Source organism: Phycodurus eques, chromosome 1 (assembly GCF_024500275.1).
Source record: "Phycodurus eques isolate BA_2022a chromosome 1, UOR_Pequ_1.1, whole genome shotgun sequence".
Lineage (NCBI taxonomy): Eukaryota > Metazoa > Chordata > Actinopteri > Syngnathiformes > Syngnathidae > Phycodurus > Phycodurus eques.
Genome location: NC_084525.1, coordinates 27,908,987 through 28,053,165, shown reverse-complemented (window position 1 = coordinate 28,053,165; position 144,179 = coordinate 27,908,987). Strand labels below are relative to the sequence as shown.

Genomic DNA, 144,179 nt, shown 5'->3' with positions numbered 1-144,179 from the left:
GAGTCTGTTAAAATATCTCCACAGAGATGTGAAAGACTCATTGCCAGTTATAGAAAACGCTTGACTTCAGTTGTTGCTGCTGAGAATGGCCCAACCAGTTATTAGGTTTTGGAGGCCATTACTTTTTCCACACAGGGCCAGGTAACTTTGAAGTTAACATGGATATTTGACTTCTAAAGCCGTCAACAGCAGTGAATTTAATAAATGGAATAATTTAAAAACAGCATTTTTTCCACTTGGATTGCATTTGTCTATTTATATTTGTTTGATGATTTTAAACATTAAAATGGGGAAATTGTGCAAAAATATAAGAATTTGAGAAGGGGGGGGGGCAATACATTTTCACAGCACTAAGTTGCCAACCTTAGGACTTGTGGCAAAAATGCAGAGGCGAGGCTTGAGGGAAGATGCGTTTTTATCTGAATTTTGAATGGGACTTTTTTGGAGGGAGAGTGAGTCTTTTCATTTAACATTTTGAATGGGACTGTTGGTCTGCACTGTAAGTCTGACTTGAGTCAAGTCATGGGACTTGAGTCCCTAACTTCTCGTGTTCATATACTGTTTTTGTCTTTCTTTCTCCTTTTACATTCCCCTATCAAGCTCCTCCTCATCATCTTCCCCTGTTTGTTTTCTTGTGTCTCTATGTCTCCTTCAGGCACCAGCATAGAGGTGGTTTTAGAGAAAACCTTCCAGACGTGTGTTCTGAGAGGCGTTAAGAAGATCCTAACCAAACCGCAGAGGACCAAAAAGCTAAAGAGCGCACTGACATCCAAGAGGCACAGCTGTTGTTTCTCGGGTTGGTCATGTCTCATTTCAGGAGAACAAAACACAAATGTCACTAAAAATGGATTGCTACTTTCATAGATATGTGTGTGTGTATGTATGTATATACAGTGTTCCCTCGCCACCTCGCATTTCACGTTTTGCGGCTTCAGTGCTTTGGGGTTTTTTCCAAAATATACATTAAAAAATACAGCCATATCGGCAGCTATATCGCGGAAAGACACGTTATTTCATGCTGATGCGCGCGAGAGAAGGTTTCCCTACATGCCAAACAAAGAGATGAGTTGACTCAGAGGCTTTGTACATGCCTGTACTGCACGGGCACGCATACAAGGCGTGTGATTGGTTCCCGGTGTGACATCGACCAATGAGAGCATGAGTGGATTTATGCCGTAAGCTGATTGGCTGCCCATCATCGCAGCCGCAACCAGCAACTTCCCTTGTTGTGTCTCGCCAGTCTCGTCCACGCTGTTGTGTTCGCAAAAACCTTTTTTGTTTAAGCGATAATTTTTTTGCATAGTTAGGCAAGCCCTTACAATGCCGCCGAAGCGCTGTCCCCCTGCGAAAGGTTCCTCCAGGGCGCGCAAGAGGAAGAAGAAGATGATGACCATCAGTGAAAAAGTGAAACTTTTAGATTTGATCAAAGAGGGCAGAAGTTATGCATCTGTGGCACGCCATATGCAAATTAATTCACGCCAATTTATGGCGTGAATTAATCTACAGTGCGGTACATCAAGAAAGAGGAAGCAAACACCCGCAAAACTGCTTCAATAAGGAACAAAAACGTGTGCTAACTCCGCGTAATAAGAGACGGAGTTATGTTCTTGTACAGGGAAATTTTGAATCAAAAGAAAGCTACACCATCAGCGCCTCCAGCAGAAGAGTCTCAAAGTGAACCTAAAGCCTCTACGAGTCAAGTGAGAGCCTCTCCTCCGCCACCAACGCAAGCCTCTTCGGCTTTCTCAGAAAGCAATGTTGATTGAGAGTAAATACATGTACTGTTGTAATCTTTGTCTCAAATATGTGAAGTATAAATACTGTTTACATATTTTAAAGATTCTGGTACCCACATACACGAAAATTCCTAAGGGGTGGGTGGGCAAATCCTACTTGGCGAATTTCCACCTTTCGCGGGTGGTTCTGGTCCCCATTAACCGCGAAAAACGAGGGAACACTGTAGATGTGTATGTATGTTATAAAAAAAAAACTTCCCATAGCCCGTAAGAAAATAATTAAGAAGTTCCTTAAAAGTAAGCAATGCTCAAAGGATATAACTCTTAAATGTTTCAACGTAGATGATAATTTAATAATAATATGATCCGACTGGCCGGCACTGGTTATCACATCTGCCTCACAGTTCTGGGGACCAGGGTTAAAATCCCGACCCTGCCTGTGTGGAGTTTGCATGTTCTCCCCATTCCTGGGTTGGTTTTCTCCGGGCTCTCCGGTTTCCTCCCACATCCCAAAAACATGATTGATTGAAGACTCTAAATTGCCCGTAGGTGTGAATGTGAGTGCAAATGGTTGTTTGTTTCTATGTGTCTTGCGATTGGCTGGTTCAGTGTGTGCCCCGCCTTGCGCCGAAGATATCTGGGATAGGCTCCAGCAGCCCGTGACCCTGATGAGGATAAGCGGTAAAGAAAATGGATGGATAATCCGACTGCATGTGCAATTTTATTTGCAGTACTTCTAGTATACATATGTCTTAAGCGGGGTACATATACAGTTAAAACCAGATGTTTACATACACTATATCAAAAGTAGGCTTTAGACAATCAGGTTTTTTGGGGCCAATCACAAGCTGGAGCAATGTGGCCATTTACATGACTAGTTCATTTATTGTATATACTTGTGCACTGTATACTGAGAACTGTATCCATCCATCCATCCATCCATTTTCTGTACCGCTTCTCCTCACTAGGGGGGACTCGCGGGCGTGCTAAGCCCATCCCAGCTCAAATTCATTCTCTAGCATTTTAGACAAAAGTTAAAACATCAATGACCTCTAGGGGGCATTCAAGGATTGGCCACTGACATAAGTTTAGGTCAGATCAACATTACAACGTGACAGAAATAATGGGTGCTAACTTACTGTAATTAAATTATTGCAATTAAATTACTTTAATAAATACTGTTAATGACATGCTTACTCTAACTTTCTCACTGTCACTATAGAGACGGTTGTTGTCCAGAGTTTGCGTCCGTTTGGCTTTTCCTGTTTTTTTTAATTTATTTGTTTATTTTCGCGCTGCGTTGCTTGAACATGGCATGCTCCTCCTTGTGTACATTCTTCAGGTGCCCGATCAAATTTGTGTTGAAGCATTTACAACGCCAATTCCAATGAAGTTGGGACATTGTGTTAAACATAAAAACAGAATACAATGGTTTACAAATCATGTTCAGCCTATATTTAATTGAATACACTACAAAGACAAGATATTTAATGTTCAAACTGATAAATTTGATTGTTTTTAGCAAATAATCATTAACTTAGAATTTAATGGCTGCAACACGTTCCAAAAATGTTGGGACAGGTGGCAAAAAAAAACTGAGAAAGTTGAGGAATGCTCTTCAAACACCTGTTTGGAACATCCCACGGGTGAGCAGGCTAATTGGGAACAGGTGGGTACCATGATTGCATATAAAAGGAGCTTCCCTGAATTGCTTAGTCATTCACGAGCAAAGATGGAGCGAGGTTCACCTCTTTGTGAACAAGTGTGTGAGAAAATCATCCAACAGTTTAAGGACTGTTCCTCAAAGTACAATTGCAAGGAATTTAGGGATTTCATCATCTATGGTCGATAATATTATCAAAAGGTTCAGAGAATCTGGATAAATCACTGCATGTAACCGGCAAGGCCGAAAACCAATATTGAATGCCTGTGACCTTCGATCCCTCAGGCGGCACTGCATCAAAAACCGACATCAATGTGTAAAGGATACCACCACATGGGCTCAGGAACACTTCAGAAAATCAATGTCAGTAAATGCAGTTTGGTGCTACATCCGTAAGTGCAACTTGAAACTCTACTATGCAAAGCAAAAGGCATTTATCAACAACACCCAGAAACGTCGCCGGCTTCTCTGGGCCCGAGCTCATCTAAGATGGACTGAAAAGTCGAAAAGTGTTCTGTGGTCCGACGAGTCCACATTTCAAATTGTTTTTGGAAATTGTGGACGTCGTGTCCAGCGGGCCAAAGAGGAAAAGAACTATCCGGACTGTTATGGACACAAAGTTCAAAGCCATTATCTGTGTGTTAGTGCCAATGACATGGGTAACTTACACATCTGTGAAGGCTCCATTAATGCTGAAAGGTACCTACAGGTTTTAGAGAAAGATATGCTGCCATCCAAGCCACGTCTTTTTCATGGACACCCCTGCTTATTTCAGCAAGACAATGCCTAACCACATTCTGCACGTGTTACAACAGCGTGGCTTCGTAGTAAAAGAGTGCGGGTACTAGACTGGCTTGCCTGTAGTCCAGACCTGTCTCCCATTGAAAATGTGTGGCGCATTATGAAGCGTAAAATACAACAACGGAGACCCCGGACTGTTGAGCAGCTGAAGCTGTACATCAAGCAAGAATGTGAAAGAATTCCACCTACAAAGCTTCAACAATTAGTCTCCTCAGTTCCCAAATGTTTTAGGAATGTTAAAAGAAAAGGTGATGTCACACAGTGGTAAACATGACCCTGTCCCCGCTTTTTTGGAACGTGTTGCAGTCATAAAATTCTAAGTTAATGATTATTTGCTAAAAACAATAAAGTTTATCAGTTTGGACATTAAATATATTGTCTTTGTAGTGTATTAAATATGGGTTGAACATGATTTGCAAATCATTGTATTCTGTTTTTATTTATGTTTAACACAACGTCCCAACTTCATTAGAATTGGGGTTGTAGATGACGATCCCCACAAAGTACTTCAGTTGTGCACAGACTGCAAATAATTTACGTGTTGTTTGTCTGAGACACCGCAAAATAGTCCCACACCAATGATGTGTTTTTTAACCAACAAGATTGAAAAAAACATTATTGCCTGTCAGATAGTTGCAGTACTGCGCCACAAGACACGTGACAAGGATAAAAATAAACTAGCTTTTGGATTCATACGCAACAGCGACGCAGAGTTAAATGTCTTGTGCGGAGCCGTTCGATGTCGTCATTGATCGGATCGGCGAATTATGACATGAAAGCCGATCAGCTGATCAGTATAAAATGCTAATTATCGGCCGATACCGATCACACCGATCCGATTGGCGTAAAGTCTAATCAAAAGGCACATTCACTTTTTTTCCCTCACTGTCTGACATGTAAGGAAACTAAACCTTTCCTGTTTTAGGTCATCTAGGATTACCAAAATTATTTCTATTTGCTAAATGCCAGATTAACAAGAGAGGGGATTTTTTCAGACAATTTTTCATTCCTCTCTTCAAAGTCAGATGTTTACATGCAGTAAGATTACTATGCCTTTAAACAATTTCGGAAATCCCAGATAATGATTTCATATCTTTCAAAACTTCTGACAGGTTTACTGACAACATTTGAGTTAATTAGAGACTTAACCTGTGGATGTATTTGAAGGCACACCTGAAATACACTGCTTCTTTGTGTAACATAATGGTGAATTCAAAAGAAATTAACAAAGATATGAGGAAGAGAATTGTGGACTTGCACAAGTCTGTTTCATCCTACGGTGCGATTTCCAAATACCTGAATGTGCCACGTCAATCTGTTCAACAATTATACACAAATATAAACACCATGGGAATGTCTAGCTAGTCACTATACCGCAAAGGAAGGAAACTGGTTCTGTGTCTCAGAAATGAACATTCTTTGATTGGAAATGTGCATATCAAGCCAAGAACAAAAGAAAAAGGCCTTGTGAAGAAGCTGTTAAGAGTGTGTCATTATCCACCATGTAACGAATACTGTACCGACATGGACTGAAAGGTCACTCTGCCAGGAAGAAGCCATTATGCCAAAAGAAACGTACAGCGGCTGAAATAAGTATTTAACGTATCACCATTTTTCGCATTAAATATATTTCCCATGGTGCATACATACAAAAAAATTAGAACAAATAAGATCAGAAATTAAGTTGTGTGTATTCATGTGAAATGACACCGGGGGAAAGTATTGAACACGTCAACTGGTATTTATTTAATACTTTGGACAAAAGCCTTTGTTAGCAATGACAGGTTCAAGACTCCTCCTGTATAGTGTGATTTTCGCCCATTCCTCCACACAAGCAGTCTTCAAATCTTTGAAGGTTCCGTGGGCTTCTTTTATGGACCTTGAGTTTCAGTTCTTTCCATAGATGAGGTGATTGGCTTTATTTTTTTTCTTTGGAACCAATTGAGTTTCCTTGGCATTATGTTTTGCATTATTATCCTGGTGAAATGTCCATCCTCGTAGATGGCAGCAGATTTTTGTCAGTAATGTCTCTGTACATTTGCCCATTCATTCTTCCTTCAATAATATGAAGTTTACCATTACCATTTTCTGAAAAGCAGCCTCGCATCATTATGTTCCAAACCTCCGAACGTCACTGTTGGTATGATGTTTTTTCGGTGATGTGCAGTGCCATTTCTCCTCCAAACGTGGAGTGCATTGTGGCTAGGCTTGGGCGTTGAGAATCGAGAACCGATTGAAACCGGGACTAACGTTCCGGTTCTCCTGGAATCGTTAAAATTTAAAAATTTCCATTCCCAGTTTCGATGCCTAGTCCGCCGGCCCGAATAAGAAGTGGCAAAAACCAACAAAGAAGCAGCAAAAAGAAGAAGAACGCGCACGGAGACGTGCTTGTGCCCAACGGCGGCGAACAAAAATGTGTCTTTAATTTGTTAAAATTAATGACCAGTTGCCTCAGTGCAACACCTGGAATTAGATTATATTGTGCAAAGGAGGCTTTCACGATGTGTAGCGTCTGACGCGCTCTGAGCCTCAGCCTACACCGCCCGGAGCTTCAGTGAAGTCAATTCTCAGTCAACTGGGTGAGTGAAACAATAAAATATGTATATGAAAATACAGGAAGTCCTCGAGTTACGACCCACTCGACCTATGATGTTTCGACTTTACGCCGCCCGTGCCTCGTCCGCCATTTTGTCCCAGCACCATAGTGTTTCTGCTTAGCTAGTGCATAGTGCTTGTCTGTGTTTGTGCAGTGGGACTATCTTTGCCTTTTTCGCCCTCCTTTTTTCACACTCTCAGCAATAATGGTAAGTATAGCATCTTATTTTTTTATTTTAATGTATTTTAGTTTCTTTATACAAAGTGTTAACCTTTCCTGCTACGGTCAGATGACCGTGGTCGGGAGACGCAGGGGTTAACTCCCTTCTCTCATTGCACAGCTGAGCTGGGTGGCGGCAACAATAAAGGCGCAAAGCACCGATTTTCTGCTTTAATGGCTTTGTTAGCTCCTCTGCACTTTCAACGTCAACGGGTCCTCCGCTCTTCGCTACTCTTCCCCGATCACCGTCACTACACTTGCTACTGTACACACTCGCACCTGCGCGCACTCCTTCCTCCTCGGCAGTCCCGTCTCACTCACACATCGACGCACACGCCCACACACACTGAGCTGGCTGTCACAATCACGTGGGACAATACACATAACAGAAGTATTTTGCTGTAAATTTCGACTTTAATGGTGAAATCCGACTTAAGCGGAAATTTGTGTTACGTCGCCAGCGTAGGAACGGAACTCGTTCGTAAATCGAGGACTTCCTGTATTGAGGCAGCTAACAAGGTAAACGGTTGGTTGCACTTTTTGCACTGATGGCTTTTAGCGTTTATTTTGGTCGACGTAAGAGCCGAAGACAGGAAAAAAAAGCTTAACATTGAGCTAAAACTTAACTGTACCAACTTTACATCACAATAAATTGGGACAAAATTCACATAAACGGTGTCTCACAGTATCACAAACACTAACCTTGTGCCTCATCGGTGGGTTTATTGCATTTGGTTCCATACATTTAAAAAAACAAAAAAAACACTGGTGCCGTGTGAAGTTGCTTTTCATGCCAAAATGCTGAGTTCCGGTGTGTACCCTTCAAAATATTAAATCAATTGGGTTAAATCCACACACATTGCCTTATAGATCATAGGTTTGATAGTGATACTGGTTATAAAGAACCCAGAGTCAAATGTTCATTGTAGTCTATGCTGCGAGCTGCTGAGAAAATTGATATTCATAATTTGAAAACGAGACAAAAAAGACAAACGGCGAAAGTGTGGTAGGATCCTACTGGCCCCGCGACCGACCTCGGATAAGTGGAAGAAAATGGATGGGTGGATGGATGGATGGATGGATAATTTAGACACCCTTTATTTAAACCATGCAAACATTTTTTACCCAACCCCTAAAAGAATCTGAATCAAGAATCGTTTGGAACCGGAATCGAAATCTCCTGCGACCAGAATATATTCTCCCAATATTTAACTGGCTTGTCCAAATGTTATTCAGCAAACTTTAAACGAGCTTTGACATGCTTTTGTTTTTCAGCAATGGGGTCTTGCGTGGTGAGCGTACATACAAGGCCATGGCGACGCAGTACATTACTCACGGTTTGCCTTGTGACAACTGTACCTGCTAAATCCAGGTCTTTTTTAAGATCTCCACATGTGGTCCTTGGCTCCTGGACAACTCTTCTGATTATTCTTTGCCCTCCTTTGTCATAAATCTTGTGAGGAGCACCTGATCGAGGCAAATTTATGATGGTATGATTGGCTTTCCACTTAAGTATTATGGCCCCAACTGTGCTCACTGGAATGTTCAGAAGCTTAGATTTGCGCCTGTAACCAATGCCATTGTAATGTTTTGCAACAATTAATTTGCAATGGTCTTGACAGCTCTCTGCTCCTACCCATCATGAGATGTGTCTTGACTCAGTCCTTGGCAATGAGACCTTTTTGTAGGCCATCACTTAGGACTGAACCAGCTGATATTCATTTGTACTGACAAGGGGCTGGATTATTAATAGATTTTATGTGTTGTCTTGGCTTTCCATGCCGTTTTGCACCTCCCTTTCTTCAAGTGTTCAATACCTTTTCCCTGTCATTTCACATTTTCACACAATTAATTTCTGAGCTTATTTGTTCTACTTTCTTTGTCTGTATGGATTTCTTGGGTTGTTCCCAACATCTGGTAAAATTTTCAGGTCAATAGCCCCTTTGGAAGTATATAAAATGGTGACGTGTTAAATACTTATTTTAGCCACTGTAAAAGCCAGATTACAGTTTGTACATGCAAAAATTGACAAAGACCATAATTTTTGGAGCCGTGACCTGTGGTCTGACAAAACTAAAATGTAACTGTTTGGCCATAATGAGCCTTGTTACATTTGGAGGAAAAAACTGGCAAGCCTGAGAGCACCACCCCAAATAAGGAAGGGGTTGGCATTATCATGTTGTGGGCTTCTTTTTCCACAGGAGGGACTGGTGCGACTTCACAAAATAGATGGCATCATGAGAAAAGAACATGATGTGGAAATACTGAAGTAACATCTGAAGACATCAGCCAGGAAATTAAAGCTCGGGTGCAAATGGGTCTTCCAAATGTACAATGACCTGAAGCATACTGCAAAACTGGTTACAAAGTGGCTTAAGGATAACAAAGTCAATGTTTTGGAGCAGCCACCACAAAGCCCTGATCTTAGTCCTATTGAAAATGTATGGGGAGACCTGAAAAGGGATGTGCGAGCAAGGTGGCCTACAAATTTGGCTCAGTTACACCAGTTTTGTCAGGAACAATGGGACAAACTTGTGAGAAGCTAGTGGAAGGAGATCCAAAACGTTTGACCCAAGTCATGCAGTTTAAAGGCAATCGTAACAAATACTAATGAAAAATATGTAAACTTCTGACTTTGAAGAAAGTAATAAAAGATTGTCTACAAGCATTTGCATTTAGCAAATAATATTTTTTGTAATCCTAATTGACCTTAAACAGAAAAAGTTAAGCCTGACTTCATGTCAGACAGTGAGGAAAAAAAGTGTATTTTTATATACTGTATGTAAACATCTGGTTTCAACTGTGTACTGATAATTAGGCCATGTTTAAGAATTTCCCTCCTTTGTGATCAAAGTCAGCAAAGTCTTGATTCTCAAATGTGTCAAAAAGGTGGTCATGGGCTGTGTTAAGAGTGATTTTTCATCCCTGATCTGTTCTAAAATTGTTGGGGCTGTTATTTGTAAATATTAAACCTGTGTGGTATTGCCAATTGCAAATCATTGTGTGTGTGGTCAACTCAGAGTTCAGCCGAGCGACAGACTCTGTGATTGTGATGTGACACGTAACGATAGGCAATTAGAAAGTGACCTGAATATGGCGCTGTTGCAAGATGCAAATAGAGGAGCAACTGGTTGTGTTCCGTGTTTGAATAACGTCTCCCAAGTCATTCACCGTAATAAAAATGACAAAGAAGAGGTTACAATAGCAATGTAGTTACCAGTTGGTCGTCTTCTGTTACGACTACTTTTCCTTTGGATTTTACGCCCGTCTGGAGGCCCCACGGTAAATATTATGAAAACTAATGTGATGATGATAATTGAATGGTGATGCATTCAAGTTTTCCAATGAGCAACATCCCTTTTTAAAACTTATTTTTGCATTTACATTAAAAATTAGTTATGTTAAAAAAAAATTTACATATACAAATACAGTATCATAAACCATTGCAGGACTTGTAGGATACATTCACATATCATGTTTCCTTCAGGCTGCACCTTTAAGACACAGTATGGCCAAAAAGACATGGAGCGACATCTTAAAACCCACACTGGTATGTTCCTTCCTCACACTCAGACTCCATTTAAGTTGAAAAATGTTTTAGCGTACCTGTTTGTAGAGTCGTCCTTTCTCCATCTGCCCCTTCAGGCGAGAAGCCGTTCGAGTGCGAGCTCTGCCACAAGCGCTTCAGCCGACGGGACAAGCTCAACATGCATAGCCGCTCGCACACAGGCGAGAAGCCTCACAAGTGCAAACTGTGCCCGTATGCGGCGGCCGACAGCAGCAGCCTGAAGAAGCACCTGCGAGTCCACTACGACGAGCGGCCCTTCAAGTGCCAGATCTGTCCCTACGCCAGCCGTAACTCCAGCCAGCTCACCGTGCACCTCCGCTCACACACCGGTAGGTCGACGCATATCTCGGCCCTACTTGTTGGCCTAACGTTGTTGTGGAATTTGCACGTGTCCCCTGTGGAGAAGTTGATGAGGTGGTTGTGTGTGTGGGGGGGGGTAAATTTATGTTCAGTGAGGTCACCTTGTGTCATACACAGTGTGCAGGGCTGCATGATCTTTTGTTTGAGCATCGTCAGCGCGATGTGTGTAATAGTCACATCGCAGGGTCTACTGCAATGTTGGTATACTGTATTTATATACAGTGAATCAACTGTAATATTAAAAAGTGACCAGCAGAGGGACCTGTTGGGAGATGCAAATAAGATTAGCACCGATGTTACGGTAAATTATAACGCTTCAAACAACACACTGAGGAGCCCAGTGTGTTATATACTGATCTCCTTGTATGATAACTATGAATGAGGACACAGGAAAGAATGTACACCTGCTGGATTTCCTATTTCGCTCTTCAGAATGAAACTAGGCAGGCATGTGGCAGCTATGTGTTGTGCACGAGGTGTGTTCAGGGACACTACGTAGTGAATGTTATTTTCTAATAGAGTAGATAATTGTAAAAATGCATTACGAGGAAAATTATTATTTGGATCACAGTGCTTTATTTAAAACACTGTGATAATCTGGAATTTGTTTTGTATTATAAGAACAGGTATATTATTTTGTTAATATAGTCAGCCAGAGCTGCGAGGAATGCAAAGTTATCAATGTCCTTTCACCATCGTTCCTGTCATACTGTGTTGCGTGTTTTTGTTTGCACATTTAAGACAAAAGTCATGTGCCCCACCCCCCTCATTTAAAAAAAACACAATTCTAGCAACATGTTTTTGAGATTGTAAGGTGAAAGCTGCAGTTGGCTACTAGTGTGGACTGAATGGGTGCCAACAATGGGGAAATTATATGCCAGTATTTTTAGGGTAATAGCCCGTCAGCAACATATTGGGGGGAAAAAAACAAACAACTATGAACTAGTTTGTTTTTGGACCCGTGAACTTAGTTCAAAATTTTGAATTATGAACTATGAACTGAACTAGTTAATTTTTCGAATGATCGACTGAACTTTGAACTAGTTCGCATAAGAAAATGAACTTTCCAAACACTGATCCTGTATTATTTCACATCGCAACATATACAGTATCGCATATTTTAAAATAATAATAATAATAATCGCAATATCGTTTTTTTTCCCTATATCATGCAGCCCTAGTGTTCCGTATGAACTGCTGCTACCTAGTACTACTACTACTACCAGTCAAAATCATTTTATTGTCTTTTTGGGCGCTTGACTTTTTTTCCACACTCTGGTTCATGCTCCCACAAGTAGAAAGCGCCCTAGTTTTCATGCCAGTGCTCCATCCCCGGTCATTTTGGTAACTAAAGCTGGGCTCACTATTGGCCCAGTAATATACTGTACAGTTGATCATTTGCATGACAGAGGGCCACCCACTCAAAACTTATCAGTGAGAAATTAGGAAGTAGGCTGTGTACTTGTGTAATTCTTGATTTTTGGGAAATTTTCCTTCTTTAAGGTTTGATAAGCACTTAACTTCCAGTATGAGAAAAATAACTTATTGTAGTAAAGATCCACGTTTAAAAAAAAAATAAATAAATAAAAAAAATCTCTATTGCCTTCCTTTTCCTCGTTGAATGCACTCATGCCTTACAGGATTTCGCCCCGCAATTTACATATCTGACTTCGCTGTCACCATCCAGCCGCCACAAGATGCATTGGATTTAGCCTTCCAGACTGTATTGCAGTAAACTGCTTTATGGTGCGTTCACAACACCACACTTAGCACGCTTGAATCAAAGTCTAATTTGTTTTTCCTTCCACTTTGGTGTGGTGTGTTTGGTCAAGTGTAAACACAGTAATCAAATTCAGGTGCTTACTGCATGTACCAGTAGGAGAAGGGTTCCCAACAAAATATGGTGCAGTTCAGTTGTCATTATGGTGATGTACGTAACTACAGGTAGTAAACAGTTAAGACTGCAGACTTGGCGAGCGCGTCTTTGGTTTAGCATGTACAGTATGGTTACGTCTGATGTCACATCTTGTAAAGGAGGTTAATTTACTCAAGAGGTCTTCATAATGTGCATTCAACTATTTGCTGCTGTACTGTCTGTAACCATGTCATGTCATTATTAGTTATTAAGAAATAACATCTTTGCTCAATGTCACGTTCATTAGTGCTCTGTATCTCAGAAGTTCAGTGTTTCCCAACCTTTATTTATCTAAGGCACATATTTTACATTAAAAAAAAAATTGTCATGGCACTAAGCAAAAAGTCACAAAAAGCATGTATACTCAAATAATGACGACATCATCTCAATTTACGTACACATTTACTTAGTGTGAAATCTGGACCTGTTTTGCTGAACACATAGCTAGTCTGTTGAATGAATGGCAACAGTTAGCTACACAGGTTAATTGTACCTTCTGCCAACTAGTGGAAGAGCATTTAATTGATCTGCCAGTCACTATACGTCGCTGGCATAGATGAACAAGGATAAATTATTTGTACTAAATAAACAGTAATATTCGGAACAATTAAATCAAATGTTATCATTTTCAGCACACCTGATGTTCTGTCACCGGCGGCACAGTGGTTGAAATCACTTGCACCATGCCTTCTTCCTGTTAACATGCTTGTAACCAATGAGACGAGAGCGATTCGGACCTGAGAAAGACAACTGTAGTTGTGAGAGTGCCCTTTTGACATCGTGTTTTGTGTTCCCCAAGGAGATGCACCCTTCCAGTGTCAGCAGTGTGACGCAAAGTTCAAGATCAACTCCGACTTGAAGAGACACATTCGTGTCCACTCGGGGGAGAAGCCTTACAAGTGTGACCTGTGCGAGTACCGCTGCGCCATGAAAGGTAACCTCAAGTCTCACGTTCAGATCAAACACGGCACAGAGAACGCCTTCCACTGTGCCCATTGCGAGTTCACATGCGCCAACAAGATGGCGCTGCGGCAGCACTCGCGCCAGCACCGGCCTGTTCAGCCCATTCAGTGCCCAAAGTGCACATACTCCTGCGCCAGTCGCGGGGCACTCAAAGTCCACGAGAGGATCCACTCGGAGGAGCGTCCTTTTAAGTGTGACTCTTGCAGCTATGCCTCCAAGCAGCGCAGCAACCTGGTCATCCACAAGAAGAGGTTCCACTCAGACACGCCAGAGAAGAGCGGTGGGAAAAGGGCTGGCGTTGACTCCCCGAAATCTGACAGCTCTCGTTACCGGGCCAAGCTGGACGCCGCTCGAGCCTTCAGCTGCGGCTCGTGCGGCGCTTCGTTTGTGAGGGAAGACTCGCTGAGGAGTCACAAGAAGCAACACAGAGAGACCCAGAATCCACTGCAAGTCCAAGTGACCACCCCCCTTCCCCATGTAATGTCACCGCACGACAGCACCCAGTTGGAAGTCCCGGTCCAGGTTGACTCGTTGGCCCCTTACAATAGCACACAGCTCAAAATTATCGTATCTTCTGCAGAGAGCCCCAACAAAATGGTTCTGTTGAATCCCGAACACCAGGACATCATGGTGAACTCCATGATCCAGCAAGTCAATCTGCTGGCACCTGTGCAGCCACCCGGGTTGTCCCAAAGCACAGAGGCCACGTTTGTACCCCAGACGGTCCTCTTGACACCGCTCCACTCCGCTGACGACACCAACAGCCCTCTGCACCAGACGCTGGTCCACCCGGCAATGGCCGCTCAGGACTCTGGCGTCGTCCCTCAAACGTTTGTCACCACCTGCACCGAACTGGAGGACTTGAGCGCCTTGGTTCAAGAGGGCGGCGCAGAGGTGACAGTCGTGACGGAAGGGAATGCCGCCACAGTGACGTCGTTGAGTCCGACCGGACCGGCCCAGGCTGCGGGTGAGGGTGGAGGGCAGTGCCTGAGCATGTGAGCAGCGCTGACCCGACCCGAACTTTTTAAATGGATTTACTGCAACATAAGCTACTTGTTTCCAGGGAAGAACTTTTTATGTGTCTGGTGTTCACTTTACTCATTGACTTGCGACGACGCTAGATTTAAAATGATCCTTTTTCATTTTTAGATTTTAGAATACCTAATTGATGATATGGTGCTGTAAAAATAGAACATTCGGACTAATGTACAGTCATAAGCAGAGGTGGGGAACATGCGCCACATAAGGCATTTGAGTACGGAAAGCAGTTATTCATTATTCTTGATATCCATCTTAAGGTCCATGTACTAGCATGCGCTTTGTCCTCACTAAGACATTTGATATGTACAGTATTCTGTATGACATTACTTCACACTAGTAGGACAATTTTGGCCTACTACTAGTTAGTACGACTCCATGCTGCTAGTGAGGCAAAGCTAGTTGATATCTGCACAATATTAGTACAATGAGTGAAGTGCTAGATGTTAGCGAGTACAGTTTTGTCACTAGTATTACTAGTAGCGCACAGTTAACTAGTGCACTGTTTTGCCTTAATCGTAACATATAGTTGTCCTACTAGTAAGCCTGTTAAAGATAGATGATCGAGAAACAAACCTGTGTCCCCTATAAAAATGGTAGAACTGTGACAAGCCCTTCCAACACCCAGAGTTTGTCCCCAATCCAGATTGAGCCATGCAAGCTCACAGTGCTACCAAACTTAATGATGATTATTATTTTCATTTTTTTATGTTAATTGAAAACAAAACATAAGCCTGGATTGAAGATACATTTCTTCAGCAAGCCTTCTCCAACTGTGTGTCATGACTACTTTTTCCAGTGACATCATTTGACCAGAGTGAACAAAACTGTGGCTACCGCTAATGCTACGTCCGTCAACTCCATGAGGAGAATGGAGCAGAGGAGAGGAAGAAACACACGACTAATAACATAACTGAGATTGTGGACCTTCCAAGCTTATTGACGTCAGCAGTATGGAAGCGCTTCGGCTTCCCGTAGGCGACAATACCCAGACCGTTTGCCATAAGTGCTTCAAAAAATGTCCCCAAGTCATGGGCAACATGTCGAACATGTTAATGCAACTTAAAAGACACCATGCCGAAATAATTTAAGTATGTCAGAGAACAAAACATAGGCTCTACTCTTGACAAATTGATTAATTATATGCAGGTGCTGTATATACTATATTAATTCATTTACAATATCCATCCATCCATTTTCTGTACCGCTTTACCAAATAGCTTCAGGCGAGAGGCGGGGTACACCCTGAACTGGTCGCCACCCAATCGTCGGGCACATATAAACAAACAACTATTCGCGCACACATTCACACCTCAGGGCAATTTAGAGTTTCCAACCAATATATATATTAAAATTTAAAAAGTCTAATCGTGTATCAAACCATGGGATGGAAATCGAGATACAAATAGAATCTTAACTCTGGTTTATCGTAAGTCCTACCTACTAGTATACGAAAGTTGCCCTACGAGTGAGGACAAAGAACCTACTACAGTGGAGCAAAAAGCCGCTAAGTAGTTTGAGCGTTCCTTCAAAATCGTTGATACTCACCTGAAGTTGCATGTACTAGTGCGCTCTTTGTCCTCATTAGTAAGACTATTCAAAGCACTACTAGAACGACTAGTGTGTATTAGTAGAACAACTGTGTCTTAGTAGTAATACTTTCCCCCCGCATCCCTTTCCACAACTGTATGACATTTCTACTAGTAAGACACCGAAATGTTACTCATGAGACAAAACTACTAGTTGGCATTTTGGTAGTACTAGTCGGGTGCAGGTGATTAGTGTGTGACACATGCCTACGAGGTGGGCCTAGTAGTGTTACTAGTGTAGCACAGCAGTTTACTAATACGGTTTCATTGCGGACTAGCAACCCAAAAGTGGCACTGCAGTAGAAATGGGGGGGGGGGGGGGGGGGGGGGGGGAACATTACTGGTAAGACACTTTCATTCTACTAGTGCGCTGATTTGTCTTACTAGTAAGGACAAAGAGTGTAGTAATACATGAGCGTTAGGCTGGATATCTCAGATGTTGAAGAAATGCTCAAACGACTTTCCATATACAGTATTTGAGAGCATTTAATTTGGCTCACTGTGCAATTCGAGAAACAAGGAAAACATCAGAGGAGCTGCAAAAAAAGGAGCAAAAAAAACCAAGTAACCCCAAAATGCTCACGATGGCTTTATCTTAAACAACTACCCCACCTAAATTCAGTATGGCCTTCGGAGGTCCGTCTGCCCCTTGAGCTACTAAGGCAGTGATTTCCAACCTTTATGGAGCCATGGCACACATTTTACAATTGAAAAATCTCACGGCACACCAACAAACAGAAATGTCACAAAAAGTGGATACATGAATTACTGATACATGAATTCCTGCCATCTAATAGAAGAGCATTTATTTCTTCTGTCACTATGCCTCACAGGCATGAACACATGACGAAAGATACATTATTTCTTGGAAATAAATATTTTTTCGAGCAATTAAGTAAAATTTGATAATTTCCCACGGGCGGCACGGTGGACGACTGGTTAGACCGTCAGCCTCACAGTTCTGAGGACCCGGGTTCAATCCCCGGTCCCGCCTGTGTGGAGTTTGCATGTTCTCCCCGTGCCTGCGTGGGCTTTCTCCGGGCACTCCGGTTTCCTCCCACATCCCAAAAACATGCATTAATTGGAGCCTCTAAATTGCCCGTAGGTGTGAACGTGAGTGCGAATGGTTGTTTGTTTGTATGTACCCTGCGATTGGCTGGCAACCAGTTCAGGGTGTACCCCGCCTCCTGCCCGATGACAGCTGGGATAGGCTCCAGCACGCCCGCGACCCTGGTGAGGAGAAGCGGCTCAGAAAATGAATGAATTTCCCACGGCACACCTGAAGAGCGCTCACGGCACACTAATGTGCCCCGGGGGTACACTGGTTGGGAGTCACTTTACTAAGGTGACTGGACTACCGTTTCCCCCATAAATGTCCACAAGGAGGCAGCAGATAGGTTCGCGGATGAGTTTCCCATCAATGCATTGAATACAGGCTTTCGATATTGATTTTTTTTTTTTCTGTTTTTTAAATTTATTTTTATATTTTTTTGGCTTCAGATGAATGCGTTCAGGTCCTTTTCATCGTATATATTCCAAGCAGAAACCCTGATAAAAGCCAAGGTCTGACTTTCTTAAAAGCTGTGTTTCTCTCCACTGATTGATTTTTCAATAAAGTGCTGTCCTTCTTCAAGCCTTTATCATTTGGCCTCTTGTACCTCTCTTGAATTCAGCACTTAGTTGTGCATTTTTTATTTTATTATTATCATTATGAATGAAGTTTGTACTTGAACACTTGACCATTGATTGATTTATTTATTCATTGGATAGATCCAGTCTAAATCAACTAGTTCTGGTGGAAAATGCTATGTGGGCTTTGGGAATGTGACTACAAAAACAGGAATAGGAAGATCAACCTAACTACACTTGTATGATTGTTAGGGATGTAAAAATGATACATAAAACAGTACATGAACAGTTCATAAAAAGGTTTATGATGGCAACAGTTTTTTTTTTAATAATACCGAATTTAGCATGGTGCCACAGTGGTTAGCATGTCTGCTTCAGAGTTTTGATGTTTGGGTTTGAAAATCTGCTCTGGTCATCTTGTTTGGAGTTTGCATGTTCTACCCACGCTTGCCTGGGTTTTCTCCGGGTACTCCGGCTTCCTGCCACATCTCCTAAACATATTTGGTTCATTGAAGACGTGAAATCAGAGGTGGGGAAAAGTATGGCCCATTCTGTTCTTTAATCCGGCATTTACAGTATCAAGAGTCTTGTAATATTTATTGCATTTACTCATTTTTCTCACTATAATTGTTCCATTAAACTTGTTTTAATTCATTTGTTTAATCTCATTAGATAACTGGTTAGTTGATTTAGTAATTTAAATAAAGGTTTCCACAAACATGATGTATTTTCTTCATTCATTACACAATATGTCAATACTTTGTAATTAGATTAATTATAACTAATGAAATTTTAACATAATTTTATTAAAATTAAGTCCTCCACATACAGTATAAACTTGTACCTCATCTATAAAGGACGTCCCACCGGTTTTAAAAATAAAATGTGGCCTTTGAGCACAAAAGTAAACAAAGCAGAATAAAAGCAAATACAAGCACAGCAAACTATACAATGTTTTGTAGTTACACATTTTACATATTACATTAACATTGTGGGTAATGTGAGAAATCAACACGATCAGTGTCTTCACATAGATGAGTATCATTATTAATAACACATAAAGGGAATTTGAGCAATTTGTAGTTCTCGTTTGTGTATCAAACTGATTTAATACCCAAGAAGTTGCTCTCAGTTTCAAAAAGGTTAGTTGCTTTAGCATACAGTAGTTATTACTTTGTCCTTCGCTACTCCTGCCATCTTGTAATGGCTTGAAACCAGTAGGGTTCTTGTTATTACCTACAGACTATTTATTACACTGCAAGATGCTTTAAAAACTGGAGCACTAACAAGAAACGTTAATCCATTGATCTCGACTAAGTAATGTAATGAGTGTTTTTTAAAATGTGTTTTTGTATTTTGTCTCATTTGAGTGTATTCTGGATGAATGTTGGAAGTCTGGCTTTTTATGTGTACATGCGTGTGTGCGTGTGTATTCCTCTTGAAGGTTGTAGCAGTTTGATATTGTTTTGGCACGTCTTCCTTCCTTCCTGTGTTTGAGTGGGGTCATAAATGCCACCCCACTAGCAAAAAAAAAAAAAAAGCCATTTCCACTCACCAGCTGCTTAAAGAAATCGTAAGTTTTGCGAGATGCATTCCTCCTGGACGTAAAGAACAAGCACACAAAGAACAAAGTGTCAACATGTCTTCATACTGAATGAATGATTATGTGTGTTTGCATGCGTCTTTACCTCCACCATTATGACCTTTGCTTTGTATGCACACAATGCGCCATCCAGCCACTAAATTAATGAAATTAACTGATTGTTGACGTATTGATGACTGACTCTATATCAGGGGTGGGCAAGGTTCTTTAATCCGGCACCCTGAACATTTACATTATCAAGACTCCTGTAATATTTGTTGCATTCATTTTGATTTTTTCCCCCCCATAAAACTTTAATTCAAATGTATTTTTTGTTTATTTTCCATCTCATTAAATAATTGATTTAAAAAAAATATTCGTCAGATAAACAATGGTATGTAGCAACTATATTATATGAATATAACATTGTTTCATTAATTTCCCAGTAGTAATTAGTTTTAATTAAATTAATTATAAATTATATCATTATAAAATGAGGATACATTATTATAATTCTTTTTTAAATGTACATCATCTATGACTTGGGCCCTCTGTCTGATTTAAAAATCAAATGTTTCACTTGACTACCAAGGTTTGTTGACCCCTACTCTATAGTGACAGTCTGAGGGGAGTTTTTGGCAACACAGCCAAAGTTGTATCTGGTATTTTGTATCTTTATCTGCATGATTAAAATGTGAGAGAGTCACACACTGCTGGATTCACAGCACAATCATGTTGTCTGTTTGCAGCAAATACAGTGGAACCTCTAATGTTGAACACAATTCATTCTGAGACACCGGTCCACCTCCTCCATAGTGTTAAAGGGTTAAATTATCACCATCCTAAAATATTTTATCTGTTCTGGCAAAGTTTTTTTTTTTTAGTAACATTTTAACATTCATAACTGTTATACAAGTGTAAAACAAAGCGAACACCTGCTTGCCTCTCAAGCCCAGGGCCAAATGTACGTCCTTGTCCCGGCTTTCCACTGTATCTCGCTGGAAAATGTACTGGCCCCCGATTCGGTGTCAGTCCATTTCATGCATGCTTTGACTAGCAGCATGAAAGGGAAAGTTAATGTTAAAACCTAAAAAAAAATATAAACCGCTCAGTTTTAACTTCAATGACAAAGGTGTAAATGCAAAGGCGATTTGTATCAGTAAATCATCTCATTCATCACATTTTTTAAATTGTTTACATTTTTAGACAACTGTAAAAACAAGTAACCACTGTATGTTGTAAGTACAAAAATAATACAACCTACTCTTTGATGTATAAATTTGGGAGGGAGAATTTCTCAAGGCGAGTGAATGTCACGCATCGCCCTTTTAACATTCTTAACTAATACAAATACTGGTGTAAAAAGAAGTCAACCGCTGTGTAGTAAACATATCCATCCATTTCCTATAGCGCTTGTCCTAATTAGGGCGGTGGGGTGAGCTATCCTAGCTACCTTTCGGCGAGAGGCGGGGTATAATCTGGACCGGTTGCCAACCGATCGCAGAGCACGTTTTGACAGACGACCATTCACACTCACATTCACACCTATGGACAATTCAGTCTCCAATTAACCTCACAGGCATGTTTTTCAAATGTGGGAGGAAGCTGAGTGAGAAACCCCATACAAACACTGGGAGAACATGAAAACTCAGGACAAGCTCAGAAGGCCTCAGTCGAGATTCAAACCCTGAACCTGAAAACTGTGAGGCAGACATGCCAACCACTGTGTTGCCATAGTAAAACTTAAAACAAAAATCGATAAATTGTGTGCTCAAATTTACCATCATGGTCACACACACATATAGATTTTGTACCCGGGAGGAGAATCTTTTCACATTAAGACAAAACGGACATTCCGTTCTTCTCTACTGAGATCAGCTTATTGTCGCTGCAGCCTTATTGCACTGAGCAGCCAGACGCAGACACGTGTACCACTTTCCTACTATCACATTACGTTCTGTGTTGGTTGCCATCACATTTTCACTCTTTGCCATTATTTAGTGCTCCAGGTTGTAATGCAATGTTTACGATGTGCACTTCACAAATGTTCAGTACGCACACCGTGTGTCATGACGTGTTAAATTTTGCCTCTCTCTTTGAACAAATTCAATGTCAAAATCAGCTTTCCACTTAATTTCCCCGAAAATGGACAATGCACACTCGTTTGACTGTGTTCGAGCATATTCTAACGCACAAAATACCTTTTCAATGCTCGCGGATGTCATTTGACAGCCTGAAAATAAGAAAAAGTCAAACTACAGCTTAAGTTTAACATGTCATTAAAATTTTAGATCATTTGCGCGATAATCGACTAGTTTATTAGACTACAAAATGTTCTCAAATTTTTGTCTACACCCTACATATGCATATACAGTATGTCAAGACATGGTCACTCATGATGTACTTTAAACCAAAGAAGGAACCACTTTCCTAATTTGGGGTCTTGAGATAAAAAGGTTTTGTAAAGCCTGTTTAAAGGTGTTGTCTTTTGTTTTTCTTTTTTTTTTTAAATCTCACCTAGCTTGTCAGGAAGCATCATCCTGACACGCTGTTTTGTCATTGTTCCTGCTTTAAGACTAAAAACAGCAGTTGGCCAAGTTCTTGGGGGTGGGCAGTGTAATGTTGAGCCAATAGACAGTGCTGTGGTGAGAGCAGAAAAGCCCATAAAACTAACTAACTAACAAAGGAATGCTGTAGTATCTGGTTTGTGTGCAGCCTAGTGCGCGCCATAACGACACACCGTGGTTCCCATCATTTTGTAACAGCCATCCATCCTTCCATCCATTCGATACAAATATATCAGCTTTTGTGCTTCAATAACAAAGCCAGTGTGTTGTTAAGTTGGGAAAACAATCGTCTTTTATTTCATATTTTTCGAAGGGCACAAGTGAAGCGTTGCCGCATCAGGTGTTACCTAGTTGTCGTTGTCGGTTGTCAGCATGTTGCTTTGTGTTTCCTGTGCCCACATTTGCAGGACAATTGCTCCCCTCCTCCCTTCAAACCCCCACTCCCCAACCTTACCTCCCTTTTCTTTTGAATTGATCTTTCCTCTTTGAAAAAATCCTGTTCTCATTAACATGGATGAATGGATACAGTGCTGTGAAAAAGTATTGGCCCCCTTCTCCAATTCTTACATTTTTTGCATAGTTTCCCCACTTTGTTTAAGATCATCAAACAAATGTCAATAACAGACAAATAGAACCCAAGTGAACTTAGAATGCTGTTTTTAAACGGTGATTTCATTTCTTGAGGAAAAAAAAAGGAGTCAAAGTCAGCTGGCCATGTGTGGAAAAAGTAATCGCCCCCCCTAAAGTGAATAACCGGTTGCGCCATCCTCAGCAGCAACAACTGAAATCAAGCGTTTTCTATACCTGGCAATGATTCTTTCACATCTCTGTGGAGATATTTTGCTCCATTCTTCCTTGCAGAATTGTTTGAATTCAGCAAACATTATTTCAAGCATGAACGGTCATGTAACTGCATTTCAATCGGATTCAAGTCTGGACATTGACTCGGCCCCTCCAAAACTTTCTTTTTGTTTTTTTAAGCCATTCAGAGGTTGACTTGCTGATGTGTTTTGGATCGTTATCCTGCTGCAGAAGCCAAGTGTTAAATGTTTTCTTGATAACTATAGAACCCCTTTACAAACCACATCTGCCATTTCAAAGTTATTATATGGCCGATATACAGCACAGGGTTTGTTTACATTAGCATTAGTATCTACGAGCTAGCTCCGTTCCGTAAGCGATCGCCGATCACGAAAATAGTTTGACAGTGGGCTGGCCATCGCTGTCAGAGCTAACTGTTCCTGACAGTTGGGTTTACACTGTGTGGCATTCTCAAGAATCAGTCTTGTATTTTCTTGTTTAGTCGCTTTATTTACAGATCACCGCATTGTATTTGTTCCATATGGTTCATGGTTCTTCTTTGTGTCATCTTCTTCTTAATTTCTGGCAAACTGGGCAAGTTTAAGTGCATTGCTGCCACCTAAGGGTTAAGTGATGAATACCTACAACAGAGCCAAACCCTAAGAAATACAGTGGATACGCAAAGTATTCAGACCCTCTTAGATTTGTCACTCTTTGTTATATTGCAGCCATTTGCTAAAATCATTTAAATTCATTTTTTCCCTCATTAATGTACACACAGCACCCCATATTGACAGAAAGAAAAACTGAAAAATCACACAGCCATAAGTATTCAGACCCTTTGCTCAGTATTTAGTAGAAGCACCCTTTTGCGCTAATACAGCCATGAGTCCTTTTGGGAATGATGTTTTTCACACCTGGATTTGGGGATCCTCTGGCATTCCTCCTTGCAGATCCTCTCCAGTTCTGTCAGGTTGGATGGGGAACGTTGGTGGACAGCCATTTTCAGGTCTCGCCAGAGATTTAATTCAGGACTCTGACTTGGCTATTCAAGAACAGTCATGGAGTTGTTCTGAAGTCACTCCTTCGTTATTTTAGCTGTGTGCTTAGGGTCATTGTCTTGTTGGAAGGTGAACCTTCGGCCCAGTCTGAGGCCCGGAGCACTCTGGAGAAGGTTTTCGTCCAGGATATCCCTGTACTTGGCCGCATTCATCTTTCCTTCGATTGCAACCAGTCTCCCTGTCCCTGCATCTGAAAAACACCCCCATCGCATGATGCTGCCACCACTATGCTTCACTGTTGGGACTGTATTGGACAAGTGATGAGCAGTGCCTGGTTTTCTCCACACATGCCACTTAGAATTAAGGGCACCAATTTCCATCTTGTTCTCATCAGACCAGAGAATCTTATTTCTCACCATCGTGGAGTCTTTAGGGTATTTTTTTAGCAAACTCCATCCGGGCTTTCATGTGTCTTGCACTGAGGAGCGGCTTCCGTCGGGCCACTCTGCCATAAAGCCCCGACTGATGGAGGGCTGCAGTGATGGTTGACTTTCTAGAACTTTTTCCCATCTCCCGACTGCATCTCACCAAGGCTCTTGCTCAGTTTGGCCGGACGGCCAGCTCTAGGAAAGGTCCTGCCGGTCCCAAGCGTCTTCCATGTAAGGATGATGGAGGCCACTGTGCTCTTATGTGCAGCAGAAATATTTTTGTATCCATGGCCAGATCTGTGCCTTGCCACAATTCTGTCTCTGAGCTCTTCAGGCAGTCCCTTTGACCTCCTGATTCTCATTTGCTCTGACATGCACTGTGAGCTGTAAGGTCTTATATAGACAGGTGTGTGGCTTTCCTAATCAAGTCCAATAGTGTAATCAAACACAGCTGGACTCCAATGAAGGTGTAGAACCATCTGAAGGATGATCAGAAGAAATGGACAGCACCCGAGTGAGTGTCACAGCAAAGGGTCAGAATACTTATGGCTGTGTGATATTTCAGTTTTCCTTTAATAAATCATCAAAAATTTCAATAATTCCGTTTTTTTTTTTTTGTCAACATGGGGTGCTGCGTGTACATTAATGAGGAAAAAAATAACTTAAATGATTTTAGAAAATGGCTGCAATATAACAAAGAGAAACATTTAAGGGGGTCTGAATACTTTTTGTGCCAACTGTACATTTAAATAAATATTGAAGCCATAATACATAATATATAAAAATAATATAAACGATTACAACTGTAGAGTAAAGACTGTTGCGCAATTGAACAGCATGCAGAATTATTTTTGTCCTATTGCATAATATACCGCAATAACTGTCCCACGGTAATGTTCTTGACAGAATTTCAAAAATATGAAAATTCAGACAAATTGTTCTGGATGTGAATTTCAATAGGTTGGCAGCTCTGCAGTCATAGCCATAAATGCAATTTTACTAATAATTGGCATAATCATTTCAGTTTTCAGCCTTGGATCTCTCATTTTCTTTTTTCTTTTTTATTTTTTTTTTTTTGCTCAAGAATGTTCATTTTGGTACATTTTCTTTTTCTTTTGTTTTTGCTCAAGAATGTTCATTTTTGTACATTTCTAATTTTTAGATCATTATATTTTGAAATACCTGCAGGGAAAAGTCATTTATTTCTTTGTGATGTTTATAATTGTTAGATAAACCTTCTGCTTTATAATGTAGAGTAATCACTTTGTTCTGGTCCAGTTTTACACATTTATCAACTTTAATACAATAAATATCAAGTCATATCGAATATCAACAATAGGGGGAAAGAAATTGTGATATCAAATTTAGGCCACAGCACTAATAGATACATCTGTTTATCCACAATTGTCATACAAGTGTAAACATAAGTTAATCGCTGCTCAAATTTAAATGTAAACCTACCAACAGGAACACAGTGGAATTTGAATGCTTTGCATGTGAGTCCGCTTACTTCATGTAACTTCCTGTATGTACTGTATACTTCTTCCTTTCTCAATTTCTTCTGCTGCTCCCATATTGAAATAAGGGTCGCAAGAAGAAGAAGAAGAAGCTAAATGAGCTCAGATTGTCATTTGGCTCTCACTGAACTGAACATTGTATGGTACATGTGGCGTTTACTATTTCTTTAATAGTAGTTAGTATACTGTATGTCAAAAGCATGTTTTTTTTTTTGTTTTTTTTAAAACAATGTAAGGAATTCCTCTGGTTTCAACAGATGGCTATTAGCAAGCAAAATATTGTCTTTGTTCACACATGCCTTATCCTAAGAAAACAAACATGTTGGAAATGTGATCTTTACACATTTGAGCAATTGTGCGTGTGTGTGTGTGTGTGTGTGTGTGAGAGAGAGAGAGAGAGAGATGCATGCATGTGTATGCATTCTTGCTAGTATTTATTTCCCTTGCCTGCTTTCAAAGTGCTTGAATCACAGCAGCTGCTGTAGCCATTCTCTTGCTATTAACAAAGCTGCACTACATATGCAACAATTTGATCACACCAACTAGAAATGGCAGTTCTCACAGAAATTGAGTGTCAATGTTGAGAAATAATGGACACTAAAGAAAAAATGAGGGATTTCATATGAGAATGTTATTACATCAAGTCAACCATATAACAATCCGCAGGTACTATGCTAATTGTCCCTCTTGTGACTGCAGTATAGGGATGACATCAAAGCAGTGTGATTGGACACTATTTGGCCTGGGTTTCATTGGAACGAACAAAATCTCGCAAACATTTGAGAAAATGTGTTATGGACTGATGAAAGCAGGGTTGAACATTTTGGTGGTAATTCCAAAAAGTATGTCTGCCGCAAGCACAACACTGCAGTGGAGCACGGTGGTCGCAGGCATCATGCTTTGGGGCTGTGTTTCTTCAGCTGAAACTAGAGCTAAACAAGATGGAGGGAACTATGAACAGTTCCAAATAGCAGTCTGTTAGGGCAAAACCTTCAGGCTTCTGCTAGAAAGCAAAGCAATGTCAGGAAAAGCCTACTAGAACACCTGAACTTTATTTGGGGTTAATCAGAGGCACGTTAAATGGTGGCAGGTGTGTGGTGACTTCTATTTAACATGTTTGACTGTGATTCATTAATTCTGAAGACACTCACATCCCAAGTCATAAAATTGCGTGCAACCACATTATCTTAGTTGTTTATTTTTACTTTGGAAAGATTAAAAAAAAAAAATTCCAACTGAGTTGTATAGTTTGTCGGTCACTTATGTGGTGTCTTTTATATATATCACAAAAACCTGGCATTTCAATGGGGGTGTGTAGAATTGTTATGTCCACTGTATGTTTATGTTACTTTCGTGTTTATGCTAAAGTAAATTAAAGTAAAAGTAAAGTAAGATAACTTTGCAAAAGTTAATAATAGGCGAGAACATGACCCTTCCGGGATTAGAATTTCTTTTTATTTATTTATTTTTTATCAGATCAGGAACATCATCAAATAAGCTGCATCTTTGTCTAAGCCGCAGGTGTTTAAGTGTGTGTGTGTGTGTGTGTGTCAGAACTTTATAGTCATAGTTATACAGTTATAGTCAGAACTTTCTGTAACTTTTAATAACTTCTCAGGGTTTCAGCTTGTTGTCATGCTTGGTTATGAGTGAGCCCTCCGAGTCAGAAACAGGAAACGTCCTTGTTTTCATTGTGATAGGCTCGTTTTGAGGAAAGAAACAGCATTGGGTTGGTGGTAGGGGGAAGAGGTAGAGATAAGATTTTGGCCTATTCTTCCTACATTGGTCAGAAAGCTTAAGAAGTGACATCTCGTTATTTGTACTGCACACAGTTCTGAACAGTTACGCTAGCACAGATGCCAGCGCTAACGGAACTATATTAGCACTACTACAGTCACAATAAATATATTATTCCCCTTATGACTAGGCAACAAAACCTCAACATGATTTTGAGGCTACGCTAAAGCTACTACGTTTAGGTTAGTCAAAGTTGCTATCTCTAAGGGAGACACCCTGTGGAGAACACTCATTTCGGCCGCTTGTATCCGCAGTTTTGTTCTTTCGGTCACGACCCACAGCTCGCGACCATGAGGGTAGTAACATACATTTAGATCGACCAGTAAATCATCACCTTCTTCACCGCAACAGACTGATACAGAGTCCACATCACTGCAGACGCTGCGGCGATCGGCCTGTCGATCCCCCGCTCCATTCTTCCCTAAGATACTTGATGGGTGGGCAGCCAGTTCATAGACCCATCTATTTGTATTCAACCAATTCAAGGATTTTTTTCATAATTCGACACAGCCTATATGTGAACCAATGCGAACACCAACATAAGGGAGTTCCCACTAGTATTATGCGCAACAAAAGCCGCTATATGAATACTCTTCAGAATCAGAATCATCTTTACTTGCCAAGTATGTCCAAAAAACACACAAGGAATTTGTCTCCGGTAGTTGGAGGCGCTCTAGTACGACAACAGACAGTCAATTGACAGAGAACACTTTGGAGACATAAAGACATTGACAAAAAACAGTCACTGAGCAAAAAAGGGTTAATAGTTATCTGGTAATCTTCACTCTATTGCTGACCGGTGTGCATGATTTCGAGGCCAAGCTAAAGGTACAACATATAAATGTTGCTTGAAAGCCCCTGTGTGCTCCAAACTTTTATTTCACGTATGCCTGCAATCTGGCCTCGCATCCACCCAACCCCCTCCATTGAGCCAAGTCATATTTGCTGTTTGTTTGACCCCGGCAGGGCACAAACGCCGGCTGATCCTTCATCGGAGGACAAAGCTTATGTTTGCAGTGACATCATAAAATGCCTGGGCTTGGAAAACAATGGCTAATGAATTCCGTGAGACTTGAGCACAGTCAGTCGGTCAGACAGACAGACAGACAGCGACACCTGAAACTTCCAGTGTGGTGGAAAGTTTCCAATAAGGATCCACACCTTGTTCAAACACACACCCCAAAATGAGAGGAGCTTTCTGGTCAGATGGGATCCAATTACTGCTGTGCTTTTTAGATTTTAAATACTCGCTATTTGTCACAGTATTTTTTTCCAGGGATAACGACAGCATGATGATACAGCATTGTGAGCCCATCGAAAACCAACCTTTGATACGTTGTGAAGGTTTTACAATAGAACGTACATTTTAGAAAGCCGATAGATAAATAAACAAACAGTGGACCTTTTAATATTAGCCGCACCAGGAGCCATCAAGGATTGATCCATAAAATAAAAATGTTTGATATTGATATTATTTTATGGTACTGAATCAATCCCAAGTCCAACGAAATTTATTTTGAGCATCTGAATTTTTTTCTTTTTTAATTACATAGTGGAAGCAGGTATGTCATTCATAAGACTGTTTATTGTTCTGACTTTATTGTAAGCTGTTTTTTTTTTTTTTTTTTTTTTTTTTTTCTTCTTTCTTTTCAATGGCTTAAAGCTCCTGCTTTGTTGCAGATCAAATTGACCAATCATTAAATGGTTACATATTGTTGGGCACAGCAGCAACAAATGTAGGCCATTACAACCCTTCCCTCCTCCCCATGGTATATTAAGTATATTAGGTAATAAACTAAGTTTCGCTTGTATCTTTGGAAGACCTAAATGTTTTTAGGTCAATGTGATCTGCTACTACTACGAATGTTTACTCACAAAAAAGAATAACATATAATTTATATATAATTTCTATCCTTTTGTTATTTCATATGAGATTTTTTTTCTTGATTTTTAAACTTTAAATCTTGATTGATTTGACCCACAGCATAACAGGAGTATTAAAGTCCATATCGATGTATGATATGTAGCGAGGTATGGTAAACAAATGGAAGTTGCCTGATTGGACAGTGTGGTCGGATACAACCTTGCATTTGTAGTCCACTGAAAAATATGTAATTTTGAGGATTTTGCTACTGTAATACATTGCTCCACCCCTCTTACTTATGTGACGGTGCAGTCCGGACTGGAGCTTCTTTACCTAATGGGGGTGGGGTGGGGGTAAGGGGTGGTACTTGTTGTTTTTCAAGGCTGCCTGGAATGTTTCAGACATCTCTTTTATTAGCATTTGTGATTCTACCCCCAGCTATGAATCTGCTGGTGGCCTGATAATCGGCCTCAGATTGCATCAGTTTGCAAACTAGATGAATTGCTCCTAATCGTAGTTTCACACCGGCCAGTGAGTGCACGGTGGGGGTGGCAGGCGGGGTCTATAGTGTAGGTGCAGGAAGCAGTCTTTCTTAGGTGTGACATTTGTGAATGTTCTATTTGAGCAGTACGAATGTGAGAGGCCTTCATTACACATGCATCCCACCCATACACTCATACCGGCTGGTGGATTAGCATCGTCTTTGTTAGGCTAATTGCATCCTTGTGGGGGAGGTGAGCCTGTGTATGGCTGTACATTCATTTATGGGTGGGAGGCTTCAAATGGAAATGAGTGATTTATTTATTTATTTATTTTTTTTGGGGGGTAGGGGTTAAATGCGATTATTCGTGGGCAAAAAATAGATCATCTTACCTGCACTCTTTTGTCAGGATTTAACCCACAACGCACAGCCTGGGGCCACCTCCTGTGTCACAGCTCCACTCCATGTATTTAATTAGTTGATGTATGTGATACACTATTTCTCAAGTGACAATGACCAAATTGCAGACAGATTTCATCTCTTAATTGTGCCCCGAGTAACCCGACCCCTGTCAGGGAATGTTCTCAATCATGCCGATTGTTTCTGCTCACATACAGTTCCTCCCAGGAAGATAAGTGTGGTCTGGCCTCAGAGATAAGAGCACGACCCTAAGAGCCGGGATGAGACGTTCACTGTCGACGCGTGTGCTCGTGATAAATTCAAGTTGATTCGCAGCAGTCGACCATGGTCTGGTCGTGAGGTGGTGTGACTAAATGTGTGAGCATCTTGGAGGATGTTAGTCACCTCATTTCGTTGAGCTGCGCTCTGAAAGACAGGCAGTTGCTTTGAGGGTTATTTCCAGTAGATTTCCCACTATTAGGAAAAGGGATGGGTCTGTCTGGGTCATCAGTTCTCTTGTAGTAGAACACAGCACAAGGATTGGTTTTGTGCCAGAAATTCCATGCTACACTGATAATACATAGCAAACGCTAGAGACTACCAACAATTCACAATTCACAAAACCAGCAGACATTCCAACAGCTTCTTCCCTCTTACTACTAACGTCCTAAACAGTTGACTTGTAATTCCATAGTGACATTGCCAATTTTTGTCACCTTTGCATATTTCTGTTGTAACATTATTACAGCTCTCATTGTTGTAGCTTTGTCACTCTGCGTTATTTGCATGTTGTTGATCACTACTTGCCACCTACGTGCTTGAGGATTCTCGACACCATTTGCACAATTGTCATGATATCAGCATTTCCACATTACAGGGTAGCCTTCCATTGTTCAATGACTCTCTGTACTGTGTTTTTATGTCCTAAATGTATATTTTGTCTCCCACTCCCGGAAACAAATTCCTTGTCTGTTTTCTACATACTTGACCAATAAAGATGATTCTGATGCCCTTATGTCTCCTAGTGGCATCTCTTCCTCTTCACCCCTTGTTGGGGCTCCTGTGGAATTATTTTGCCGTGTCACAAGAAGCGAAACGTGCCGAAGGTTAATCAATTTATGTGCACTGAACAGAGCTTGGGAAGCACGTTGGACTAGAACATCTGCCTCACAGTTGAGAGGTGCTAGGTTCGAACATTGACTCAGGCCCACCTGCATGTTCGCCCTTGTGTTTTTGCGTGGGTATTTTCCGGGTACTCCGGCTTCCTCCTACATTCTAAAATCATGCATGTTAGGTTAATTGAAGAATTTAAATTGCCAATAGATGGATATGGTTCAAAATGTGCCCAACGATTGGCTGGCAACCAGTGCAGGGTGAACCTGGCCTCTCACCCCAAGTCACCTGGGATATGCTCCAGCTCACCCGTGACCCTAATGAGGACACGCTCTGTAGAAAACGGATGGATGAACTGAGCTCTCGGAGAATATCTGTTTTTAAGTTTTGTGCAACTTTGGAGGCAATTTGGTTTTGGACACTTTGGTTGGATTTTTAATTGTTCTTAGTCATCCATTCCAAAAATAAAAAGCTGTACTATTCGTCTTGAACAAGTTTTAATCTTCGAGCAAAATAATATATAACTACAAATTACCATTGGCTCACAAATTGTGTGAATGCTGAGAGACGCTTTTGACATGCCAAAGGAATGAATGATAAAGAAATGAATCGGGGACCATAAGGCTGATTAATGCACCACAAAATATCCTAGCAGTATTTCCCACTAAACCACGGTGCTAACAATTGTCCTCCAATCACTAGAAGGTGTAGTTCCCTCACAAATGCAAAAAAAAATAACTTGGTTCTAAACATTTTATTAACAATGGCAAATTTTTACAACAATGACCTTTTCCCTGTCACAATCTCACTAGTGTTTTATTTGTTAACGTTTGTCCTGCTCACAATAGCATGTGAGAGTGCTGACTCATCCTAGTGCGCCTCCTGATGGGGCGCTAATCCTCCACTAGTGTGCCGTTGTTGCAGCAGAGCTATTGGACTGCTGCTTGGTTTGGTATAATAACTAACCCCCCTCAGAACCTCCCCCTCCCACGGTCAACCCCCCCAACCACCACCACCTCCTCATCCTCCTTATCCTCCTCTGCTGTGCTTGAAATTGCTTAAATTACCCTGCTGGCGTGGGCGTGGCTACAAACATTCAAAAGAATTGATCATTATCACAACAGCATGATCATGAATCAATTTCCATTTTTTTTTCAAATCTAACTTGCTATTTGTCAGTCTATCTATGGTTTATTTTGTCTTTATTTATGTCAATAATTCATCAACATCAACTAAATACAAATTATTTTGTATTCAGTCTCATCACGTCTCTGGTGCTTATAATAGTGTCTCTTAAACTTGCGGTCCCCAACGTATTTGCGTTAGTCAGTACACAACACAAGACAGTCATTGAAAAAAGAATGAGTCAAAATCACGTAGAAATAGACATCATAGGACCAAAAAACTCAACATTCTGACTATTCCATCTTGTATCGAAGGTTCTAGTATGATTATGGTATTATCCATCCTTTGTCTACACCACTTATCCTCACGAGGGTCACGGTTATGCTGGAGCCTATCCCAGCTGACTGCGGGCGGGCGGCAGGGTACACTCTGAATTGGTCGCCGGCCAATTGCACATATAAACAAACAACCATGCACACTCACATTCATACCTACGGACAATTTAGAGTCTTCAATGAACCTACCATGCATGTTTTTGGGATGTGGGAGATAACTGGAGTACAGGTGAGGCCGGATTTGAACCCGGGTCCTCAGAACAGTGAGGCGGGCGTGCTAACCAGTCGTTCACCGTGCCGCTGATTTTGGTATTATATACCATATAAAATAACATTTTCCAATTTATGGGACTAAATTTCACCCCTTAAGGTAAATTGTATTCTCACTTTTTCATGTTATACATTTGATTTGGTTAGGTTTGTTAGTGTGGTTACTGGTGTTCTGTGTGGAAAGTGATCTCGTGGGAGTTTTTATTTATTTATTTATTTATTTTTCTAAATAGGTGAAATAATACATTTTATGACAAAGATAGGCACATGCAGTTTGACCTCTGTATGTAAATGCTTCCAGCAACTTCCAAATTCAGCCTTCCCAAGTCAAACAAGCCCCCATCCCCCAGTTCTCATGTTCTTTTGCCCCATGGGAGGAGGGGTGCTTGCACAGAGCAATCCCAAAGCATCTGAATCCCTTTTAACTAAGTGGCGGGAGAGGAGTGAGAGGCTAATTATTCCACTGTGATGCATTCCTTCTTGCGAAGAGGATAGCATCACTGTTCAGCTCAGCTCAACTCATCTTGTGGAATGCAAACATTGACTTTGTCATCACTTCCTGCCAGGCAGAGCAGGTGCTCGCCAAAGAAAAATCCACATAAATTATCCCCATTTCCAGGTAGAAATATCATGTTCATACTTGGCAGGAACCGAAAGGCTTTAGTGATGGTTGGGGTGAAGTTCCTGGCAGTACAAAGGCAGGCTTAACGACCAAAAGTACAGCTGCAGGACGTCTGAATAGAAGAGGCTGCAATTAGCTGAGATTAATAACAGTGTGCTAAAATGAACCCCCCCCCCCAGGCATAAATCTGTTTGTTTTCACCCATCATAGTCATGCTGATTATGCCATTAGAGAACTTGCATTCTTTTTGGCTTCCGAGTGACCAATCTTGAATCCATAGAAGGTGACGAGATATACTGTATTCTGTAAAGTAAAACATTGGCAAGTTTTGCACTTTTAATATCTGATTGTCCTTTTCATTGCCTGTATGTGCACATGATAAAGTGTACTTTTTTAAAATGCACTGTGTCGTTTCATACATTACAACGAACACCCTGGATGTTGGACAATATGGAAGTCGAAAACCACATGGTGTTCCAAAGAAATTGACATAATTTGGAATATGAATATCTGTGTCCTACACAACCAAAATTAAACAATTTCAAACGGATATAGATTTATAACCGATTTCACAAAGCTTCACAAATGTCCAAATGTGACGAACACATTGAGCACATTCTTCACCCTGAAAGAATAACCTATTATACATTTTACTAACGGCGGAACAGTGGACGACTGGCTAGCACAGCTGCCTCACAGTTCTGAGGACCGGGGTTCAAATCCCGGCCTCGCCTGTGTGGAGCTTGCATGTTCTCCCTGTGCTTGCGTGGGTTTTCTCCGGGTACTCTGGTTTCCTCCCACATCCCAAAAACATGTGCGGTCGGTTAATTGAAGACTCTAAATTGCCCGTAGGGGTGAATGTGAATGTGAATGAATATCCTTATTGCTCTCTCTCTCTCTCTCTCTCTCTCTCTCGATGACAAGATACTACAGGTAAGACTGCATTACAAAGGGGACTTGAATTATCATATGACTTTAGATAACGTCTAATGATAAAAATCTTCGGTTTTGACTACCCCCATGGATTCAATTTCATGTGTACATAAAGAGTATTACAAACAATCGGTGGAAGGCTGTTGGGATACACTGTGGTTGTCTTCAACCATCCATTTCTCATTAAACCTCTGTCCACGGTTCCCACCTGTGGCATGCGCACGATATCGATGGCCTATTGCTGGTTCGACCTCTTCAGCCATGCTTAATGGAGCTCATCGTCTCCCAACTATTGTCTCTAGGCTTCTCCTGAAACAGGACACTCGTGCCAGTGTATCATCCGGCAGATCCTTTTCTGAGAAGTGAGTGGAGCATGGAGTACGAGCGTTAATGTGTCTTCTTGAAAGTCACACAATAGCTGCAAGACGGATTTCCAGCCGTGCAGCTGTGTGGTTCCAAACACTCAGCTTTGCTGTCATATACACACACACAGTGCCGTTGAAATTGTTTTTCGAATGGAAGCATACTGGAACTGAAGGGACTCAGGATTGTTTAAAAGTCAAACTTTGATGGTGGAATCGTCCATTACGTTTATATGCACTGTTTAGTGCACTAAAACTTGACTTGGACAATTAATTTTACTGCTTGTTTGCGTGCAGGGCGGCACTTTGACCAACTGGTTAGCACACTTGCCTCACAGTTCTGAGGACCCAGGTTCAAATCTGGCGTCACCTTTGTGGAGTTTGCATGTTCTCCCCGTGCCTATGTGGGTTTTCTCCGGGTACTCTGATTTCCTCCCACATCCCCAAAACATGCACGGTAGGTTGATTGAAGACTCTAAATTGCCCGTAGGTGTGAATGTGAGTGTGAATGGTTGTTTGTTTCTATGTGCCCTGCGATTGGCTGGTGACCAGTTCAGGGTGTACCCAGCCTCTCGATAGCTGGGATAGGCTCCAGCACGCCCGCGACCCTAGTGAAGATAAGCGCTTCAGAAAATGGAAAATGGAAGATGGATGGATGTTTGCATGCCTCCACCACCGTAGGTATCACTATGCCTTCCACTAGCAGGGGTGTCAGACTTTTTTTTTTTTGTCATGGGCTGCATCTTAGGTATAGAGTCCCTCAGAGGGCCGTTATGAAGGTGAAACCATGTAAATTTGTAGTCCAGTGATGCACCGAAAGTTTCTCCACTGAAATGTTCTGGCTGAAAATGGCCCAAAAGAACATTTTCGGTTTCAGACCGATATACTTTTGTTACTGAAATAAAATGATTAAAACAGGATGTTGTTGTGACGCAAACAAAAACCGCGGCCAGCGCACAGTTGTGTACAGTACATTGGAAAAACAAACAAAAAAAAAACTATTCTGTGCGATCCACATTGAACAGTCATCCAACCGCTGCTTTCTGATGGTGAGGTACTACAGGGGAATGCCTGTTGCGTACTCGAACATCTGTCAAAATGTGAACTCTGAGGGAAGGAGCGAGGGAGACACACACGCACGCACCTATACTACATCCACAGAAAGGACATTTAAAAAAGCAAAAAGGTACGTAAGAAAAGGCCTGTGCTGAATTTGCACATTTGCTGGATTTAGCGGCAAAAAAATAAGTCATCCTCCATTATTTGGAGGTACAGTGTTCCCTCGTTTATCGCGGGAGTTACGTTCCACAAATAACCCGCGATAGGTAAAATCCACAAAGTTGTTGCCACTCTTTTTTTCTTCTGGGCGAGAAGATTCTTAGAAACAGACATGCCACCTTCAATAGTTAGCACCTTCCTTGGCCTTTTGGGTGCGAGCGCAGGTGCCCTTGTCGGTGCAGCACGTTTCGTCCACATTGTTGGTTATGTCGGAGAGAAAACTTGCAAACAGGAGGCACTTTAGAGTCACACTGCTAGCAATCGAACACTAATTTAAATTTAGCAAGCCGCACGCATTCTGTGCTGTACAGGAGCCATGGCACGGAGGAGATGGATTCAAATTGGTCTACAGTACCGTAGCCAATCAGTACGCAGAATACAATGCGGGTTCGTACGCCGTAAAAAACAGCATGCAAAATTGCACTGTAAAAAAAATCTGCAAAGTCGTGAATCCGCGATAGTCGAACCGCAAAGTAGCAAGTGTTCACTGTATTTTGGATTAAAAAAAGGGTGTGAAACAGAGCAATGTGTTGTGCTGAACAAATATTGCGATGAAGCTAATCAACTTTCCTTGCTCAGTAACATACAGTAAACATAAGAAAATACTAGTGCATGCAGGCCACCAGCTCTCCCTCAGAGAGAGTTTTACAACACATCCGGCAACATAGTAAGTTGCAAGATGTCCTGTCTGAAGCCAGACATGATTGACAAGCTCGTGTTCCTGGCAAAGAATCTATAGAAGTTGCACTGTAATGCTCATGCTTTGAGCGACACATGCACGCATGCACATTGATACAGGACAACAGACGCACAACTACCTCTGTTCTGTAAATAATACAATTCCTAAATGCACTTATGTTGTCTTTTGAAGACCGTAAGATATTTCACTGTTGTTTCACTTTGCACCAGTTGCGGCATAATATATATATATATATATATATATATATATATATATATTGTTAAAGCAGAGCTTATTTCTACCTTATTTATTGGTGACTTGATGTTAATGACAGACGGTGAGTTCTAATCATTAAAACTGCACTTGCCACATCCTTTTGTCTTTATGATTTTTTTATTTTTCTGAAAAATGCTTAGTTTTCAATCAACCCATAGTCATATAGTATCGTTATCGAGATATCTAGCATGAATAACGAAACAAGAAATTTTGTCCACACTTTACAGCCTCTTTGTACTCATATTTTGTTTCCTTTTTACAAGCAATATTGTGCACATATTTTATTCCACCACTAGGATGCACTTTATCTCTTTACACTTCCTGTATTACACTTTCATTTTTCTCCTCATCTCCTATGTCACTCTTAGCATCATTCTCAAAAACCCCATCTCGAGTGCCTCATTCTTCTTCTTTCGTCCTTATCAGAATTCGCTGACACTGGAACAATCTATTAACGCTGGACAAAAGCAGTCACTCTTTTCTGCATTAAATGAGTCCAGTTCACGGTAACGTCCATTGCACAGGCAACAGAAAAAGCAAAACACACATGCAGAGTTCATCCTTTGAATACAATCATTTTTGGTGGGAGCATCCACTATTCCAAATTTTTGCTACTCGCAGCAGGTCTTGGTCTCTAACCCCCACAAATACCAAGGGTTGACAGTATAGTTTTACCAAGGATGGTGGTCGATCTCAAAGTTTTAAGGTGCTTGAAAATTAACGTTCCACTGTTCTTTGCAGCTTTCGAGGCATATTTGTCTTTGGCCAAATTGGATAACTGTAACTCCTTTAACGCCATTTTGAAGCCTCTTTATCTCAATGGGAACGTCATACTGTCTGGCTTATGTAAGCATGTCGGTTTTGTGTGCGGACCAGCCTGCAGGCCCCTAAATGGGTCTATGTGATAAGTAGTGCAGTAGCCTTTCATCCTGTGGACGTTTGGCCCAAGACAAAGAAGGGTCAGGGTTAATGACAGGCTGTCATTGCACCTTTAATGTACTATGTGTTGACTAAAGGCTTTCTGCTCACCCACATATGGCCCATGCTTGTGTCTCAAGGAAAAATGAAGTAAAACGCTTTATTACAAGGAACTATATTTGGTAGTTCAAGGACCCTGAGCACTGAACTCAATATAAGGTAGTAGAAACACATGATTTCATGGCACGCAAAAATAAATAGCTCTTCTCCTTTATAGCCATTCGGGGGGGGAAAGGACATTTATTTATCTAAACCTGCAACCTGCAAATATTAACAAAATGGCTCAGTCTGAACATGTTTGACAATAATTGACAAATCCCACAACAATGAAGTTGTCTATAAACAAGTTTTTTTTTTTTTTTTTTTTTTTTCTCCCCTAAAATGCTATAAATCCAGAAATTCATTATGGATAGACTGGGCAGTAGGACAACAAAAACAGAGTGTGTTCTATTGAGTGTGCACTCTGGCAATTACTATGAACTCATAACTTGCTCATAATCAGTAAAAACATACACAAAATAGAAGTAAATGTAAAGGGAATATAGTGGGACTCCCTAGATGTCAAGGCAGTATTTGGACAAAATGACAGAACTGAAAGGACTCTCGCCTATATCATGACACATCTCACTGCTGGAATCCACCTGTCCCATGAAGGCAGAATTCTCATTTTGATGGTTCTCTTTATTCAACCTGCATTGAATTGGGTTAGGGTTGTCACCTGTAGACAATCCGCAAAGGTTCAAACAAGGCAACTGGGCTGTTGTTGTTTTGTTGAAGTTATTTCACCTTTATCCAAAAGGCTTCTTCAGTTCTAAATTTTAGGTGTGGAGTCCCTCTATTTATGCCTCACTGGGTGTGTTCCCTGGGGGTGGTCAATAATAGGGTGTTGTTACTTGGTGTGGTTAGTGAAATGACCGTTCTGCATACCAATAAGTTGTTCCTTCGTCTTGTGGCAAAATAGATATAAATATATAATCTGTGCTTCGAATTTCCCCTCTGAGGACCAAAAAAGGATTATATTACCTTAGAACTGTCCAAAATATCCATGATTGAAAAATGTTTGTGTGTTTGAGAAGGAAGGAGACGTGGCTCTGTGATTTAGGGTGCCTTGATGTTGGATCGTTTACAACCCTGCTTAAACGTTGATTGGTCGAACCTGACATGACATGTTCTGCCAAAAAAAAACAAAAAAAAAAAACAGGCATGAAACTTATAGCGATTTGAAATGGAACTGAAGTTTGCAGCACATTTCAAACAGAATATACTGTATTGCTGCTTGACACAAATCAATTATCATGCCAGATAGTACAAGTCCACACACTTGACATTTTATTTGGAAATAATCACAATTTGGAAAAGAGCTCTTCAAATGTTGATAATAAAAAGCTATCAAGTAATACAATTCATAGAGATTTTAATAGTTCAGTTTAACAGTTTCTTTTAATAACTTCACTGATGTGTGTTTTATTTGTTTATACTATGACTGAGTGCTTTCAAAGGCTCCTATAAAATCAGTGCTTAACAAATTTAGACCACCACCTTCTGTAAAGATTTGGGCAACAGCTGCCATACATTTATAAGACTGGTAATGACGAAAACATTTCTTTTTTTTTTTATGTTTCTGTAGTTGTGAATAAAACAGCATGAAAGTGATTTTTCTAATGCAAAATTATAATTATGACTGTTATCCATTTTTTTTTTCAATTTCACATTTACAAAAAGTAAAGCACACTATTTTTTTTGAAGATTTGATGACATAATTTATCGGGGAAAAAATGGTTCAAAGTCATGCTTGATAAATTCCTGACTTCTCAGAGAAGCCCTGTGAGTCGACTCCAATTTGGGTGTAAAAAGGTGAACCCACTTTGAAATTCCGTGTTCCTGTTCAAAGTGCTAAGAAATTGAGAGCTTACTTCAATTGAAAGAATCTGCATTTGAGCACCTAATGATTCTGAATGGTCTCTTTATGACAGGCAGTCTAAGGAATTTGCATAGTAGCATATACAGTATATTATTAAGAATGGTTAAAAGTCACTGTAGATGCAAAACTAGATGGTTTATGAGATATAATTTACACATGGTCTTTTCTGCCTTCTTCGTGATGCAATGTCCTCACTGTAAGGATATTCTTTGGTAAAAGACAAGAATGCGCTTTAATTTGTCAAAAAGGATCTGAGCTGAGAACTTTAGTGAAGTCCACTAGAACAACCTTCCAGGGCCCCTGACCTAGGGAGGGAGTGACCCCTGACCTAATTTCAGGCTCTTTTATGAGGACCTTTTTGCAGTAGGGCCAGATGGCTAAACTATCAAAGGTTTTTTTTTTGTTGGATTTTTTTTTTTTTTTTTTTTTTTGGGGAGAAAGAGTGAGTAGTATATTTATCTCAGTATGTGTGTGTGGGGGGGGGGGGGGGGGGGGTGTTATGTCTGATTGTTTTAGTTTGCATTGACCGATAGCCCCTACCTGAGGGAAGGAGGTGGAAGAGGTGGTGACCAGGATGGGGAGGTTTAAGAGGATTTTGTATGCTTTTTGTCTTAGTTCTGTCAGCGTGGAAGTCCTCAAGGGTGGGTAGGGGGGTACCAACGATTTTTCCGGCAGTTCTGATTGTCCATTGCAGTCGAAGTTTGTCCTTTTTTGTGGCAGCACCAAAGTAGACCATAATGGATGAACACAGGGCTGATTTGATGACTGCTGTGTAGAGCTGCCTCAACAGCTCCTGTGGCAGGCCGTGCTTCCTCAGAAGCCACAGGAAGTTCATCCTCTGCTGAGCCTTTTTGAGGATGGAGTTGATGTTGATCGCCCACTTCAGGTCCTGAGAGACTGTAATTCCCAGGAACTTGATGGTCTCGACGGTTGACACAGGGCAGTTGGACAGCGTGAGGAGCAGCTGTGGCGAAGGATGTTTGACACAGGGCAGTTACATTCTTGAGCGTGTTCAGCTCCAAAGCGGCCCGCCGCTCCACTTCCTGTCGATATGCAGACTCGTCGCCGTCTTTGATGAGTCCGGTGACTGTGGTATCGTCTATAAACTTCAGGAGTTTGACCAAGTGTCCAGAGAAAGTTACCCCAACCGAAAAATGGCCCTGATCTAGAGCTATAAAACAATAATCCTTACTAAAATATAAGTTTCAACAACAGTATTATATATTTCTAGGGGAACTAAACACTGAAGTGTACTGCTCGCAAACATTTTCAACCCCCTTCACTTCTGCTAACCTCAATTCAATTAGGTACACATTATAAGGTTACTTTAAAAATCAACCTGATTTGTCAGGTGGTCCATTGTACTTTCAAGGAATACTATAGTCATAATACACTGGCTTTAGACAGGACCCTTTTAGCTATTCGGTGAAACCAAGTGCCAAAATTCTCAAATATGACAGTACAGTATATTTTAATTATTTGTCATGTTCTGACAATAAGTTCCTCAATTACGAATCTATAGCGCTTGTACTTTGGATGGGCTGCGTGTGATCCGGAGCCTATCCCTGCCAACTATGGGCTAGAGGAGGGTTACACCCTGGATGGACTGGTTGCCAGCACATCGCAGGGCACACATATAGTCAAAGATGCATTCACACTCACATTTATACCTATAGACAATTTAGTCTTCAGTGAACTTTCGGGGTTCGAATTTCTGCTCCTGTGTGGCGTTTGCATGTTCTCCTCGTGCTTGGTACCACATTTCAAAAACATGCATGTAGATTCACTCAAGAGTCTAAATTGTCCATTAGTATGATTGTGAGTGTAAATGCTTGTTCATCTACATCAGAATCAGAATCATCTTTATTTGCCAAGTATGTCCAAAACACACAAGGAATTTGTCTCCGGTAGTTGGAGCCGCTCTAGTACAACAGACAGTCAATTTACAGAACACTAAAGACATTGACAAAAAACAATTGTGCAAAAAGATGCAGATATACCTTGCGATACGCTGACCAGTCCAGGATGTATTCCACCTTTTGGCCAAAGTCAGCTGGGATTAACTATGACCCTAATGAATGTAAGTGCTACAGAAAAAACAAAGAAGCTAAAAAGAAAAAAATTGAGATGTTTGATGGTTTTTGCCACCCCCCCCCGTTTTTTTAAAATCCGAAAATACAAGGAAAACAATTTCTGGGGGCCAGGAGAGTTTGGAAATAACTTACTTTTCATTGGACAGCGACGGTGTAGAAAATCAACTCCAACACATGACAACCTTTCATCAACACCAGTGTTAGGCAATATCAGAGTGCAGCCCAAAACAAGCAATTGGATAATAAACTACAGGACAGTGGTACCTTGATTGCTCGTTCCAGCTCCCAAGGAAATGTATTTTATTTATTTATTTTTTTGTTTATTTTTTTTATATAACCCTAAAAGGCTGGCAGACCTCACTGATGAGTGCAAGTGGTGTTTTTGAGCGTTTGAGAAAGACGGGGCAAGAGTTGCGTGTCGCGGGGTCGCCATAACTCGCTGGTGTGGCGTCTTTATGAGCAATGGCCTGCGCGCTTGGATTGAGTTTCTGGTGAAGCTTTCAGGGTCCCAGTTCGAGGATTGGATCAATTGGTCAACTCACGGAGGGTGGTAAACTTCATTCTTTCCTATCCTCTATGGTTCCAAAAGCGACCTTACACACACACACACACATACACAAATACAGCAACACGATTAGTGCGGCCCGGTAACAAATGCCCCACGGCCCGGTACCGATCCGCGGATTGGTGGTTGGGGACGACCGCTCTAAATGATTATGAATGAATGCGACTATTATTTCAGACACAGAGAGAGGTCCATATCACATATGATACATACAGACAGCGCTCTCTCTCTCTCTCTCTCTCTCTCTCTCTCTATCTATCTATATCTATATATATATTGATGAGAGACTGGTTAGCACATCTGCCTCACAGATTAAAATCCGGCCTCGCCTGTGTGGAGTTTGCATGTTCTCCCGTGCCTGTTTTCTCCGGGTACTCCGCTTTCCTCCCACATTCCAAAAACATGCATGTTAGGTTAATTGAAGACTCTAAATTGCCTTTAGGTGGGAATGTAAGTGAATGTTTTTTTCTTTTGTTGTTTTGTTGTTGTTTGTTTTGGGTTTACCCCGCCTCTGCCCGAAGATAGCTGGGATAGGCTCCAGCACACCTGCTACCCGAGTGAGGATGAGCGGTACCGAAAATGGATGGATGGATCTTCTTCTTCTTTTCCTTTCGGTTTGTCCCTTTAGGGGTCGCCACAGCTGTGTCATCCTTTTCCATGTAAGCCTATCTCCTGCATCCTCCTCTCTAACACCAACTGCCCTCATGTCTTCCCTCACGACGTCCATCAACCTTCTCTTTGGTCTTCCTCTTGCTCTTTTGCCTGGCAGCTCCATCCTCATCATCCTTCTTCCAATATAGTCACTATCTCTCCTCTGGACGTGTCCAAACCCTCGAAAGTCTGCTCTCTCTAACTTTGTCTCCAAAACATCGAACCTCTGTTGTCCCTCTGATGAGCTCATTTCTAATTTTATCCAACCTGGTCACTCCTAGAGAGAACCTCGACATGTTCATTTCCTCCAGCTCTGCTTCTTGTTGTCACTTCAGTGCCACTGTCTCTAATCCGTACACCACTGCCTTATAAACTTTGCCCTACATCCTAGCAGACACTGTTCTGTCACATGACACACTTAACGCCTGTCTCCATCTGTTCCAACCTGCTTGGACCCGTTTCTTCACTTCCTTACCACACTCACTATTGCTCTGGACTGTTGACCCCAAGTATTTAATGTCCTCCATCCTCGCTATCTCTTCTCCCTGTAGCCTCACTCTTCCCCCTCCACCCCTCTCATTTATGCACATATATTCTGATTTACTTCAGCTAATCTTCATTTCTCTCCTTTCCAGTGCATGCCTCCATCTTTCTCACTGTTCCTCCACCTGCTCCCTGCTTTCACTGCAGATCACAATGTCATCTGCAAACATCATGGTCCACGGGGATTCCAGTCTAACCTCAACTGTCAGCCTATCCATCACCACTGCAAACAGGAAGGGGCTCAGGGCTGATCCCTGATGCAGTCCCACCTCCACCTTAAACTCCACTGCCACACATACAGCACACCTCACCACTGTTCTGCTGCCCTCATACATGTCCTGTATTATTCTAACATACTTCTCGGCCACTCCAGACTTCCGCATGCAGTACCACAGTTCCTCTCTGTGTACTCTGTCATAGGCTTTCTCTAGATCTACAAAGACACAATGTAGCTCCTTCTGACCTTCTCTGTACTTTTGCATCAACATCCTCAAAGCAAATAATGCATCTGTGGTACTCTTTCTAGGCATGAAACGATGCTGCTCGCAAATACTCACTTCTGTCCTGAGTCTAGCCTCCACTACTCTTTCCCATAACTTCTTTGTTTGGCTCATCAACTTTATTCCTCTGTAGTTTCCACAGCTAAGCACATCACCCTTGTTCTTAAAAATGGGCACCAGCACACTTTTCCTCCATTCCTCAGGCATCTTCTCACCTGCCAGAATTCTGTTAAACAAGCTGGTCAAAAACTCCACAGCCACCTCTCCTAGATGCTTCCATACCTCCACAGGAATGTCTTCAGGACCAACTGCCTTTCCATTTTCTCATCCTCTTTAATGTCTTTCTAACTTCCCCCTTACTAATCATTGCCACTTCCTGGTCCACCACACCTGCCTCTTCTACTCTTCCTTCTCTCTCATTTTCCTCATTCATCAACTCCTCAAAGTATTCTTTCCATCTGTCCAATACACCACTGGCACCAGTCAACACATTTCCATCTCTATCCTTATTCACCCTAACCTGCTGCACATCCTTTCCATCTCTATCCCTCTGTCAGGCCAATGTGTATAGAACTTGTTCTCCTTCTTTAGTATCCAACCTGGCATACATGTCATCATATGCCTCGTTTGGCCTTTGCCACCTCTACCTTTGCCCTGTGTTGCATCTCAATGTATTTCTTTCTCCTCTCCTCGATCCTCTCAGTGTCCCACTTCTTCTTAGCTAACCTCTTTCCTTGTATGAATTCCTGTACTTTGAGGTTCCACCAGCAAGTCTCCTTCTCTCCTTTCCTGCCAGAATATACACCAAGTACTCTCCTGCCTGTCTCTCTGATCACCTAGGCTGTAGTGGTCCAGTCTTCTGGAAGCTCCTCCTGTCCACCGAGAGCCTGTCTCACTTCTTCCCGAAAAGCCGCACAACACTCTTCCTTTCTCAGCTTCCACCACATGGCTCTCTTCTCTGCCTTTGTCTTCTTAATCTTCATCCCCACCACCAGAGTCATTTTACACACCACCATCTTATGCTGTAGAGCCAGACTCTCCCCTACCACACTACCTTACAGTCAGTAACCTCCTTCAGATTACATCATCTGCACAAGATGTAATCCACCTGCGTGCTTCTACCTCAGCTCTTGTAGGTCACCCTATGTTCCTGCCTCTTCTGGAAAAAGACGGATGGAACGATATGTCACAGCCACCAAGAAATATACAGTGTACAGGGACAATATATGACAGTATACAGTGTACAATATACAGTGACCCTCAACGAATGAGAACTGGAAAGCTAGAAGCAGGCCCAGTTCCATGTATCCTCAATGAAGAGGTTGAAAACGCTATAAGTTCACTTTAGGCCCAGAAAAGCTCGTGGTCTGGATAAAATTTCTGTTTAAATTATTAAAGCAGGGGGCACCGAATTTAATAAGATCGGCTGTAAAACTATTTCAACACTGCTTGGATTTGCAAGAAGTACCGGCGACATGGAAAGATGCAGAAATCATTTTGCTTCATAAATCAGGCACTAAAAGGGACGTAAGAAATTATCGCCTAATAAGCCTGCTCTCAAGGATTTATAAAGTATTTGCAAAGATATTGGACAAGCGAATTGGAATCAAACTCAATCTCAATGAAGCACAGCCGATAGAATGCACCACATACAGATAGTTCAACAAATAATCGAACGACACATCGAGTACAAGATCGACTATGAAAAAGCATTTGACTCAGTCACCACCACTTTGATACTGCAGGCGCTGGTAAATCAAGGGATAGAACCGACCTATACAGTATCAACATTATACAATCAATATACAACTATTCTTCTGGTTCAATACGAATTGATTATGAAAGAGTGCAAATAAGTCGAGGAAAAGGGGTCAGACGAGGCAAAGCAAATGTATTTATATAGCGCATTTCATACACAAGGTAACTCAATGTGCTTTACATGATTAAAAGCATTTAAAAACAAAGAAAAAAACAACTTATAAACATTTAAAACAGAGAAAAAATTAAATTTAAACAGCGTACAGTGCAAGAAATATCATTTAAAAGTGGAAATGCTCTAAAGAGCATGGAAAAAAAGAAGAGTTTTTAACCTGGACTTAAAAACATGCACCCTCTGGGCTGACAACACTTCTGTTGGCAACTTATTCCATTTGTGGGCAGCATAATAGCTAAACGATGCTTCACCATGTTTCCTTTGGACTGTGTGCTCCACTATTTGACCTGAGAGCCCTACTGGGTTGATATTATATTTGCATTTATTTCATGTATTCAGGACCTAAATCGTTTAGTAATTTGTAGGCCAGTAGCAGAACTTTAAAATCTATTTTAAAGCTGACTGGAAGCCAGTGTAGACTTTAGAATTGGAGTAATATGCTCTGACCTCTTTGTTCTGGTCAGCATTCTGAATGAGCTGCAGCTGTTTAATGCTCTTTTTAGGGAGTCCAGTCAGAAGACCATTGCAATAGTCAACTCTACTTGAGATAAAAGCATGGATGAGCTTCTCCTGGTCTGCTTGGCACATGCAAGCCTTCTTTGGTTTTTAAAGAGAGTGACTCCAGGTATTTACTAACAGCAATCCTCTTTTCTTTATTGCCAAAAATAATTATCTCAGTTTTGTTGTGGTTAAATGGAATAAAGTGTTGGCTCATCCAGTTATTTATCTGTTTTAGACAGTTACACAACACCTCAATTGAACTGTAGTCATCTGGAGACAGATATAACTGTGTGTCATCTGCACAGCTATGATAGTCAAAATTAAAGTTCAAAAGAATTTGACCCAAGGGTAGCATATACAAGAACTGACCCTTGAGGGACCCCATGGGTCATTGCCATTCGATGAGATTTAACACTTCCAATGGTTACAAAATAACTATTTTCCTCCAGGTAGGACCTGAAGCATTTAAGGACTATTCCATTTAGTCCTACCCACGTTTCCAACCTGTTCAACAGTATATTATGATCCACCGTATGAAATGCCGCACTGAGGTCCAACAAGACGGGAATTGACACCTTTCCCCAAGTTAGTATTCAACCTTATATCATTTAGCACTTTGATAAGAGCAGATTCTGTACTGTGATGAATTAGGAAGCCTGATTGAAATTTGTCAAAAAGTCAATTTAAGTTCAAGAAATTGCTGAGTTGATTAAAAATAACTTTCTTAACAATCTTGGCTATTAAGGGAGATTTAAGATGGGTCTAGAGCTTGCTAACATCTTTTAGCAGGGGCTTAATGGCAGCTACTTTAAGAGCTTTAGGAAACTCGCCTGACTGAAGTGAGCAATTGATTATTTGCTGCAAATCAGCCAGCAAAGACTTTGCAATAGCTTAGAAAAAGTCAGATGGTATTGAATCAAGACAGCTTGTTGATGGTTTCAGCTGCTGAACCGTTTTCTCTACAGTTTTTTTGGTCAACTGTATCAAATTCTGACATGGTAATAGAGTTTTTCCTGGGTGGCTTCAGATGTAGTATCATTTTATCATTTTGCTGATTTGTGCTACTATTTAACCTGATGGATTGTATTTTTTCACTAAAATAACGAGCAAATTCATTGCATTTATCTGCTGTTAGGAGTTCTGGAGCTATCTGATTCGGGGGGGTTGTGAGCTTGTCAACCACAGCAAACAAGAGTGTGAGTATTGCTGAAGTTCTTACTGATGATTTCAGAAAATAGTTGCTGTCTAGCCTTGCCTAACTCTTGGTTAAAATTACAAAGACTTTGTCTGTAGAGGTCATAGTCAATTTGGAGTTTAGTTTTTCTCCATTTACGTTCTGCTTTCCTACACCTTGATTTAGAGGTCTTTCCCATCATTGTGGTCCTCCACGGTGTTGTAGGTCGCCTCAAGATTGTCTTACTTTTAATAGGAGCGACAGCAGTCATAGGCATTTGAGATTTTACGGGTAAAATTATCCAAAAGTTGACACATCAACTGTCTCAGCATTCACAGTTTGTGGCACAGCTATAGTCTCCATAAACTTAGTGGTGGTACTCTCATTTATGTACCTTTTCTTAATAGACATAGAGGTTGTCTGAACTTTTGGAAGAATCTGTAATTCAAAGAATACACAAAATTGATCAGAAATAGCCATATCCTTAATGTCAATTGATATAATTTCAACATCCTTAGAGATGATCAGGTCTAAGATGTGATCTTGAGTGTCGGTTGGACTCTTAATATGTTGAGAGAGGTCAAATGTGTCTAGTATAGCAGAGAGTTCTTTAGATTTTTTTTCCCATGTTATTGTCAACATGAATGTTAAAGTTTCACATTATGACAAAATAGTTGGAGTCAGTACGAATAACTGACAGCAGTTCTGAAAAAGCCTCCATAAATTTTCTAATGTATCTTGGAGGCCTATAAATTATTAAAACAATAACCTTTGGGTCAACTTTAACTAAAATCAGAGATTCAAAAGAGCTAAAATCTCCCAGTATAATTTCTTTACACTGAAACAATGACTTAAAAATAACAGAAATACCGCCGCCTTTTTCCCCTATTCGACACTTGTTCATAAAATTTTAATTTGCTGGTCTTGCCTCATTTAAAATGGCATTACAGCTAGTTTCTGTTAACGTTTCATTTAGTAACAAAAAGTTCAGATCATAGGTTGTAATGATGTCATTAATCAACATTGATTTATTACCCAGTGACCTGATATTGAAAAGAGCTCGTCTCGCAGAGATAACTGGAAACAATGGTTCTATAGATTCACATTTTATCCTCACTAGGTTTGTAGTTCATGGACGACGCACTGTCTCCAAAGCTATTTACAGCTTGCCTTGAAGAAATATTTAAAAACCTCAATTGGGGAAAAGAAGTACTAAAAATGAACGGCGTTTATTTGAGCCATCTTCGTTTTGCAGACGAATTCATTTTATTCTCCTACGATGCTGGACAACTACAGAGTCGTATTCAGGAATTAGACTACGAAAGCCGTGGCTCAAGTCTCAAAATGAACAAAACAAAACGAAGGTCATGTTCAACCGTTACTGTCCTCAAAAAGATGTCAATATGGACGACTGTCCTAGACGCCGTCGACAACTACATCTATTTAGACCAACTTGTAACAATGGATGGAAATACAAGCACTGAAATTGAACGCCGCGTAAAGCATGCCTGGCAGGCTTCGTGTTATATTCAAGAAAAATCTTCCCATTTGCTTGAAAAGAAAAGTTTTCAATTAAGGTATTTTACCAGTCCTCACTTACGGTAGTGAAACTTGGACTACGAATGCCAAAGTTATACCAAGGCTACGTGTAATCCAAAGGAACATGGAACGCCAAATGTTGAAAATAAGCATTCACGACAAGAAAAGATGCAGTTGGATAAGACATCAGACGTGAGTTACCAATGTCATTAAAAAAATAAAAAGCCTGAAATGGAATTTCCTTGAAGTGCTGACAAAAGATGGACCACAGCAACTATCAACTGGATACCACTGGGCACAAAGCGACCATGGCGAAGACCTAAAAGTAGATGGATAGATGAAATTATTAAACACACCGGCAACAAATTGCAAACTGCCGTAGTAGTTGGAAACGTGAAGAAGAGGCTTTCATCTTAAAGTGGATAGAAAATGGCTGATGAGGATGATGTAGTATTCAGATAACACAACAATGAAAAGTTGTCAGTAGATTATATAATAACTGAAAAATCAGCCAAAGGCCACCACGGAGGGATCACAGGCTGTCAGCATGCTTAAACGAGCCAAGAGTCAGCGCTCCGGCCCGTGTGTGTGTGTGTGTGTAGGGGTGGGGGGGCTAACATGAATGGACTGTTTCCACAAGCCTCTATAGCCCCCCGCCGGGCATTTCTAAAATGATTTGTGGGAAATTTGTTTAATCAATATAGATGTGGGGGGTGAGGATGACTTCCCCCTTTAAAGTCAGTGGCCCGCGTGTGTGTGTGTGTGAATGTTCAGTGTTTGGTCCTCATAGCTGACAGCAAAGAAGGTTATTGATCAGCCATTCAAACAAGTCATACAGGTTGGGACACAAAGGGGAGGACAAAGACTTGTTCTTCATGACGCCATTCAGTCAAGGAGGAGGGCCTCACTCTCCTGCTCCTCCTTAAATATCTCCACTCTACCTTAAAAGAGAGTTATTGTGCTTTTTATTAATGACAGTGGTGCGAAGTAGTACAAAGTAATTCAGTAAGTACAAATACTTTGTTACTGTACTCAAGTAAATCTTTCAAGCATCTGTCCTTTATTTGAGTATTTATTTTTCCCAAAAACCTTATTTTTACTCCTTGCATTTGAAAATCGATATCTGTACTCTCTACTTCTTTTGTCAAAATACTGGAGGCTTGTTACTTTTTTTCAATTTGTTGATGACACATGACGTAAAAACAAGAAAGACGTAAAGGGGGAAATGTAAAGTCAACTGTTGATTTTCAATCTTGTAAAGCAGAAAAAAAACATGTTCAGCAGCAACATAGGGACATGAACCAGGGAATATTGACAAGATAATGCAATAGATAAGGAGAAACAATATAGTTCCTGTGTCCTTATTTACTAGAATTGTTTGATGTTGTCAGCTTCCAGAATGATTGGTTGCAAATGCAAACCTACAAACCCCAAGCTTCTGGCTTTCAAAAATTCTTTGTCTAATCTGAAAAAAGAAGAAACAAAAACTACAAATGAGGTTTCTTTTTTTTCAGGTATCATTAGCTAATTTTGCATTTCTTGTTACTCAGTTCACAATGCTATGGAAGCATTGTTTTGATAGCATAAAAGTCTAGACAAGGCTAAAAAGCTCTAATTTTTTTTTTTTTTTTCTTCCTTCTCAATACGAGCAATCTATAAGATCATAAAAGAGGGAAACTGTTTTGTGTGAAGAGAAGTTTTTTGTTGTGTCAAGTTTCCAAATAGGAGGCTATTGTCTCTTATTGACAGTAATTTTAAACTTGTGTACTGAAGTACATTTCATTTTACAAGTGCAGGAGTTGAATCAGTTTTGACACAAAAACATAGACAACTTACAAAAAAATTGCAATAAGATGTCTGTTTTTTCAACTGATTTAGGACCCTTTTGCATCGGTGAATCTGAAAATGACATCCCTTTCTCTTGTTCAGGTCAGGTTTTTATGTCAAGTTGTTAACAGTTTATTAATCAAATGTTGCTTACTGTGAAGTGAATAATAGAGAGAGAGATTGACAAAAGTAAGTACCTGTAAATTGAATGATACATCATCATTGTTCAAAGTTGCCTTTCAGATTTCCATTTAGGTATTCTAGATTCCTCTCACATTTAAAAAAAACAAATCCATGTTACGTTACGTTAATTAAAGACTAAATTGTCGATAGGTATGTATGGTTGGTTGACACGTAAGCCAGTATACCAGTATATAGTGTGTTTAAGTTTGTTTGTTTTTTTTAAACCTAATTTTGTTGTCTCATACTCTCAGTTGTCTAGGACATGTACAGTCCCTTCCAAAAGTATTGTAACGGCAAGGTCAATTCCTTTGTTTTTGTTGTATACTGAAGACGTTTGGGTTTCAGTCAAAAGATGAATATGAGACAAAAGTTCAGGATTCCAACTTTCATTTCATGGTATTTACATCTAGATGTGTTAAACAACTCAGGACAGAGCATTTTAGTTTTAAGCCACCCACTTTTCAAGTGAGCAAAAGTATTGGAACAGACATGATTAAATTAAAGTGAATAACATTTCATATTTGATGGCATCACCTTACTTGCAATAACTGCATCAAGCCTGCAACCCATTGACTTCACCAGACTGTAGCATTCTTCATTTGAAATGTTTTTCCAAGAATTTACTGCTGCCTCTTTCAGTTATTGTTCGCTTCTGGGGGTTTCTCACTTCAGTCTCCCTTTCAGGAGGTAAAATGCATGCTCTATTGGGTTAAGTTCCGATGATCGACTTATTATATAAGATCTTCCACTTTTTACCCCTGATGAAGTCCTTTGTTGTGTTGGCAGTGTGTTTTGGGTCATTGTCTTGTTGCATGATGAAGCTTCTCCCGATTAGTTTGAATGCATTTTTCTGTAAACTCCCAGACAAAATTTTTTGTAGAGTTCAGAATTAATCATCATGAGTTACATCATCAATAAAGACTAGTGAGCCCGTTCCAGAAGCAACCATGCAAGCCCAAGCCATGACATTACCTCCACCATGCTTCACAGCTGAGCTTGTGTGTGTTGGATCATAAGCAGAGCCTTTCTTTCTCCGTACTTTGGCCTTTCTATCTATCACTTTGATAGAGGTTAATCTTGGTCTCATCAGTCCAGAAAACCTCTTTCCAAAACATTTATGTCTCATCTCTGTACTTATTTTCAAAATCCAATCTGGCCTTCCGATTCTTTTTGCTGATGAGTGGTTTGCATCTTGTGGTATGGCCTCTGTATTTCTTCTCTCAAAGTCTTCTTTGAACAGTGGATTCTGATACCTTTACCCCTGCCCAAAACCATTTTGTCTGGCAATTTACAGAAAAATCCATCCAAACTAACCAGGAGAAGCTTCATCATGCAATAAGACAATGACCCAAAACACACTGCCAACACAACAAAGGACTTCATTAGGGGGTAAAAGTGGAAGGTCTTAAGGCCTCTTTATAATCACGCGCTCGCACAGCCGACAACGCCCGCATTTCATCACGTGACCGACAAATTGGCCCGCACGGCCCCTCTGCGTCGCTTGACGCGCACACGGCAAAATTTTTTGCTGCGCCTAGAATGCCGCGGAGATCATCTCTCGTGATTGGTCCGTTTTAGTCACATGCTGTGATGATCAACGTTCCTCCCGGTTCCACATAGCAACTACGCCGCCGCCGCCTTCTCGATTTTGCAGCATAATTAAACGTATCATCTGGTCATCTCGGTCCATTTGTTGTAGCAGACTCTGTTGCACAGTCGCCATTCTTGTTGCTTTGTTCCTTGTTACGGAAAGGAAAGTAAAGACGGCTACCAGAAATGGCCACAAAATGCAGAGGAAACTCCACCCAGCCAATACCAGCTGTAGCGACACCCCCGACTTGGAGGAGAACTGCAGCACACTTTCAAAACGGCGCGCGTGGGTTGTGCTTGAGTATAAAGGCAAACTACGTGCGGGATAGCCGCAGTGATGTCAGCACGGTTGCCGTCCGCGCGAGTATAAAGAAGCCTTTAGACTGGCCAAGTCAATCACCGGACCATAACCCAATAGAGCATGCATTTTACATCCTGAAGAGGAGACTGAAGGGAGAAAGCCCCAGAAGCAAACAAGAACTGAAAGAGGCTGCAGTAAAGGCCTGGAAAAATATTTCAAATGTAGAATGCAACAGTCTGGTGAAGTCAATGGGTCGCAGGCTTGATGCAGTTATTGCAAGTAAGATTATGCCACCAAATATTCAATGATATTCACTTTAAGTTAATTTAATCATGTCTGTTCCAATAATCTTGCCCACTTGAAAAATGGGTGGCTTCAAACAAAAGGTGCTCTGTCCTGAGTTGTTGAACACATCTAGTAAGTACCATGTAATAATAGCTGGAATTCTGAACTTCTGTCTCATATTCATCTTTTGATCTGAAACCCAAATATCTTCAGTATACAACAAAAACAAAGGAATTGTATACTTTTGAAGGGGACTGTAGTTACACAGATAATTATATTTCGAATGATGTAATTTTGGGGCGGGGGGAGATACCCTGTAGTATATAGTATTATATGCACTATAATTGATATGAATATATTTTTTGTTTAAATTCAGTTTTGTAATTGTTTATTCTAATTTTCTTGAATGCTTCTCTTTTCTGAAGTTGCTAAACTGTCTTTCAATAGTTGTTAAAACTTCTCTTTGTGCCACCTATTTTTTAGGAAAATCACTTTTCCACCTCAAGCGCATTTACCCTTTGGTCCCTTTTGCGCAGAATTGAACGTGTCAGAAAGCACGTGTCGCTTGCCTCCGTTAAAGATGGCCATCATATGAGAACGGTGCCACATTGTTTAGCAGATTCACTCACTTCCTCGTCAGAGTTTCCAGACAGATGTTGGTATACTATAGTTCTTAATTTCTTTGCCTTTCTATGGACGTGTCAGCTCCTGAAAAGAGGGAATGCGGGACAGGAAAAGTAATTGGCAGAACATCCCCTATAAGTCTGTTGTGGGGGGGTTCTGGTTGCACAGCAGATGTGGTTACTGGTGGGTGGGTGTTTTTTTTGTTTGTTTTTTTTTTCTCCCCTTCTTCCCTCAGTCCTGACTATTGTTCTGCTTTGAAACCATTTCTGCGGTTGGTATGACAACCCCAAAACACTCACGTCATCCGAGTTGCTGCACCACTCACGCTCACGTTGACTCTTTGAACTTGAGTGGAAAAGAGACCAGAAAAATTCTTCTTGTCACTTTTGTTGCCCCGACATGGAGATGCCCAACATTTTGAGGATGTTGTTTTCATTTTAAAGCAAGTGGAGCAGGTCTTAAATGATCTGAGCTACAGTGGCAGGGATTAAGAATTGCTTTCAGGAGGTTCTCAATGGTGGCTGCTGTAAAGCACTGAAGGGGCTGAAAGCCCACCAGGTGTCTTTTTTTTTTTTTTTTAAAGCACATTGAGGGCCAAGTGCTTTCTATTGCTTTGTTTTGCTTTTATATGGCTGGCAGGTTCACCCCCGACGCATTCTAACTAACATTGGAGCAGAGCCTTTTTTGCTCACGCTCACCTCTAAAATGCCCCCCCCCCCCCACACACACACACCGTCTGTTGCTGTTAATTAAATTGTACTTTCTATAATTGTTATTACAATATTATGTCAATGTTTAATTAAACAGCTATTTTGTATTTAGGTTTTTTTCAGTAGTTATAGATTTATTTATTTTTTTAATGTTTAATTAAACAACTAACATTGGGGAGAGCCTTTTTTTATTGTAATCCCCTCTAAAAAAAAAATTGCCCCATTGTCACTACGCTTCGTTGCTGTTCATTTAATAATAATTTTCTATTTTGTATTTTTATTATGTCTCATTTATTATACTTACTATAATCTGTCAAAGGATAATTCTACTTGGACTCGAGGGCAAGGCAAAACAAAACTATGAAAATGTAAACCAAAGCTGTTTTGGACCAAAGATTTTTTCCTCTTATTTTGCCTCTTATTATTCATAATTACACGCATGCGTTGGCAAGCAAGTCCAAAATTATTGTACCTGGTCAAAGACTGGCCAAAATTAATAAATTAGATATTCATTATTTTTTTTCTCCACAATACATTAAAGCACTCAATTTTAAAGGATCCTGATAACTTCTAGCATAATCTGGAGAATTTTAACTATAACTCCACTGTGAATGAGAACTTTTTGTCTCAAGTATAAAGTAATGAAAATCATTTATGTATTTGTTAATGTCCTCACACAAAGTATTGTGCTACTTTCTTTTATCAGATTTCTAGCCCTAAGCCTAAACCTAACCAGCTTTCAGGAAGAATGTGACAGTAACCAAATATACAGTATGTCTGATGATTTTCTGTGATGCTAGTTTTATGACGTAATAGATATAGAAAATGCATATGGCAGTATACAAACATAGTGTTGAATTTCTGTGCTTGTGAACGAACATTGATATTTGTACAGTATTTGTATTTCGTGGACTAAATCGAAATTGGTATGCCTCCATTTCATAATACAGTTATTATCCAGCTGGCCCTTTTGAAGACTTCAGTTGAAATGAAATCATGGCCATAACCCGTCTAACAGAAATCCATTGTGCATTCTCGTGAGCTAATTAGAAGGAGAGAGCTGTGTTGTCTCCCCAGCATTTCCCACCCTGTAAATGTTTATGACCCAGCAGCAGATTGCATCTCTGGATGGAGGCATTGCCCCCCTGTTGACTCACAGCTTGATGGGGGGCTTCCCAGTTCTTTCTATCTCTTTGTTTTATCAGGCCTCCAATTCTGCCAGTTTCACCTCTGCTCCACTGCTGCTGCTCTCTTAAATCACAACTTTTTTTCATGTGGGTTCTTAGACACAACCTTTCAAAAAAATCTGTATTACTAGTATTATTATTACGGGTCAATGCTGGTCAATACGGGTTTGCACTTCTGCTTATAGTTTCGAGGTTCTTCTTCTTCTTGGCACCTTTTCTTCGGATACTTCCTGCCACATTCCAAAAACATGCATTTTAGGTTTATTGAAGATTCTTCATTGTCCATAGGTGTGAACGGTTATTTGTCTACGTGTGCCATGTGATAGACTGCGTCAAATCCTGTACACTACAAATTGCCCAAAGTCAGCTGAGATAGGCGGCTCCCGTGTCCCGAATGAAGATGGGGGGAAGAGGAGGTGTTGGAAATGTAGGGATTCTTTTTATTATTGTTATTAACTATTCTGACACTTTTGACAGCATCAAATAGCATTGTCATTTTTTCAAATGGATGAGTTTTAAATCTGTGACATGACTGAATTCTAACTAAAACATGCATTAGCGGTGGGAATGCACCGATACAGATGCCGATAACGTACAGTATGTCCATACTTGTACCCGGACTCCAGATAAATTCTCTAATTGTACGAGACCGAGACTTTAAGGTAAACAGGAATGACAGCACTTTGTTAGTAGACTGCAAATTATGCTCTGCAAAATGGATGAACTCTTTTCAGGTGGCCGCCACCCAGCAAGTCAAGGCGGCCGCAAGCACCAAGATTTTGGAGCACCGTCCGCAGTTATTTGCTCCGCCTGAGCCAGCCGCAATCCCTTCACAAAGCTGCTGCAGTGCGGCACGTCAAGGAAAGAGATGTAAGCGATGGTGTGATAAAGTATCACTTCAGTTGTCCTCTCAAAAGTTTCATTTGATTACTTGTGCTATTGTCAAAAAGCAATTTTCTATTTCTTTTTACCCACTATTTTGTAGTTGACACACAGAGGGGACATGGCATGCCTATTTCTACTTGTATCCACCAGACTCTGTTCTTTTAGCTCTTTATTTCTTCTTCAACTCTTATCTATGTGTTCTTTTAACATTGTGCCCCTCGTGTTCCGTCTGGAACACCGCATAACTGAAATGCATCATCTAACAGGCTCCATTTAAGTCAAATGTGTGGCAAGACTGTAAGAAAAACATGCCATTGGATGTTAAAATGTCAGTAATGACAAGCTGTTACTCACAAAAGTGTTCTATTTGAGTAAAACTACTTTTACATCACAACTGCAAGATGTAATGACATTACCAAGTATCTGTATTCGATATTGGTGAATACACAAATGTCAGAACTTGTGCTCGTACTGTGTCTGAAAAAAAGAGTTACTGGCCCATTGCTAATTAAAAGCATTGCTAACCGTTAAATAACACTTTCAACTCACATAAACCAAAGTGAATTTGCCTCTCAATTTGGTTAGGGCGCCTATTGTTATTTTTATTGTTATTAAAATAATCCAATAAAATAAAATAAAAGATGTTTTTCATCCAAACTTGTCATTTTAGATATTTCTTCTTGGACTCAAAGATCAGATCATGGTGTTAAAAGTCACAGAGAATCAAAGGACAAATTTGTGTGTGGAAACTGCAATTTCCCATTTTTCTTATTATTATTGTTTGCAGCCCCAAAGATTTGTTCAAACAAATCAATTATTAATTATGTTATGACATCATGGCTCTGATTGGTGCTTACGACCAATCAGAGCCATATTTTTTTGCATGGTATATTAGGAATGATAATGCTGTGCTCAGCAGCCACATAAACTGCTGGAATTGCACTCATAGCCGCAGATTGGAGGTGGTTGTTGAATTTTGAAACAATGTAGAATGTGACTGTGACCATAAGTGAAAGCGAGAGGCGGACACAGGTGACTTCTCTTCATACAGTGACTCTTTGTGCCCCTGCCCCACAACACAACACTCTATTGTTTATTGATGCAGGCAGTTGTCATAGTCCTGCAATCACAAACGCCTGACTATTGGTGTGTTTACCTCTGCACAGGAACCGCTTGGCAATTCTCCATTAAATTACAGCCATGTGTGGCCCACTGATGTCTCACCCGCCCCTCACCCGCCCACAAAAAAACTCCACCAGCGACACAAACCTTTTCAGCTGAAGACCCAAATTAGAAATATGGTTCCTCCCCTGACCCAGACTTTATACAATACACCATATATTGCCATAATATTGGCATACACACGAACAAATCACACACTGGATTTGGGAAATTAACTATTTTGGTGACAACATATAGGTTTTTGCTGAATTTTTTTTGCAAATTTCACGACTCAGAATTGTGGAAGACACAAGAGAAATGTATGTATTGCTTCAAACATTAATTCCAAGAATTCCAAGAAATGGTGCACAGTACCTGTTTGGCCTGTTTATGCCAGAGCTCGAAGCAATGTATAAAAATAAGGAGTAGTGTTGTGGAATGCCTCAGCACATTACTTCCACCAATCCCAACCCCCCTCTGTCCTCCTCCAAGGCTCTCAGTTAACGGTGTGAGACAAATAAGCAGTCGTCTTGTTATCTCTAAGGACTCAGATCTGGCTTAAAGACACACACATTCATACTTCCTGTTTCAACCCAGGTGTGAGCAGCATTTTAGCAATTCAAATTCTTCAGCTGCATACACCTAAATACAGTACTGCATAAAAAGTATTCGGCCACCATTCCACTTGTTTTGTCAATGTTATAATGGCCATAATTAACTCAGTAGAGCAAACACATTAACCAAGGTTAATCAAAGTGACAAAAAAAATAAAAAATAAACTGGAGTGTCATATTTGTGTGTGTTAGTTAGCGGACTGCCCTGTGATTGACTGGCGAGCAGTTCAGGGTGTACCCCGCCTCTCGCCCGAAGTCAGCTGGGATAGGCTCCAGCTCACCTGGGACCCGAATGAGGACAAGCTCAAAAGCAAATGGATTAAAGGGCTCCACTTTTATTTGACATGATTTAGATTATACCGGCATGCACTGTATGTTAACAATTTTATCAGTTGAAGTCTAAACCGTCCGTAGGTGTTAATATATACCTGCCCTGCAACTGACTGGCGACCAGTCCCGGGTGTATCTCACCTCTCGCCCAAAGTCAGCTGGGCTAGGCTCCAACACACCCCAACCCTGATGAGGACAAGTCCTATAGAAAATGGATGTAGTTTGTGTTTTTTGTTTCATATTGCTGTACTGTATGTCCAACTATTTTCTGTTTTACAATGACAACAAGATGTGAAACGGTCATTAAAACAACAAAACTAGCGGTGGATTTTTGCCACAAGTATACATTATATTTATTCATTCGTCTGTATGCAGGATAAGGACTGTGCACATGTGGCAGTTCTGTGAAACATAGGAGTGTTTTCACAGGGGACGTGCACAAACATCCAATAGCTCCCCCCACATCCCTGGTACCCTCTCAATGCTTTCTCATCAGCGAACAAAAGCACAGGCTCAGGAAAAGCAGAACATTTGAAAAAAGGCAGCTCACTGATCGATCACTGCAACAGGCCTGACTATATTGTTGTTTGCTGGAAAATTGCTTTTGATGCTCCATCCCCCCCAAAAGAAAGAAAACACCAACGAGCCAATGAGTTGCAAGGACAATCACTATACTGTCTAATCCAAACTCATACAAACGGTTGATGGACACCAAAAAGTAAGCTGTTATGTTAATGAAAATAAATTGAAATGATGGCCAAAATGCATATGTGGATTATCAACCAATTGAACACCTTTAAATATCATACAATTGGTGTATATGTCAACATTTTGTCCTTAAGATTCATGCTGAAGTGAAAAGAAAACCACAAAATCTTGCTACCTTAAAAAAAGAAAGGGAAATAAATACTAGAAAGTGGATTGTTTCAGCAGTGTTAAAGTTTAAAGACTTCTGTAAATTCTCTTTTTAGTTTTGATGACCTCTCGTCAACGTGAAAGCATTCATCCTTTTCATATTTTATGGTAACTACGCAACTGGACAACTGTCATTTTTTTATTTCTCCCAGCAAACGTTGTCCACCAATCTTTCATCACAGCCAATATGAATTGACCATTGTAGGATGTGTGACCCTGTCAAGGTCTCTGTAAGATATTTGCTTGTTGGCTTTGCAGTAACTTTCATTGTTGTTGTTATTTTTCCCCCTCTAACGTCATAAGGAAACAGCTCCTATTCATGTCAAAAGGCAGGTGAAGAGTCAAGGATCTTTATGTGTATGGCTTCATACCCCTGTCAAGATTTTATCACAGTTGGTGCATTTGTTTGTTTGTTAGTGGGATTTGGTAGAAATTGATTTAGGGAGACATGGAGCATGGCTCAAGGAAGAAACCATTATATTTTGGTGAGGAACTGGATATACGGGATGTTATTTTCAGCAACCAGATGGACAAACAAACACTTGTTAACAGTCGTGCCTGGGTGGAGGTCTGAATGACTGAGTGACATTCTATTACAGCATTGCTAAAATAACAAATCCATTGGTGCACTAAGAGTTTTGCTCGAAGGGGGGAGGTCAAAAACTTGTGCTCAATGGCCACGTTTGATAATTAAAATGGAGAAATTGGGTGAAGAAAATAGTAAAAAACAAAAAAGTCTAATACATACATTATATAAAGTTTTATTTTTGTATATATCATATACTGTATGTATGTTTATAGATAGATTAAAATAAAGTATTTTGTTAAAGAATCCATTCAAATGATTTCATTGCATGAGTCATAATTTAATCATAATTCAGAATATGTGGAACCTACTTTCGCAGTCGGTAAAACAGATCAAAGCACTTCCTCCCGACGCGGGTGAATGGCTAATGGACCAAGGACCCGTAGAAACCTTAAACATCTTTTTTTTTAACACACGATAACACCACAGAGCCACCAAAGATTACAATATACGATGTCGACGCTTTTTGTGTGTTTTCGTATATTATCTTTGTAGAAAGAAATTATATACAGTGCCGTGAAAAAGTATTGACCGCCTTCTCAAATTATGAATATTTTTGCATAGTTTCCCCACTTTAAGATCATCAAACAAATGTAAATATAAGACAAAAAAAACTCAAGTAAAGATAAAATGCAGTTTTTAAATAGTGATTTTATTCATTAAGGAAAAAAAATTCAAAGCTACTTGCCCTGGGTAAAAAAGTAATGCGCCCCCCCCCCCCCCCCCCCCCCCCGTTAAATCATGAATTAACTCTGGCTAATCCCATTTTTTTGGAAAGCTGAGTTCATTTTGGATGACCACACCCAAGCCTGATTATCTCCAGACCAGTTCAATCAAGTAATCATTTAAGTAGAACCTGTTTGACACAATTGAGTCGGCCAAAAGATCTAAAAAACCTGCAACAAAATGCAACAAACCACAGAAATAAAAAAAACAGATGAGAAATAAAGTAATTGACCTCTATCCGTCTGGAAAGGGTTACAAAGCCGTTTCTAATGCTTTAGGACTCCAGTGAACCACGGTGAGAGACACGATCCTCAAATGAAGAAAGCATGGAACAGTGGTCAACCTTCCCAGGAGTGGGTGGTCTTAAAAAATTAACCCAAGAGTACAGTGGCGACTCATCCAGGAGGTCACGAAGGAACCCAGGACAACATCTGAAGAACTGCAGGCCTCCCTTGCCTCAGTTAAGGTCAGTGTTCATGACTCAAAAATACGGAAGAGACTGGGCAAAAATTACATCCATGGAAGAGTTCCAAGGCGAAAACCACTGCTGACCAGAAAAAACACAAAGGCTCCTCTTACTTTTGCAGAGAAAAAAAACCCATCTGAATGATTCCCAAGTACTTTGGGAGGGTTTTCTATGGACTGATGAGACGAAAGTTGAGCTTTTTGGAAGGTGTGTGTGTCTTGTTACATCTGGCAAAAATGTAACACAGCATTTAAGAAAAAGAACATCATACCAACAGTCAAACATGGTGGTGGTCGTATGTTGGTCTGGGGCTGCTTGCTCCTTCAGGACCTGGATGACTTGCTTTAATTGATAGAACCATGGATTCTGCTCTTTACCAGAAAGTGACATCAGTTTGTGAGCTCAAGCTGAAGCACACTTGGGTTCTGCAGCAGGATAACGATCCAAAACACACCAGCAAGTTCTAAATAGCTTAAAGTGGCCTCGTTAAAGTATGGACATGGATCCGATTGAAATGCTGTAGGATAACCTAAAATGGCCGTTCATGCTTGAAACCCCACCATCTCTGAATTAAAGCAATTGTGCAAGGAAGAGTGGGCAAGAATATTTCCACAGAGATGTGAATTGCCAGTTATAGAAAACACTCGATTTCAGTTGTTGCTGCTAGTTATTAGGTTTAGGGGGCCATTACTTCTTATCATAGGTAACTTTGAATAGTGTTTCCCCCCCCTTAATAAATAAAATCAAAATTTAAAAACTGCATTTCTTTGGGTTGTCTTTGATTTTTATTTGCTAATTTGTGTGATGATCTTAGATATTAAAGTGGGAAAATTATGTAAAAAATGTTGACTTTTAGAAGGGGGCCAACACTTTTCCACTTCCCTGTACATGTATTTAACTTTTGTCTGAAAACACCAGCCATGAAGAAAACATTTGTTTCGCCAATTCAGCTTCAACTCATCGTGTCATGAAACCATAGTTATGCTCATTAGCACAGAGGAAGTCTGCGAACCTGTTTTCCAGGTTTGGTCACGTGACATTCCGCGTATAGCAGATTAGTTAACCAAATATTTAATAAAATAAATTGTTGTTTTAATTGAATAATTTTCAATAAATCGTTAAGCAATTATTTGAGATAAAGGAATAATATATTTCAATTAATCAATGTTAAGAACAAAACTGCTATATTAATACTACAAATATTTTCAGACTCTTGATCATGTAAATAAATAATCATCTGGTCCAGATTAAAGAACAGAGTGGGCCATATTAGGCCTCCGGGCCCTCCATTGCCCACCCCTCCTCTAAGGTGATGAATCTATTCCAGGCTGCTTGTCGACCTCTGATTTGTTTCGCATTTCATAACGGCTATTTCCCTTTGGAAATATAAAGGAAATGGAATTAATCTGCTGCAGGGTCAAACTATTGCCATCAAAAAACACTTCTTAACCCTTTTAAGTAACAGTTTAACATTCTTTAGGCTAAAAATGATTTAACCGCTGTTAATGCTGACAAAAACAATAAAACACTCAACCTTGTAATTTATGTGTCACTGTCACAAGTGTCAAAACAGGTTCACCACTGTTAACTGTACAAAATAAAAATAATAAAAAGGACATAGATAAGTAATGATGCTGGAGTCTTCATATAACTTCCTGTGTATATTCTTCTCATTTTCTTAGCCTTGTGTGTGAAATTTCAGGATGAACCTAAAATGCACTATAACTTTTACCGGTGAACTTAATTTGACCTTGTATAAACTTTTGAATGCGCACGTCCAACTGTTCAATGTTTTAGAACATTTTACCTAACTTGCTGTTCTCTAGCAAGGAGCTGAACAGCAACATTCACAACAGTTGTTTGCCTGCATCGGTGACATGCTGTTGATCAATTGTTAGAATGATGATGAAGAGGACTGTTTACATACTAATTCCAATTCAACCAGGAAAATGTATTGGTCCAGTCATAGCTCAAATACCTGTTGTGAATTTGGCCGGTCAGTTCCTTGTTTGAGAGCAACAAGTTTTGCAAAAAGTACTCAAACATTAAACAGCTGGACACGTGCATTCAAAAGTTTAGATGGGGGCAACGAGTCATCAAGATTCCATTGCATTATAACTTGTGGAGACAGCCTTTCATAACAAAACTACAGAAATACTCTCAATTTAAGGTGGAGTTTGCAGTCGTCGTCCCCCCCCCCCCCCAAAAAAAAAAACACCAATTGTCCATGCATAAATCCATTTTCTTTACCGCTTATCCTCACTAGGGTCACGGGCTGCTGGAGCCTATCCCAGCTATCTTCGGGCGGGAGGCGGGGTACACCCTGAACTGGTCGCCAGCCAATCGCAGGGCACATATAATCAAACAGCCATTTACACTCACGTACGGACAGTTTAGAGTCTTCAATCAACCTACCACACATGTTTTGGGATGTGGGAGGAAACCGGAGTTCCCGGAGAAAACCCACACAGACACGGGGAGAACATGCAAACTCCACACAGGCGGGGCCGGGATTTGAACCCCGGTCCTCAGAACTGTGAGGCAGACGCTCTAACCAGTCGTCCACCGTGCCAGCCACCTATAGTCATACAGTATATATGTATGTATGACCTGATAGTAGAGTATTATTAAAATATTTTTGGGGAAAAATCATCCCTCTTTGGTCCCATGTTTTGCCTCTAATTTCATTTAAATTGTTATTTTAAAACTTGTCTTGGCGTGACAGAAACAGCCTATCAGAGACTGGCGTGACCAAATAGTGTGTCAGTCATTTTCACGTGCAAACACATGCCTGTCCACCCCACAACCTCGCTGTCGGTACACACAGCAACCTTGCAGAGATTTTTGGGCCGGATGATTGAACTTTGGTTAGCAACAAAAGTTAAAAAGAAAGGATTGGACGGCTCTCGAGACAGAGCAAGAGTAAACGTTTGTAAAGTGTATGTCTCGTGCACGTTCACATTATTGAGGGGGGGTGGCTTTGGTCAGAGATACGAAGGGGGGGGGGGAGAAAGGAGTGAAGTGAGGCTGCATTCACATCTTGCTAGAAGTTTGAAAACTAAAAACTCCACCTATTACTGTATATAGCGGTGTTGTGCATGATATCGCCAAACACAAATACCTCCCATCCTGCTGTTGACAATTTAGCCTAACATTATTATCAGAAACTAATGGTGGTAACACTGTTAGCTAACGCTAATTTGTGCTAAAACTGCAGCTCTGCTTACATTTGGGGTTTGACATGATAGTGCTTAGGCGGCTGCTTCAAAGTGGTTCTTTCACTCTGGAACTTTAGCCAGCCTTTCTGCCAAGTCATTGGCTGATCATTTCAGTGTGAAAATTGGTTATTATGTCAGTTAGACCCACTGTTACGTAACAGCTGAGTAGGAGGGTAGAACGCCTTCTAACGCCTTTATCATTTAGGAATGACCTCCATTTCCAGAGGCTCAGAATTATTTGGATAAATGGCATATTTGAAAACATACAGTGTATGATCTGGATGAAAATGATTTGCATTTTACTACATTCAGTAATTCACTCGAACATTTTGTTGCTGTTGACATTAAGTATTCCCGACGGGTGGTAGGGGGGCATGGTTGTATGAGTGCACACAGTCGCAGAAGTAGAAACAAAACAGCGTATTCAAGCATACTTTCTTATTGGGGCCATAAAGCGTCTAGACAGCACTCCCTTCTTTTTCACCTTCAGCCAAGAGCCTCAAAGAGCATTTGGTCGTCCGAGTGTTTGTGCCACTCTTTGTCTGCTGGGTCGTTATGGAACACACAAGCTTTAAGACTCACATAAGAGTCATTGCATGTCAAACGGTAATATTTGTATGTTTGTGTGTGTTTGAATAAAGCACTATCAGGACTTGTATTTAAAAAAAGTAAAAGTGACAATAATATTTTAGAATCAGCCACAGTTGACCATATTCTTAGGTGACCCACAGGAATCATTTCATTCCCATTTGATCATTAAGTTGTGTTGAAGTGTATACATCCTCTGATATAAACACAAAACAATATTGTGGGTCCTGAGGAATCCTCTCCCTCTCCTGCAGCTTGTGTTACAACAATGGCCGTTCTCAAAAGTTACCATACGACATGTTTGATCTCAGCTGACCCCTCGAGTGTCCATGCAGGAGAGTTTGGACCCAGCTTGGAATGTCACTGGTATGCCAAAAATAAATTCCTGTCTCTGTGCATAGGCAGAGTGGGAGAACGTAAAGGAAAATCTTTACGCCTGTTATGCACTTTGTGTGTGTCCTATACAATTGTAAAGAAGAGGTCTCAAGATTTTCATCGCCATTTTGTGTACATCACTTACCGTGTTATATCAGATGGTTTTTTTTTGCCCTTTGAGGATTAAAATGACAAAAATGAATTCAAGGGTTAAATCTTCAACTGGCTTTTTGTGCTGTGGGGGTTGATTGCTAGGCACCACTGGATCTGAATAACACTAGAATAACAGCATATCATTTTGAGGCAGTCATATAAAGTTGTTCCCCCTGTCCACTGCTGTGATGTTAAATTTCCAGAAAGGCTTGGGGGCGGGGAGACGGTCGTCTATGCCCACAAGGTAAATGCTAATGTGATGCAGCAGCAGCTTAATTCCAGCATTTCTGTATTTATGTTGTTGGAAGGGTGATACTTGTTGCTTTGTAACTTATTCCCTGTGCAACTGTGGAAATTCTTTGTTATGTTTGTTGTTTTTTGAATGTTATAATGACCATATAAAACTACAATGACACTCAGTAGAGCACATATCTCCGCCAAGGCCAAACTGTCAAGTGAACAGAAAAAATTTATAGTTTCATATTTGTATTTGAAGAGACAGTTTTACTATGTCAATATTACTGCTCAGAAATATGATATTAAATGGTTATTAAAATGATTTTTGCACAGCAGTGTATACGTTATTCTTTATTTCAAATATTACATTTCAAAGTTTCATATATTTGTCCCTATTATGGTAAACTAGTTATAGTCTTCTAAATAAAATGCAATAAGAAACTTCAAAAGAAAAATATGTAGTAAAAGGATCAGAATCAGAGTGATATCATCTTCTCCATAGCTACTGTATCATAGAAAGTTGAATTCCAGCATTATGTTTGCACACATCCTTAGCAAGATTCTGTTTTTTTTTTGTTTTTGTTTTTTCTTGGGGAAATATATGCTGATGAAGGTACACAACTCCTCAAAAGGTGTCCCGCTATATGTACGAAGTCACCCCTTAAAATTAATCACAAACAGACAAAACAGTATTTGGTCATCTAGGTATTTTTGACTATATATGTATATATATTTTTTTTTAAGTATTGTTATCTGCTGGCTGTTTATATTACTTGTGCACAAGCTTTAGGAATCACAAAAAGTCTTAAAAGTAACCTACATGCCATTTTAAATCCATTAGAGTGATGAGGAAAGGTGAACTTTAAAAGCAGAAATACATTTAACTGAACTGAATCAAATATATTTTTGTCAGATCTATTCATTCAGTCACTCGAACTTTCAATTCCCATTACAGGACTAGTACTGTAAAGCAGGTATGAGTAACCGTTTTTGCTCAAAGGCCAAATTTGATTAAAAAAAAATTAACAGACAGATGGTCCAGGTCATTTTTTACAATCATGCTTTTTTTTTATTGTTTAAATGTAGTTATAATTAATGATTATTTATTTATATTATTTATATTGACAAAAGTTAAATACATGTATAAATTTATGCATTTTACTGAACAATGTTTAATTAACCAATTTTAGGTGGGCCAGAAAAACGTGGTTTGTGGCCTGCAGGCCATACTTTACCACCCGTTCTTCAAAGCATATCGAACTATCAAGAAAATGAATTACTTTTTCATTGAGATGATTCACAAAGGCACTAGCAAAAAAAATCATGGATTAACTTGGATGTATTTGTTCTCGTCAACTGGTTTCAGACATTTGTATTTTGCTATTATCCAACTTAAACATATGAGGTTTTAATAAGAAAACGCTGTGGAATTTGTTAACCAGGACATGAATTAAATTCACTCTTTATTGATTAATTCATTGTTTAGAGTATTAGATGTGTGAAAATCAAGAGGATCTGTTAAAAATTGAACTAGGGCCTGTGAATTACACTAAATTGATTTAGTAAAAGCTGATTATGATTATTATTATTTCCCATCGCATTACAGACCAATAAAAACATCCGATTAACATGGTGGGGGGCTTCATTGTGGGAGCCGAAACATTATTTGGGGTGATGTATTTTGAAATTTGTGGAGTACTGTACTGTATTTGTTTTGACTTCCCACGGTGCAGGAGATGGCCGATGAGCTGGGCGTTATTAAGCCGGCCTCCATGCCGCGGGCCCGGCCACTCGCAGGGCTGCTCCCGCCCCCTACATCGATGAGGTAGACGGCTTGCTCATTTGAATAATGTGCGAGCACTTGGACCCGAGCCAATCAGCTGTCGGAGTACCGGGATAACTCGCAATGCATTATTGATAATAATAATTACGTTGACATGCGCATTTCTACTTGAGGAGGTAGCGTGGTGGGGCGGGGGGGGGTGGACTTTTTTTTTTTTTTTTTTTTAAGGGCAAAAGAATTTGTAGAAGAAGAGGAGGATAATTGTGCGGAACTCTTTTTGGCCCAGATGGTTGCAGCATGTCGAGGCGTAAGCAAGCCAAACCGCAGCACATCAACTCGGACGAGCCCGTGTCCCCGCGAAATGGTGAGTTTTACTTCGAATTCATTGTTTTCATGGTTGCGCTCGCGATTTTTGACCAATTTGACGGTCCTGGTCTGGAGTTTCGGACGCAGAACGAAACTTGACGAAGGTTACTCAGGTGTGGGTCTAAATATAAAGTCATTTGAAAATCGATAGTGTCTTGAATCCATTCAAACTTGTTTCGTTCAAAATACCTGTTGATTTATTAAAAAAAAAAAAATAATAAAGAAAGAAAAAGTGGGGGTTGAATGAAGTCACCCGGACGTGAAATGAAACTTTTTACCCTAACAAGCCGGTTCATCCGTAAAATAAAAGCTGAGCTTGTTTAGTTGATGTCGTCGCCTTTTTTTGTGTCGAATCTGCGTTCGCTGATCGTGGGTCAAGTTTTAATTTGATGGATTTAATCGTATCCATTCCGATTAAAGTTGACTCTTTTTTGTTTTAATTGATATACACACATCCGCTTGCAAATGTTCTAACTTTGAAACAAATGTAACCATCCCCTCAAAAATAACAACGACAAAAAACAAAAAAAAAACCACTATGAACTGGGACTCTGGGTAAGCTGACCCAAAGGCAATAAATCCCCCAGTTTAATGCATGACTGTTTCCTTTGGTACGTATGTGGAGGGTGGGGGATGGAGCAGTGGCCCTTTTAGTGGAGCCTGTTGGGTGGGAGTGGGAGGGGGGGGGGCACCCCCCCTGCACCCCCCCCACCCCCACCTCCAATCGAGGAGCGCTCACCCCTTTCTGTGAATGAAAAACTTGAAAGGCTGTATTGGCTTCAGTCGTAGTGCGGTTTTAGTCAAGCAAAACGTGCTAAAACACAGTAGTATTTGGCTCACTGGTAATCGGCCGCCTCAATTTACGTATTGCTTCCACGGGTGTGGGGGCTCCACACTGTGATGTATTTGTGATAAGAGGTCTTGCGTCGTATTGTGCGCAAATATTCGCAGTTTCCCCCTCCGATGAGTATTGTAATGCAACTCGTGTGTGTGTGTGTCGTGACACTGTTCCAGTACCTCCTGCAGAGCAATTATCAAGTCCAACAGTTTCTCTGGGCAAATGCAAACAGGTGGTGTGCCTCCTTTCCCCCGCGCACACACATTCTCTCACACACACATACAAGGCATTAGCATTTAACAATACACCCAGTTATTGTGAAATATAGACAAATTAAAATGCACACTTGAGGGTGCTTGACCAATCTACACTGGTTTAGTTTCTTTTGAGTTGGTACATTTATCTGAAAGCAAATGCATACACTATTTTGGACAGTAGTTCCACCACACTCCTGTTAGTTGGTCAGTGTTGTAATGTTATTTGTTGTATAGCAACATTGTAGTTGTATTTATTTTAAAAACCAATACTCTATATGCTCCTGCAAATTGTTCTGATTTACGTTAAAAGTAGTTGGTTGCCCCCTGCTGGCCTTGTGGACAAAGGCTCAATTTAAAGTTGCTCAAGGGCCCTTAACAATGGAAATAGCCCAGATGGACTCTATTTTTACAGTGTTCTATTAGTATTGTGTGTAGTACAGTATATTATATACGTTTTGTAAAATATCTGATTTTTGAGATTCAATTGGATTCAATACATTTTTACAGGTCCTTTTTGTTTAAAACAAAACAAAACATGATTGCTACATTGTCATATGTTTAGAAGAAACTATCATTTAAAATCTATTTTCTAACACCCCCCATCAGGCCTTATACGAGATGATCCAGCGCAGGAGACCGACGGGGAAGTGAAAAGGTTCAGAATGGACCAGACTCAGATCTGCGACAAGTGCTGTGCCGAATTCTTCGAGGAAGCAGAATTTCTTGAGCACGAAAAGAACTGTACCAAAAGCCAGCAAGTGCTCATCATGAGAGATGGCGACTGCATTGAGGTGCCCAAGGAATATACGCAAGTTTCTCCAGAAGACCCCACCAGTGATCAGGACGACAGTCGGTCTAGTAGTCATTCCCTCTCTGCTGCCAATGCTGACCAAATGGAAAGAACTGAGGATCAGTATAACATGCACATGGAGGATCAAGACGAGATGTCTGCCAGTCCTGAGATACACTTCCAACCTTCCCCTGCAATGCAGGATCAAAACACTTTTGAAGCCATGACTACTGACACTCAAATTGCTGTCTCCCACACTTCTTCAAATACAACAGCTCTGTCGTCACAGGACGCCCTACAGGTCATCCCAATGATCTTGGAACAGTTGGTGTGTCTCCAGCAACAGCAGCTACAGCAAATCCAGATCACAGAACAGATCAGAATCCAAGTAGCCATGATGACTCCACAGGGTCTTCGGTCATCAATGGGGGCAACCATGGACCCCCTGAAAGCCCTTGGTGCCCATCTCTCCCAGCAGCTTTCTGCTGCAGCAGCCTTGATAGGAAAAAGGACTGGTAGTCAGAACCTGTCAATAGAGGCGGTGAAGCAAGGTAAACTCTCTCTACCCACTGGCACCCCAACATCTGTGCCAGCAGGACCGAGTGCAGTGACCTCTAAAATTGACATTTTGAAGGGTATTCCGGATCTGGCTGGCCGCTTACCAGCGCTACTTCCAGAGTCACCAGCCGTTGTAGGGTTTGCAGGGACCTTCAGTGGCATCCAAGCAGGGATTGATTCAAAAAAAGCAAAGGGAAAGCTGTTGAGTCTTCCAGTAGAGTCAAAAAATGGAGACTCATTATACAAGCACAAGTGCAAGTACTGTGGCAAGACCTTTGGCAATGATAGCGCTCTCCAGATTCACCTGCGTTCGCACACTGGAGAGAGGCCCTTCAAATGCAACATCTGTGGAAACCGCTTCACGACCAAAGGGAACCTCAAAGTGCATTTCCAAAGGCATAAAGACAAGTATCCCAACATCACCATGAACCCTCATGCTGTGCCCGAACACCTTGACAATATTCCCACCAGCAGCGGTATTCCCTTTGGCATGTCGGTGCCCATGGACGAGACAAATGAAATTAAGCCAATACTTGGTCATCCTGCTGCAGAGTCCCATTCTTCATCACTCTCTGGATTCAAAACATTTGATGGCGGAGACCCATTTTCCCAGAGACCCTCGCCATCAACGAGTGATGGCTCCCCATCTGTTTCCTCAAATGTCTTTGGCCAAGACACCAGTATGGATCACACCCAAAAGGATGCTAAGGAGGTCCTGGGAACACTGAATCACATAAATGGGAATGCCATGTCTGGAGAGCCGAGCTCTGGAACTGCAAAGCTTCAGCAGATGGTGGACGGGTTGGAAAAAAAGACAAACGACCCCAACGAGTGTGTCATCTGCCACAGGATTCTCAGCTGTCAGAGCTCGCTGAAGATGCATTACCGCACACACACCGGGGAGAGGCCATACAAATGTAAGATCTGTGGCCGTGCTTTCTCCACCAAAGGCAACCTGAAGGCCCATTACGGGGTGCACAGGGCCAACACTCCTCTTAAAATGCAGCACTCCTGTCCCATCTGCCAAAAGAAGTTTACCAATGCTGTGGTTTTGCAGCAGCACATTCGAATGCACATGGGCGGGCAAATCCCCAATACCCCATTGCCGGAAAACCACTTTGAGGCGAATGACGCAATTGAGTCTTCTCAACCGGAGGAAAAGTCTCTGGATCTCAATGGTTTTGAAGCAAACCTGGAAGATCAGGAACCTGCTGTGAACTCTCAAAATCCAAATGAGAACTCTGACTCTCTCACGTCTGCCACAGACGACCAGAAGCATGTTGGCCCGGCCATGTTTTCCAGCCTTGATGTCTTGAAGAATCTCACCTCTGCTCTTGCACTAAAACGACAGAGTAGCACTCCGTCTCAGAACGAGGGGACACCCAAAGAATCTCCATCTGCTCCCAGAGTGCAGGAATATCAGAATGGCCGCAGCCCGGGTGTTTCTGACTCTGCAATGTTGTTGCATTCCGCCTCTCCTGTGAACAACACAAGTAGCCTCAAGTCTCCAGAATCTCCTGCAGAAGATTTTGTGCGGAATGGGTCCAAACTGGACCTTGATGGGCCCACTCAAAATGGAACTGAATCGAGTGGAGCCCTTGACCTCACTGCTTCGAGCAGCTTTACCCCAAAAGCCATCAAAGAAGAACCTAGTGTGCCATTTACAACCGGAGAATACGGTGAGTTCGGCATTTTAAGAGGTACTGTAGTTGTTTGGAGTTTTGTTGAATCTAATTGCCTTCTTGTACCAACAGCTGCAAGTAACATGGCTTTCATGAGGATCCCGTCAAGTTTGGCCAGTCTGGAGATGAAAATTCCTCAAGAGAATCTATTAGGCAACCACAGTTTGTTCACCTCTCAAATGCCCCCGGGGACAGCCATGCCCTCGACAGTCCCCACGGCACCGCGTCGGTCCTCCAAACAGCATGTTTGTAATGTCTGCGGGAAAAACTTCTCGTCTGCCAGTGCCTTGCAGATTCACGAGCGCACTCACACTGGGGAGAAGCCTTTCGCCTGCAACATCTGCGGCCGGGCGTTCACCACCAAGGGAAATCTAAAGGTGAGTTTGCCTTGAGTGTCAATACTGCTGACTTCTAAATGTCACTTTCTGATGGCAACCTTGAATTTCCAGGTATCTAACATTGTTTTTCTTAACTGAAGATGCAAAATTGTCTTTGAGCTAAAGGTACTCTATGCGTTTTAATGAACACTGAAGACAATTTAGTATTCAGTGAACATGACGACAGGTCTGGCCGCCATTGTAAAACATAGTTTTCACTGGTTGTTTAACAGGGATACAAGGTTGTCTTCTGGTACTCTCATATTTGAATGGGTTTGTAATTTACTGAGTTTATTTTCTTTCAGGTACACATTGGTACCCACATGTGGAACAACTCCTCCAGACGTGGTCAGCGTCTATCCCTGGATAATCCCATGGCTCTTATGTCAATGAGCTCCGAGCCGAAGATGTTACCAGAAATGATGCAAGCGCCGAAAGAACCTACCGCTCCGCCCATGAACTTTGACCCATCTATGTGGAACCAGTACGCCACAGCCTTTAGTGGCGGCCTGACCATGAAGACCAATGAAATCTCAGTCATCCAGGGGGGAAGCATCCCCCTCCCCGGGAGCCCTGCTGGTGGCGCCCCGCTGATTGGATCCACTGGAGGGCTCATGAAGATGGACGGATCCCATTCTGGCTTGCCTGGCTCCATGGCCGAAATTGAGAAGAACAGTTCTGACAGTGTACCAAAATCCCAGTTTCCACATTTCATGGAGGAGGGGAAAATTGCAGTCAATTAATCATTGGGCCATCATCTGAACTTTAATGCTGACTGTCTTCTCCCAAATGAGGTACAATCATGTGGAATTCAGCATATGTATTTTCCCATTAATCTTGTCACATCACTCATTCAATTGATTCTGTAGTGTTGCTTTTTAGTTGACTTAGTATAACTACTGTAGTTGTATTTTATTTTATACAAGTATATATACGGGTATTTTTCTTTTTTTTTTTTCTCCCTGTGACATTTGTTTTGTTTTGCTGTCTATCCAAAAGTTTGAATGTATAACTTTACTTGAAACTCTGCTTTAATTCCAACTGTCTCCTTTTTAAAAATATACTTTTTGAAGGATTTGGACTTTAAGGGCTTGACTTTTATGGTCATTGTCTCCGCGCTAAGAACTTGACATAGTTAACCGTGCAGGTCTAAAATGACTACTCTCCCTCCTATTGTGTGCCATCGATTTTATGACGTACGTTTTTGTAGTGTAGTATTTCACGTGTGAGGGCCGTTTGGACAGGTTACTCTAGTGTCCTGTCTGTTGCATATGTGTTAGTTTTGAATGATGTAAGTAATGAAAAGGACTAATGGTTCTACTTGCCAAGTGCCTAACTTGAATTCTATGTGTTGCTATTGTCTTTCGGTGCACCCGAGGGTTAATTTAAAGGCTCTGGTAGAATTATGATTTGTACCATGTAGCTTTGCTTGTGGATCAAATTTACATCCAAAACTCTATCTGAGTGTCCTATTTAGTTGGCTGAGCTCTAAATGCATAATATTGTCCAGCTGCACTTTATTTAAGGTCTTATGGTTACATTTAAATTGTTGCATCTCAGTCTCTCAGCAGGATAAAGGACACATTTATAATTTTGTCTCAGAGGTTTGCCACTGCTCAGATTTAATGGTCTTCAAATTGTAGCATTTTAATTTATTTATAATACACAATGCTTGAGTTTTGGGGGTAAGTTCTACCTCATTTAGATTTATTCTCCATGCCTCCCTTTCTCAAAGTTAACTGTACATTCACCCCCCATACATTCTTGAGTGTATATATATTTGTTTTCCACTCTCAATCTGCTGTGTTGAACTCCAATGAATGTATCACAGGACACTTTACAAAAGTCAGAATGCTCAGAGTTCCTTCGAAGGCCCCTGCTGTACATTCCTAATTAATTATGCATTTGCCAAGTTGTGCCTTTTTTGTTAGCGAACCATGTCAAAACTGCTTTCAAAGATGTCTCTACAATTCAATGTTGAGCTAGTGTGGCTTGTTTACAGTGCACATTGTTTTGTTTCCCCAAATGTTTCCTTCAATTGTGTTTGCTGGTTTTGAAAAATAAAATCCTCACTTTTTTTTTTTTTTTTTTTGATATGCCTTGTCATTATTTCACTAACGATTGCAAGCGCTCAGAGATTTTGAAGTCCCTGCAGTGGGGTTGAAGGGTAGCACTATCTCACCACCTGTTAACACTGAGACGCTACTGTAGTTTTAAATTACACTTCTTTTTTTATACTTCGAATGCAGTTGTGTACAAACAAACCAGATGCATAAGTTGCATTTTGGGTGTATTTTGTTTGTTTGTTTGAATTTCAACTTCAACCTCATTTGTCATTCAATTTGTGTATTTTAAAGCAGTGTTTCCTAACGTTTTTGAGCCAAGGCACACAGTTTAGATGTGAAAAATCTCGACACACCACCGAACAAAAAGTGGTTAATTACGGTATGTAAATATCTGCCATCTCGGAAGAGCATTTTGTCATTCTGCTTGTCGCTCGTCGTCACTGGCATAAGATAGAGATATCATTTGTAGTACTGGTAAACACTTTGGAGCAATTAAGGGAATTTATATAATTTGTACAGTGGTTGGGTATCGGAAAGTGTTTTTACTGTTAAATCAACATAAAAAATAAAAGTTTCCCAATTCATCGTTCAAGGAGATGCTCACTGAACAATCAGAATGACGCCACAGCTAACAAAACAGCAACAAAAAAGATTTTTTTTTTTCCTTTTTTTTTTTTTTTCTTCTCTTGTCATTTTCTCTCCCGTAGTTCTAGTGTGTCCCACCCGGCTCGCTGTCCGCGGCTCGGTACGAAGTGGTAGCCTACCGCCCAGAACCTCAGAACCGCCCCAGCCAGGCTACGTGCCCGCGGCGGCTTCTCCTCTTCGGAATGACAGACAATATTCCCCTGCAGCCTGTCCGGCGGCCAAAGAGAAACAACAGTAAACACAGACACGGGTAAGGCTCGGTTAATTTTCATTCATGTTAGCAGCCTCGCTTTCGCTCTTCCGGCCATCTTCATCAAACACAAACTGCGGCTTTGTGTGGAAAAGTCAGCGGGCAGGGACACTGTACAAGCTCCAGCCGGCTAAACGATTGGTTATATACAACACATGTCCTTTATAAGGTAGGCAGTGTTGTGTTCGAATGGGGCTGTTTAGGCTAGCTAGCTTTAGCCTGAGCTTACATCCTTGTTCCGGGGAGAACGTGCAGCAAGTGCACTTGACGACGTCAATATTTGCCTCATGTCGCAGTAAAACGCAGCCACATGCAGGGCCCGAGCAGTGGTTTTCTCATTGGAAAAAAAAAAAGTGTGCTTACGAATATGACTTAAGATAGCCATACTAACAAGGGCAACTGGTATCGTGCAGATTGATGGAGAGGCTGTTGAAATGTCGTTTATCTCAACAGTGATGGCATCTAACGCAGCAGCCGATTAAACATACAGGAGCCTCCAACCGACAGATGACAATACAATTATAATAATCCATTGCAACCCAGAGGGCTACGATTACATTTGATTTGCTCTTACAGTATAGATGTTTTCTATACATATTGCATTTCTTTTCCCCGTACCTGATATTTTTAACTCTGTAACATCCCATGTCCAAGACTAAAACGAATTCCAGATTATATTTTATTAAAACTAAATGGAAGAGCTGTACATTGGTACAGGAGCTTAAATTGTTCAGTTACCAAACTCAAATTACACACATCGATCACTTTATTTCATTATCCCATCATTGAAATGCCATTAAGATGCCCCCCACCCAAGAAAAAATATAGCCACCAGCGACAGGACGCCAAATTGAATGAAACATTTTACGTTGAAGGGGGGGAAATTAAACCACTAACATCATTCAGACACGGCAGAATGAGCACACTCACTTTAACTTTTATCAGGAAGAGTTTTTGACGCAGGCGATTTTGATTCGCCAGTGTGGCTAAGGTGGGCAATATTCGCTTTGCCACATCTTGTTTCAGTTAGCCATTGGCGAGGTGGCGAACGGGCAGCGCGAACCCTGCTTTCTGTAACGTGTTCCGCTATCAGCCCTAGCTATACATATCTCCTCCCCGACATACAAAAAACATTTGATGTATCACTTAAACATAGTTCCTTGACACCAATTACTACTTTCCTATTAGCCAGGGCTTTTTCACAATCTTGCGGCATCTTAGGGCATTTCAGAAAGAGTGCCAATGATATGAAAAGGTGAATTTTTCAGAAAATAGCAAAGGATAGGTGAATTTATGAACATTGAACTATGAATAGGTGGGGTTTAAATCCATCCATCCTTTTTCCATACCGCTTCTCTTCACTAGGGTTGCGGGCATGCTGGCGCCCTACCTGGGCGATAGGCGGGGTACAATGTCCAACAACTTGTGTTGGTAATTAATCTTATAGTGATGAATACTTGGCACTATCAAGGACACACACAAATCAATTTATCAGACATCAATAACAAAGTGATCGCGCACAAAAGCGGGCTGCGTGATGTGATGCACTGGTCGCGTGTGAGGTGGTCACTTTCTTCAGAGCCATAACCTGAGACTAAACATGAGATAGATGTCATCATGTTTTCTAGTGTAGTTGGTTTTGTCTCTTGGTTAAAGGACTTAAACATATGTTCACTGTGCGAGCAAAAGGAACCTCTGGCTTTGCATTCTGTGACATGTCTGAACCATATCAAAGTTTATAAATGTGGACCGTAGGATATGGCAAGGCCCTATCAGAATCAGAATCATCTTTATTTGCCAAGTATGTCCAAAACACTTATGCTGCACAAAACTATTATGCTGCACTTATGCTGCCTTCCACTTTTTTCTTTCTGACATCATTATTTAAATATAAATTATTGAAAATTATTAATCGATTCCTATTCGTTACATTTGCTCCAGTGATGTAGACTGATGTTACATGACAGACATGACGTCTCATGACCTACAGGTTGTGTGTGTCTTTTAACAGCATATCTTTTCTACATATTTGGGTCAAATTCCAATTTGGGTTCCACTGTATTTTTTTTTTTTTAGTCCCAGGTTTATAACTCACAGTGTAGTTATTAATTAATCACGAAGTCACTGAGTTCATTTGTGTGGAATGTTGGCCGAGCTTGAACTTTAGAAGTGGTCACCAATTTCCTGATGAAATCACAGTTTTTTCCCCCCCTTTATGGACATGCAGTTCAGCCATCTGTGTGGGTTATGTTTGTGGCAACACATTAACTTGAGATGTGATGGTGAATTCATTAGGAGTAAGTCTTGAGTTGAACTATGTACACACCAACACAAGAACAAATGTTTTTTCCAAGACTATCATGAAATGAAAGTTTACCTCGATACCATAATAACATTTCTGATGATTAGTATCATTTTAAAATGTAGTTCATTGTTATCAGAATCAGAATCATCTTTATTTGCCACGTATGTCCAAAAAACACACAAGGAATTTGTCTCCGGTAATTGGAGCCGCTCTAGTACGACAACAGACAGTCAATTGACAGAGAACACTTTTGAGACATAAAGACATTGAAAAAAACAGTCACTGAGCAATGAAGGGTTGCTAGTTATCTGGTAAGGCCGGTACAAATTATTATTATTATTATTTTTTGACAATTGTGCAAAGAGATGCAGAGTCCTCTAGCACTTAGAGCAGTTCGAATGACTAATATAGCAATAGTCTTGTGCAAAGGGCGCCGAGACTTCAAGCGAGTAGTGTGATAATCTGGGACAATTTTGATTTTGCATATGTTGCAGATACTCCTAAATCAGTGTGCAAATGGAGCAGATGCTACTCTGGCATGAGTAGCCAGTATTGGTCAACAACAGATATGCAAATAGCGCAGCGTGGCGAGACTAATACAGTGAGTGCACGAGGAATATATAATTGGCCCGACAGAAATGTGACAGCAAACTCAGACAACAAAATTGGCAGCATGTTGCAATGGAATTGTAGGTTAGCTGTTTAAGAAGTTGATTGCAAGAGGGAAGAAGCTGTTGGAATGTCTACTAGTTCTAGTTTGCATTGATCGGTAGCGCCTACCTGAGGGAAGGAGCCGGAAGAGCCGGTGACCGGGATGTGTAGCGTCCGAAAGGATTTTGCACGCTCTTGTCTTAGTTCTGGCAGTGTGTAAGTCCTCAAGGGTGGGTACCGACAATCTTTTCAGCTGTTTTGATTGTTCGTTGCAGTCGGAGTTTGTCCTTTTTTGTAGCAGCACCAAACCAGACTGTGATGGAAGAACACAGGACTGATTCGATGACCGCTGTGTAGAACTGCCTCAGCAGCTCGTGTGGTAGGCCGTGCTTCCTCAGAAGCCGCAGGAAGTTCATCTTCTGCTGGGCCTTTTTGAGGATGGAGTTGATGTTGATCGCCCACTTCCGGTCCTGAGAGACTGTAATTCCCAGGAACTTGAAGGTCTCGACGGTTGACACAAGGCAGCTGGACAGCATGAGTGGCAGCTGTGGCGAAGGATGCCTCCTGAAGTTGACGATCATCTCTACAGTTTTGAGCGTGTTCAGGACCAGGTTGTGTCGGCCGCAGCACAGCTCTAGCCGCTCCATTTCCTGTTGATATGCAGACTCGTCACCGTCCTTGATGAGGCCGATGACATCTGCAAACTTCAGGAGTTTGAGGTGCAGTCGTTCGTGTAGAGAGAGAAGAGCAGCGGAGAGAGGACACAACCTTGGGGCGCCCCAGTGCTGATGCTGCGTGTGGATGAGGTGGCCTCCCCCAGCCTCACCTGCTGTGTCCTGCCCGTCAGGAAGATGCAAATCCACTGGCAGATGGCAGGTGTGACGCTGAGCTGGAGAAGCCTGGAGGAAAGGAGTTTGGGGATGATGGTGTTGAACGCTGAGCTGAAGTCCACGAACAGGATCCTCGCGTAGGTCCCTGCACTGTCGAGGTGTTCTAGGATGAAGTGCAGTCCCATGTTGACTGCATCATCCGCAGACCTGTTCGCTCGGTAGGCAAACTGTAGGGGGTCCAGCAGGGGACCTGACATTCAAAGGACTTCATGACCACAGATGTCCAGGCGACAGGCCTGTCATCATTTAGGCCCGAGATTATAGGTTTCTTGGGGACTGGAATGATGGTGGAGCGTTTGAAACAGGATGGTACTTCGCACAGTTCCAGAGATCTATTGAAGATCTGTGTGAAGACTGAAGCGAGCTGGTCCGCGCAAACTTTGAGGCAGGATGGGGACACATGGTCTGGGCCTGCCGCTTTGTTAATCTTTTTTTGTTTGAAGATGCGTCTCACATCCTGTTCGTGGATGGTTAACGCAGAAGTCAGAGATGTGATTGTGGTCGGTGGCGCGGCTGGGTGGGTTTGGGGTGTGAAAGTGTCCTTTTCAAATCTGCAGCAGAAGGTATTCAAGTCGTTGGCTATTGTGCTATTGTTCTGAGCTTGGGGTGATCGTCGCTTGTAATTGGTCAGCGATTGGAATGCATGCCAGACTGATTTAGAGTTGTTAGCGCTAAACTGTTTTTCCAACTTTGCTGCAGTTCCTCTTTGCAATGTTAATTTCTTTCGTCAGCTGGTTTCTAGCTCGATTAAGGCAGGCAGCCGTGTCCCAAAGGTTAAGATCATCGTCTGCCACCATGGGGGACCGAGGTTTAAGAGCCCAACTGGACCATCTGCCAACATCCCCCGGACCCACGGCTGTGGTGTCCTTGAGCAAGACACTGATACCCCAAAATGCTACCCGGGCGCTTCAGCAGCCCCCTGCTCCAGTGTGTTCCAGTAACATGTGTATGTGTTCACTGTGATGGGCAAAATGCAAAGAACACATTTCGTGTGCATGCATGCATGTTCATGACAATAAAGGTGATTCTTCTTATTATTATTATTATACAGGGCCCTGCCCCCGCTTTGATATGCGTCGAAGTTGGTTAAGTTTGGCGAAGTTGGTTAAGTTTGGCAGTGAACCACGGCTTGTTGTTGTTAAAAGTGCGAAATGACATTGTTGGTACACAAACCTCTTCACAGAAACTGATATAGGATGTGACAGTGTCCGTATATTCATCCAGGCTGCCAGCTGAATTTTCAAAGACACTCCAGTCTGTGCAGTCTAAACAGCTTTGAAGTTCCATCTTTGCTTCATTGGTCCACTTTTTCACTGTTTTCCCTGTAGGCTTCGCGCATTTAAGTTCTTGCCTGTATGTCAGTATTAAGTGAATTAAGCAGTGATCAGACGAACCCAGTGCTGCACCAGGTGTGGCACGGTATGTGTTGTTTAGCGTAGTATAGCAGTGGTCCAAAATGTTATTTTCCCTGGTAGGACAGTCGATGTCCTGCTTGTATTTAGGGAGTTCGTGGTTGAGTTTAGCTTTGTTAAAGTCCCCAAGAATAATGAGGGGTGAGTTCGGGTGTTTTTATTTCAATTTCGTTGACTTGTTCGCCGAGCATTAGCAGTGCGGCGTTCGTGTTAGCTTGAAGCGGAATGTATACACCAGCGAGAATGAATGATGCAAACTCATGCGGCGAGTAGAATGGCTTACAGTTCAAAAACAGCGACTCCAAATGCGGGCTGCAGTGTGTGCTGAGCTCCGTGACGTCCGTACACCAGTTTCCGTTGATATAGAAGCATATCCTGCCGCCTTTTGTTTCCCCCGATGATTCCATGTCGCGGTCTGCCCTGTGAAGATGGAAGCCGGGAAGCATGACGGCGCCATCGGGTACTGCGTCACAAAGCCAAGTCTCCATAGAGCACATGGCGGCGGAATGTCCGAAGTCTTTATTGGTCTTTATCAGAAGATGAAGCTCGTCCATTTTGTTGGGTAGGGAGCGTAGATTATTAATGTATTAAGCATAGTTGGACCGTGGTGCTTGAGATACGAGTGATCCGACTTGAGTGTTTAAAAATAGGAGCTGTTGTTTGGCCATTTGGCTTTGACTTGCAGCCAAAAATTTTATATAGGAGCTCTTTATGGTGGCAGTAATATCACTTCCCAACAAGCAGCAGTTTTGCACATAGTGAACAATTCTTCAAAAAAGAGGCTTAAAACTGTTTATTGCCAATCCCAGTTTACTGTCAAACTAAACATTAAACAAAGAGTTGCACCTTGTGTATTTAAAAGAACCACATAGCTTTACCATAGTAAAGTATGTTTAGTTAAATGAGTACAATGTAAAATGCCATAGATGGGCTAACAAATAGCATTGGTATAACCCTTTAAGGAATGGCAATTTGAACACAAACAGTGGAGCAACACATATAAACAGGCAGTATAACAATACACAAAGGCATATTTTTATCCTTTGAGAAAAATTACTAAGGCTATGATCACACTGCAAGTCATTTTTGATTATTTTATTTTTTTGGGCCAAATGTGACATGTATCTGATTTTTTTTTCAAGTCAATGCAAACAGTACCATTAAAAATTGTTCATATCCGACCCAGGCTGCTTTCATATGTGGATATAAATCGAATATGTAGCCGATGTGAGTGCATATGAAAGCTCACATCTCCCTCATCCAACCTATAGGTTGTCATTAGGAAACAAACGTCACAATTGTTTGACAAAACAGACACGCCATAAACGCAACGGCAGATGAAGAAGCAGAAAACAGGCAATGGCAAAAAGAAAATGCTTTCGAACTGATAAATATAAACTGTTGACTCCAGTTGCACAAAATCTTTGAAACTGCCACAAATGCGTCATGACGAGACCTACACGAGGGGCCACGCTTACGTCTGTAAACACTGCGTCTCGTGTTTGTGCGCATGCACAACGTGATGTCCTGCTTTGTGCACATACGGGTAATGTCACGGACGCGTTCCGTCCAAGTAGAAGCTGCATTTGTTCTCCAAGTAGAAGCCGCATTTGTTCTTGTAATATGAACACATATAAATATTGGATTTAACAAAAAAATCCCAATTTGTCATTATGCCCTGCGGTGTGAACGTAGCCTAATATTAGCAAATTTCCTAAAATTGCGTCGAAACGCTGTGATGATGTTATCTTTTTTTAACGTACAAAGTGGACTGCGGCAGAAATTTAGACGTACAGTACTTTATTTCGGATTTTATTAGACTGCAGATGAGGAGAAAACGGGGAGAAAAAAGTCACTGTGAAAGGCAGGGGGGATCTTTTGTGAATTGGCTGTAAAAATGTTCATATGATTCAATGCAATGGTTCTTTCTTAAATACATTTTGTGGCATCTTGAATGCATGAACATCAGTTTTGTTTGTGGCTGTTTAACGTTTCAATTGAATTGTTGACGCAAGTTTTGTTTTTAACTTGCCTGTTTGTCTCAGGTGCTGCCCATGGTCCAAATGTTGCGGCATGTGCGACTTCCGACCCCGCACAGTGTGGCTCGGCCATCCAGAAAAGCGGGAGCAGAGATACCCCCGGAATGTCATTAACAACCAGAAGTACAACTTCTTCAGCTTCCTGCCTGGGGTTAGTGTCACTTAAAGGTCATCAATCTATTAAACCTCTCACCCACCACCCATATTTCCCTCCATCTGATTCAGAAGCCAGACAAATATTTGTATCGACCAAGAACAAAGCAGCTCAGGTGTCATACTCAAAAAAAGGATGTGGATGAGGAAAGGGAGTGAAAGTAGGGGCGTTTGATTTAGCTCACAAAACAGGTGCAGAGTGGAAAACAAACGTGACATATCCAAAATAATAAAATGGGAAATTAGAATGTAGTTAATAAATTATTACAGTAATTAATTTTTGTCATGGGTAAGCGCATGGGTTACACCCTGGACTGGTCACCAGTCAATCACCCAGCACATGTAGACAAATACCCAGTCACACGCATGGAGGAAACCGGAGTACCCAGAGAAACCCCACCCAGGTACGTGGAGAACATGCCAACTCCACACAGGTGAGGCCGGGATTTGAACCCCGATCCTCAGAACTGTGAGGCAGATGTGCTAACCAGTCGTACACCGTGCCAACTCAATTGTAAAAATGACAATGTAAGTATTTTTGAATGGGTTGTATTTTTCTTGAGCAAAAGCTAAATTGATAAAATAAAAACAACGTATCAACAACAAGAAAACAAAGCTATAACGTAAGTTTTATTTTGATTGTGCTTTTATTTTTATTTTTTTATCTCAAAATTCAGCACTCTCTGGTGCAAACAAACACAATTAACATTGCTGATAGCCATCCATCCATTTTCTGAGCTGCTTATCCTCACAAGGGTCGCGGGAGCGCTGGAGCCTATCCTAGCTATTATCGGGCAGGAGGCGGGGTACACCCTGAACTGATTGCCAGCCAATCGCAGGGCACATATAAACAAACCACCATTCGCACTCACATTCACACCTACGAGCAACTTAGAGTCTTCAATTAACCTACCATGCATGTTTTGGGATGTGGGAGAAAAATCTGAGTGCCCAGAGAAAACCCACACAGACACGGGGAGAACATGCAAACTCCACACAGGGGGGGCCGGGGATTGAATCCCGGTCCTCAGAACTGTGAGGTAGACGCTCTAACCAGTCGCCCACCGTGCCGCCCATTGCTGATATACGAACCCTGATATAAGTGTTTGGGAACTGAGGACACTAATTGTTGAAGCTTTGTCGGTGGAATTCTTGTCCATGCTTGCTTGATGTAAGATTCAGTTGCTCAACAGTCTCTATTGTCGTATTTTGTGCTTCATAATTTGCCACACATTTTCGAAGGGAGACAGGTCTGGACTGCTGGCAGACCACTCTAGTACTCACACTCTTTTAATACAAAGCTAAACTGTTTTAACACGTGTAGAATGTGGCTTGGCATTGTCTTGCCAAAATAAGCATGGACGTCCCTGAAAAAGATGTTGCTTGGGTGGCAGCATATGTTGCTCAAAAACCTATATGTACCTGTCAGCATTCATGGTGCCATCACAGATGTGCAAGTTACCCATGCCATGGGCACTAATAGACCCCCTATAGCATCACAGATGCTGGCTTTTTCCTCTTTGGCCCAGAGGACACAACATCCTTGATTTCCGAAAACAATTTGAAATGTGGGGACTTCTCAGACCGCAGCACAATTTTCAACTTCCATCAGTCAGTCCATCTCGGATCAGCTTGGGCCCAAAGAAGCCAGTGGCATTTCTGGGTGTTTTTGATACTGTATATGGCTTTCGCTATGCATGGTGCATCAAGTTCTACCTTGCATTTGTAAATGTAGCATCGAACTGTGCTAATTGACAATGGTTTTCTGGAGTGTTCCTGAGCCCACGTGGCAATATCCTTTACACAATGATGCTGGTTTTTAATGCAGTGCCGCCTGAGGGATCGAAGGTCATGGGCATTCAATGTTGGTTTTTGGACTTGCTGCCAACGTGCAGAGATTTCTCCAGCTTCTTTGAATATTTTGATGATAGTATAGACTGTAGATGACGAAATCCCTAAATTCCTTGCAATTTTACGTTGAGAAATGTTCTTAAAAGGTTGGACTATTTGCTCACGTAGTTGTTCACAAAGTGGTGAACCTTGCCCCATTCTTGCTTGTGAACATCTCAGCCTTTTGGGGAAGCTCCTTTTATTCCGAATCATGACACTCACCTTTTTCCAATTAACCTCTTCACCTGTGGAGCGTTCCAAACGGGTGTTTTGTTGCTCCTGTCCCAGCTTTATTGGAACATGTTGTAGGTATCAAATTTAAAATGACAGAATATTTGCACACAAAAAAAAACAATAACATTCATCAGTTTGAGAATTAAATATCTTGTCTTTGTAGTGTATTCAATTGAATATAAGTCAAAAAGCATTTGCAAATCATTGTATTCTGTTTTTATTTAAATTGTACACAGCATCCCAACTGAATTGGAATTAGGGTAATAATATGTAATAATATAATGTACATGAATATACTTTAGACCTTTTAGGTCCCTCCTGGCTGACGTGTGCGCTAACGTATGTTTTGTGTACGGTTGCTGTGCAGCTGTTAGGTATTATTTTCTCTCTAGGAACTTATTAAATTACCTGCGAATTTGCTCTTCATAGTTGGTTTTCATGGGTGTGTGTTCAGGTTGTTGTTCCCCCCCTGTCTCGTACACACCTGCTGAGAGCATCTTCAGCACCAGTGCCTCGTTCACCCAAATTACCCCTTGCATTTAACAGTGTCTCATTCTTTCTAGTCGCCAGTTTGTGGTACCTTGTCGTCACGTTCTAGCATTCCTTGTTTCCATGTCACAGACTCACACTGAGAGTAGACCCTGTTCCGATTATCGACCTCGCCTTTTTGCCTCACGTTTTTATTACTGTTGCCTTTTTTGGATTGCCTGCCTGTGTACCGACCTCTGCCCGTATATTAAACCTCTCTTTTTGAAACTGTCCATTTGTTTTGGAGTCGTGCATTTTTGGGTCCTATCCTCTGTTGCGTTCATGACAGAACGAACTGGCCATAACATGGACCCAGCAGACTCAGACCCGGTGTGTAAAGCCCTTCAAGCGTAGGGTCAACGCCTCTCGAAGCAGGATGAGCAGCTTGCTGCCCTCCACCTTCATCTAGAGGGACTGTCAGAGCATCAGGACAATATGATGACACGGGTGGCCTCACAGTTTGAAGTTCTTATGAAAATGGTTCAGAAGAAGGAACCAGTTGGCACAACACCCGATACCACGACGGTACCAAAGTTTCCATGTGAAGCAGTTACCATGCAACCACCTGCCACAGCTCTCTCGACCGGAGAGCTTCTCTGGAGATTCTGGGAACATTAAGCCATTCATCACTCTGTGCGAACTCCACTTTGAGCTTCAGGCAGCTGCCTTCCCCACCGAGCGGGCAACAATCGCTTTCATCATTTCCCACCTGACTGGTCGTGCGGCGGCGTGGGCTACTGCTGAATGGAGCCGCAATTATGGCGTGTGTCATTCGTGGGCTTTTTTCATAAAGTCTATGGAGCAAATTTTTCAGTTTTCCACACCAGATCGTGAGGCTGCTCGCTCCCTTGTCACCTTACAACAAGGCAAATGCAGGGTGTCAGATTACGCGAATGAGTTTCACATTCTAGCAGCTGAGAGTCAGTGGAATAATAGGGCACTGCTCGATGCATTTTTTTCAAGGACTATCCCCCGCCGTCAAGGATCATTTGGTCCCGCTAGACCTGCCGACTGACTTGGACACTCTCATCGCTCTCGCCGTAAAAATCGACAAGAGGCTTTTGGATTGCGAGCTGGACGGGGTTCGGCGGAGGGCTGCGTCACCGCACACTTGGAGGACGAGCCTTGGTGACCAGCCTAACCAAGGCAGATCCCCTGTTTTCGGTCTCAATCCACTGGCTAGCGTCACCACGGATGAACCCATACAACTGGGCAGGTTCCGTCTCTCCGCTGAGGAACGTCAACGCCAGCTGAGGGAAGGGCGGTGCTTCTACTGCGGGCTGTTGGGTCATTCCATGAGCAACTGTCACGTCAAGGTTGCCGGTGCAGGTAGCAAGGGCACGGGAGCGATGAGTCTAAATTTCATTAAGGAAGACTCTACCCGGGTTCTTCCTAAAGTGACACTATGCTCTCCTGATCAAGAAATTCATACGCCTGTATTAATTGACTCTGGTTCTGACGCAAACTTACTCAACTACCTCCTCGTTAGACGGTTGCACCTTAGAACATTTCAAATAAAACACCTATGCTGCAGACAGCAGTTTTATGGGCAAGATCACTCACCGCACCCAAACACTCATATTGAAATTTCCTGATTCTCACTCGGAACGAATTAGTTTTCATGTTTTTGACACCATGAATCATGACATTATTTTAGGGAACCCATGGTTGAAATTACATAACCCCCACATTGACTGGTCCTCTGGGCAGGTTATGTAATGGGGCAGCAATTGCGCCCAGAACTGTTTCAAGCCTCCATGTGATGTTCAGGGCTATGTTTCAATTGACAATCCACAGACCCCATCTGGGGATCCTGATTTATCTCAAGTGCCCACCTGTTACCAGGACATTAAAGACGTTTTTTCGAAGTCCAAGGCCAAATCCCTTCCGCCCCACAGACCGTATGACTGTGCAGTTGACTTGCTGCCTGGAACCACACCTCCACGAGGGAGGTTGTTCTCTCTTTCAGGGCCGGAACACAAGGCTATGAAGGAGTATGTGGATGAATCACTGGCAGCCGGGATTATTCACTCATCGTCATCACCTGCGTGAGCCGGATTTTTCTTGAACCCTGGTCCTCAGAACTGTGAGGCAGACGCTCTAACCAGTCACCACCGTGCCACCTGTTCCAATTCATTGTGATGTAAAGTTGCTAGTTTGACCTTTGGTGAAGTTTTAGCTAAATGTTAAGCTTTTTTTTCTGTCATCTGCTCTTACGTTGGTTTGAAGAGTAACATAAATGCTATAAACCATCAGTGCAAAAGTGCAACCCACCGTTTACCTTGTTAGCTGCCTCAATGTTGGCATAGACGTATTTTATTGTTTCACTCGCCCAATTGACTTGACTGAAGTTTCGCTCGGAGCGGGAGGGAGCACGTCAGACTTCTACACATCGTGAAAGCCTCCTTTGACAGTATAATCTTATTTCAAGTGTTGCACTGAGGCGACTGGTCATTAATTTTAACAAAGTTAAGACACAGATTTGTTCGCCACCACCATTGGGCACAACCAGTTCTTCATTGGTTTTCTCAACCAGTTCTTCTTCATTGGTTTTCGCCACTCTTCTTCGGGGTCGGCGGAATGTAGGCATCGAAACTGGGAACCGAAATGTTTAAATTTGAACGATTCCGGGAGAACCGGAATGTTAGTCCCGTTTCCAATCAGTTCTCGATTCTCAATGCCCACACCTAATTATTTGGACACCCTTCATTTAAACCATGCAAACTTTTTTGACCCAGCCCCCAAAAAGCATCGGAATCGAGAATCGTTTGGAACCGGAATCGCTCAAATTCAAGTGGTGCCCTACCTTACTTGTGGCACAATACAGCATATGGCTGCCGTGTGGGCGTGTGTGAATCATATATATAAATATCGGGAAAACGTGGTTATTTTTCTTTATCGTGTAAATAACCAAAAATTTCAATAAATATACACATTAAGAACAATCAAAGGCGGTAAGAAGTTCGGGGAACGTTACCTTTGTATAAAGGATACAGTATTTTATCGTGTGAATTATTTGTTTATGTACCGGTATTTCTTTCTTTCTAGGATAGCCTTTTGGGATGCATGATCTCATTTTCAAGGGTGTCTTTTCAACACATACAGATAATCACCAATATACAAAATAAAGGTAAAGGTAAATCAAAATCATAACGCACACACACCCACACACACATACACACTTAGACAAACACACACAATGCTCCCCTAAGCTTGGCCTCCCACCAACCAGCCAATATTTTACAATATGCATGTACATATACTGTTTATTGATATATAAGATACATTAGATACTGTAGTGTGCGCAACATCAAGACACAAGAAAAAGCATGGTTGTCATATCAGTGCTAAGTAAATATTTTAATAATTTTATCGCCACCAGTACAGCAATTGTACTAATAATTACTGATAAAGGGGCTTAAATAATACAGTATAAGGATGCTACATAAGAAATTATCTCTGAAACTTAATGTATTATATCATGAATATACAGGGAGAGTACAAGTTCTTATCGGGCCACCAAAACTTGGCTCATGGTGACCCGACAGGGCCACCACTCAAGAAGGCTTATCGTCATTTCCTGGTTCTATAATTGTTTACATTTTAGCCAGGGTTCTTTTAGATGCACTAATCATTATGACTACATGAATGTGTTACATCGCATTTGTATGTTTTGCACACGTGAAAATAAGGATTGGGGTTGCTGTGCTATTTGTTCTTATGATTCTTTTGTGTGTTTTGCATAAATATTTGCTTTCCAGATATCTTCAGTTGTCTTAGGGTGTTTAGTAAGATGGTTAAAGTCGCTATTGTTCGTTTGCCAACCAAAAGACGAGCATATGTTTTTTGCAATGCAAAATGACATCCTTTTTTCTTTAGTTTGTTATTGTAGTAGGTCTGTCTTTTAGCATTTGGTCTCTCAGCCTCCACTCAGCTTTCTATTGAACATACTGACTTTGTCATGCTAGTAATTTCTCACATTAGTGGTAATGGAATTGAGTCAGCTTGTAACTGTGTGTTAAATGTGAGTATGATACGGTGGAAGCTGTTGTTCTAGTCCCAAGACAGGAACTGACAAATTTTAGTAGCCTGCTCTGGTCATTTCTGCAACTGCAAAACCAAATCATTGTATTCTGTTTTTATTTGTTTTACACCACATCTCAACTTTATTGTATTTGGGTTGATATTTATTGCGTTAATTTAGCTGTGTGTTCAAAAAGATGTTTAGTTCAATTGTATTTATTTATTAAAATTCATTTTATTATATTAAATAACTGGTTAAAAGATTGCTTGTAAATATATATTTATAAATGTATTGTTAATTTGATTAAATATGTGGTTAATTATCACTAAATTTATAAATAATATACAGTATTTAAGAATTTAGAAGTATTATTTTATATACATACAGATATAATATTACCTAAACAAAAATAAAATTTTTCTCTTCAGCACTAATGTTTGCCCTTCCATGATTTAGAGTCTTCAGTGAACCTCACATGCATGCTTTTTTTTTCCTCTGGGAGGAAGTCAAGAGTACCTGGAGAAAACCCACTTTGTCTCCCATATTAAAATGTAAAAAGAACAAAATGTTCTACCAGAACTTTGATGAAATATATCTCCAGATTCTCCACAAAGTCTAGTGTGACTTGAGAACCAAAGTTTCTTCGTAATATTTTCCCCTAAAATAATAGAAGTTTCTGAATCATTCAATTTAATACATCCATCCATCCTCTTAATCGCTTAGCTTCACTCTGGTCGTGGGCAAGCTGGCGCCTATCTCAGTTGACTCTGGGCAAGAGGCGGGATACGCCCTGAACTGGTCGCCAGCCAATCGCAGGGCACATAGTATAAACAAACAACAATTCGTACTCACGGTCACACCTACGGACAATTTAGAGTCTTCAGTTAACCTACATTGCATGTTTTTGGAATGTGAAAGAACCGAGAAAACCCACGCAGGCACGAGGAGAACATGCAAACTCCGCACAGGGAGGCCAGATTTGAACCGGGGACAGAACTGCGAGGCAGATGTTCTAACCAGTCATCCACCATGCCGCCCAACTTAATACATTCCACTGTATTACATACATACTTAAAAGTGTATTTTCCCTGACAAAGAGTCACACGGTATATGTTTGTGGCTACAACAGTGCAGTGTTAATGCACTAGTGAATTATATTAAAGGTAGACAACTCCTCAATACAAACTACTACTACTACCACCTGTAAATTGTAGTGTGACAGATGTTGAAGCTTTTTCTACTGTTGTGAACGTCCTTCTGCCTTCCAGTGGCTCTTATTCTAGCTGCAGCTCTCACCACTGTTTGTGTCATCACGGTGCTGTCATAACATGCAGGGAAGACAATGTAACCTTGCTGGTGATTTAAGGGAAGCAGGGGGAGATTCCAGTTCAGGATCTTCAGTCTGGATAGTAATGTCAAAGCCGCCTTAACTATTGTACTTAATGGTATTGTTATGATATATTTAATTAGCATTTTGAAAAGATACAACAAGGTAACTTGTTTTTTTTCTTTGTCGTGACAGGTGCTTTTCAATCAGTTCAAGTACTTCTTCAATTTGTATTTCTTGATGCTGGCCTGCTCTCAGTTTGTAGAGGAGCTACGCTTGGGTGACCTCTACACCTACTGGGTCCCTTTGGTATGTGGCCTTCCAGAAACTCCACTGGTCAATAACTGGTCTCCTATTGCATCAACTTCCACAAGCCATCTTTGAAATGTTATTGATTTTCATTTCAGGGTCTGGTCTTGACAATCACCATCATAAGAGAGGCCGTTGATGAAATAAGATGCTACATTCGAGACAAAGAGGTGAACTCTCAGATCTACAGCAAGCTCTCAACAAGAGGTAGGCATGGGATTCTGTCAAATTCAGCTCGAGCTACCTCTAGGGTTGCGCAATTAACCAATTGCCAAATGTTTTTGTCAGGACAATTTTTTTTAATCAATTTTTTTTATGCGGCTTTTGTAGTTCAAAGCATGCCCCCCCCCCCCCCGTGCACTGCTTCCACTAACAAAATGCCTGTGAACAGTGATGAGCTAGTTTCATAAAAGCATGGTCAGCGCTGCCACCTTAGCGAGTTGGTCGCTTTATCCAGCGACTTTTCTGACACCTCCAGCAAATATTTTTATCAAAAAAGCGACCAGTTAAATTCCCACAAAGAAACAGATGACATAGACAGAATCATTTTCACATTGTTTTCCGTATGACAAGAAAGAATCACAGTCAGTCATCCCCATTTATACATTGCAAAAGCAGTGATTTGTCGACATGTTGGAAACGTTCGACCCGAGGTATGTGCTTCCAAGCCGCAAATATTTTGCAGAGGTCACCCTGTCTCACCCGTAGAACCCTAGAAGAGAAAAGACCGTAAGAGCTGGCAATATACATATGCACCAGCTGAGCCATGCAGTTTGCCGGCTCATTTTATGATGTCTAATTGTTGAACATCTAAAATTTTAAGAATTGCATTTATATCCATGTTTTGAAAGAAGGAACATGTTTCCAAGAGGAAGCATTTTTTCACATTTTCTGTTTAAAAAATATATATATTTATATATATATATTCCATTATGGCGGCACGGTGGCCGACTGGTTAGAGCGTCAGCCTCACAGTTCTGAGGACCCGGGTTCAATCCCCGGCCCCGCCTGTGTGGAGTTTGCATTTTCTCCCCGTGCCTGCGTGGGTTTTCTCCGGGCACTCCGGTTTCCTCCCACATCCCAAAAACATGCATGAATAGGAGACTCTAAATTGCCCGTAGGCATGACTGTGAGCGCAAATGGTTGTTTGTTCCTATGTGCCCTGCGATTGGCTGGCAACCAGTTCAGGGTGTACCCTGCCTCATGCCCGATGACAGCTGGGATAGGCTCCAGCACGCCCGCGACCCTAGTGAGGAGAAGCGGCTCAGAAAATGGATGGATGGATGGATATTCCATTATCTGTGTGGAAGTTGATGTTGGGGGAAAACAACTTGCAGGTTTGGTGTCAGGAGTGATAAGGTACCGTAATTTCTCGTATATAATGCGAAACCCCCCGCATTTTATAAATTTATGCCGCCATCTAAGTGGTTATGAAAAAGCTATGCACTTTCATTCCAAGATGCCACCGCCGCCTAGTGGTTATGAAAAAGGTGTAGCCTACACTTTCATTCCAAAATGACAGGGTTATGTATGACTGCATATATGTAGAGTTGTGCTCATAAGTTTACATATCCTGGCAGAATTTGTGAAATATTGTTGTTTTTTTGTTTTGTTTTTTTAAATACGACTGATGACTGAACAACAACCATCATTAATTTCTATAAGTCTATGTTTTGTTTAATGATAATGCCTTTTGAAATGCTTGACAGTTTAATTTGAATCCCATTAAAATACAATTAAATGTTACGCCTGACCCTTCATCCATCCATCCATCCATCCATCCAGCCATTTTTTTTACCGCTTATCCTCACTAGGGTCGGGGGCTTCTGGAGCCTATCCCAGCTATCTTCAGGCGGGAGGGGGGTACACCCTGAACCAGTCGCCAGCCAATCACAGGGCGCATAGAAACACACAACCATTCGCACTCACACTCACACCTACGGGCAATTTAGAGTCCTCAATCAACCTATCACGCATGTTTTTGGGATGTGGGAGGAAACCGGAGTGCCTGGAGAAAACCCACCCAGGCACGGGGAGAGCATGCAAACTCCATACAGGCGGGGCCGGGATTTGAACCCCGGTCCCCAGAACTGTGAGGTAGATGTGCTAACCAGTTGGTCACCGTCCCTGCCTGACCCATCAAGTTTTCTTTGAAGAATTGTACCATCTTACAAATTATGCATGGGTAATCAAACATATGAGCACAACTGTGTGTTTTCTCATATACTAAATAAAAGTAGAGCTGTGAATTTAAAAATAAGAGCAAATAAATAAAAATAAAGTATTACGTGTTCAAATAAAGTGCTTAACTTCAGACTAATTCTTTGAAAAAAACCTAACAAAATACAGATAATAATAATTTGATCATATGGGTAGAAGCAAAATCATGCATTATAAACATGCATTATACATGGGTAGAAGGGTTTACCGGGAATTTTTAGGTCAACTTTGGGGTTGCGTATTATATATGGGTGCGCATTATACACGAGAAATTACGGTACATCCCAAAAAGGGGGGTAGCAAAAGCTAAACTTGTTTTGAATAATGTCATTTTCATTAGATTCTTCTGCAGGCGAAGGGGGAAAAAAAGCCATTATAATCAGAAATCTGATTTAAACACATTTTTTTTTTAATCTGTGATTTTATTTTATGGCCATATCACCTAGCCCTGTGTAGCACCAATTTCGTCTATAACCGTTTCGTACAACAAAGAGCTGTACAAATGGATGTTATATGTTTATTTAATTACATTTTTTTTAAAATTGTTTTTGTGACAGTGACCTCTCGTAAAAGTGATTTTGTTCCTCTGTATGTTCTACTATATACAGAGGACTGACAATAAATCCAATAATAAATCAAGCTTACCAGTGCATAGCATACCAGAGAGACCAGCACCTTAACTTCGGTCGCACTCAAGATTTGGACAGTTTAGGTCATATTTACACAATGGAATGTGTACTGAACCATACTGCTTAAAACAGAAAACAAGGGTTTTCAGATGTTTGCATTGCCATGTGAACAAACTAACCAAACCAGCCTCCTTGGTCTGTCCATGGGAGCGTTATCAAAATGTAAGGTTTTTAGTTTGCCTACACATTTTGAGAGTCCAAATCTAGAAGATGGTTCCAGAAGAGAGTAGCCTTATCATTAATATCTGACTATAATGCCGCTCATGTTAGTGCCCTTACTGCCACCTGAGCCATATTTCCTACTTTTCAGCGTCTGTTAACTGTAGAGGAGTGGCCTGTTAAAGCTTATTGGGGCTAAGGGAAACGGTGTGTAATTCAAAGCAGAGACGTAAAAGTGAGCATACAAGGCCACAGTATAAAGTGCGAGCAGCAATAAAAAAGCAGGAGACCTCTTGTGGTTTCCATCACTCGGCTGCTTTGATGTGGGAGCATGTTTTAACTGTAAACACAATGGCCACCCGCATCCAAGATAGCGGTCCCTCCGCACACTTGTTTTGCTCAAGTCCCTAAAATGTGCATGAAACATTGCCATCCAACCTTATTTATACTGATTATCTAAATTCTTTTAATTTCTGATATAATTCAATTATTTGGATAATGCTGTTGTCACAATGGGATAAAGCAGAAATGTGAATTCCCATGAACCCTGATGCATAGTGATATTATATGTGCCTTAATGTCTTGCATATGCATTGGCCAGAGGTCATGGCAGAGGTCAGGGGTCAGTGATCTCCTCCAAACAAATTTGCCTGTTAATTCCAAATGGAATGAGAGAGAAAGGCTCAACTCCCCCAGCATTCCTTCAGATCTGAATGGAAAATTACTTCCCCCAAACTTCTGTGGGGCGGCCGGTGAAGCGTGCGGGAAAGCAGCTGGCACAACTGCTATTTGATTTTCAAGATATGTTTGTGGTTAAAATGTTTTCTCTCAACCACTTTTTAATTATATAACACTTTTATGTTTTCTCTTTAATGTCTTACGTATTTCTTCCTCTTTCCCTTTAGGCACAACGAAAGTCAAAAGCAGCAACATTCAAGTGGGAGATCTTATAATAGTGGAAAAGGTTTGTTAAAAATTATCATCTGTAAATAGTTTTCATTTACATGGCCATAATGGTCAAGCTCTCACATGATGCTTATAATCTAATATTCTAATCCATTTGATGTACATTTCAACTTATTTTTTTGGGAGGCTCAGCATATCTAAATTGGAGTAGATTTTCAGTGGAATTAGATGTGTGGCTGTTCCTGTCGCAGCTCCATTGGGGTCTTTTGTCTTTCGCATGAAAGATGAGAACAGCACGCCTGTCTTCAGTTTCCAACAGAGGGTGTCTTTCTGAATCACCGGTCGTTGCGCGGCCGAAGGAAAGGTCACACATGTCGGCCGCCACATTTCGTCAACATTTCTGACTGATTGTGAGCTGTCTGGAAATGTTAGGTCGCTGAGAGTATGCTTCTGTGATCCAGAAGAACTGTGTTGGGTTTCTGGGGCTGTACAGAGTCAAATGGGGTCACGCTGTGATAGGAGGTCTTACTGTTTTGTTTTGTCTTGTATATATATATATATTTTTTTATAATGAGTGTTACTAATGTGCCACATGCAGCGCTATAAGTCAAACATTTTAAGAGCAGGAGGATGGAGGGGTGCAGGAGCAGGAAGTGATGCTGAAGTGATGTTTTTCTTTCTGCTTTTCTTTGTAGAACCAACGCGTTCCTGCTGACATGATCTTTTTAAGGACCTCAGAGAGAAATGGTAAACATCTGCTGGTCATTCATCCAGATCTGGCTGGGGAAATGACTTGTTTAAAAAAGGCGCTGAGGTGCAGGGATTAGCCCTGAGCCTGGACAGGAAGTCCTATAATGTCTAAATTGTAATTGGGTCCAGTACTATACTATCAGTCAAAGCTCCTTTGGTTGAAGGCGGGAGGTTGCTGCTTCCAGTTATACATATACCCAATGTAGACTAAACATTGATCTTGCTTCCCATGCTAATTTTGCAGATAAAATTGTGTAACAAAATAAAAGTAGTAATAATTATACTAATTCACATACAGTAGTAGTAAATGCAAAGTCTATGTTCCAGGATCAGCATCATAAGCATCATAAAACTACATAGGTAATTTTAGCATTAGTTAGGGTTTCAGTATTTTTGCTTTTTAATAGTTTTAATTTTTCTGATGCTGGTGCTTCTCTTTTAACCTTTATCTTCTCTGAACACCCATTGTTGAGGCTGCTCTTTTTGGAATAATTATCACAAGAAAGCCAAAGAAAAAGCAAACACATCTATATCTCACTATCTACCAGATTGAACTGGGGCGCCATTGTTATGGCTATTCTTTGGAATAATTACTGCAAGAAAGCTAAAAACAAACACTTATATGTCTCCATGAACTTTAGAGGTTACTTTATACAAAGGAAAACACACCGCATTTGACTGATCACATATGGAATATGTTTCATCACGAATGCAACAGCTGCATTGCTTCATTATTATATATGCAGTACAAAATAAATGTTTTTAATTATGTTCCAGAATGCATGTTGTTGTGACTTCCTGCCCAAGGACTGGAAAACAACAGGTTTGTTTTACTGGAAATAGTGCATGGTTATCTCCCTTCCATGTGGAGGCCATTAGGTCAATTATGAACAGCCTGAGCAAGGATTGGGATTTTTTTTTTTTTTTTTGGGGGGGGGGGGGGGGGGGGGGCACATGACGCATTAGGCGAAGTTTGAATTTGGTGTGTGTGTGTGTGTGTGTGGGGGGGGGGGGGGGGGGTGTATCTGTCCCACTAGTTATGTGTCCAAACCAAGTCACCAAAACTCCTAAAGTTGTTAAAAAAAACAGCACTTCTTTGATACAGATGACTACTAGAATAGACCTCGTGTACAAGTGTCAAAAGCTTTGACCCACAAATCATGAATTGAGACATCACTCATTGACACGGCGCGCTTGTCTGTTGTCACCCCCATGTGGCATAAGCTTTTGTCTTCTCCCTCTCAGGCTCCTGTTTCCTACGCACTGACCAGCTAGACGGGGAGACAGACTGGAAGCTGCGCCTCCCAGTGGCATGTACACAGAGGATGCCAACTGCTGCAGTGAGTACATGATGGGGAGGACATGGTATACAGGTAGACATGTCTTCAGTCAATTAATCAATCAGAGACTGGACAAGAGAGAGCTTAGTTCTCCCTGAATTCTCAGTGCTGCTCCTTATCAACAAATATATGCTTCTGCCTCCATCGAAACAATTTGGGGAAAGACCTTTTCTGGTCCCAATGTACAAAGCAAGGTCCCATAAGGCATGTAAGGATGAGTTTAGTATGACAGAATAAGCCCATCAAGCACCTTTAGGATGAACTTGAATGGAGATGGACAAAAAGTCCCTCACTCAGTTGATTAACTTTTGAATAATTTGTAAAATCACAAATGTCATGAATGCTGTCGCTCCTATTAAAACTAAGACAATCTTGAGGTGACCCAGAACACCGTGGAGGAGCACAATGATGGTAAAGACCTGTAAATCAAAGTGTAGGAAAGCAGAACGTAAGTGGAGAAAAACTAAACTCCAAATTAACTATGACCTCTACAGACAAAGTCTTTTTAATTTTAACCAAGCGTTAGTCTGGACTAGACAGCAATACTTTTCTAAAATCATCAGTAAGAACTTCAACATATACTCGCACTCTGTTTGCTGTGGTTGACAAGCTCACAACCCCCCGAATCAGATACCTCCAGAACTCCTAACAGCAGATAAATGCAATGAATTTGCTTGTTATATTAGTGAAAAAATATAATTCATCAGGTTAAATAGAGCACAAATCATCACAGTACAGAATCTGTTCTTATCAAAGTGCTAAATGATATAAGGTATGATATAAGGTAACAATCAAGTTTATCAGTTTGAACATTACATTTCTTGTCTTTGTAATGTATTCAATTAAATATAGGTTGAACATGATTTGCAAATCATTATATTCTGTTTTTATTTATGTTTAACACAACGTCCGAACTTCATTGGAATTGGGGTTGTACATTCATATGTTTCAGTGACACGGCACAAGCTTTTACATAGGATGCAGTATTCCTATATATTGTGTGCCCCTTGCTCGAGTAGCGTTATAACATGCCGCACACAAAGTCTTTGACGTGTGTCTGTCAGCTTGTCATATAGGCAAAAGTACAGACGACAGTACTGAAAAGTACTGTGTGGGTCTTTTTTTTCCTGCCCCCCAGTGCATAGTAACCATAATAGAGTCGTAGGTATATACAACGAAATGCTCACCTCTTGTCTGCACCGCTTCGCTGCTGCATCGTGGCGGCTGCGAGATTTAGTTCTTTTGCTGGCAGTGGAGGTCCCGATGGCCGTAGGAAAAATAGTTAGCACCGCAGATTGTTTCAGCCTTTGCCTAACTACACCTGTGTATCCAATGCTTTCTCAAAACTGGTTTGAAGTGATCGGCACAGAGTTTGGAATGCTTGCTATGCACCCATAGCTGACCACGTTTCTTCCACTGTCGAGTGACTCACTATCCACTGGTCACGTATTCCTTCTTCACTTGGAAAGCCAAAAAAAAAAAAAAACTCCTGCTGCTGCCTGTACCATTTGTAAAACCAAATGCCACAAAAAAAACCATCATGACATCGTTAAATAATACGACAACAAATATACAAGGATAGGAACAACAGCGTGGAACAATAGCACACAGCGCCGAATGAACAGGATGTTTGTCTTGTGTGACGTCACAGCGCCGGAAAGAGACAAAGACCGGAAGGTGCATTCTGCATCATATTTATCGATTTAACTGCTGTATATCTGCCATATAATCACTTCGAAATGGCAGAAGTGGTTTGTATAGGGATTCTCGAGTTATCAAGAAAACATTTTAAATCTGTCCTCTGACCTTTAAGTTGATTCTTCTAACTCAGAACAACTCCTAAGTAGTGTTGTTGATGTCTCGTAGGACCTTCTACAGATCCGATCCTATGTGTATGCAGAAGAGCCAAACATCGACATCCATAACTTTATTGGAACTTTCACCAGGGTGAGTGTGTGAATATGATTTGATCTGCACCAGCAATTAGGCCTGATTTTTATTTTTTGTATTTATTTATTTATTTATTTTTTACTAGATTTGATTAAACTCATGACTGTTTACCTCATCATGGAAATATTCCATTTTGCCCCTTGTCAGTTAATGCATACAACGCATTAACATTAGTCTGCAAGCACCGACTTTTCATTTGAAAATACCCATCAGTATTGTGAATTGTCAAGGACATTACATCTCCATTGTTCTTCTTGACCATTGGTCAGTCGTGCACAGTCACAAAGTGCAAAGAAATCGACAGTTGTGATTTCCCTCTCTATTTACTTCAGGTGTTTTTTTTTTTTTTTTATGCTGTCAGGCCAGCCGAAAGGTTGGAAGTCAAGCTAGCCGCAACGATTGTTAAAGGTGTCTGTCTGTCGCCTCTCTGCCAACGTGCTGAGAGATCCAACTTCAAAATAAAAGCTTCATATATTACTACATTGGACATCAATCTTTTATTTTGAAGTTGCGCTTAATGAACCTTTAACCATACATTCACACCCTGGTGGCTCGCTGACTAGGTTGCGGCCACTGCTGCATATGAAGCACTTTTCGCATGCAGCAGTGCCCTATTTTAAAATATAAAAAAATTGCCCACTACGCTCTATTGGAGATGGTATTAGCCTTTACCTTAAATGTGCTTGTCTATAATTTTCTTTGTAATCTCCTGAGATAACTCTCTCCCTTGCTTCCTCTGGTCCATGTTTAGTGTGTTGCACACCATGTCACCAGATAGTACAGTGATTGCTTGTCACCATTTAAATAGGCTGACTGACTGATTACAAGTTTGAAGACACTTGTGATGCTAATTCGAGGACACACTTTCTTTGCATGTTTCCCTATGGTCAAATATTTTCTAGGGGTACCATAATTTTTGTCCAGGCCTGTTTCATAAGTTTCTTTTTTTAAATAATTATGTTGAACCACAATGCTCAGTGACTGTTTTTTTTGTCAATGTCTTTATGTCTCAAAAGTGTTCTCTGTCAATTCTGATTCTGAAATATAAAGGTAAATATTTAATGTGCAACTAGCCCCTGTGTCGGCCTCCATTGAAGAACGAAAATGGTGGTAGTAATGTCACTGAAACCATCAGAGGATCTCTCAAAGGGGTAGAGACATAATGACATAATGACAAAGTGGACAGCAATTTCAAGAAGCACATACAAAATTCTCAATATGATCATGATCAAAATATAAAATTAATCGATTAATTTAATGAATTAAAAATACTTGTGAACAATAAAACCATGTAAAAAAAAAAGGTTTGATTTAGAATCATTTAACAACTTAATACACACACTGTAGTTAGTGTGTGGGACGTGCCAAAATCACATACATCTAATGAAGAAAAGTGATATAAAATGAAGGAAACACATTCTCAGAGACTTGCTACTGTACTAGTATGTATGCAAAATGCAAATGTTTGGCCACTACATTTTCACGATGACTTGAGTGATTCTGATGAGGACACCAAAGGCACTTATCTTAACTGGCAACACTGTAGTCTTTAAGCGAATCTCCATGGCTGTCATCATTGCTGTGTGACATCAGATTAATGCATTTCAGTAATGGTGGAGTAGTCAATATGTCCAAAGTTTGCTTGTCGGACTTCAAACTGTGCTCAAATGCACTTTTTTTCCCTTCCAAATCCAATTGGAATGCTTGGTGAAAACATGACTGGATTATAAAAATCCTCTTCAGCTAGTTCTCTTGTCACAGGAGGATGGAGACCCTCCCGTCAACGAAAGCCTCAGCATTGAGAACACGCTCTGGGCCAGCACAGTGGTTGCCTCGGGTAGGTATCCAACGACGTGGACATAACACACTGGTCTAGGTAGAGCATGGTTCTGTTTGGAATGATGATCTTTATTTTAACTTCGTTTGTTACCACAAATTGTTTTACGAGGTGAGCTGAGATAGTGGTGTTTAATTGTGTTTCCCTTGTCATAGGCACAGTAGTGGGGCTGGTGATTTATACTGGCAAGGAGCTGCGCAGCGTCATGAACACCTCCAACCCAAGACACAAGGTACAGTGACTGAAACCAGGCAAGCATATTACAGTGTTTTCAGGGCCTTATGGACAAGCGTAGTTTTGACAAATTTGTTGTATACGTTTTAAAAATACTGGATTAAAGTTGAAGTTTGCAGTTTTCAAACTGCTAGTAAGATGTGAATGTAGCCTCACTTCACTTTCCCACTCCGTGCGTCTCTGACCAAAGCCACGACCCTCCTTAACGTGTATGTGCAGAAGAGGTGCATTGTATGAATGTTTACCCTTGTTTTATCTCGAGAGCTGTCCAATTCCTTCTTTTTAATTTTTGTTGCCAACTGGAGGTGAGTAACTCGGCCCCCCCAAAAAAAGTCTGCGCGAGGCTGCTGAGTTTACCGATAGCGTCTGTCGGTACACGCTGCGGCGTGTGCCCGCGTGTGTGTTTGGCCTTATACTGTACAGTTCAACCATCTATTGCCAATTTGAATACCAATAATTATTTGGCTATTGTGTTCATGTCAGGTGGGCTTGTTTGACCTGGAGGTGAACTGCTTGACTAAAATCCTTTTTGGGGCATTGGTGGTAGTGTCTCTCGTCATGGTGGCCCTGCAGCACTTTGCTGGACGGTGGTACCTGCAGATCCTGCGCTTCCTACTGCTCTTCTCCAACATTGTGCCTATCAGGTGGGACATAGAACCCTCTACAAATGTGCCACTGCACTCATGCCGATCCACCTGGGTTTATTTGATTGTGTCTACTCTCTGAGTCCTCTTGTTTTCATTTATTTGATATAGCCTGCGTGTCAATCTGGATATGGGAAAGATGGTTTTCAGTTGGATGATCAAGAAGGACTCCAAGATACCTGGTACGGTGGTGAGAGCCAGCACAATACCTGAACAGCTGGGCCGCATCTCCTACCTGTTGACTGACAAAACAGGTTTGATTGGAGCAGATAACACAACACAAACATTTAAATTGGATCAGCATCAACTTTAAGTACCAAAGGAAAAGCATTACAGATTTTTAAATCAATGCCACTGCAAATCATCACAGTACATACTGTAATGTCCTTGCACATTTCATGATTTATTCAGAATTGAACTATAGTTATGCTCCTTAACTGTTTCAATTCCAGGAACTCTCACCCAAAATGAAATGGTGTTCCGGCGCCTCCACCTTGGGACTGTGGCGTACGGGATGGACTCTATGGATGAAGTGCAGAGCCATGTGTTCAGTGCTTACACACAGGTACAGAACATGACAAGTGACATAACATTGAATCCTGTAACGCTAAGACGAAAAAGCAGGAACAATGTTTTTTTTTTCTTTTGTTTTTTTTAACATCAGTTTGTGATTGTTTGTATCCCTCAATTCTCCTGACCTCTGATCGTAATCTTTGTCCCCGTTGACACCAGAGGTTAGCGAAGCAGGAAACAGGATTAACCCAAAAGCCAAGGGCTGCCCCAACATGTTTAATGACATTGCCATTAACCTCTGCAACATGCCGATAATAATAATAGAAATAATAATAATAATAGAAAGGCCACAGTGCAAAAGCAAATTATTCATATTTTGTGGAAAACATATGGTTATCCTTATATAACGCTCTGACGCTGACGTTTACAGCTGGGGTTTTTGAGGTATGTGGTGGGTGTTTTGGCCTGAGTGAGTGAAACAATGGATTGATTGTTTTTCTTAAACAGGGTATTGGCAGTGGAGTTTGAGGCTCAGAGATAAACATCTTCACATTCATTGAAATGCACAGGCCAATTGTAACAATATGAGCACATCATCATGTGAATGCAGTCCTGCAGATAAAAACTAAATGTTTGCAAGATACCAAATTTGTGCGAATTCATCAAGCCAAATTGTTCTTCTTATTTCTAGTTTAAATTTGAGTGGAGTCAAAAGTACAGTAACTGTAGACTATTGCCTGGCTGTTTGCTTCAAGTCAAAAACTACCATTTAACATAGTCACAATGAAATGAACATGAGAGCAACTAATTTGACTCTTCACAATCAGTCAATAATCAGTAAGTCATGCCCATCTCTAGTTTATAAAATGTAAATCTTGATTCAAAACCCATCTGTCCTCTTCTCTGTTCTGTGTGTGCTCCTCAGCCTACCCATGACCTTCCAGCCTCCAGGACCCCAGCGACCACAAAGGTTCGCAAGACTATCAGCAGTAGAGTTCACGAGGCGGTGAAAGCCATCGCGTTGGTGCACAACGTGACGCCGGCATACGAGTCCAACGGCGTGACGGACCAGGCCGAGGCAGAACAGCACTACGAAGACACCTGCAGGGTATACCAGGCCGCCAGCCCTGATGAGGTACCGACTCTAGACACACGCCCCACATAATTATTTGTTTGCATTTTATTGTGTGCACCCCAAGAAAGAAAAGCACACAAGATGAACCTTCCACCTCCATCTCCTAGAGTTGAATGTTCTCACAAATCCAGGCATGATGAGTGATTTGCTTGCATCTTTGCCTATAATGATATAACACTAACACAGACCTCTGTGTGTCACTGCGGCTCTTCCACCTGACTCCTTTCCTCCTTGAAGTGTCACAAGCCAAATGTCATCCCACATTTACGTCCTCGATGGTCTGCATTCTTTGAACACCAGGAAGAGGTCTGCTGAATTCAACGTGATCCATTTCCTGCAGCGTAAATACGGATTTCCTTTATGTGCTCCCCAGCCTCTTGCACTTATCCCCTTTTGGGTTTCCTCCGAGCACATGCTTCACAGGTCACTGCTTTTGTCATTGAATAAGCCACCTACATTTGTTGTTTGGAGGAAATGACTGCTCTTGACTCTTTGGATGTGACGCTAATGAGAAATTTGTAGCACGATGCACATTCCAGAGCTCAGCAAGTTAGACTGGCTTCACTTTCCCTCCTGCCAACAGGAAGTTTTAATATAGAGCTGATTCACATTATTGGGTCTTGAATGTAAATTTGAACTCTGGCAGTTTGGTCTCGCTCATCCTAAATAAAAAGGTCGATGATGTCCCATTCTGGCTATGTGGTGGCATTATTGAGGTTACCTCCTTATTCAAGAAGTTAAGTCAAGACCGATCTTATGAAGGTCTTGGTCTTGTCTTGGACTCAACTCCCAAAAGTCTTGGTCTTGTGTCAGTCTCGGAGTGACCCAGGATTTTCCATCAAGGCCAGGCGAAACCAGGACGTATCTGGTGTTGTTCAACTTTATTAACGTGATAATAAGGAGCAGCAAATACCTTCAATTCATGTGTTCATGTTAGTTGTCATCAGACTGTTTCGTACTCCTTCCGTGCTGGCAGCTAGATCCATTCCACATATCCACCATCCACACACAGATGTAATTGTGAATATTACTCCGCGGCGGAGTAATATGCTGGCGCATCGGCCTGAGGTTCCGCCTGTGCGCTCGGGACCGGCTTTGGATAAATCACAGGAGTTGATGAGACCAGAAAAAACACTTCCGCCGCTTCAGCTGTTAAGAAGTAACGGTACTTTTACTCCCTTACAATGATCTAAATGTCCGTCGCTACTTTTATTTATCCTCCATCCATCCATTTTCAACAGCGCTTATCCTGGTTAGGGTCACGGGGCGCTGGAGCCTATCCCAGCTGACTACGGGTGAAAGGCGGACTACACCCTGAACTGGTTGGCAGTCAGTCGCAGAGCACATATAGACACGGACAACCATTCGCACTCACATTCACACCGTCACTGAGTGGGAACTGAACCCACGCTGCCCGCACCAAAGTCAGGCGAGTGTACCATTAGACCATTAGTGACGCTTTTATTTATCAATTATTGCTTATTTATCAACTATTTCGTGAGCGAGACTACGAATTAGACTTCCGCATTGGCGCTGTTTGTTCCAATCCAGTTTAAGCGCTATTGACGATTAAGTCTAGTTCACCAATCAAACGACACAAGAAAGTCACATGACCTCACACAACGTCTTCTATTGACCTTCCTGGGCAGAGGTATTAAAACTACATAAGCCAGTCCGGCTGATCGTCGTGCCTACGTGGCGGCCACGTTGGGAAGGTCGTCGTTACCATGAAAGCAACAGCGCGCAACTCGTCGTGTTTACATTTAGACGAACAAAAATAACAGCTTTCATTTATTGTAGTATTTGTCTGGCACTGTCTGTCCAAACGTGGATATTTCAGCTCGCTTATAACTTGAGAAAACACCTTGCAGTAAATTGCAGATGTTTTGTTGTAGTTTTGACTGTGCATACACCCACGCCCACACACACCAACATCAGAATTTGCAGAATTAGCATTTTATTTTGGAACTTTTTTATTGATGTTCACGCTGTGGTTAAAAAAATCAGAAGTTACTGTATTTTTCGGACTATAAGTCACAGTTTTTTTCATAGTTTGGCCGGGGGTGCGATTTATACTCCGGAGCGACTTGTATGTGAAATTATTAAGACATTATTATATAATTTCACATGTTATTTTCACACTGACAACCGCAAGAGGGCGCTCTTGGCCTGACGAAAGCGACGTAGAAGAGGAAGCGGCGCATCGTCTACCTCCGGAGTTGGCGGAGTTGTTTAGAAGTGCCACAGACGATGAAGATTTCATTGGATTTAGTGATTTGGAGTGAAACTGATGGTTTGGTAAACTTGTTAGCCTGTTCTTTATGCTGTAGTTATCTGTTAACTGTTAATATGTTACGTTAACATACCAGGCACCTTCTCAGTTCGTTGTTTTTGTGTCATGTATTGTTAGCTGAATGTGTTACATTTGCATACCATACACCTATTCAGCCTGTTGTTCTCTATTCTAGTTTTATTTTAAATTGCCTTTCAAGATGATTTTCTTGGTTGGATTTTATCAAATAAATTTCCCCCCAAAAATGCGACTTATACTCCAGTGCGACTTATATATGTTTTTTCCTTCTTTATTATGCATTTTTGGCTGGTTCGATTTATACTCCGGAGCTACTTATAGTCCGGAAAATACGGTACTCACTATTTAGTCAGTACTTGAGTAATTATTTCACTGTGTACTTTTTACTCTTACTCAAGTAATTTTTTGGAGGACTACTTTTTACTTGAGTCACAATGTCAAGTAACAGTATTCCTACTTAGGTACGATATTTGACTACTCTACCCACCTTTACTTTTACGTTTAAGCAACATTTTTGCTCATCAGATCACCCAGTGTCGTATTTGTTGCACTGGCCTATTGTATTTTCACGTTGAGGTGCTACGGCTCGAGGCCCTGGTTGTGGTCCCAGTGGAACAACGAAGCACACGTAACATCGGTGACAAGAGTTGATCCTCTAGTACTTAGTACTAGTATCTTGTATTAACACATTCACTGCTATTGACGGCTTTAGAAGTCAAATATCCATGTTAACTGTGAAGGCTGGCAGTAAATGAGTTAATTAGGAAACGCACCTACATTTATCTAATTAGTTTACGGATGTTAAAGTTAAATGTATTAAGCAACCGAGCGATGTTAGGGATTATGTCACAACACCGAATAAACTAACTTCAAATTCAGAAATGGCCAATAAAAACAGAAGAATATTGTACTTAATATTTTCCTGGAGGATTCATTTGGGATTAGCCTTTGAAGTTGGTAATAGTGAAAAATGAAGTGAAACAGACAATGATTGTAGTCAATTCTTTTCCAGAATGCGCGCGCTTAAAGAGGAGGATGCTATTCATGTGGCACAGCTTGAAGCTGGCATCAGGTGGAGATGGAGATGGGCCTGGCTCATGTTGGAGGCCAACAAATTAGTTGGAGACCAACTATTTACATATGGCCAGCAGGTGGTTTCGTGTGCACACGAGGCTGGCTGGCTGGCTTGACTTGCCAAGCTCTTGTTTAAATGTTCATTTTAAAATACATACAAGGATTTATTTTTTGCAAGATTTGAGTTCATTTATATATATATAGAATTTTATATATATATACACACACACACACAGTGACTGAAATAAGTATGTAACACGTCACCATTTTTCTCACTAAATATACTTCCAAGGGTGCTATTGACCTGAAAATTTCACCAGATGTTGGGAACAACCCAAGTAATCCATACATTCTAAAAATGTAGAACAAATAAGCTAAAAAATTAAGTTGCGTGTAAATCTGTGAAATGACACAGGGAAAAAGTATTGGACACATGAAGAAAAAGAGGTGCAAAAAGGCATGGAGAGCCACGACAACACCTAAAATCTATCAAGAATCAAACAGCAATGCAGCCCCTTGTCAGTGCAAATGAATATCAGCTGGTTCAGTCCTAATTGATGGCCGAGGTCTCATTACCAAGGTGTAAGTCTAGACACATGAAGGGTAAGAGCAGAGAGCTGTCTCAAGACCATCGCAAACTAATTGTTGCAAAATATAAGGATGGCATTGGTTATAGGCTAAGCTTCTGAATGTTCCAGGGAGCATGGTTGGGGCCATAACACATAAGCGGAAAGCCAATCATTCCACCATAAATTTGCCTCGATCAGGTGCAGCTTGCAAGATTTCTGACAGACGAGTGCAAAGTATAATCAGAAGAGTTGTCCAAGAGCCAAGGACCACCTGTGGAGAGCTTCAAAAAGACCTGGAATTAGCAGGTACTGTTTTCAGAAGGAAAACAGTGAGTAATGTACTCCGCCGCCATGGTCTTTATGCACGCTCACCACGCAAAAGCCCATTGCTGAAAAAAAAAAACGTCAAAGCTCGTTTAAAGTTTGCTGAACAACATTTGCACAAGCCAGTTAAACTGGGAGAATATAGTCTGGTCTGATGAGAGAAAAATTGAACTCTTTGGATGCCATAATGCACACCACGTTTGGAAGAAAAATGGCACTGCACATCACCCTAAAAACACCATACCAAAAGTGAAGTCTGGAGGTGGGGACATGATGGTGTGGGGCTGCTTTTCAGCAAATGGTACTGGTAAATTTTGCATTATTGAAGGAAGGATGAATCGGCAAATCTACCAAGACATTCTTGACAAACATCTGCTGCCATCTACGAGGATGATGAAAATGAAACGAGTGTGGACATTTCAGCAGGATAATAATCCAAAACATACTGCCGAGGAAACTCACAATTAGTTCCAAAGAAAAAAAGAAAAACTGTTAAAATGGCCCAGCCTATCACCTGACTTGAATCCAATCGGAAATCTATGGAAAGAATAAGGTTCATAAAAGAAGCCCATGGAACCTTCAAAATTTGAAGACTGGTTGTGTGGAGGAATGGGCCAAAATCACACCAGTGTAATGCATCTGACTAGTTTCTCCATATAGGAGGCATCTTGAAGCTGTCATTGCAAACAAAGGCTTTTGTACAAAGTATGAAATAAATACCAGTTGGCGTGTTCAATACCTTTTTGCTGTGTCATTTCACATTATTACACACAACATATTTTCTGAGCTTATTTGTTATACTTTTTTGTATGTATGGATTACTTGGGTTGTTCCCAACATCTGGTGAAATTTGCATGTCAATGGCACCTTGGAAAATATATTTAATGATAAAAATGCTGACGTGTTAAATCAACCGCTGTGTGTGTGTGTGTGTGTGTGTGTGTGTGTGTGTGTGTATTGTAGCATATATTGTTCAAATAAAATTTAATTAATTTAGGAGAGAAGAATATCGTTTATCGTAATTTTAAGTTTAATTGTTAAAATCAAACTAATGTCTCGGAAAGAGCACCATGTCACTTTTTATAAGATCAGATTTGTTTTCATGTCAATGTGAACTGTAAAAATCATATATATTTTTTTCCCCCAATGTGGCATATCTGATTTTTTTTTCATGTCAGTGCGAACAGTACAATTCAGAATTTTTTTCACATACGACCCAGGCCTCTTTCATATGTGGGTATAAATACGATATGAATCCGACACGAGTGCAATATGCATGCTCACGGCGCGCTCATCTGACCTATACATAATCAGATGGCCACAAACAACAATTGTTCGACAAAACAGACACGCGACAAAAGCAAACGGCAGGCAAAGAAGCAGAAAACAGTCAGTGGTGAAAATAAAATGCTTTAGAACTGAAAAAATACAAGAAAATGTTGGCTCCGGTTGCACAAAAACCTAGAAATTACCACAGATGCATCATGACAAGAAGTATGCGAGGGGCCCTATTTACTTCTGTCTTCACAGCGTCTCGTGTTTGTGTGCATGCACAATGTGACGTCCTGTTTTGTGGACATACGTGTGACGTCACGGATGTATTCCAGCTCCAGTTAAAGCCGCATTTGTTTTTGTAATGTGAATAACTACATAGAAATATAGGATCAAATTTTTAAAAATTCTGAATTTGGCATTGATGTTTTAGCCTAATATTGGTATTTTTATTTTTCTGAGGCGCTGTCTCTTTCCTGTAATTACTACTTTCGTTCTTAGGTTCCATGTAACAAGTAGATGCTTGTACTTAAATATTCGTTTGTAACCATTATACTCAACCTCTGTGGTCCATCTTTAAAAGCTGACATATTTAAATAAGAATGATGTGAATGAATGGAAGTTCTAAGTGATCTGATCACTTATGTCACAATTCATAACCAAATCACTAGGCTTCGATCCTCCATTTTGCAGGTTTACACGTATTATGGGTTGGAATGTCGAATGTTATATTTTCAATGAGCTAGTATACTACCCAATAAAAACATTACATGGAAAATGACTAACTACAGATAAGAAATATTTTCTTAAAGGCTTAAATAATATGGTATAAAAACACTAAATAAGAAATAATAATTCAAACTTATTGTATTATATCATGAATATATGGGGCCTGACAGTGCCACCACGACCTGGCTCATGGTGGCTCTCGGGCCAGTACTGAAAAAAGCTTAATGTGAGGGCCTGTATAGGCTCCAGCTCACCCGCCATCCTAATAAGGACAGGTGATGTATAAAACAGAGGGATAGTCTAAACTAGGTATCTTCTGGAAGTGGGCCATGGCAAAACATTTAGAAGGAGTGGGATCTGTTAAAAAACAATGTATTCATAAATTGTCGATGGTAATACAGTTAACCTCCGCATCTTCGCGTTTATACATTGTGTGAATTTATCCTCTTTTATTCGCTGAAAATGTGTTGGTATTGTGCTCAGACCAATGCCATGTCTAATGTAAAAATACTGCTTGGCTGCCATCTTGGGGCCAAAGCACTATCTTCAAGTCAGGTGTGGAGCCTTGTTTAATCTACTCTGTCTAATCCAAAAAGTGCTTTGCTACTGTCTTGTGGCAATTATAGGCAATTACAAAGCTTTTTGGGTGGGTGTCAATTACTTACAGATTTTCTCTATTCGTGGCAGTGCTCGTTTCCTATCCCCTGCAAATATCGGAGGAACGCTGTATTATATTGATAACTTTCAACTGATTTAACTTTTATCATGTAACATAGATGTATATCATTTATTAAACTTTGTATTATCACATTCAATGGGTGTTCAGTGTTAATAAGTGACATCACACCACTTGCTATAGTTTTTTTAATTTTATTATTGCCAATTCTAATAAATGTCAGACTCAATACGTTTTCATATACTGTCATCTGTGTTGTTTTGTGCCATGGTACGTATTTGTCCTCTCTACCATTAGGCCTGTCACTCAATGGTTGATGGATTGGTTGTTTGATGGAACCTCTGGTCTGCAAGTTATTGATTAATTCATCTCCCCTATTTTATTTTATTTTTTCAGTAATGGAAGTGATTGGCTGCCTCTATCCTTGAGACACTGCCAAACATTTTTTTTTATTCTCAAAGATTCTCCTGTATATTTTCAATCAATAGTGTTGAGTGCTCCAAACGCTCCTGGCATTGATTAATGCTGAATTTGACTGAAATTTCATGGAAAATAGTCAGACTGTGGATCCTGTTCTCTTCATAATTCAAGTCAAGGAGCATTGATGTGACTCAATGGCATTCAGACCAAACAGTCTTTTCTCAGTCCAATCTGATTCAGGCTCTTTCCCACTCGCTGTCTGCAGGTGTCGCTGGTGCAGTGGACAGAGAGCGTTGGCCTGACACTGGTGGGGAGAGACCAGTCTTCCATGCAACTCAGGACCCCTAATGGTCAAATAATGAATTTCAGCATCCTGCAGATTTTCCCCTTCACGTATGAGAGCAAGAGGATGGGCATCATTGTGCGAGTGAGTGCCAATATGCTTGTTGTTGTTCCATGAATGTTTCCTGAATGCAAGTTCACAAACAGACGAAGGCTTCAGTGTCAATTTGGGCTGTCTGTTGCTAGGAGACACATTGGGACTGGCTTATGAAGAAAATAAAAGACAGATAAATATGAGTTCATGCATTTTGACTGGGGACAGAGGGAGGAGTTATAATTTGCATTTAGGTCAGATTTTTGGCTCATACACAGGTAGCATATTTGGCTTCCCGTGATAGTAGTTTGAAATAATTTTGAACTATCCATGACTGCACGACTTCCTTTTCAGGATGAATCAACTGGAGAGATCACGTTCTACATGAAGGGTGCTGATGTGGTGATGGCCGGTATCGTCCAGTATAATGATTGGCTGGAAGAAGAGGTAGTCACTTTTCTGTTATTTTTGGCATTCATAGTTTTCACAACGGTGGCCGACTGGTTAGTACCTCTACCTCACAGTTCTGAGGACTCGGGTTCAAATCCGGCCTCGCCTGTGTGGAGTTTGCATGTTCTCCCCCGTGCCTGCGTGGGCTTTCTACAGGCACTCCAGTTTCCTCCCATATCCCAAAAACATGCATGGTAGGTTAATTGAAGACTCCAGCCGCGAAGAAGAAGAGGCGAAAAACAACTAAGAAGCGGCGTAAACCAACGAAGAAGAACGCGCACGAAGACGTGCTTGTGCCCAATGGCGGCTGTGGCGAACAAAAGTGTGTCTTAACTTTGTTAAAATGACTGACCAGTTGCCACAGTGCAACACTTGGAATAACATTACATTGTGCAAAGGAGGTTTTCACGATATGTAGCGTCTCCGAGCCTCAGCCTACACCGTGCGGAGCTTCAGTGAAGTCTACTCTCAGTCAATTGGGTGAGGGAAACAATAAAATATGTCTATACCATCATTGAGACAGCTAACAAGATAAATGGTTGCTTGCACCTTTGCACTGATGGTTTTGAACATTTATTTTAGTCTTTAAACCAACGTAAGTGGCGATGACAAACAAAAAAAAACAAAAAATGCCCAAAATGTTTGTGGCAAAATGCTGAATTCCGGTGCGTACCCTTCAAATTAAAGGCTTCACGCTTAAAAAAGGAAGTTAAAACTTGCACATTTAAACCATTTGATATAATGAAACATCCATCCATCAATCCATCCATTTTCTTTTCCGCTTATCCTCACAAGGGTCGCGCGCATGCTGGAGCTTATCCAATCCCAAATAACTATTTTAACAATGCTGTATTTAACTTTTAGCTGAAGCATTAATTAATGAATATGAAGTCAATTGGGTTAGTTCCATCCACATTGCCTTTTAGTTCATAAGTTTGATATTCATACTGGTTATAAAGAACCTCGAGTCAAATGTTAATTTTAGTCTATGCTGCGGGCTGCTATGAAAATAGATGTTCATAATTTGGACACCTTTTATTTACACCATGCAAACTTTTTTGATCCAGCCCCCTGAAAGAATTGGAATCGAGGATCGTTTGGAACCTGAATTGAAATAAGGAACCGGAATCGCTCAAATTCAAACGATGCCCAACCCTACCAGTAGCAGAACTTTAAATTATATTCTAAAGCGGACTGTGAGCCAGTTTAGAGACTTTAAAATTGTAGTAATATATTCTGACCTCTTTATTTTGGTCAGTAAAGGTAAATAGTTATTATTGTTATTATGAATAATAATCATGATGTACAGTGCTTAACAAATGTATTTGACCACCGTTCATAAAAACGAGAAAACCAATTTTAAAAATCTTTCAAAAGCTTGATTTACAGTATTTTCAATTTCAGTGAGCTTTCGACATTTACCACTTTGAACAGGAATAATCCAAATTGAAGTCACCTTTTTACACCCAAACTTGAGCCGGCTGTCTGGTCTTCTCTGAGGTATCAGAAATGTAAAAAGTAGCCACTAAAGCAAATTGTTCTGTTCAGGAATGTAAGTAATTATGTGCTTTACAATTTTTTTAATTTGCAGTAGAAACTGTGAATTTTTATATTTTTTTAAAATTTAATTTATAATATATATATATATATATATATATATTAGCATTTAAAAAAAAATCATGTAGCACTTCTGCATATTGGCGTATTAGCTATTACAGAAACAAATTTTGGGGCGTTAATTTAGGGCACCTGTGGCGTAAAACCTTGCTTTGGGTGGTGGTTTCATAAATTTGTTAAGCACTAGTATCATGTCACAGCTGTAAGGTTGTTTGAAATGTTTAAAAAAGACTTTCCACTGTAGTTGAATTGATGTGGAAAATAATGTCTGAATCCTGTTGATTGTTTTCTAGTGTGGGAACATGGCGAGAGAAGGTCTCCGGGTCCTGGTTGTCTCCAAGAAGTCCCTGACTGAGGAGCAGTATCAGGATTTTGAGGTAGGTTTGTGAGTGTTAAACACTGATTCTCCGCAGTTCAGTTTTGTCTGGTCCAAACCTAGCCTCCAAGTTGCATTCTTCCGCTCCTCAAGCCAAGTCTTTAAAATCAGACAATTAACATGAATAAACACGGTGTAAATGTTTACTGTTTGTTGACATTGCAATGAAATTTTGATGCCTAAACACACAAGCATTTTAAAATAAGTGGCTGCTGTTGGAAACAACATTGTTATTGTTTCTGTGTAAAACATGCAAATAGATGTTTGCGAAAATGGACAGGCAGATGCATGTTACATTTTCAGTGTACTCATGCGTTACAACCAAAACAACAGTGGTGGACTGCAACACTGGTTTATTTCACTTCTTCAACAACATTGAAACTTAGCTCAAATATATTCATATATTCCGATGTGTTTGGATAAAACCTGGGATGACAAGCAGTTGGTCCGCATCTGCAAATTGTTTCTTTAGAAAATGACAGCGTTAACTACTGTCCTGGCATGTGTATCACAGTGTATTCAGTCAATGAAGGCACATCTCTGTAAATTATTATTTTTTAAACAATTTTTTTGTGCAAAGTTTTTAAAAATGACAATAAGCACTCTTTACAAGGTCATCATTATTGAGCAACCCCATATAACAATAAATCCATTTCCACATGAACACCGTTGTGTTTTGGCCTTTGATCCACACACACAAACCGCTTTTTAGGTCCCTGATAACTGAATTTTTAGGAAAAAGTTATTTTTTTCGTGGACACAGCCTAAAACAAGCTTAGAAGTCAATGTCTCCCATTACAGCATTGTAGTAGTAAAGATGATTCTTGTCCACAAAATGCAATGCGGCTATAGTGTGAAAGTCAGGCCACTTTTCGATGCTGTGATGTTGTAATGACACAGTTGCCTTCTTCTTGCCGAAGCACACTGGCAAACTAGTGATTGAGTGGACACGGCTAAATGAGGATGCTTGTTACTCCGAATTATGTTGCAAAGTATCAATATTGATTGTCATTAGCACAAGCTTGCTCGCCTGCCTTTTTTGTTCAACTCATGCATAGCTATGGGGCTCTATCGATAATGTGCTTGTGTAATTTTAGACACTAGAACCTACTTTTCTAAAGTTTATGGCCCCAAAATGCGAACATAGTGCACAACACAACAAAAATGAATAGTTTTCTTTTGAAACGATTGCCATGGCAACAGCAGCTCAAAATACAAATATCACATTTTTGTTCTGGGATGTTCAGTCCGAATAGATACAATTGTTGCTGGGTGATTAGATTAACCTTTGAACCCCCTTGTCACCCCACACCCCCACTCATTGTTCGAGAAGGGCGGGGTCGCTCCCCCGCAGGCCTCAGTAACTGAACTGTATAATTGTGTGTTTGAGCTGGTGGGCAGTAGTGAGTCACAAACACACACACTTTGTGTTTCCTGTATGAGTCACCGGGAAATTGTTTTTGCGTTATCTCATTGGTGACCCAGGAGCTGCAGTGGCAAAAAGACAAGCATTAACACACTTGTTGAAGCAGCATTGGAGACTGCTTGAAAGAACAAGCTTACAGTTTGTTTTGAATGTTTTCTCAGTTCAGCCAACTGTCTGCATGTGTTTTTTATGCATCTCATGTCTGCGCCTCATACTTCTGACAATCTCTTTTCTCCTGTAGCTAACCCCCCAAAAAAATCACTTTACCCGTCTTGACCCTTCACTCCTTCCAGGCACGCTACGTCCAGGCCAAGCTCAGCGTGCACGACCGCTCCCTTAAGGTTGCCACTGTGATTGAAAGTCTGGAAATGGAGATGGAGCTCCTGTGTTTGACTGGCGTGGAGGATCAGCTACAGGCCGACGTCAGGCCCACCCTGGAGATCCTTCGCAATGCAGGCATCAAGGTGGATGACCTCTCAAGATAAACTATACAACATCAAAACACCAAACTAAAAGAGCACCTTAAGGCCTTTATTTAATCAGCTGGAGTGATTATGGAGTTTTACCTTGTTTAAATGTATGTTTGTAACGTTAAATCATAAAATTATCATTAGGATTATTATTATTATCAATAGTATTATTATATGTATTTTCTAATATTACAAATAAAAATACAAACTACAGTGTATCAAATAATTTTAGTATGAATCCATAGTAATTGCTAACGTACCTTCTCCCCTTCCAGAGAGGACATCTGATCATTCTGTTTATTTATTTATTTATTTTTATATTCCCTAATTCGGTCAATGTAGAAATTTTTAGCATTTTTTTTTTTGGTCTTGAATGCGCCGCAATGCATACAGAAGTACATTCCATTTAAACTCCATACTGTACCTCAGCTGTACAGATGCCATGGCTCTTCAAGCAGTTTATGTTGTGGAAATGACCAGTTCAATTTGTTGCAGTTATAAAGTGCTGGCTTTAAATTTGATCGTAAAAGTGTTTGACTTTTATCGTCTCTCAAGGTGTATCACCCTTGAAAGAATGTGTTGCTGTTGATTCAGTTTGAAGCTTTGTATGACAAAAAATGACACAATCATGCAAATATGTGCTACATGTTGTGGTTTGCTTCCTGCAAAGGTTTGGATGCTGACAGGAGACAAGCTGGAAACGGCCACATGTACCGCTAAGAACGCCCACCTGATCACCCGTAACCAGGACATCCACATCTTCAGACCAGTAAGTGTGCACATTCTGCTAGCGCGTGGGTCTGTGGGTCATTCTGGGTCAGACGTCAACCCTCGGCCCCCTCCTAGGCCCGTTAGCAAGTGCTTGGCTGCTTGCGCAGGCCTAACCAGCATCGACACAGCATCAATCACTCCCCACTTGTGAACGCTTCCAAGCCACTGTCATAGAGAACAAACTGAAGGAGAAAACGAGCAAAGCACTCCCGCCGGGAACATGCCGAGGCCTCGTTTCCCTAATTTGTTTTTCAGCCTTCGGGCTTTGATGGTCCCCTTGCAGCGCTACGTCTGGCAACGAGCCACCTCAGAGAGCAGGCTGGCCACTTAAGGTTATCGTTTGCGTACAACCGTGCTTACTGGAAGAGAATAACAATGGTTGGCACACCTTGAAAACCTGAGTCCCAGTGGGCACTGTGGGAGTGCTGACTGGGCCTGCGACACGCACATCTGGATTAGTTTCCTGGTCGCCACGAAAGTCCTGATGCGCGCTGACGTCTGAGGAGTCATTGGCTGGCGGATGTTCTGGCCTGGAGAGTAACTCTTCATGACAGATTAACTCCACGGTCTGTCAAGAATGAATTTTTACTCTTTTTTGTCTCAGTTGGAAGCTGACACAGTTTCCTTGGTCAAACTGTCCAAAGTCCAGTTTGTGAAGAATTTAAATAGATTTTAAATAAAAATCAAGTCCAGAGAATGCTGCGATTGAAGAGTAACCAGTCCACATTGTACGCCGCCTCTTGCCCAAAATCAGCAGAGATAGGCTCCAGGAACCAGTGACCCTAAAAGGGACAAGATATATATATTTTTTTTTATCAACACTCTGCTCAAAGGTTTTAAACATGACATTTTTTTACTGTTAATACGGTATATTTTGTTACTTATAAATTACTATATTTAATTGGAAAACAAATTTATTTATGAATCATTTGTTTTTTGTTTTGTTTTTTGTTTTCTTTTGGGTTTTTTTTTGTCACCGCAAACCAATCTTGCCCAAAATTCTTAAAATGTTTAGGGATTAAGTTTTATGTCAGAGCAAGAATTGTAATGATTTTGAGTGACTGGAGGTTAGTTAGGAAGCTAAGGTCAGTACTCTACCTGGTACAAGCTTAAATCACAGATTGATTTTAAATGATTTGACACAATAAGGCTGAGGTAGTTGAAGTCAATAGATTATTGTGTTACGCAAACTATTATTGTTTATTTTAATTGTACAATAAAGATGTGATTAAAAAAGAAAAACATCCAAACTTACACCAAATATTACAAAATTGTAAATTTCCAGACTCACTGACAAACCCTTAAACAATTTCTAAGATGTGTCGGGTACAACAGCAAGGACTGGTGGAAACAACCCCCCGTCGACACACCTCCCCCCGTCGACAAACAGATGTCGGTCCGTGTAACATGCTGTATGTACTAGCATGAACCGGTCAGTGGCAGAAAAAAGGTTGTGGACCACTGGTTTAGAGTATGCGTGCGCTCAAGTGCAGTTGTTAATGTGGTCGTCATCATGACAGGTGACCACGCGAGGAGAGGCCCATCTGGAACTCAACGCTTTCAGGAGGAAACATGACTGTGCCCTGGTCATATCAGGGGACTCGCTCGAGGTAATCAAATTTCTTGTTGTCGAGCCAACACACCTGAATAATATGGTTAGAAAGGGATTTATTGAAGCATACATACAGTATAAACAGCAAATTGAAGACTGAGTGAGAAAATCAAAGGTTTTATTGGGAAGTAGACTATAAGAAGCAGGTAAACTAGGATGAACTTGGCCAGTATCTGTCTTCATACAGCAGACTTACCAAAACAGCGTGCATTTTATTTTCAATAGAAATAAAACCCTTAACAAAACAGACAGTGACCATGTTTGAATTTCAATAGAAGTGTACAGCACATTCAAAATGCACATTGAATCGCTATTCACCTCGCCAACAGTTTGGTGCCACCTGGGTAGTTTACATATTCTTGGAGGGGTGGTCGGGGTCAGTCTGCAGACCTGCAAACGTTTTACTAATGTTTACATCAAGGTACTATTTGTCACTCAGAACTATGAAAAAAAAGTCTGGAAAAAATAAAATTAAGTTACCAGGTGTTCAAAAAATGCAAATCCCCCAAGCCTCTCATATACCGTCATCTAGCATAAGACAAATAAATGCCTCCCTCGAATGGCAGGTGACCTTTTCCAGTGAGGGGAGGAAAAGGAAAAAAAAAAAAACTGGAAGTAACTGTAATAATCTCAGTTCATAAACGCCATTGTTCACGGATATTAAATCATTAATTACCGAGCACGTTTGAACTCTACGAACCAAAAAAGGCAGACTTTACCTCTAAAGTTAGTGCATGCGTTGGTGTTTTTTGCCCCTAATAAAATGTTCTTAAGGTTTGCAGTTACAGTATGAGTTTGTGACATAATAGGCCTATTGGAAAAGGGCTCGAGTACCACCTATGCTAGCAGAGGTAGAGAAACCTTTGCAATTTGATTCCTCTCCTGTGCATGTATGATAGAACAACAAAAGGAGTCCAATTAAATGTCTTAGTTGAGTTGTGATGCAGCTCCACTATACCATTCTTATAACTTACTGTCACTGTAAAGCTGTCAAGGTAACGTGTCTGACAGTACTAACTTACAGTATGAGACACAGACCATCTGTTCACTCCGCTGCAGGTTTGTCTGAAATACTACGAATACGAGTTCATGGAACTGGCGTGTCAATGTCCCGCTGTGGTCTGCTGCCGCTGCGCCCCCACCCAGAAGGCCCAGATCATCCGGCTCCTACAGGAGCGGACGGGCAAGCTCACCTGTGCTGTAGGTGCGTAGCAAACAAAATTGGACAAGCTTATATGAGCTAACAAGATTCATACATTTCACAAAAAAACTCAGCATGTGGTTGACAGATGCCCATCCTAACATCAATGCATCAAAATGTATTGGGCTCATCCTTGGCTAGTGCCATCCCATCCAATAAATTAAAGTTTAATTAATTAATTAAAAAGTACTTTATTAATAAATCATCTACAAACTCAAATTCCAATGAAGTTGGGACATTGTATAACACTTAAACACAAACAGAATACAATGATATGCAAATCCTTTTGAACATATATTCAAATGAATACACTACAAAGACAAGATATTTAATGTTCAAACTGATAAACAATTGTTTTTTGTTTTTTGCAATTATTCTCTTATTTTGAATTTGATGACTGGAACATGTTCCAAAAAAGCTGGGACAGGGGCAACAAAAGACTCGGATAGTTGAGGAATGTTCAAAAAACACCTACTTGGAACATTCTACAATCCATTCAACATGTTAATTGGAAACAGGTGAGTGTCAGGATTGGGTATAAAAGAAGCATCTCCGAAAGGCTCCATTCTTCACAAGCGAGGATGGGGTGAGGTGCACCTCTTTCTGAACAACTGCGTGAGCAAATAGTTTCTCAACGTACAATTACAAAGAATATAGGGATTTCATCATCTGCGGTCCATAATATTGTCAGAAGATTTAGAGAATCAGGAGAAATCTCTGCACGTAAGTGGCAAGGCTGAAAGCCAACATTGGATGCCTGTTACCTTCAAACCCTCAGGCGACACTGCATTAGAACCCTTCATCATTTTGTAAAGGATATTGCCATGTGGGCTCAGGAACACTTGAGAAAACTATTGTCAGTTAAAACAGCTCAACGCTACATCTACAAATGCGAGTTAAAACTCTACAATGCCCAGCAAAAGCCATATATCAGCAACACCCTCAAATGCCTCCAACTTCTCCGGGCCCGAGCTCATCTGTGATGGACTGATGCAAAGTGGAAATGTATGCTGTCGTCTGACGAGTCCACATTTCAAATTGTTTTTGGATATTGTGGCCATCATGTCCTCCGGGCCAAAGAGGAAAAGGACCATTATGCATTTTTATCAGCGCAAAGTTCAAAAGCCAGCATCTGTGATGACATGGGGGTGTGTTGGTGCCCATGGCATAGGTAAATTGAACATCTGTAGAGACACCATTAATACTGAAAGGTACATACAGGTTTTGGAGCAACATATGCTGCCATCCAAGCAACATGTTTTTCCAATGACGCCCCTGCTTATTTCAGCAAGGCAATGCCAAGCCACATTCTATCAGTAAAAGAGAATCAGAATAATCTTTATTTGCCAAGTATGTCAAACACACACAAGGAATTTGTCTCCGGTAGTTGGAGCTGCTCGAGTACGACAACAGACAGCCATTTTGACAAAATATACTTTTGAGACATAAAAACACACTACGGAGAGTCACTGAGCAATGAAAGGTTACCGGTAATGTGGTAATGCTGATAACATGACAGTTGTGCAAATGATACAGATTCCTCTAGCAATTTAGAGCAGTTTGAAATTACTGATAAGAGAAAAAAATCTGTGACAGTGAAAATTGTGAAAATGGTGCAGAGTCTGCAATAATCTGGAACAGTGACAGTTGTGCAAATAGTGTCGATTAGTTCTCAAGCACATGAGTGACCGGTATTGGTCAACAACTAGAAATGCAAATAGTGCAGAGTAATGAGACTACTACAGTGAGTGTACGAATAATGTAGAAGTGTCCCGACAGAGATGTGACAATCATCTCAAGACAAAATTGGAAGCATTTTACAATGGAATTGCAGGAAGTTAATGGCAAAAATGTAAGAAGCTGTTGGAATGTCGGCTCTTTTTTTAATTTGCATTGATCAATAGCGCCTACCAGGTGGAAGGAGATGGAAGAGGTGGTGACCAGGATGTGGAGGGTCCAAGAGGATTTTGCATGCTCTTGTCTTAGTTCTGGCAGTGTGCAAGTCCTCAAGGGTGGGTAGGGGGCTACTGACGATTCTTTCGGCAGTCCTGATTGTCCATTGCAGTCGGAGTTTGTCCTTTTTTGTGGCAGCACCAAACCAGACTGTGATGGATGAACACAGGACTGATTTGATGACTGTTGTGTAAAGCTGCCTCAACAGCTCCTGTGGCAGCCCGTGCTTCCTCAGAAGCCGCAGGAAGTACATCCTCTGCGAGGCCTTTTTGAGAATGGAGTTGATGATGATCTCCCACTTCAGGTCCTGAGAAACTGTAATTCCCAGGAACTTGATGGTCTCGACGGTTGACACAGGGCAGTTGGACAGTGTGAGGAGCAGCTGTGGCTAAGGATGTTTCCTGAAGTCCACGATCATCTTGAGCGTGTTCAGCTCCAGGTTGTGTTGGCCGCACCAAAGCTCCTGCCGCTCCACTTCCAGGTCGTTATGCAGACTCATCACTGTCTTTGATGAGGCAGATGACGGTGGTGTCGTCTGCAAATTTCAGGAGTTTGACAGCCAGGTGCGTTGAGGTGCAGTGGTTCTTGTAGAGAGAGGAGAGCAGGGGAGAGAGGACAAATCCTTGGGGCGCCCTGGTGCTAATGGGACGTGTAGATGAGGTGGTCTCCCCCAGCCTCACCTGCTGTGTCCTGCCCATCAGGAAGCTGTAAATCCACTGGCAGATGGCAGGCGAGACGCTGAGCTGGAGAAGCTTGGAGGAGAGGAGTTCTTGAATGCAGAGCTGAAGCCTGCACCTGTGCCATCCAGGTGTTTTAGGATGAAGTGCAGTCCCATGTTGACAGCGTCATCTACATCTTACTCGGTAGGCAAACTGCAGGGGGTCCAGCAGGGGTCCTGTGACGCTCTTGATGTGGTACAGCACGAGGCGTTCAAAGGACTTCATGACCACAGATGTCAGGACGACAGGCCTGTAGTCATTCAGACCCGAGATTGCAGTTTCTTGGGGACTGGGATGATGGTGGAGCATTTAAACAAAGTGGTACTTCATACAGTTCCAGAGATCTATTGAAGATTTGTGTGAAAACTGGAGTGAGCTGGTCCATGCAGACTTTGAGGCAGGATGGGGACACAAGGTCTGGGCCTGCTGCTTTGTTGATCATTTGTTGTTTGAAGATAAGGCTCACATCCTTTTCATGGATTGTCAACGCAGAAGGGGGAGTCAGAGGTGCGATGATGGTCGGTGGTTCAGCTTGGTGGGTGTGGGGTGTAAAAGTGTCCTTTTCAAATCTGCAGTAGAAGGTGTTCAAGTCATCAGCTAGTCCTTTATTGTTCTCCACTTGGAGGGATGGTCGCTTGTAGTTGGTTGGCGATCGCAATGCTCCCCAGACTGACTTAGAGTTGTTAGCAGTAAACTGTTTTTCCAGCTTTTCTGAATAATTTGTCTTTGCGACGTTAATTTCCTTTGACAGCTGGTTTCTAGCACGATTGTACAGGGATCTCTCCTCACTTTGATACGTGTCCTCTTTAGCCTGGCGAAGTTGCTGAAGTTTGGCAGTGAACCACAGCTTGTTGTTGTTGAATGTGCCAAATATCTTTGTTGTTTTTTTATTGCTGCATGGTATTTTGCCATTTCATTGTGCATTTTAGTTGAGGGTACGAGACTAACTGATCCATCCAATTTAATTGCACGCTTCCGTCAGGGCTACCATAGTATTAGGAGAACAAAATGGAAGCACTTGACACAGTGCAGTGTGTTGATTGGGAAATTGAGAATGCCCACTTCCAGTGTGGGGAAAAACCATGGTTGTCTTTTTCTTGTAATAAAAAGCCACTTGTCAAGAAGAATAATCTCCTTCCATTGTTGTCCTTTGTTTAATGTTTGTGTTTCTTCATTTGTTTGTTTGAATTTGAGTTTGAGTTTGCATTGATCGGTAGGTAGGCGCTACCGATCAATGCAAACTAGAACGAGCAGACATTCCAACAGCTTCTTCCCTCTTGCAATCAACTTTTTAAACACTTAACCTACAATTCCATTGCAACATGCTGGCAATTTTTTGTCTTTTTGTCTTGAGTTCATTGTCACATTTCTGTCGGCCCAATTATATATTACTCGTGCAGTCACTGTAGTAGTCTCACCACGCTGCACTATTTGCATATCTGTTGTTGACCAATACTGGCCACTCATGGCAGAGTAGCATCTGCTCCATTTGCACACTGACTGAGGACTATCTGCAACATTTGCACAATCAACATTGTCCCAGAGTATTGTACTACTCGCTTGAAGTCTCGGCGCCCTTTGCACAATGGTCATTGTACCGGACTATTGTAATATTAGTCACTCGAACCGCTCTAAGTGCTAGAAGACTGCATCTTTTTGCACAATTTTTTAAAAAAAAAATAAATATTAATGTACTGGCATTACCAGATAACTAGCAACCCTTTATTGCTCAGTGACTGTTTGTCTTTATGTCTCAAAAGTGTTCTCTGTCAATTGACTGTCTGTTGTTGTACTCGAGCAGCTCCAATTACCGGAGACAAATTCCTTGTGTTTTTTGGACATACTTGGCAAATAAAGATGATTCTGATTCTGATCGATTACACTGTCGCCACACTATTCACGTACAGTCACTGATGCAGTGATCCCCCATGCTGCCGACACACTCAAAACACACCAGGATTTACCCTTCCAAACTGATACTGGTGAAGTGAATTGACACAGATCACGCTCACAGATTAGAGTATTTTTTTACATGTAGCAAATTTTGCTAGCCTGTGAAACACAGATGCTTTCATCAAACATGACATCTTATTCTCTGTGGTAGGGACTCTGATCTCAAATTAAAGGCGTATCTTGTGTATTGGCGCGCTGCCGATGTGAATCCTGACACCTCTATGGCTTTTGTTTTCTCTTAGGAGACGGAGGAAACGATGTCAGCATGATCCAGGAAGCCGACTGTGGCGTGGGAGTGGAGGGAAAAGTGAGACTCGCTCCGACCAAACCGCTCTCACAGCTCGCCTTTCCTGTCAAAACCCTTCGCGCGTGCACATAATATGGAGTCATGTGCACACGCAGGAGTCCTTTTGCAGTGTCAAAGTGGCAGACTACATAACAGGAACACTACAGTACTCCTCCTGTCTGATGTGATTTTTTTTTTTTTTTCCTGTTAAAAATCTTTTATCGGCAGTGTTATGAATTCCATACTTGAATTTTATACACAGAATTTGTAAGTTTTATTGCTGAGGTTAGACTCTTCCATGTTTCTAACCTGCAACAAGTTTGTTTTTTTATGTTTTTTTAATGACTGTTTTATGAGCACAAAAAGGATACCTTGTTTTACAGTATGATCCACTTGGCGGCGCCTCAGGTGGACAGAGTCCTCACTTGCCTGCATGTGTTCCCTGTGTTTGACAGGAAGGCAAACAGGCCTCGCTGGCCGCAGACTTCTCTGTGACTCAATTCAAACATTTGGGTCGTCTCCTAATGGTTCACGGACGGAACAGCTACAAGAGGTCTGCAGCCCTCAGTCAGTTTGTCATCCACAGGAGCCTTTGCATCAGCACCATGCAGGTATGAACCCCCCTCATTGTCAACATTGTCAACATCCGTGCTATTAGAATGATACCTTTGAATCCCTTTTGGACAACACTTATGCTCATTAGAGTCACGGGTGAGCTAGTGCCTATCCTAGTTGACTTTGAATGGGAAGTGGGATACACCCTGGACTGGTCGCCAACCAATAGACAATGTGCACATATAGACAAACAAGCATTCAAGTCAAGTTTATTTATAAAGCCCATAATCACAAAAAGGTCTCAAAGAGCTTCACAGGCCCACAATTCACAAATATCAACAACAAACCCTGGTCTTGAGGCAATGAAAAAAAATCCTTTTTGGAAAAGAAATAAATAAATAAAGAAGAAACCTAGAGAAGGGATTGCAGCTGGAGGGATCTCCTTTCCACGATGATCAGGCTGTAATGAATGCCCAGTGGGTAACATTTAACACATGATACGATGCTGTACAATGTACAGGTGAGCTGGAACTTATTTCAGCTGACATTGGGCAAGAAAGAGGTACACCCAGGACTGGTGGGCAGTCAGTCATAGTGTGCATATAGACAAGCAACCATTCACACAAATTTAGACTCTTCAATTAACCTAGCATGCATGCAGTTGGTGTGCTTAAGTGTCGTCTTACTTACAAATTAACATCACCAACTACTGGCCCGACATGTCAGTGTCCAGTCATTATTTGCTATTTTGAAAAACACACAAATTATTATTTAAATTATTTTACTTGTGCACTATTATTGTAAGGGTACCATTGGTGTGAATGCTTTAAATATTATTTCAAATTGCTGAAAATAAAGATTTTAAAACTTTAATGTTTTTAATGATGTCATCATTGGATTGGATTCTTACTAAAATTTAAGCCTTCAGAGAATATAAACCCTGACCTAGAAAAAATTGTTAAACCCAAGGCAATGATAGTGTAACTTCCTTTGCGCCTTAAATATAACTTGTGGCTTCAAACTGCCAAGGATCACAAAACTCCATCAATTTTCTTCTGCTTATCTGGTGTCGTGTTGCAGCGGCAGCAACCTAAGCAGAGAAGCCCAGACCTCCCTCTCCCCATCCACTTCGTCCAGCTCTTCCGGGGGTATCTGTAGGCGTTCCCAGGCCAGCCGGGGGACATAGTCACTCCAAAGTTTCCAGGGTCTTCCCCGGTACCTCCTCCTGGTGGGATTATAGTCGTCGCTTATCGTAGTGGAGAGCCTTGTGTGTCCCAATGATCCTAGGAGATAATTTGTCTGGGGCTTAATGCACCTGGTAGAGTCACCCATGGCAAACAGGTCAGAGGTGAGGGACCAGACAGTGTACAGCTCAGAGCCCCCTATGATGATTACAATAGATGGACGTGGGTCACCGGGGCCCCCCTCCGGAGCAAGGCCTGGAGGTGGGGCTCGAAGGCGAGCGCCTGGTGCCTGGGCCTACACCCATGGGGCCCGGCCCAAACAGACAATGTGGATCCTCCTTCCCATGGACTCAGCACCTGTGGGATGGGCCAAGGAGGTCGGGTGCATAGAGAGCTGGGTGGCGGCTAAAGGCAACGACCTTAGCGGTCCGATCCTCAGCTGCAGAAGCTGCCTCTTGGGACGTGGAATGTCATGTGTCATGTTGACTTGAGACAGCAAACGAGTTGAGACGGAAGGAACAGCACCTCTGGTGGTTGCAACCAAGCAGTCCACTCAATTTTCCCTCAGTTGCTTCAAGAAAGGTTTCACTAACACTGAAGTCAGCACCATTGACAGAATTCATCATGATCAAGTAAGCAAAATCAAAATAATGTATCTACTTCATACACAAAATAGAAACAGCTGTAGCCAGATGAGCTACCACTGTGTTTGTTTTGTCAGTTTCATTCCATCCATCAATTTTCTGAGCCGCTTGTCCTCACAAGGGTCGCGGGAGTGCTGGAGCCTATCCCATCTGTCATCGGGCAGGAGGTGGGGTACACCCTGAACTGGTTGCCAGCCAATCGCAGGGCACATACAAACAAACAACCATTTGCACTCACATTCACACCTTCGGGCAATTTAGAGTTGTCAATCAACCTACCATGCATGTTTTTTGGGATGTGGGAGGAAACTGTAGTGCTCGGAGAAAACCCACACAGGCAGGGGGAGAACATGCAAACTCCACACAGGCGGGGCTGGGGATTGAACCCCGCTCCTCAGAACTGTTGAGGCTGACGCTCTAACCGGTCGGCCACAGTGCCGCCCAGTTTCATTCCTCAAAAAAAAAAAAAAAAAAGACAAAATCACACTTGCATATACAAGAATAATCATCTGATGTGGGGCAGGAAGGCATGGTCATGAGTCAGAGCGCCCCCATGTCACCGCTACCGTGTCCCAGTCCAACCTTGGGGCCCACCACGAAGGGCGAGCCTGTGACTCACTGCCTCAGTGGGGAGTGGGGGAGCCTCCTCCACATGTCTGGACGACCACAACCACAGCTGGAAGCAGTCCTGCGTGGCGCTTGACAGCTCAATGCTGCATCAGCCATGCCAACGCCGCACGCTGAAATTAGTTGCAGGGGCTTGGCGGTCCAAGTGCTGCATTTCAGCCAAGAATGTTCACGTGGAAGATTCAGCCTCTTGTTCAGTTTCTAGATTTGTGTCCTTTGAGAACTGGCCTAGCATGCACGCTGCTTTCGGCTATTGCGTGGGCGACCGGCATTAGTCCTCCCGACCCTCCCCTCTTACATAAGAAATATCTGATCAAGTGACAAAATCTGTTTGCAATGTTTATTGATAACCCATCTTTAAGTGGCTAATGTTAGGTTTTGCTAGACAAATACATATTGCTAACTTATAAATGGGAAATAAATTACCATTTTGCTGCAGACTGAAAGGAATGAGATTGATTCTCAGGTAGGTCAGTGTCTTCTGGCTCAGTTTGGATTTTGGCTCTGGTGTCTTGAACATGTGGTGATGTGCATTCATAAAGTTGCTACACAAAGTAGTATCCATTTTTCAGGTTCTACTGTAGTAGCTGCGATTGGCTGGCGACCAGTTTACAGGATGTACGCTGCCCCTCGCCTGAAGTCGGCACACCCGTGAGCCTCGTGAGGATAAGCAGTTAAGAGAATGGATGGAAGGACGGACGGATGAATGGATACTGTAGTAGTATTTGATTGACAATATTTCTTTATTCATCTTGCTATGCCAGTGACGTACAGGTATAGCGACAGGCAGAACGACAGGCAGAACATTGATATGCTCTTCAATTAGATGGCAGAGGGTACAATAAACCTGCTTATCCACCTGTTGCCATTCATATGATAGAATAAGATTTCAACCTGGATCAGTAAATCTTTGAGTAAATTGAGACAAGATCATCATTATTTCATTATTCATACTTTTCGTGACGTTGTTTTGGTGGTGCGCCATGAGATTTTAAAATGGATGCTTTGGCTCAATAAAGGTTGGGAAAGACTGCTCTACATCCGCACTAATGGTGTTTATCCACATTAATCTACATTCTCGGGCTGTACCAAAGGGCTTACTGTATATTCCAAAGCAACATCCATTCTTCCATTTTCTATAGTGTTTGTCCTCATTATAGTCATAGCTGAGCTGGAGCCTGTCCCAGCTGACTTTGGGCAAGAGCCAGGGTACACTCTGGACTGGTCGTCAGCCAGTCAGAGGGCACATACATATACTGTAGACAAATAACCATTCACGCTCACATTCACACCTATGGGCCTTTAAGAGTCTTCAATGAGCCTAACTTGCCTCAATATCAACAATCAGAAATTGAGAAATGTTATCAGAATTAGTGAACTGATAGTAAAGTGGAGTTGCTGAATGTCACACTTGACAACCAGACAATATTGTTCTGAAACAACAACTCCCTTCTTCTGTTGCTATAGGCCGTCTTCTCATCTGTCTTCTATTTTGCTTCAGTGCCACTCTACCAAGGATTCCTCATTATTGGGTGAGAGCACATATGGCCGCCATGTTTCTTCATGTTTCAACATGCACCAGTGGGCCTGTCCTCACGCTTAACATGAAACATCACGATCATGTTCTACATGTTTCAGCTACTCCTCCATCTACACAATGTTCCCTGTCTTCTCCCTGGTGTTGGACAAAGATGTTAAATCCGAGGTGGCCATGTTATATCCAGAGTTATACAAAGACCTGTTGAAGGTATTTAACGAATGGTTACATAAATGTAACATTTACGATAACACCAAAACCGACATGTAAATATTTATTTTTTTTCATCTTTTCTTCCTACAGGGTAGACCGCTATCCTTTAAGACGTTTCTAATATGGGTTTTAATAAGTATTTATCAAGGTAAGAACTCACTAAGGCAGAATGTCATTATTTCACTTAGTGTACCAGTTTGATCTTCGACCCCTTGTGCCCACAAGCATGTTGAGTCACATCTTAATAAACTGTGAGTGTTCTTACAGTTAAAAAATAAATGCAGTGGACTCGCTGGACATCTTCGATCTTAGCCTTGTTCGGTTTGGGAATATGTGTCTATGCCTCTTTCTGCAATCACCGTAATTTCTTATGTGTAATTTAGGGTTGGGAACGACAAACCGATGCGGCTGGATATCTGTTCGTAAAAGCGAGAGATACGACTATATCGGTAGCAGACTCCGTTATCGATGCAAAATCCGCCAGTAATCCTGAGATACATCGGTTGTAGGGCTGTGGACAGGGTATCGTGAGGCTAGGAATCGGTTGCCTGAAGGTTTATGGTTTTCATCTCGTAAAACAAGCGCGAGAGGTCTCGCTCTGTCCTTCGCAGGTAACGTTATGTTTACAACCCAACGCAGCAGTGCTGGATACTAGCGAGGTTACTAGTTTAACAAAATTTCTCCGTAGCGTCACTATTTCAACATCAAATAGTTTTTCAGTAGTTAAGCTACTTTCGTGGTCACGGCGATAGCAATGTAACGTTCCCCCAGGAGTTGTAAACATTGAAAGCGATGTCATGTTACGTACCTTCTCACAAGTCTGCCCTATACACCAGGGCAGTGAAATGTGCACCGCAGATTGTAAACATGCAGACAAAATGGCAAAGGTAGGTACATCTCGGCAATTTCCTTGGGCTGTAACTCAGCAAACTAATGCTTCTTCTCGAGTCCTCGCGGTCCACTTATACGTTCGTGTTGGTACTGTGTGACCCTAAAAAGAAACTTCTGAGAAGACACACAGCCAGACACGAAACTGTTGCAACAATCGCCAGTTGAACTCAGCTAGTCATTACGACTTAAAAGTTCAAAAAGTCAGTCAGCACTCAGCAAGCAGAAAAGAAAAAAAAAAAAAAGAAGCAGCATGTGTGTGAAGTGGTGGTCCTAGCTTGAATGGCACGGTGTGCAAGACCCCCCATGGCTCTTTAAATATTGTTTGTGCAGAGTTTGAGAAGAGGAAATCTTCCAAATTAATTGTTGTATTGTTGTGGTGTATTTAAATACTTAAAAATATATATATTATTTTTCTTCCCGTGCCATAAAGCAACAATCCTCAGTGTTAAGTGGTCTTTTACTGTACACGTTTGAAAATAAAGTTAGACAAATGTCATTTAATAGAATTGGATTAAGTCAAGTCAAGGTTCTTTATGATTAGCACGTGCAAATGTTAACGATAAAAAATTTTCTGCACCGTATCGCTACCATACTGAATTGAATCGTAACAAATCATTACACCCATAAAGATATAGTTTTTGAATCGAATCGATACCTCTGTATCTAGATATGTATCGAATCGGCCTCGTGCCAGAGATTCCCAACCCATCCCTCCATCCATTTTCTGAGCCGCTTCTCCTCACTAGGGTTGAAAACAAGCCACCCAGCTACAAGTATTGTCCGACTTAATGTCACAAAGTCCAGTATGTCTTGAAAAGTACACCTTGAAAATGAATTTTTAACCATAATTTCCGTAATTTTCATCACATTGCTCAGCCGCCAGCTTCACATAATGTTATGTAAAACAAAAATGTACCGGCATTACCAGATAACTAGCAACCCTTTACTGCTCAGTGACTGTTTTTTTTTTGTCAATTTCTTTATGTTTCAAAAGTGTTCTCTGTCAATTGTCTGTCTGTTGTCGTGCTAGAGTGGCTCCAACTACCGGAGACAAATTCCTTGTGTGTTTTTTGGACATACTTGGCAAATAAAGATGATTCTGATTCTGATGTAGGGAAAATCCACTGGAATAGCTCTAAACCAATCAGAGGATGGAACAATTCTAACTGGGGGCCTGCTCTCTGGGGCTGCTTATTGAATCTGAAATCTGATTCGTTCAGATTGGTTAAAAAAAACATTTTTTTTTAAAAAAAAGAACCACTAATTTCTATTGTGTCTATTTGGATCCGCCAGCAATTCTGAGCCGGAAGGCCCTGGGAAGATTGCATTCATAGGGCAACACAAAGAAGCTGAAATCTGATTGGACCAAAAAAAAAAAAAAAAAGAACATTAACCCACAAATGACTGGAAGCTGCACAACCAAGATGCACTCTCTGTAATAAAGACCAGAATGAATAAATAAATAAATAAATAGTTGCTTCAGCACATGCACACAGAGCATAATGTGTCTTTGAAAAACCTAATAAAATTTGGATAATACTTCATGTTTTCAGCATATGGATAGCAGCAAATCGATGGTGTGTATTACACATATAAGGGCTTTCCTGATTTTTGCGGTCGATTTTGGAGGTGTGCATTATACTCGAGCGTATTATACAGGAGAAATTACAGTAGTTAATTTTTGTTGGCGCTATTGTTGTAGTTACTATTTTCCTCTTTAGGTTATCAACACTCATAGCTAGTACCCCAAAAAAAAGCCAAAGAAAAAGCAAAAAAATACTGGGGATGAGGGAGGCCCATTGATAACATGCCATATTGTCTCGTTTTTGTCTGAACACGACACATCAGGTTCTGCATTTCTGTTTCAGGTTTGCACTATTTCACTTGAAATTTAACTTGGAGGGTGGTTAGTAATGTAGTCATAATTACAGCAAATGTTTGTTTGAAAAACACTTCTAGACCTGTAATGAAATGAAAACCAGTAAGTAAGGCTGTAACCGAGAATGCTTTCTTATGCTGTTGTACAACCTAGTTCACTAGTTCGAAACCGCATATGTCGACTCCACAGTAATCTGAGACCCCCCTAATGTCCCCCCTAATGTCTACTTGAATATAACACTGAACATGTGCTGGGCCTCACAGGCAGCATCATCATGTATGGGGCACTGCTGCTCTTCGAGTCCGAGTTCGTCCACATTGTGGCCATCTCCTTCACGTCGCTCATCCTCACCGAGCTGCTCATGGTGGCGCTGACCATTCAGACGTGGCACTGGCTCATGATGGTCGCCGAGCTCCTCAGCTTGGCCTCTTACGTGGCGTCGCTCGTCTTCCTGCACGACTTCATTGGTGAGACGACTTGAGTGTCTTAATGTCTTTGAAGCGGAAAAGTCGACAAGCTTTACCCTTCATTTTTTTCTTCTATAAATCCATTTGAAAACGGTTTGGAAAAGTCCAGATACAAAGCAACAACTGACACCATTTGGTCTCTTAGGGCTGAAACTGTTAACCTGAAACAGCAGCTTATCTGTTGACGTAAATATTTTTTTTACCTCCATTTCAAAGACAGGCAGCAAACTACTTGGATTAGCTGAATAGTATAGGTGCTTGAGTCAATTTTGAAGGTTTTCGGATAACAGAAAACACAACAAATTCAACAAACAAGAAGAGTCCCAGTTGCTTCGATTAAACTTTTGCAGACAATTTTGACCTGGTTGCCTGGGAATCTACAGAGAGATAAAGAAACATCACATTTTTCAGCAAGCACATTGATATTGTGAGATTGTTTCAAATGTCTTAGGCAATTATGCTATTAGGCTAACGTTTTGCTTCCTCAACAAAAGAGGTCTGTGTCCTATTGATTGATATTCTAATTGTACATGGTCATTATTGCATTGATAAAACAGTAAATTGAACGGTGGAATGGCGGATATATTCAAATGCAAGTGGGTGTGTTGTCGGTACAGTAATGTTGCCAAGGAGTTTCAAACAAACGACCACAATAGTTGGTTCCTGATGAGTTGACACTCTGAGTCGTGTTGACCAGTAACACCCAAAACGTTTACTAGCCTTTATTTTGGGTTTTATGTGGGCTATGGAGCTCCATTTTAAGCCTGCGATCGCGACCACTGTAAGTCATGACTGGCATGTGGTCAGGTGTACCCTTTTTTTGGACACTTTTCCTCATTGAGGCGCACAAGAATAGAATTGAAAGGTTAGGCTTCGCTAGTGTACACGCTGTTTCAACTTGATGTGCAAACTGAGGAGGTGAGGTTTTTGTTGTTGTTTGATGGATAGATTATGCTTAAACACATGTAATTCATTTAATAGCCACAACATTTTGAGGATTGGTGGTGCAGATCTGATTCTACCCATAGGAAATTGTGGAAATAGAAATCTGTTCCAGGATTAAAAGGTTGTCAACACGAAACCCTTCATAGTTGCCAGGAAAAAAAGGGATGAAACGTTTTACTAAACCGAGACAATATTTGAAATGTTTTTTTATTTCTTTTTGAACTTCTTGTTAATACCAGACTTAGCGTAATGTGCATTTTTGTGCACACGGTCGCTTTAAGGTCAAGCGAGAGAGAGATGAGTGAGCAACCAAGCCCCACTTGGCCTACTGTGTACCCTTTATGCTATGTTTCTTGTAACGTTAAAGGAGGTATGGGGTCTTAATGGTCCATATTTCACTAACAAGTTGATTTTATTTTTTTTTGCTCAAGAAAATGAAACTGGTAGTCATTTCCAATAATAATAATCCAGTTTGGAGCGATTGGTAAATAACTAATTGCCTTTTGAATCCCATTTTCATCCCCAAAATCGAAACGGCCCGATGTCTTGGTGTGACGCCAGTGGCAGAAGCGGAGACCAAATTCACTTTGTAGCTAGTGTGGAAAAACTACTTCTACAACTATACTATGAAGTGGCAGTATTTAGTCATGTTTTATATATCGTCGCTGTTCGGCGGTTTTATTTAATTTAAATTTTCTGCTGCAATAAATCATCGTCATCATCATTCTTCCCTTTTTGTCAGACGTGTACTTCATCACTACGCCGTCGTTCCTGTGGAAGGTGACATCCATCACGCTGGTCAGCTGCCTGCCCCTCTACATCCTCAAGTACCTGCGGAGGCGCTTTTCCCCGCCCAGCTACTCCAAGCTCACCACCTAGGGGGCATAGCCTGGCGAGTGTCCGCCATCATCCAGACATGTGCAGATCTACTTCATTTGACCTGGGCACATTTAACAGAAATGTCAAATTCTAAACAATTGTGGGTGTTTTGCCTGTATTTAATAAATATGACACATCTTGTTAATTTATTCATGCACATGATGATTTTTTTAAAAGTATCCCATTGAGGTTAATGGCCTTTTAACGCTAACATTTGCCACCTTTAGCAGCAGTACCAGTCTTATAGCTGCACATGGGACTTGATTCTTACTCTCCCCAAACTGTGAATTCTAAAAGGAGTTCCAGAATTATACGCTTCAAAACCAGCTGAGGTGCCATAAAAGTCATGTTTGTTTATGTGTCAGGCAGTGGAGGCGGCCAATGTCAGAGGGCCCGCAGTGTCAGAGGCTAAATTGGTCCTCGTGTATTTCTATTCTGCCCCCACACCCCCAGGAGTGCTGGTTATTGTGGGCCCCTCGCCTCGTCATGTGGTAGCGACCTAAAGCCATAAAAAAAATACCCACCAGCCCTTACACTGGCCTCAACTAAAAGGGATCACTATGTCAAATCAAAATCTTTGTTAATATTGTCAATATGTTTATTTGCTTACTTTGTCCCAGTGATGCAGTAAATCTTGGGTCTCTGACCTACCAGTACTGTGTTTTATGAAATTACAATTTTTTTAATTTGTTTTATTTATTTTGCCATTAATGTGGAAAGCATGATTGGGATGCCTGTAAATAACCTATTTTAATTTGTATGTATTAAGCTTTTTTTAAACGCTATTGGTTGCAAAGGGACAAGCCGAACAAAAATTGTCATTGTGTTGATAGTTAATAAATTGCCTGCTTTGTTATCCAGGACAACTTTTTTGCCTCCCATGTCATCTTGTGTGTTACAATAAGAGCCTCATGCTCCAAGCACAAGTAGTAATCTCCCTTAGAGTTAATGGTGAGTATTCACTTTATCAGTTTTAAGTTTAAATCTTCTGCTATCACTCTTTTTTATTATTATTTTTTTCATTCTTATATGGCAGTTCGGCGGCACGGTGGGAGACTGTTTGGAGTGTCTGCCTCACAGTTCTGAAGACTGAGGTTCAAATCCCGGCCTCGCCTGTGTGGAGTTTTCATGTTCTCCCCGTACCTGTGTGGGTTTTCTCCAGGCACTCCGGTTTCCTCCCACATCCCAAAAACATGCGTGGTAGGTTGATTGACGACTCTAAATTGCCCGTAGGTGTGAATGTGAGTGTGAATGGTTGTTTGTTTATATGTGCCCTGTGATTGGCTGGCGACCAGTCCAGGGTGTACCCAGCCTCACGTCCGAAGATAGCTGGGATAGGCTCCAGCATGCCCGTGGTACAGAAAATGGATGGATGACATATTTTACTTGTCTGACAAAACCGAAGAGTGTCAACATCTTAAGAATGGCGTGTACAGTTACTAAAAGTTTGATGGCAACAGTTACCTACTGTATGTTCATTATTTTCTATGGGAAAAATTCTGCCCAATGTCCCAGAACAGATTGTGATCCACCTTAAAAGTTCCGCTATATAGCGCAGAAGTCACCAACATCCTGCCCGTGGGCACCAGGTAGCCTCCATGGACCAAACGAGTCGCCTGCGGCCTTCGTTTTAAAAGTAGCTCACCATTGATGTGACTTTTTAAAATGTAAACACTACGATTTATAGAAATATAGTGTAGCAAATTTAGATTATTATTTTTTTGCCTTGTTAAATCCTTAATTGTGAGAAATCATTGACATGATCAATGTGTTCAGATAGATGACTATTACTTATTAATAATAGCAAAATTAAAGGTGATGTGAGCAAGTTTGTACGGGTATCCCCTTGCATTAATCAGTGCTCAAGAAGTAGCTCTGTTTCAAAAAGGCTGCACCTCTTAATTACTGTAAGTAATCATTTTGTATTTTTTGTCCGAGCAAGACAGACAATATTATGCTTCCAGCTTGCAATAATAGTTTGGGGAAGGCACTTCTCTGTTGGCAGTGCATAAAGCAAGGTCCATAAAGGTGTGCTTGGATACGTTTGGTGTAGAAGAACAAGCCCATCAAACACTTCTTAAATGAACTAAAAGGGAGATTGGGGCAGAGACAGTGGGGTCCATTGGTCCTAGTTTGCGCCTGTGGATTCCCACAGACACTCCAAAATCGTGTCGAAAGTCTTCCCAGAGGAGTGGAAACTGTTGAAACTGCACACAGGGGGACACTTTGCCCAAGATGCTGTGGACAAAGTATGTACTCGCACGAGGAGCTTGTTACGTAACATTCAGGCAAACGAAGCAGGTTGATCCGTTTCATCTCTGGTGCCTCAAGTCCAGAGAGGAGTGAGTTTTCCATCCACCTCGGAAACAGTTTAGCATTCCCAGTGGAAGACAAACATACAGTAAGATTACTATGCCTTCAAACAACTTGGGGGAAACTCAGGTGATGATGTTGTTTCTTTGAAAGGTTCTGATAAGTTTATTGACAATGTTTTTTAATTAGAGAGACACGTGTGGAAGTATTTGAACTAGTCACGCCTGAAACACTCTTTTGTGTAACATCATGCGAATGTCAAAAGAAATCCTCCAAGATATCAGGAAGAGAATTGTGGACTTGCACAAGTATAGTTCATCCTTGGGGGGAATTTACAGATGTCTGAAGGTGCAACATTCATCTATTCAAACAATTAAAAACAATTATATGCCAATATAAACACTATGGGAAGCCATTATACTGCTCAGGAAGGAGACTGGTTCTAGGTCCCAGAGATGAATGTGCTTTGCTCAGAAATGTGCCTATCAATCCAAGAGCAAAAGCAAAATAACTTGTGAAAATTCTAGCTGAAGCTGGTAAGACTGTGTCATGAGCCACAGTGAAACGAGTACTGCACCAACATGGGCTGGAAGAAGCCAATACCCCAAAACAAAAGACAGAGTTTCCAAATGCACACAAAGACAAAAACCTTAACGGAACTTAAATCGAACTGCAATAATGAGCATTGTTACGTTTGGCGAAAAAAGGGCGAACTTGCAAATACCATCCCAACTTTGATACATCATGTTGTGGGACTGTTTTCTACAGAAGGGACTGGTTGTACTTTACAAAAATAGATGGCATCATTAGGAAAACCAGAGTACCCGGGGAAACCAACACAGGCACATGGAGAACATGCAAACTCCAAACAGGTAGGCCCGGGATTTGAAGCCCAGTCCTCAGAACTGTGAGGCCGACGTGCCGCCTAGGAAAAAAAGCATTTTGTAGAAATACTGATGCAATCTCAAGACATCAGCCAGGAAAAAGCTTGGGCCAAATGGGTCTTCCAAATGGACGATGATCTGAAATATACCACCAAACTGCTTACAAAGAGGCTCAAAGACAACAAAGTCAGTGTTTTGGAGTGGCCATCGAAAAGCCCTGATCTCAATCCTATTGTAACTGTATGGGCAGAGCTGAAAAGGCATGTGCGAGCAAGGTGGCCAACAAACATGGCTCAGTTACACCAGTTCTATCAGGAGGAATGGGCCGAAATTCCTGCCAAATATTGTGAGAAGCTTGTGGAAGTACATCCAAAACTAACCCACGTCAGACAGTGAGACAGACAGATAGTGTCAGATGCTAAATACGTCAAGCTAATGCGCAAAGCGCTGCATTTTGACAGAACTTTTGGACTAGCCATTTTAGCTTTTGACAAGCACTGCACATAACCCTGAACAGTAACATTAGCATGCCGCTAACGCTAGCATAACATGATAAGTGTCCTCTAAAGTAGGAGATCCTGGGTCGCTATAATATTGCATTCTTCACATTAGAATTCATGTGGCAGCAATGTAATTGCAAGGCTACCACGTATTGTTGATTTAATGATCTACAGTCTTTGTCCGCAACAATGCTAGTGCTAGCCTACCGTGAGTTAGACCTCAGAAGTCAGCGTCATTGGGTCTCAATGGGCATTAGACAGATGCTGTTCTCCTATTACAGGTGAGTGCAGCATCCACATGAAGGTCATTTTGTCAGGCTGTTACTTACTTCTACTTTGAGAGGCTAGGATAATTTTGACATCGTTGTCAGTACTTAGCGTCGTCAGTTTTCACCAGGTAGGTATGATTTAATCATAGCTGATATCATTAGCAGGGTAAACTCACATCTGAATCAGACACAAAAAAATACAGTGAACCCCCGCCTATTCGCAGTTCGCTATTCATGAATTCAGCTATTTGTGGTTTAATCTGTGGGTATTTGGTGAAAAACTCAACTATTCATGTATGTTTGTTGTGCTCTCTCCTTATTGATAATCCGAAAATGCAACAAGTTGGCACCAGTCATGGTAAAGGCATCACACATGCCAGCGTCCTCACACTACCTAAGCATTTTTTCAAAATCAAATCCTCTGTTAGCCATTTATTTTTAAGGATAATGTTTTAAGATGAGCTTGAAGTGATTAAGTGTTTGGGGATCATTGTTTGTGGTGTATTTATGGTTTAAAAGTCTTGATATACGTCAGTTACTTGTGGTTTTCCTCTGTTTGCCGCTCATGGGTGTTCGCTGTATAAGCAAACAAATGACAATTGTTGTTGTTTTGGTACTCATTTGGAGGCAATCCATGGATGATTTGTATGGACACCAAAGGCGCCAATTGTTAACGATGAGGCATTTGACACAAATGTAAACAGTGTATGCTAGCCAAGTCGGGATTGAGTGCCAGCTCCCGCCCTCCAGTTCTATTTATAACCGAGCACCTTAATGCCCATAATCATTGGAGAAGACTTACAGATGTGTTTGGTTCCCAATTCCAAAACAAGTTCAACAGAACAAAAGACCTCTGCATTTGTGTGTGCGCGCGCGCGTTTGTGATTCATTGTGAGTGTGACCATTAATTAAGTTATTCCATGTTGTTTTGACAACCAAATACCTTTTTGCTTCCTTACCAAGATACCGTGTCAAAGTTATGAAATAGTCTCTGATGGAGGTGGAAAGCTGGAGCTTCCCTCTTAAGGGGAGGGGGTATATGCTCCAAAGAGGGAAAATCCACAAGGAAGCCTGCCACTTTTCCACTGGAACCACGGACACTTGAATTCTTTTCGCCGACATGTGAGGATCGATCAGAATCCAGTTATATAAGCAGGCGGGTTCCTCCAGGATGTATGGAGTTTCCATGTTGATGGAACATCTGACCTCACATGCTTAGGAAAAAAAAAAAAAAAGGAGAAAAATGTTCTAAGAGGATCTCAAGTTGTGGCAGGAAGGAAATAAGATTCCTTCTGGTACCAGGATATGCCAGCACAACAAGCTTGGGATTGATTTTTTAACATGCCATGACCAGTGAACAAATACTATCAACCATTGCGTGAAGCGCAGTCACCAGCGTAAGTGATTTAGGGGATGTTAACTTGACGACAAAGTACAAACGGGCAGGTCATTTGATTTTTGAAAAGTTTCACATATAGCCGACAGTGTTGTCAAAACAATCTCTGTTCATGTATACAGAATCTAAGGAAATGCCTGAAAACACCAATATGCATGCCAGTCCCATAGTTGGCGATGTCACTTTGTAAAGAAACATTACAAACGGGTACACCCAAGTCTCCATCTTTTGAATACCCTCTGTTGGTGTATACACTCCCCTCCAAAAGTATTAAAACAGTGGGGCCAATTCCTTTATTTTGTCTGTGGACTGCAAACACTTTGACATCAAAATCTGAATATAGGACTAACATTTCATCTTTTATTTTGAGGTTTTTACATTTGGGTCTGATACAAAACACCTTTTGTTTGAACCCACCCATTTTTCATAGGAGCAAAAGTATTGGAATATGAATGACCTGTGTCCAATTATATTGATTCGTCAAACAATAGATACACTACATTGCCAAAAGTATTTGCTCACCTACCTAGACTCACATATGATTTTAAGTGACTGCAATGGGAGTGAATCTGTTCTACATAGGTTCTTTTGTCATCCATCCATCCATTTTCTGTACCACTTCATCCTCACAAGGGTCGCGGGAGTGCTGGAGCCTATCCCAGCTATCATCGGGCAGGAGGCGGGGTACACCCTGAACTGGTTGCCAGCCAGTCGCAGGGCACATATAAACAAACAACAATTGACACTCACATTCACACCTACGGGCAATTTTGAGTCTTCAATTCACCTACCATGCATGTTTTTGGGATGTGGGAGGAAACCGGAGTGCCCGGAGAAAACCCACGCAGGCACAGGGAGAACGTGCAAACCCCACGCTGTAACCGTGCTGCCGGTTCTTTTGTCATACAGTACATAATTGTAAAAATTGATTACTTTTAAAATGATTATTTTTATCTGAATGCTTTAGTTAAAACTCTGAACTATCACACTGTCATGATATGGAATTTATTTTGTGAAATATTTTGTTAATATAGTCAGGCAGAGCTGCGACGAATGCAGTTATCAATGTCCTTTCACCATTCTTCCTGTCATACTGTGTTGCGTGTTTTTAATTTGGATATTAACTCATTCAGTGCCAGCCCTCCCAGTTAACATGGATATTTGACTTTTAAAGCAGTCAATGGCACTGAATGTGTTAATGACAAAAGTCCTGTTTTTGTTTTAATTCCTCATTTTAAAGCATTTTTCCTGATGTTTTTGAGATTGTAGGGTGAAAGCTGCAGCTGGCTATGAGTGAGGACTGGATGTGGTGGCAACAATGGGAAAATGAAATTCCAGTATTTTGAGAGTAATAGCCCGTCAGCAGCATATTAGGGGGGAAAAAAGCACTATGACCTAATTCATTTTTGGAATGGCGAACTAAACTTTGAACTAGTTCGCGTAGAAAATCAACTTTCCCAGCACTCGAGAGCCAGGCCTTCTCATCCAACATCAATGTGTAACTTAACAAATGCGCCTCTGGAAAAATGGTCATGAATTCCTATAAAGACACTCCTAAACCTTGTGGACAGCCTTTCCAGAAAAGTTGAAGCTGTTATAGCTGCAAAGGGTAAACAAACGTCATATTGAACCCGATGGATTCGAAATGGGATGTCACTTAAGTTCATATGTGAGTCAAGGCACGTGAGCAAATACTAATAATGTACCACTGAAACTTTCAGATTTGGGTTTTATTTGAAAAGACTACATTTATACTGTTTCAAGATCTAACCAACATGAAAACCAGATCATTTTCTATGGGTGGAATAACAAGCAACTGAGCGAAGATGGAAAATCAATCAGCCATTGCAAAAACATTGGTCATAGTCAATATAACAATTTGGCATGTCCTGAAGATGAAAGAAACCACTGGTGTACTAAGTTAAAGATGGTGAACAAAAACATTTTTTAAGAGGTATACAGAAAGACCCTAAAGCAATTGTTCATGATGTCAGCAACAACCACCGAAGGGCAGGAGTAAAGGTCATGAAAATAAAACAATGTAAAGATGCTACACAAGAAGATGGAAAGCACTCATTGGCGAGAACAATGGGAAGACCAGGCTGGAATTTGCCGAAAAAAAGAGAATGTAAAAAAATGATGATGAAAGTTGTGTGCCACATACACACAGTATAGTTTATGAAGTGCTGCCTCCACACGTTCAAATGTGTGGAGGCAGGCTCTCATTGTTTTTCTTTTTTTTTTTCCTGCACTCTGCTTCCACTAGTCATTGTAACGAAAACCGGACTTACCAATGTGGGGCGGGAAGAGGGTCTCACTTGATGAGACAGGGCCGCCCCTAAAACCAGCTGATCTCAGCAAAACAACAAAAAGGCTTTATAAACTGTTTTATGCAATATATATATATATATATATATATATATATATATATATATATATATATATCTTCTTTTTTTCCCCCTTGAGGTATTCTGTTGAATGCATGCCACAGACGTGTTATTAAAACACTTGGGAACTGTTTTATTGTAGAAAAAAAGGCATAATGTCTTCTTTAAGTTTTTAATCTAATTTGGAGAAGTGTTAGTTATAAAGACAGCGATGTGGTCCACCTTTTGTTGTGTCATATGTACATCGACACTAGATAACACTGAGATAATTCATTCATTGATTTTCCGTACCGCTTTTCCTCACTAGGGTCGCGAACTTCACACAGGCGAGGTCGGATTTGAACCCAGGTCCTCAGAACTGTGAGGCAGATGTGCTAACCAGTCAGCCCACCTTACTACAACACTTAACTGATACTTTCAGGGTTAGTCATTCTCTTGAAAGCATGAACTGTTGATTTTGAATATCATCTGACACAGGATGGCCAAGTTGGCATATTAAATGATAGATTGTCAACCTTTTAAAAAACAAAGATTTTCCTTCATGTGGAATTATAATTAATTATGGTGGTCTCCTGCGTGTACTATCAGGAGGTGACTGTTTTAATTGGGACTAATATATAGGACCCATGTATCATGTGCATGGTATTTAAGATGTGGATAAAATGACCTAATTGGAGGCACAGCTTCCTTTTTCCACTTGTATTTCCTCCAAAATAATTCAATAAGACATGATTTCCGTATCATATTTTCACTGATTGGATTTAAGAGCTGCGTCCCACATGTTACACTAGGAAAAGTCAAAGAGGGCAATGCTGTAACCCAGACAAGTCAACATCAGTTTGAGTGAGTTTTACAGTGATGGAAAGTGCCGCATGAGTTTGGAAAAATTGGGTTCTTTGAGACAGAGTTTAAGAAAAAAAAAAAAAAAAAAAAAGCGGAAGTGCAAACTCGGCCGTCTGGACACCAGCAGTTTTCCTCTCTTAAATGTGTGCTTAAATCATTTAGTCATTCATAGTGTGAGTTGTATGAATGTGGAGTACTAAAAGTGGTAGACAGTTCATTTAGATGGTTAGAGTGAGAGAGTAGTGTTGATGTTAGCATCGCTGTCATGTTGTTTGGGCATTAGTTCATTCCTACAGGACAAGTCAGTTTATTGAATTTAAAACATCTATCAAGAGAACGTTTTTTGGCTTGTTTGCTTCGCTTTTGTTTTTAGATGTGTCTTGTACTAGATAGGCCTGATTAGCCCATATTAATAATTACTAGCTCATAATTAGTTCCGACAAGGACTAACTAGGCGTAGGCGAGGTAACGCTGACAAGACCTGACTAGGACTAGTTTGGCGCTAACTCTGCCAGAACAGGGTTGATTTAGGACTAAAAAGGTTTGACTACCACGTTCCAGGAC

At 41.1% G+C, this 144,179-nt stretch overlaps 3 protein-coding genes across 7 annotated transcripts in view; all 3 read left to right on the top strand.

Moving 5' to 3' along the window:
• zfp64 (zinc finger protein 64 homolog (mouse)) overlaps positions 1-16,752 on the top strand; it is a 19,125-nt gene extending 2,373 nt beyond the window's left edge. For all 3 annotated transcript variants that reach the window (XM_061685923.1, XM_061685914.1, XM_061685931.1), the window contains 4 exons: positions 656-796; positions 10,503-10,565; positions 10,661-10,912; positions 13,658-16,752. In XM_061685923.1, the coding sequence (XP_061541907.1) occupies positions 656-796; positions 10,503-10,565; positions 10,661-10,912; positions 13,658-14,820 (1,619 nt within the window). In that variant the 3' untranslated portion in view covers positions 14,821-16,752. The remainder of the gene's footprint in view (positions 1-655; positions 797-10,502; positions 10,566-10,660; positions 10,913-13,657) is intronic.
• A 52,185-nt stretch (positions 16,753-68,937) lies between these two features.
• Positions 68,938-75,601, top strand: sall4 (spalt-like transcription factor 4). The gene is made up of 4 exons (XM_061697334.1): positions 68,938-69,013; positions 70,717-73,137; positions 73,213-73,517; positions 73,823-75,601. The coding sequence occupies exons 1-4, from the start codon at positions 68,947-68,949 to the stop codon at positions 74,258-74,260; spliced, it is 3,231 nt and encodes a 1,076-aa protein (XP_061553318.1). The 5' UTR covers positions 68,938-68,946; the 3' UTR covers positions 74,261-75,601.
• Positions 75,602-76,291: 690 nt separating this feature from the next.
• LOC133407714 (probable phospholipid-transporting ATPase IIA) lies at positions 76,292-135,908 on the top strand. 3 transcript variants are annotated; one of them, XM_061685890.1, is made up of 28 exons: positions 76,292-76,478; positions 83,782-83,926; positions 92,127-92,240; positions 92,339-92,447; positions 96,214-96,272; positions 96,910-96,961; positions 98,210-98,304; positions 100,171-100,251; positions 102,016-102,091; positions 102,247-102,323; positions 102,809-102,969; positions 103,081-103,223; positions 103,422-103,534; positions 104,408-104,617; positions 112,258-112,419; positions 112,723-112,815; positions 114,729-114,812; positions 116,531-116,701; positions 117,378-117,476; positions 118,999-119,088; positions 120,150-120,294; positions 125,159-125,223; positions 125,658-125,813; positions 129,680-129,744; positions 129,851-129,959; positions 130,053-130,110; positions 132,996-133,199; positions 134,887-135,908. In XM_061685890.1, the coding sequence occupies exons 1-28, from the start codon at positions 76,411-76,413 to the stop codon at positions 135,021-135,023; spliced, it is 3,141 nt and encodes a 1,046-aa protein (XP_061541874.1). In that variant the 5' UTR covers positions 76,292-76,410; the 3' UTR covers positions 135,024-135,908. The 3 variants fall into 3 exon arrangements, 2 of the variants coding, with proteins under 2 accessions (XP_061541874.1, XP_061541882.1); XM_061685898.1 differs by lacking the exon at positions 76,292-76,478 and adding an exon at positions 76,485-76,647; XR_009769210.1 differs by lacking the exons at positions 130,053-130,110; positions 132,996-133,199; positions 134,887-135,908 and adding an exon at positions 128,785-128,885 and having other exon boundaries at positions 129,851-129,869.
• The last annotated feature ends 8,271 nt before the right edge of the window (positions 135,909-144,179 follow it).

What these genes read in the sequence shown, in the direction of transcription:
- sall4 (XM_061697334.1), top strand. Translation starts at nt 68,947, where the DNA reads ATGTCGAGGCGTAAGCAAGCCAAACCGCAGCACATCAACTCGGACGAG. An exon ending in ATTTACAACCGGAGAATACG is followed by an intron (nt 73,138 to 73,212) that starts GTGAGTTCGGCA and finishes TTGTACCAACAG; the next exon opens with CTGCAAGTAACATGGCTTTC. An exon ending in CCACCAAGGGAAATCTAAAG is followed by an intron (nt 73,518 to 73,822) that starts GTGAGTTTGCCT and finishes ATTTTCTTTCAG; the next exon opens with GTACACATTGGTACCCACAT.
- LOC133407714 (XM_061685890.1), top strand. Translation starts at nt 76,411, where the DNA reads ATGACAGACAATATTCCCCTGCAGCCTGTCCGGCGGCCAAAGAGAAAC. An exon ending in TCTTCAGCTTCCTGCCTGGG is followed by an intron (nt 83,927 to 92,126) that starts GTTAGTGTCACT and finishes TTGTCGTGACAG; the next exon opens with GTGCTTTTCAATCAGTTCAA. An exon ending in CAAGCTCACCTGTGCTGTAG is followed by an intron (nt 120,295 to 125,158) that starts GTGCGTAGCAAA and finishes GTTTTCTCTTAG; the next exon opens with GAGACGGAGGAAACGATGTC.